The sequence below is a fragment of the Balaenoptera physalus genome (genome assembly GCF_965194825.1).
Source record: "Balaenoptera physalus genome assembly, chromosome: 3".
NCBI classification, from domain to species: domain Eukaryota; kingdom Metazoa; phylum Chordata; class Mammalia; order Artiodactyla; family Balaenopteridae; genus Balaenoptera; species Balaenoptera physalus.
The window spans coordinates 107,223,896-107,368,074 of NC_138890.1; the positions used below are offsets into that span (position 1 = coordinate 107,223,896).

The window sequence follows — 144,179 nt, forward strand, 5'->3', positions numbered from 1 at the left end:
TTTATCCTAGAGGATTGAAGACATAAATTCACACAAAAACCTGTATATGAATATTTATAGTAGCTTTATTTGTAATAGCCAAAAACTAGAAAAAAAACAACAGATGTCCTTTAGCAGGTCTATGACAAGACAAACTGGTACACCCATACCATGGAACACTGCTCAGGAATAAAAAGGAGCAAACTATTGAATCACTCAATAACCTGGAATAATATCACCAGAGAATTATGCTGAGTGAAAAAAAGCCAATGACAAAAGTTTGCATATATATGATTTCATTTACATGACATTCTTGAAATGATGAAATTATAAAAATAGAGAACAGATTAGTGATTCCTAGGAATTGAGGAAGGGCTGGGGATAGGTGGGAAGTGGGTGTGGTTATAAATGGGCAAAAGAGGGCTCCTTGTGTTGATGGAAATGTTTTGTATCTTGACTGTATCTATGTCAATATTCTGGTTGTGATATTGTGCTATATACTATACCACATTGTACTAGTATCATGTTACTATTGGGGGAAACTGGGTGGGTAAGGGGTTACTGGATGTCTGTATTATTACTTACAACTGCATGTGTATCTACAATTACATCATAGCAAAAGCTTTAATTTTAAAATAAAATGTTTTATAAATAGGATATTTGAACATTTACCAAGAAACCACAAGAGTGGCAAAATGGAAAGATTTTTAAATGGAGGTGGGGAGGGAGCATAGAAGCTGGAGAGGGAAGAGAGCCTTCCAAAAATAAAGAAATGCTCATAGGCAATATTCATGCTTACACTAATGTACACATAAAGTACAGTCAAGTACTTGCTCAGGTAAAATGAACTGACTCAGATCCTTCGGTTGTGACCTACTAAAAGATTTTGTCCTGAGAGAAGGAAGGATAGAAAGTGAATCTCAGATTGATAAGCACTCTTTCTCCAGGGCATGGTTTACTTACCTCAGTATGAGACCTTTGGAAAAAGACCCCATCTGAACCTTCTAGGATTTAACTTGACTGAAATGCCATCTGATTTGCTTAGAGGTTATTTATTTTGCAGTTCTAAGCATATTAACTGAAAATTGCTGTGAGTTGGGAATCCTGTGTTTTTCACCTCGTCTTTAGCTGGTGCTAAACAACTGTAAAAAAGCAGAATTTTCTGCAATTATTCATATAGCTTAACAGAGAAATTGATGGCTTTTTCTTCTCTGGCCTCTGCTACCACTTTTCTACATTTCATGTTATATAATATCCACTTCACCATTAAATTGCTACAGCCCTAATGTGATAGTTCTAATATGATGATAATGGCTAATCTTTACTGAGAACTTACTACATGTCAGACATATGCCAGGCACTATTTAAATACTTTACATTTATTAAACTCATTTAATCTTCCTAACAATCCTATGGGTTAGATTTTGTTATTGTCACCATTTTACAGGTGAGGTAGAGAGAGGTGAATTAATTTATCCTAAGTAACACTGGTGCTACAAATAGTGAAGCCAGGAAAGAAAGCCAAGTGATTTTAACTCTAGAGTTCATACATTTAACCACTGTGCTTTATTGCCTTCTGTGAAACTATACTACATAGTGAAGTATGACAGTCCTCTAATAACTGTATGATACAAACATAAGATGTGACAGCTCCTGACTAGTTGTATCTTGCATTTTGGTGTAGCTGGGTGACTGAATTTTGTTAATGGTATGTGGGCAGAAGTGATACACATCATTTCCAGGACTGACCGTAAAACCTTCTGACCATGATTTTTCCATGTGCTTTCCTCATCTTTTGGCTGAAGGGTAAGGAGTTCAAGGACCTAGAGGAGGGCAAAGCCACAAGCTGAAAAGAACCTGAATCCTTACATTGCTGCTGCTGAAATAACTGCTACACAGAAATATCCATGCTGAACTCTTGCTTGAGTGAGAAATAATTTATTGTTTTAACCATTTAAATTTGGCATTGTTTCTTGTTAGCCAATCTTGAAGAAATATAAGATGTTATTGGTAGTATTACTGAGTTCTCTTCTGTCTTTAGCTCTTTTTTTTTTCTTTTGTATCAAACCAAACCCTTAATTCCCCAAGATTTTGTTCTCAGCCCTCTTGTCTTTGGTCTCTTTACTCACTCACCTGCTCAGTAATTTCATGCTTCAGTGGTTAATTCATATGAATCCCAAGTTTCTCTCTTCTCCCATTCCTCTCACATAGAGGGTATCTTTTGGTTACCTCTCTCTAGATGTCCTCCTCCTAGCCCTTCAGATTTGTGATGCCTAAAACCTACCTTGTCTTCTTCACTAATTTGGATACTACTGTAACCGAGCAGGATGCTATAGGGCCATCCCAGAACAGATCCTCCCACCATGTCTTCTGCCTGCCTCTTGTCTGTAGAACAACTTTAGCCTGCTAGGCCTTCCCCAAGTTCCAAAGAATAAATTTAATCAGAGAAGTGAGAAAATGCAGAAAGAAAGGAAAACAGTCAAGCAAGACAAAATAATAATAGTTTAGCCATTAAACAAAGTCAAGGACCTTTAGTTCCTCCTCAAGGGCTTTAGATAATATTCTGAGCCATATCTTGCAGCTACTGAAACCCCCAGCAGGTGGAAGGAGTTAACTATATGCTGCCCACAAGCACTAGACCCCAGACGGATTGAAACCAGAAGGTCGATGATGTTGACTCCCAGTTACCTCACCACCACCAAGTCAGAGGAATGTCCACAAGCTGATCACACATCCCACAACCCCCCTCTCTCACCCCGTCTTTAAAAATCTTTCCCTGAAATCCTTCAGGGAGTTTGGACCTTTTAAGCACTGGTACCTGGATTCCTTGCTTGTTGCCCTGCAATAAACGCTGCATTCCTCCACCACAACGTGCTGTCACTAGATTGGCTTTACTGCATGCAGGCAAGAAATATAAGATGTTTGCACCTATCCAGCACAACATAGTACCCTGAGTCTAAAAGGAACAAAAGATCCAAGTTTGGTTTGGTAACACTGCCAACCTGACTTCTCTGCGCCCAGACTGGAAACAAAATTTAAAAGTTATCTTTGGCTATCTCTGTTCTCTGTCTCTCTCCTCACGATTCAATCAATTGTCCTAATATTCTCCCTCTAGAGCTCCTCTCTTTCCTGGACTTTCTATTCCATGTCTACTGTCACTATTCTTTTCTGGATTGCATAGCCTTCTCCTGAACTGTGTAATATCCTTCTAACTGGAATTTGGATTCATATCTGCTTCACTCCAGCCTCTTTATTTCCCACATAATCAAAACTTTTAATCAAATCATAGCGAAGTCACCAACGGATATTAACTGCTGTAATAATTTTAAATGTCACAATTTAATATTCAAAGTCATTGACACAATAATAAAAATAATTTTTAGCTTTATATCATTCTCCTATATCCCAGTATATACCTTATGCTTTAGCTAAGCAGTATAACATGAATCTAATCAGCCTAGGGTTTTTCCAACTACATGTCAGGATCTTGCTATTTCTACCCACACTTCTTGGTTTATGGAATAGTGCCCTTTTGTCAAAGTCTATCCTCAAATACCACTTCATTCATGAAGCCTTTTTAAGAAGCACTTTTTATTATGAAAAAAATAAATGGACGAAAAATGGACAAAAATAATGTAATGAAGCCCCATGTACCCATTAGAATAGCTCAGTAATTATCAATTCATGCCCAGTCTTTTTTCATCTCTACCCCTACCCAACCTCTTATCAGATCCCAAGCGGAACATAATCACTCCATCCTCTTTGTTTCTCTCTTGTAGCACTAATGTTGCACGTGAGCATTTAATAACTATTGGCATACATTTTATACTCTCTCCTAGATTTAAAGTCTGTTGAAGGTAAGGTCTGCATGTTGCTGCCCTTCAGCACCTATCCAGCACAACATAGTACCCTGAGTCTAAAAGGAACAACAACAAAAATTTTAATTTGACTTGAAATATCTAATGCTATTTTAAAAGAAATTATTTTCCCCAGAGTTAATAATTGTATCTTTTGACAAAATTATCTCTATACAAAGCCAACATGAGCACCAATCCTATTTTTAAATTTTCTGAGAAGGAGATCCATGTGCTTCTTTAGTAATCCAATGCCCTGTTTGGATTATCTCAATAATCACTCAATTCTATGCTGAGCCTCAGCTCAGGGTGACATTGGATAAATCATGTGGAATTAGCATAGTGAATATATTCTCTTTGCCTGTTTCTTTATTAGCAGATTGCATCTTCCCATTCTAGCTCACAAGAGAATTATGAGATTAAATAGGGTAGTCACCTATTGATTATACAAGTTATGAACCATTCAGAATTTTTTTGCCCTTTTTAGATCTGTCGTCCAATTTTGTGTTTTTATTATTCACTAGCTCTCCCCTCAAAGGATGATGCAAAGGGAGAAATGGCATATTAAGCTTAAATTATTTAGCAGTGGGGTCAGTTAAAAATTTGGTAGGGTGGAAAATTACAGCCATTAACTAAAATGAAGATCATCTGCCCTTCATTAACATGAATGATAAAGAATCATCTGTGAAGCATTTTGAATTCCTTAGAGAAAGTCTTTTTTTTTTTTTTAGAAAGTCTTTATTTATTTATTTATTTTTTGCATCTGAGTGTATGTGTATTTTTATCATGGACATCCTTAAGTTTTCAATTTTGATATTTCACTAATACAAAAATTTCATCATACCTTAAAAGTACATATAGAATTGGAACATGAACTTCACAAAATCATTCACTGTTTCCATAATTTCTAATGCTGAGAATGAAATTGTGGGTTGTATTTAGTTTCTATTATGCTTATGCACACTTTGAAATGAAATACTAAATCCAACATTAATTCAAAATTGGGATTATATAAAAAATTATGCAAAAAACTCTTCCTGAACAGTTATATTATGCTAAGTTGATGTGAGGGAACAAGTTACGTAGGTAACAATGAGCCTAGGGAATTATCCAGCATTGTCATTTCAGGATGTTTCTGTAGTTTTCTGCTTATTTTATGTGCAGTAACTCTGATAAAATTATGCTATACTGGGTGAGAGGGAGTGTATGATCAGGCCACCCAAGATGGCTGTTCTCTTGCCCTCCGTACATCCCCTGTTAGACCAGTGCCTGCTTCACCTACACCCTCCTCACAAGACTGACCTTCCTACATACTTGCCCCAGGCCCCAGCTGGTGATTGTTCTAATCTTTAGATCAGAGCATCCCCACCTTGAGAGCTTATCAAAGGGGCGGTGAGGGGAGTGCCCTTCTGCTAGTTTCCCTGGTAACAGATGAGCCAAACTAACGTCATTTCCCCCTTTTACTGGTAACCTCCCCCTCCTGCAAAGACTGTGGCCCTTGTGCCACACACACTGGGGTGTCGCTCAGGACCTTGCTTCAGACATGTAAGATACACCCCGCCATCCATTAAACCACTGATGTCTCTGTCGCTGATTCCAGGCTCTTCCTTCAGTCTTGAAGCTGGGCAAGTACAGGGCTTGCAGGCCTGCTTGGAGTGCAGCCCAACAGGGAGTTAGTGGGAATAATTACATATTTCGGTGGTATTGGTTAATCTGGAGATTTGCAACAATCTAAGGACACACCTTTATAAAGGCCAGGGTGCTTTATCATTGATGAGGGAATATGGAGGACATGGAGAAGTCATCTAATCCTCTTTACTTGTGTTGGGTAATGCCCTAAAATTGTTCAGGGAAGCTTGGGGGCCATACTGAGACATGTTGGGTGCCCCATCCCCATGTCAACCAAAGCAGTTCTGCTTTCATTGGTCTTAGTGAAACGTTGTACATGGTTGCTTCTTTTTTATTTTTAAATTTAAATGCTCACTACTAAAAATATTTGAAAACTACTTATCACCACCACCCCCACTCGCCTCTAAGATTTCACTTGAACTTAAAAGACTCTCTGACCTATCAGTTAGGATCCCATTTTGAAGTCCAATTATAGATTGTATGATTATTAGTACAGATTATTAGTACATGCCTGAGTTAGATACTGTCTTTCAAAATCTTCATTCTGAGTTCTTTTAGTTACCAGTTCTTTACACTAGGTAAATTATTGAGTTCCTTTCCTAAGAATTTAGTTTTTAATTATAACCCTCCCCCTATTTGCCTCTTAATCTTCAGTTGTTCTTCACTGCTTGACAAATTATGGGCAATCTCTGTATTCTGACATTTAAAGTCCTCAGTCACATGGCACCTGAGCTATCTACCAATGCACACCACCACACACCTTGGAGTGCAGCAGAGTTAAAGGTCCAGGGCAAGGTCTTACGCATGCAGGGTTGAATGAAATCTCATAGCAGTAATATCAAGCAACCATATCTCTGCTATTGCCTCTGTTAATGCTTCCCATTATTAGCCCCAAGTAACTAATCTTTTTAAAAACTCTAATTGAGGGAGAAGAAAAATGTTTTATTTTTCTTCTCCCCCCACCCCCCAAAAAAATGCTTCTTAAGTTTATGACTAACCTATTTCTTAGTTCTGTATTTCTTCTGTCTTTGAAGAAATAGCCTATTTCTTCCCCATTTAAAAAAAATTTTCAGGATATACAAGCAATATATTTAACATTAAGTCTGATGCATCGTTATAAGGTTAATAAATGCTTAATAAAATCACCAGTTTGTTTACTTTCTGAAATCACATAAGAAAATAAAAATATAATTCCTTTCTTATGTGTATAAATGTAGTACTTCTGAAAGATGCCAAATGAAGGATTGAAATCCTTCATTTATGACCCAGATAAATAAAATAAAGAAATAAAACACAGAACTCTATCATAGTTATTTAAGCTATTAACTATTTATGCTGTTATGTTTTATTTTAGGAATAATTTAAAGGAGGCATTTTTCACATTTACAACCAGGAAATTTTAAATCAAAAGTTTAAAAACCATGTGGTACATTTTAACTTAATATTAACTACAATTATGCAAACAATTAGACTGACCTGTTTTCTGTTTACTTCTATTCCTAGAATACTTCTAATACAGTCTTAGTGACCAATTTTCTAGACATAGCTTGCAGTTTATCAGCTTGCTTCTATTTAGTAATCATTAGAGCATTCAGATGCATTAAATAGAAATATGAGGTATACCAGATTTTGATAATATATACAATTTACCTTCAGTATGTGTGGTGATTGCCTAGTGACTATATTTATGAATAATATATCTATATTTATATATGTCATATATAAATACATATATATTTTAGAAACTATATTATAGAATGAGTGAATGTTATGTGTCTTCTATTACAGTATATATTTTTCTTTTTCCTTGAATGGCTCTTTTCAGTTTATTGTATGAATCAGCTACTAATCACAGCTAAAAACTAGCATTGCTTTCACATTGCTTGTGTGTATGGGGGAAGTGGCAGAAGGGAGGGAGGTTGCAGGTTCTGGAAGCATAGAGAATGGTGAGGAATCTCAGTGTATGGGTCCAATAGTTTCTTTAGAAACCATAAGCCAATCCAGTTCTCCTAGGCTTTGAATTTGCAATTATTGGAGGATAGTAAATATTGTCTTTTGTTTAACATAGTAACTTGTTTTTCCCATGTTCATGTCCTCCTATGAATGTATTATCATAAAAAAGAAATATATAAAAAGAAATAATTTGCTATTGCTGCTTTCTCCGGAGTACCATACCTAGAGTTGCCCATGTGGGAAGCAGCCAATTGCAAATCATCTACTGCTTGGAATCCCTGTCTCTTAGAAACCATTGCTTATTTACTCCCTTCCATTTGCATCCCGTTGCCTGTGGCTTGTCTCTCCCATTGAGTAGTCACATGGGCCCCTTATTGTGCTTCAGTTTCAGCTGCCCTCAGGGATTATCACATTTTCGAATCTTTAGTTTCACTCAAATCATCCCAAACATAATCTCAAATCTGGCGAAAATCAGTTCTTTTTTTTTTTTTTAATAAATTTATTTATTTATTTTTGGCTGCATTGGGCCTTCGTTGCTGCACACATGCTTTCTCTAGTTGCGGGGGCTACTCTTCGTTGTGGTGCGCGGGCTTCTCATGTTGTGGAGCACGGGCTCTAGGTGCACGGGCTTCAGTAGTTGTGGCATGCGGGCTCAGTAGTTGTGGAACGTGGGTTCAGTAGTTGTGGCACGCAGGCTCAGTAGTAGTGGCGCATGGGCTTAGTTGCTCTGCACCATGTGGGATCTTCCCGGACCAGGGCTCGAACCCATGTCCCCTGCATTGACAGGCAAATTCTTGACCACTGTCCCACCAGGGAAGTCGTGAAAATCAGTTCTTAAATGCTGTGCTATTTGTCACAAAATGGAAATGTTTTATTTATGTTACATCATTTTATTCACTTTACTTATTCCTCAGTACAACCCTATGAAGAAGGTATTCTTATTATTTCCATTTTACATATGAAGAAACTGAAGCTTAGAGAGGTTAATAATTTGCTGAAGGCCACATGAATAAGAGAAGCTAGGAATCACACCTGCTCTATCAACCTTCAGAGGTCAGGCTTTTAAGCAATGCATAATATTTATCCAGCCCTGGAGGTACTGAAAAATCTAATTAAGAGAGAAAGAAACAAAAAATGAGAGAATTTGGAACAAGTTAGTAAACAATTATACCCCATAGCATAAAACTGTTACGTGGTAATAACTAGCTTTACTAGTTCATAATCTGGGCTATTATTTAAAAAAAGTATATACACTGGGGAAGTAGAGCACATCTAACTATATTTTAAGAGAAGAAAAGTAACTGTAACCTCTAAATGTGGGTTTCCTCTGTAACTGAATAGCTGAAAGTTACCTTGATGTCAGTTAATTAACAATTTATTTTATTTTATTTTAAATTTGTATTTTATTTATTTATTTGGCTGCATCGGGTCTTAGTTGCAGCACACGGGATCTTTGTTGTGGCATGCGGGGTCTTTCGTTGTGGTGCGCGGGCTCTCCTTTGCAGTGCGTGGGCTTCTCTCTAGTTGTGGCGTGCGGGCTCCAGAACGCACAGGCTCAGTAGTTGTGGCATGTGGGCTTACTTGCCGTGTGGCATATGGGATTTTAGTTCCCCGACCAGGGATTGTACCTGCATCCCCTGCATTGGAAGGTGGATTCTTAACCACTGGACCACCAGGGAAGTCCCAATAATTAATTTTAAATGCTACCATGAGTTTGCTCTCCTATATCCACTGAACCTTATTCTCTATCTCCCCAGGGAATTGCCTTTCTCCTCCTAGTCTCACTGCTTTAGGTACCACCCATCATTCAGACTTTAGCACTCAATCTCCTTCAGTTCATTAGAGATCCCATCCATTCAACTTTAATTACTAAGCAGATGATCCTCTGTTAGATTCAATGTGACAGTCTTCAAGACAGAACAAGAGTTGAAGTTACTACTCCTTCCTTAGTTTTTTTCTTCTTTCTCATTCTTTTTATCTTAAGCTGACCCCTGGTAAAATCTATCTCATAGACCTTTGCTATTCTACACTCCAGAGAAGGCTTATCTGGAGAGAAAATCTAGGCTCAGTACAAGAGTCCATACTCTTATGCTTTTGGATATCATCTGGCAACTGCATAGTCCACTTTCCTTATTTCCATTCATCCAGTTCCTGAACTTGACTTGGAATGCCTTTTCCTTGACCATCTGCAGGTACTCACCTCAGACTGCTCTTAGGCCATTATATTCTCTGTGATCTGTTTTTCCCCTGAGTCTCTCAGTTTAGTTTTCCTGTGCACTCCTGTACTGTTTGCCTGGTTACATTTTAAATCAACTGAAAAAGAACCATGTTCCACTTTACTTCTGTTCATAACCCTGCATTGGTTTTCAGATTGTTGAACCTGTATTCTAGCTAATGAGATGCTCCTGGGGGAATCACGCCTTTAAAGGAAAGTGCTTCTTAATTTTGGTATCAGTTTTATAGTTTTGTATAGGGTTAACCACTGGAGGAAAAAGAGATATTTTGAACCAGTAATCCCATTTTTACAAGAGAATTTATTTTATAATTTCCTAGGTAGGCAAAGTTACTTAAATAAAGTTAAGAATTGAAGACTAGACACCAAGTGTTCTGCTTCTCTTTTACTTTAAGGCAAATATCCCAGTTGCTGGATTCATTTTGGCATCACATCTGTGGAATAAGTATTGCATACACTGAACATGAAGTAGGGCATATGCTTAAAACAGGCTTTTTATACTTCAAACTGTAAAATTTGCAGCAAAAATAATGATAAAGAAAACAATGACAGGCATTAGTATCAAGCTTTGCTATTTTAAATATGTATCTACTTAAAATTACTATTCTAAGAAAGACCAATTAAAGTAAAATACAATCAAAAGTGAAAAGATAGTAGCACCTCTCTTTGAAGTGAAAAAAATTCCCTTGGTCCAACTAGGAGGTGCTGACTTGGAAAAATTGGTAGTTTGACACTGTGAAAGAAATAAAATTGTCATGAACAAAGGTGAAAAGGGATTGTATTTGTCAAGAAGAGGCTCCTACTGGATGAACTGTCTGAGGGCTGTGGCATGTCACATCTTGTCTTGGAGAGTTAATGACTGGTAATGTTGAAGGAATAGGTCTTTTGTCAGATCATTACAGCAGTCCTAGTTACAACTGCCTCAAGTGTAGTGACTGGTTCAAATAAGGGGCCAAAATACTTCATGTGAAACATGACTTAATCCAATCACCTTCTCCTGATTAGGAGAGGGAATCCAAGGCAGTTTTACCTAGAAAGCACTGAGGGTAAGTCCTAGGGCATGAACATAGGAGCTGCTTTTGGTCCTCAGGAAATGAGGGCTGAAGTTTGCTTGGTCTCTAATTCTGCACATGTAGTACATTGCTACATGTACTACATGTACAACGTGCAATACATTGCTCAGCCTTGCTCTATTATGACTATACTCTTCTTACTTAAGCATTCTGAAAGAATGAGAAGAAAAAATTAAACTGGTAAATTGAATGAGGCTGGATGAAAGGTGTTATTGCTCCTGAATTAAATGAAACATTTTTATTGCTCCTTAGAAGAAAAGACAAGATCCCACACAGTTCAGGTAACTCAAGAATATCAGGAAGACACAAGGAAATTGTCCCTTTCCAAGATTACCAGAGGTTAAATTTAATGCCTGGGGTTATTGAAGGAGCATTGGTTTTTCTCACCCATACTGCATATCAGATATTGATGTGTATCTAGAACTCGTTGACTAATGTTAACCTGTGCAGGACACAGAAAGGCTCCTATTGAAAAACAAACAAACAAACAACCAAGAGACATCATTATGATGAAAAATAAATATACTTTTAAACCACACTTTAACAGTTAACTAAAAAAATATTTTCCTCTGGTTTAAAAAATATCTAAAAAGTTTTAAATGAGACAGTGCCTAGTACGCTACCCAGCTCATGGTAGGTGCTCAGCAGATGTTAGTGCTCTTTCATTCCCTTTAGTAAAAAAGAACTAATATCTTCATTTCAATTATAAAGCAGTTCAATTACAGAGATTTGGAAAATTCTAAAAAAAACGTGAAGGAGAAAACAAATCATCTTATAATTCCACTATCGAAAGGTGAACACTTAAAATATTGCTTATTCATTTTCTTACCAACATTCTAAATACTTCACAAACACAAAAATCACCTAGCAATCTTTTCTTTATGACTCCACCAACAGTAGATTTCAGAGCTAGCAGTGATCCATTCATATGCCTCTACTAGTTAATTATTTTAGAAAGCCATAGCTACAAATTGGTGGATGTCACTTAAACACCTAGATTCATCAGACACTGTATAAGTGAGGGGCATTGTAACAGAGTTGTTATAAGCTTTAAAAATTAGCCTCCATTTCTGGCAAAAGGAGAGTAGCTACTATTGAGCAAACTGTTCCACAGGTAACAGTGATAAAATATGGACAGTATATCAAAAACAACTATCTAAAGGCATGGGAATATGACCAAAAGTTATAAAAAACAGGAGGGAATCAGAAAAATTAATTGATAAAGTGAATGACACTAAGTGAACTTCCTGTTTTTATGGGTTTTTTGGCCATCTGTTGCCATGCTGGGTGACTAAAAACCAGATAAAAACTTGCAATCTTACAGGCCTAAAGCACTAATGTTCAATTAGCCTAAAAATTGTGGATAAATAGACAAAGAGGAGCAAAAAGCTAATGGGACAAACAGAAAGCAAACCGTAAGTGGTAAGAATAGAGACAGAATAATAGTTACATTAAATATAAATTGGTTAAAAACTCCAGCTAAAAGGTAGAAAATTTCACAATGGATACTAAAAAAGCAAGACCCAACTACATGTTCTGTAAAAAAAATAATTTACTTTAAATACATGGCTAGGTTGAAAGTAAAAAGATGGAACATTATATAAACCATGCAAACAATCAAAGAAGGCTGAAGGGGCTATGTTAATATCAGATGAAACAGACTTCAAGGCAAAGGAAATTAACAAAGATAGGGATAATTCATAATAACAAAAGGATCAATTCATTAAGAAGACATAATAAAAGATCTTTAAAGCACATGAAGTAAAAATTGACAATTAAGTGAAGAAATAGACAAATCTAATCATGGAATATTTAACACCCCTCTCCCAGCAATTCACAGAACAGCCAGAAAAAAACCAGTAAAGATGTAGGTCTGAATACTACCAATTTCCTTGACCTAACTGACATTTATAGAATACTATACACAACGACTGATAGAATATCCATTCTTTCCTTGTACACATGGTATGCTCACTGAAATAGATCATATGCTGAGCATATGATAAAACAAGTCTTAATAAATTTTAAAAGACTGAAGTCTTGAAAAGTATCTTCTGTAATCACAATGAAATTAAATTAAAAATCAATAATAATAAAATATATTTCCAAAAATGCAAATATTTGAAATTCACATTACATGTTTAATTAGTCCAGTGGGTTAAAAATGGAAATCACAATGGAAATTAGAAAATATTTCAAACTGAATGATAATGAAAATATAACATATCAAAATTTATGAGATGCAGCTAAAACAGTGCTGGGAGAAAAAGTTACAGTTCTAAATGCATATGTTAGAAAAGAAATTATAAAAGTGGTAACTTCAGTTTCCAAGTTAAAAAGTTAGACAAAGAAAAGGAAAGTAAACTCGAAATAAATGGGAAAAGAGAAATAATAAAAATAAGAACAGGAAGTAATGAAACAGGAAACAACAGAAAAAATTAACAAAGCCAAAAAAACAGCTCTTTGAAAAGATTAATAAAAGTGATAAATTCCTAGCTAGACTGATGAAGACAAAAAAAAAAGAGAACACAAGTTATCAGTGTGAAGAATAAAAGAGGGTGTATCAGTACAGATCTTAAAGAATTAAATGGATAATAAGGAAATATTATTAATATCTTTATGCCAATGAATTCAACAATTTATATGACATAGACAAATTCTCTGAAAAATATAACTTTACTGACAAAAAATGAAACAGAAAATCTGAATAGCGCTTTACCTGAAGAAATTGAATTTTTCACTGAAAAACGTTCTGGCAGAGAAAGCTCTAGGCCCAGATGATTTTATTGGTGAATGCTATCAAATACTTAAAGAAATAACCCTTGTCAGATACAAACTCTTTTAGGAAATGTACCAGGAGGGAACACTTCCTAAATAAATAAAATAAATGGTAGCCATTTTTAAAGTAGAGCAATGTAATTCTAAACTGAGAAAGTATTAAACATTTGAGCCTAAAACAAAGAAAGAAAATATCCATCTTAGTCCGTTTGAGCTGCTACAACAAAATATCACAGACTGGGAAGCTTATAAACAACACAAATTTATTTCTCACGGTTCTGGGGGCTGGGAAATCCAAGATCAAAGTGCCGGGATGGTCACGTTCTGATGAAGGCCTTTTTTGGCTCATAGCTGGTGACTTCTCTTTGTGTCCTCACAGAAGGGGGTAAGCAGCTGTGTGGGGTCTCTTTTACAAAAACACTAATCCCATTCATAAGGATTCCACCCTCATGGCCTAAGCAACCCCTCCAAAACCCCATCTCCTAATACCATCATCTCTCAGCGTTAGGATTTCAACATACAGATTTTGGGAGGACCCGAACATTCAAACCATAGCAGTATCTTTTTCAGTTTACAGGTAAACAGCAGGAAAAGGTATAAGGAGAGTTAGCTGCATGGCTTAATGCTTTATGCTCTTGGTCCATCCATATTGTTGTAAATGACAAGATTTCAGTTTTTATATGGTTGAATAATATTCCATTGTACAAATATACTACATCTTCTTTATCCATTCATCTATTCATGGGCACTTAGGTTGCTACAATATCTTGGCTATTGTAAATAATGCTTCAAAGAACATTGGAGTGCATGAATCTTTTCTAATTAGTATTTTTGTTTTCTTCAGAAAAATACCCAGAAGTGGAATCGCTAGATCGTATGGTAGTTCCATTTTTAATTTTTTGAGGAATTGCCATAGTGTTTTCCATAGTGGTCATACCAATATACATTCCCACCAATAGTGCACGAGGGTTCCCTTTTCTCCACATCCTTGCCAACATTTGTTATTTGTTGTCTTTTTGATAATAGCCATTCTCACATGTGTGATGTGATAATTCATTGTGGTTTTGATTTGCATTTCCCTTATGGTTAGTGGTGTTGAGCATCTTTTCATGTGTCTGTTGTCCATCTGCATGTCTTCTTTGGAAAAATGTCTACTCAGGTCCTCTGCCCATTTTTGAATTGGGTTGCTTGTTTTTTTGATTTTGAGTTGCATGAATTCTTTGTACATTTTGGATATTAAACCCTTATCAGATGTATTATTTGCAAATATCTTTTCCCATTCAGTAGGCTGTCTTTTTGTTTTGTTGATAGTTTCCTTCTCTGTGCAAATGCTTTTTAGTTTGATGTAGTCCAATTTGTTTTTTGCTTTTATTTCTCTTGCCTGAGAAGACAGATTAAAAAAAATATATTGCTAAGCCTGATGTCAAAGAGCACTCTGCCAATGTTTTCTTCTAGAAGTTCTATGGTTTCAGGTCTTAAATTTAAGTCTTTAATCTATTTGAGTTTATTTTTTATATGGTATGAGAAAGTAGTCCTGTTTGATTCTATTGCATGTAGCTGTCCTGTGTTCCCGACACCATTTATTGAAGAGGCTGTCTTTTCCCATTGTGTATTTGTGTCTCCTTTGTCAAAGATTAACTGATAATAAAAGTGTGGGGGCTTCCCTGGTGGCACAGTGATTAAGAATCTGCCTGCCAATGCAAGGGACACGGGTTCGAGCCCTGGTCCGGGAAGATCCCACATGCCGCGGAGCAACTAAGCCCGTGTGCCACAACTACTGAGCCTGCGCTCTAGAGCCCGTGAGTCACAACTGCTGAAGCCCGTGTGCCTAGAGCCCATGCTCTGCAACAAGAGAAGCCACCGCAATGAGAAGCCCACGCCCCGCAACGAAGCGTAGCCCCCACCCGCTGCAACTAGAGAAAGCCCGCATGCAGCAACGAAGACCCAATGCAGCCAAAAATAAATAAATAAATTAAAAAAAAAAAAAGGTGTGGGTTTATTTCTAGGCTGTCTATTCTGTTCCATTGATTGATGGGTCTGTTTTTATGCTAGTACCATACTGCTTTGGTTACTGTAGCTTTGTAGTATAGCTTGAAATCAGGAAGCATGATATCTCCAGCTTTCTTCTTTCTCAAGATTGTTTTGGCTACTCAGGTCTTTTGTGTTTCCATACAAATTTTAGAATTTTTTGTTCTACTTCTGTGAAAAATGCCATTGGTATTTTGATAGGGATTGTATTGAATCTGTAGATTGCTGGGGAGTATGGTCATTTTAACAATATTAATTCTTCCAGTCTATGAGTATGATACATCTTTCCATTTGTTTGTATCATCTTCAGTTTCTTTCATCAATGTCTTTTTTTTTTTTTTTTAATTTATTATTTATTTATTTATGGCTGCATTGGGTCTCCGTTGCTACACACGGGCTTTTTCTAGTTGCAGCCAGCGGGGGCTATTCTTTGTTGTGGAGCACCGGCTTCTCACTGCGGTGGCTTCTCTTGTTGTGGAGCACGGGCTCTAGGCACGGGCTCCAGTAGTTGTGGCTCACAGGCTCTAGAGCGCAGGCTCAGTAGTTGTGGCACACAGGCGTAGTTGCTCCGCGGCATGTGGGATCTTCCCAGACCAGGGCTCGAACCCGTGTCCCCTGCATTGGCAGGTGGATTCTTAACCACTGCGCCACCAGGGAAGCCCTCATCAATGTCTTATAGTTTCCAAGTACAAGTCTTTTACGTCCTTGCTTAGATTTAGCCTAGGTATTTTATTCTTTTTGATGCAGTTGTAAATTGGATTGTTTTCTTAATCTCTCTTTCTGATAATTCATTATTAGTGTATAGAAATGCAACAGATTTCTGTATATTAATTTTGTATCCTGCAACTTTACTGAATTCATTTATTAGTTCTAATAGTTTTTTGGTGGTGTCTTTAGGATTTTCCATATATAGCATCACATCATGTCATCTGCAAACAATGACAGTTTTACTTCCTCTTTTCCAATTTGGATTCCTTTTATTTCTTTTTCTTGTCTGATTGCTGTGACTATGACTTCCAATACTATATTGAATAATATGATGAGAGTGGGCATCCTTGTCTTGTTCCTTCTCTTAGAGAAAATACTTTCAGCTTTTCACTGTTGAGTATGATGTTAGTTGTGGGCTTATCATATATGACCTTTATTATGTTGAAGTATGCTCCCTCTATACCCACTTTGTTGAGAGTTTTTATCCTTAATCGATGTTGGACTTTGTCAAAAGTTTTTTCTGCATCTATTGAGATGATCATATGATTTTTATGCCTATCCTTTTAAAATCCTTAAAATATAAAATAGTTGAAAATATTAAAGTATTTTATTTGCTAAAATAATCATTTGATCACTTCTTGTTTCTTCTCTCAATTCCCCTCTGTTATACTTTTTAAGACAGATGGTATTGCATAGCTATGGATATTTGGGGGGATTTGGACAGGGGGAGGTTGAGTTGAAAAAATCATTTAATTTGGATTTAGGGGAATATATTTAGGTGGTTCACTGTCAATTTGTGAACCGTTAACTTTTCTTCCATAGTGCCCCCAATGTAGGAAAGATCTTAGGAATCCTGCTTCCAACTGTGCTGACTCACCTGGCAAAGCTACAGAGCCTAGGGATGTATCATGATGTAAGTGTGTCCCATGGTACCCAGCACTGGAAGTTATGTAGACAGTGAGGGGGACAGAGGGACCAAGCATGAAATATACACAGCTAGAATACAATTTGCTTCTATTAGCTTCCAATAATCAGAAATGCAAAATTATAAGAGAAAATGTAGGGAAAAAAGTACTATAGAAGTGTCCCAGGCAGTTAATAAAAATATTATGTTATTTTCTGGATTCTGTTATGTTTGTGGAACTATCATTTTTTAAAGATTTGTAAATTTGTAAAATTTAAAAAATTATATTTTGTTCTGATTTCTTTTCTCATTCTAAATAAACATTCACTTTCTTACCCAATTTTTAAATTTAGAATTTCAAATTATTTTAAAGAGTATACCCCAAATTGTATAAGCTTTGGGCTGTACAAAAATTGGATCTGCCCCTATTTGAGTTGTAGGAGAAAGTGGGGGAGAAGGGCAGGATCAGGGCAGGATACAGATGCTGCTTAATTCTACACTTTAAGAGCAAATATATATAAAATGGAGGTTAAAATTTAAATATATAGGAGCAGAATACAAAATAAGACGTATACTTTCTAAACTACTAAAATAAGAAAAAAAGCAAGCTTGATTAGTTCCACAAAAGGCAGAAAAGAAAAAAAAAGTAGTAAATAATATAAATAAAATGGCAGGAATAAATACAGTCACAATAAATATAAGTAACTTGAATCCCCCTAATAAAATAAAGCCTTAATCTAATTGGGCTTTAAAAAAAATCCAGTCATATGCTTTTTAAAAGAGTAAAGGAAAATAGACTTTTAAATTATGTTGGAACAAACTCGTATCAGAACCACCTAGAAACTTAATATCAGAATCACCTAGAGAAGTCATTACATTAGGATCAGGGGGTGGACTTTGGGATAAAGGGCTTTCTTGATTCAGGACCCTAGAAAGTTAAGCAGAGTTGTTGGCATATCTGGGCACTGACACTTGTCATTGCTTCTGGAGAAAGAAATAGAGTACAGACGAACAGAATAGAAGGTACATTTATTTCTGCTCTTCACAATTTGCATTTTTGTACCTTTTTGAATTTAGTTTCTTCATTAATTTGTTTTGATTTTCTTACCAGTTGAATGTATTGTTCACTCAAATAATACATTTAATAGAATAGTTAGGGGAAATCATCACACATGAAGAATTATGTGATTTATGACAAAGGTGCAAGTCAGTGGAGGAAAGGATAATCTTTTGAATAAACTGTTCTGGATCAATTGAATATTTATATGGAAAAATTTTAACTTGACCCCTTCCTCACGTTATACATAATATTAACTCAAAATGGATCAAAGATCTAATGTGAAGGGTAAAACAGTGAAACTTCTAGAAGAAAACATAGGGAAATACCTTCATGACCTTAAGATAGGCAATGTTTTCTTAAATACAAAAGCACAAACCATGAAAAAAGAGACTGATAAAATAGACTCCATTAAATTAAGAACTTTCATTTATCAAAAGACATTTTTAAGAGAATGAGAAAATGATACACAGAGTAGGAAAAGAAAAATATAAAATGACTATTGACAAAAAACTTACATCCAAGATATATAAGGCACCATTATAAATCAATAAGAGAAAGACAAAGAACTCAATTTTTTGAAAAACAGGCAAAAGGTTTGAATATGTATTTCATAAATCTAGATATCTAAATGATCAACAAGCATATGAAAAAAGATTCAGTATCATTATTTATGAGGGAAATGTAAATTAAAACCATAATCAGATACCACTACACACTAAAATTTTCAGAATCAGATACTACTAGTCTTGTACATTGCTGGTGGAGTGTAAATTGGGACAACTCCTTTGCTCCTACTGTTTCCATCTTCCCTATACCCACCAGCAAATTCTCATCCTGCCAGAAACTTCTTTGCTCATCACAAGGTGATAGATTTTTCTCACACATAGTTTTTCCTTTCCAGCTCAACTGGCAAATATTAAGCACATAATAATAGTTAATTGTATAAATCTGTACCAGCCTCCTTCCTTATCTATTCATCTTACCTTTACTCTTTGTATGTTCCTCGGTTCCTTGTTGCAAGACATAGGGACCTGTGTTTCCTCACTTTTTAGTGGATGGGGTCTCAATCTATCACATTCAGTTTAATAGGTAAACAGTTTATGCATTGATGAGTGAATTACTGGAGAAAGGACATATGGAGAGCTTCTCAGAAACAGAAAACTTAAAAATTTTGTCTTACCCTCAAGATGCTCAATATATACTAATCACTCTACAAGTAGGGAATGAATTTAGCATGATTATGGTCATAAAAAAGCTAATCAGGATATTTAAGAAAGTTGAGTTGCTCTCACATTCTAGGCATGACTCTCCTATTTTGTCTGTGTCATTTTCATTGTATCTCGTCATATAGTAATATATTTTCTTTCTTCTATTGTAGATGCCCAGAGCAACAAATCAAAAAAGAAACCCACTTCTTTTTTCTCTTTCTCCTCACAGTCATCACACATTATAACCACTGTTTTCTACGGCCACAGATTTCCCTCCAGCCTCTCTTCAAACATAACCTGTACTCTTCCAACCTTTTTTCTCCATAGCAGTCCTACAGTCAAGTCAGAGTTTTCAGGAGTTAGTGTTACCTCTTGGTCTCAGTGCTTTCAAAATTCACTTTCAGGAAAAAGAATTGATAGAGAATTCAGTTTTTTCCACAGGTAACTGCTTTAAGGAATTACTGTTTAAAATGCAAACAAATGAATTTCTAATGGTGGAATTTTAAGTTCTGACAAGGTGGTAGAGGACTGGGGGTTGGTTTTTTAGGCTAGTAACCCCTCTAACCTTTCCTCTGTTCCTTATAACTATAACACATAATCTCTTTTCCAGTAAAGCTAGCTCTGTTTTCAACAGACTACAAAGTATAGCTATCTGATCTGCCCTTAGCCCCATGTATCTTTGATCTATTTTCTTTCAGAGGTATCGCCTTCTCAAAAAGCGAGGAGGAACTGGCAAGGAGTTGAAAAGAATTCTTTTCTTTTTCCCTCCCAAACTAAAATGACCTCAGTTGCAAGGACTGGGTGATCTCAGTTTCTCTGGAAAGTACAGTGTTGTTTTTCATGGTTGGTAGTAAACAGAGAACAGAACACATCATTTGCAATACTTACCTAAAACAACCCTTCAGTTTATGACCTATTGCCCAAATTAATGGCAGCTTACAAGAGACCTATCTGTAGGTGGGGACCCTGAATATAATAAAGTGCAAGCATTCACAACTTCTATAAGAAGCATTAGCAGCTAAACAAGATCCAACCATTGCTGCCTTTGCACTGAGCATGAACATTTCCACTGTCAAGTAGGGAGACATCATTTCAACAGTTTATAACATATGGTGTTCAAAAGTTACAAACCTGCAGCTTTAACATTTTAAAGTCAGTGCCTCAAAGTATAGAAGGTCTATAATACAAAGAGATCAATAGTATTACATATTATGATAATATCTTGCCATTATTTGAACTACAAGTAGGTAACCAATGCAAAAAACTCAGAGAGATGGTGGGCTCAATTCTTTTTGGTGCGTGAACTGTGCCCTAGTAAAAGACAGCTATAGAACTCTTTGAAGTTCTCATTTAATTCAAACACTGCTTTGTCTTTTTGTATAAATAGTAAATTACCAAAGAAACACCAGTGATAAGAGGGTTAATATTAGTATCCTTATACCTAAGTCAAAACTGGACAGCTCAAAAAGATTTATAAGCTCTGCCCTCAATTTGTGTCTTTGACATAGCTTCTTGTTTTTACATAGACACTTGGAATTTGTTATCTGTAAGAAAAGAATGAACTTATCCAAGGAACTGGTAGCCATGGCCTAAGGAACTAGCATGACAAAATGACTAAGCATGTTAATAACAATAATAATAATAATTGCACTTGCCATACATAGCACTTAATGTGTTGGGAATGGCTTTAAGCCCTTAATGTATATTAACTCATTTATTCCTCGCAATACCCTATAAGGTAATTATTATTCCTAATTTACAGAGGACGAATCTAAAGAACAGTGAGGTAAAATCATTTTTAACATTACGTAGTTAGGAACTGCCAGAATTTGAACCTAGGCACTCTGGCTCTGAAGCAACATTTATATCCACCTGAGTTCATTCAATTAGTTAATCAGTTATTAAGTCTTTAATCAAATATTTATCAAATATGCAGTATGTTCTTGGGTTCCAGGGTATACATAAATGAGTTAAACTATATATGGTACCTGCTCTTATAGAATGTATAGCAGTAAACACAAACATTAATCAAATAATTACACAAACAAATGTAAAATTGCAATGTGACAGGTACACAAAGGAGGGAATGTATGATGCTGAGAGTCAATCAGGGAGACTGGGGGAAGTTTTGCTGAAGAACTGACATATGCACTAGATATGAAGGATAGGCAGACTTGAACTGGACAAAGAGGAAAAGGAAGAGATTTCAAGGTAGAGGAAACACCACATACAAATTCTCTGTTGTGAGTAGGAACAGGAAAAGTACTAGTAATTGAAGGAAGGCCAGTGACGGGCAATCAAAGAGAACAAGAGTGAGAAGAGTTCAAGACAACGCTCAAAGGGTTGGCAGGACCAGATCGGGCAGGAGTTTGGTAGGCTATGTTAGGCTATGTCTTTGCCTTATGATCTTCTCTGAGTCCTAAAAGGTTTTAAATAAGGGCAGGGGTGGTGGTGGAATTACTTGAGTAGATTTGTGTTTTAAAAGGATCACTCTAACTTTAATATTGACAGTGGCATGGAAGAGGATCAATGGGTATAACTAGATGAGTGAGAAGATTGTTATAGCAGTCCAGGGTGAGAGATGAAGGTAGTCTGGACTGGACTGATGGTGGTGATAAAGAGAAATGGATAGAGCCAAGCTGTAGTAGGCAGAAAAATCAATAGGCCTGTCTTGCAAAATTAGCTAAGTCAATTTGGTCACGCACAACTATTTTGTTCTTTTTGACAGATATAAGTAACCACCAATTTTTGATATAAGTGAAGGGGGTGGTTACTTTGACATAGCTTTGTTACTAAGTCGCAGTGCAAGCAAGTATTAGACCAAATTCTGTCACATAAACAGACATTTTAAAAAATAAAGTTATTAACAAGGAGTCTTACACGCAACAGTTCATACAATCTCTTCTATAAGTTCAATTAAGTTCCAGCTCTCTGTCCTTTTATGTACTATGATGTATTAGTTATCTATTGCTACATAACAAATTACCTCAAAACCTAGTGACTTAAAGTAACAATAAATATTTATTATCTCATAGTTTCTGTTGATTAGGGATAAATCAAGTTGGCTGGGTAGTTTTGGTTCGGGGTCTCTCATGAGTCAAGATGTTGGCTGGGGCTGTTGTTACCCAAAGGCTTGACTAGGCCTGGAGAATCTACTTCCAAGACGAGTCGCTCACACAGCTGGCAAGTTAGTGTTGACTACCAGCAGGAAACCTGAGTTCCTCCCCACATGGATCTCTCCGTAACAGCTTCACAGCATGGTGGCTGACTTCCTCCAGAATAGATAATCCAAGAGAGAAAAATGCAGGGTCTGCAATATCTTTTAAGACTTATCCTTGGAAGGCAGTGTCTTCATTTCCAGAATATCTTATTCACACAGGTCATCTCTATTCAGTGTGGGGGAACTACAGAAAGGGATAAATACTAAGAATCATTGGTATTAAGGGCACTAAGGATCAGTTTGAAGACTGGCTACCACATATGACTACAACATGCATGAAAGGTTCACTTAAGGTAGATGCAGTAATATTTAAAGACAGGATTCAGGCAACCAGAGTCCAATGAAACAATAGCTGGATACAGGACACTTTAGGGATCAAATGTTGGTATCTTTCCTAAAGATACAGATTATGGTGCTTGCTAGATTTTTATACCCTATTCAGCAAAAGTGGAATGTCTAAAATATATTAGCCAATCCATATAACTTGAACAACACTAATTTCACCAATGAAAACTGATTGCTAATATTTATTATGCTAATTAGCAAAATTCTGGTGTTGGTCAAGTAAGTATGACTAAAGCACTTGTCATAGCTTCCTCTGGAGTGTGGCGTTATGGCTAAATATCAGCTGACCATACCTGGGAGTGTAAGTTCCTAATTAGGGCAAGCAACAGCACTTACGATGTAGCCTAAATTAACACGCATATATATTCACACATAATATCACATTATCCATGCTCAATTATTTTAAAAGTAAATTACAGACATCATAATGCCATCCATGATTTAGAAGATGCAGCCCATGAAAAGAGTAACTATCTTGGCCAATGACAGTTACTGAATGGGACTGCTCATATTAGATAGAGTAACTTACAGTTGAAATTACTGAATGGTCATTAGCAAAGCATTTCTGGGATTGGGGTATGTTGCAGAAAACACCTATATTGATTTTCATTTTTGAAGGCAAAGCATTTAAGATTATATTATAGGGTTATTTTGGGAATTACATGAGTTAATAATTTCAAAGCACTTAAGATGTGCCTGGCGCATAGTAAAATTGTCAGTAAATATGATAGTGATGATGGTGGTGGTGATCGTCTAACAGATAGATAAATGCCTCTTCATGATTATCAGGTGTACTGGACACTGGGATAGATTCCACTGACACCATATTCCTCTTCAGGACTGAAGGACTTGTTTGTCCAGCTGCTGGGAATGCTGTGGCTCACAGCTGTCAAGATGTCAGCTCCATCCAGAAATTGCCTTACCCAAGGTCACACCTACTTCCTGGGAGCAGTCTTTATCCAATGACTGATCATTGATGGGTATACAAGGGCCCAGTACCCTTGTCTCAACTTGGAACACTTCTGAAGGGCCACCCTAGCTTCAGAGCCACCCTCAGGGTAGGGTTGGTTTAGGCTTTGTTATAACTATTTCACAGCCCAGCTTCTCCTCTGTCCAATCCTGCATTTCACCACAAGTATTAATTCCAAGAGAACCCCCTAATAAATTTTCCTGCATGCAAATCTCTATCTCAGGGTCTGCTTCCCAGGGAACATGACTAGAAACATCAGGGGTTATTTAATGAATTAAAATACTGTATAAACAAATGCATCCTTTTTTATTGGTTGGTAATGATTAGCACAGGGTGTAAGTTTGAGATATAGGTATATATAATTTAAAATATTGTTCATTTAGATTCAAAATTTGAGATCTTAAGTTGGTGGTAGAGACTAATAGAATAGGTTACTAATTAAAATGCTAATTATATTAAATATTATTGGAAAAGCTGTAACATATAACTATCATCTGACTATGGAAAACACAAAAGGCCATGAAAACCTTTAACATAGGCAAAGTTAGTATACAGATTCTATTTGTCAGGTTAGGCTAGGGAATGCTGCAGTAATAAACTATGCCAAAATTTCAGAGGCTTATCACATAGAAGTTTCTTACTCAGGCAAATCTGCTAAGAGTCCAGGAGTTTCTCCAGGGCAGCCCTTCATGTAGTGGCTCAATAGTCCAGATTGCTTCCTTCTTCTGGTAACTCCATCTGAATGATACCTCAGGGTTCTTTGTGCCAGGAAAGACAGCACGGTGAATCACGCACAGACTTGTAAATGCTTTGGTCTGGAAGTAACATATCACCTCGGGTCACTGTTCATTAGTAGAACTAGTCACACAGTGCTGCTTAACTTGTAGAACTAAGAAATGTAAGCTTTTGCATATCCAGAGAAAAAAAGAGAATTGAAAATATTGAGCATTGGTAATGTTAGCCACAAGAACAGCCTTATACCGTCTGAGAGACACTAATATTTTAGTATTTGTAAGGATCATCTTATAAGAGAAATTCACTTTTGGGACAAACTCTGTGTAGATCTTATCCTAGGATAGGAATTAATTTTAAGCTTCTATGTTTATTATGCAATTTGATTGGAGGTAAATTTAGTTCAGTATAAATAGAGAGAATCAGCAGCTAAAGTAGAACCTGGCAAGGTGTGGACAATCTCTTAAGTCATATGATAAATAGTTAAAATATAGATCACATTTGAGTGAGCTGTGAAAATTTATATAAAAATATTTTCCCAGAGGCTTCCTTAAAAATGGGATAGTAAAATTTAAAAATAAGAATACAATATCAATAAAAGTGAGCTTTACCTGAATTTACTTTCACATTTGACCATTTATTCCTTTAAAGAAAAAGAATAAAATTACTGTTAAGTAAATACACCTCACACCCTATTTCTACAGCACTCTTCAATAAAAAAGTTTCATATGAAAAACATTCTATATTATTGATTACAAGACAGTCCAAAGCTAAACATAAAAAGTCAATGTAAACAAAAAAGTGAATAATGATACAAATTTTATTGCTTTCCAGAACCTTGAAGATAAATGTAATTTTTTTTGGTGTATAGTTGTATAAAATTGTATTGCATGTAATAAATTAGTGATCACCACAATTAGGATATGAAATTATTAATTATTCCACTACCCTAAAGTAACTTCCTCATGTTACCCCTTTATAGTCATACCCTCCCCCCAACCCTAACTCCTTGCACCACTTATTTTTTCTCTATCACTATAATTTTGCCATTTTGAGAATGTTATGTAAATGGAATCATAGCATATGTAACTTTTTGAGATTGGTTTCTCATCAACACAGTGGCCTTGAGATCCATGCAAATTGTTACATGTATCAAATTCATTCCTTTTTATTGCTGAGTAGTATTCCATGTTATGGGTGTACTACAGTTTATTCATTCACCCATTGGAGGGTATTGGGTTGTTTCCAGTTTTTGGCTATCACAGATAAAGCTGATTTGAACATGTATGTACAGATTTTTGAGTGAATATAAGTTTTCATTTCTCTAGAGTAAATATCCAGTAGATGGATATCTGGGTTTTACAATAAGTATATATTTAACTTTATAAGAAACTACCAACTGTTTTCTAGAGTGGCTGTCCCATTTTACATTCTCCTCAGCAAAGTATGAGAGATACAGTTGCTCCGTATCTTGTCAGCACTTGGTATTATCAGTATTTTTTATTTTAGCCATTCTAATAGGTGTGTAGTGGTATTTCATTGTGGTGTTAATTTGCATTTTCCTAATGGCCAATGACGTTGAACTATAACAAAGTCTTACATAGAGTTTTGCATTTTTACAAATACTTTTTTAAACATCTAAGTTAATTCTCACAACTATAGTGTGATGTATTTCAAGTGATAAGAGGCTGATATCAAGTAAATCTGGAAAAATCAGCCAAACGTAATTACACCAATGCAGAATCAAAACAATTTAATACTCAAAAGGAACATGGAGGTAATTTAGTCAAACTCCCCCATTTTACAGAGAACTGTGTCCCAGAAAGGTTAAATGACTTCTCACACAGCTGGAATCATACCAAAAGTCATACTTCTGATGCTTGAATCTCTTCTATAATGTCCAGTCAAGTAGGTGACAATTTATGCTTGAATTCTTCAAGTGACTGGAAATGCACTCATTCTTTGCCCCATTCCGTTAGAAAGTGTTTCCTGACATTGAGCTGAAATGGCCTATAAACAAATAAACAAGTCTGTAAATGTTTTGACATTGAACTGAAATGGCTTACTATAGCTCTTGCCAGTGGGTCTAGTTTCATCCTCTGAGGCTTTCCTGAGGAAGTGTGGACCCTTTTCCATACGGCAGTACTTCAGATACTTGAAGACAGCCATCATGCTCTCACACATATACTCCAGGCCAAACATTCACATTTTCCTCCAATCATTCTTAGGTGAGCTTGTTTACCATCCTTCTTGCTTGTATGTAAACTGGTCCTAGGTTTCTTATGGTGAAAAATACCGAACAAAATATTTTTTGTAACACAACCAGAATTATATATAATTTCCAGGTATATGAATTCACTACAGGAAAAAATAAAATTTTATTTTCCCTCAGTGTATTTCCTTACATCATTAAACAATATTCGTAAGTGTATTTTTAAAATTTTATGCTGAATACTTTTATTTTCAAATTGCGTTTCTTTTTTGGATGTATTGCATGCAAATGGCACAAAACTCAAAACATTTAAGAAGGTTTACAGTGAAAAGTTGTGATCCCTAGACTTCTAGTTTAATAATAATATAATATAATATATATAATGCAATATAATATTGCAGATACCCTCTTTTTAAGCACATAATTCTGATTATACATTCTATCATATGGTTGAACATTTAAAAAATTATTCATCTTAATTTTTTATTAGTATTATTAAAAATGCTGTTGTGGACTGCCTTATGTATATTTTATGTATATATTTTAGATTATTTCTTAAAGTAGACTCCTAGAAGAAAATAGCTGCATTGCACAGTATGACTTGTCTTACTATAACTTTCCACAGTTACCATTTTATACACATAAAATGTTTATTAATATACACCGGCAGTTTATGCATCCATTTCACCACACCTCTGCAAGCATGGAATACTATTATTTATTGATTTTTTTTTTCAAATTTGTTCTCCTGATTTGCTTATAATTAAGAATGAATTTTTAAATATGTTTTTATATCTCTATTGGCTATTTGTATTTCCTCCTTAGGGTGTTTAAGTCCTTGTTAATTTTTAGAAGATCGATTTGTATGAGCTAGAATATCAGCCCACTCTCATATTCTTAACAAACATTATTTTGTTCAGCTTATTAAACTCTTAAAGGCATTTTACATATGCTAATGCCAGTCCATCCGAAACAATTAAACGTAGTTAATTAAAAATTTTTTTTGCTAAATATAAGGGCTTACAATGAACATACTGTAATATATCTTATCTCTTTACACATCTGTTTCACCTACCATATTTTAAGCTAGTGCAAGTCAAGGACAATACCTTAATCATCTTTCTAAAGCTTAACATAGACATTTACAGAGAATAGATGTTCCCTAAATTTATGATATCTAAATGAGTGAATAAACTTAAAAATCCCTATTAGGTTTGTTGGATTCTGCTTGTATGGTTACAGATTCCCCCAATTTTTTGAATTCTAATTATGGCTATCTAGAACTTAGCCCAGAGTCAACATTAAGCTGTTCTAAGGTTTGTTAAACCCCCTACCCTTTCCAACTTTGAATCAGGTAAAAATTTGGAAAATACGGGTTTTCTCAAGTCAGTGAAATACAGTGTTGACCGATATAGGGACCGTTGTTCTACCCTAAAAACCTCTGGAGAGCCTGACTGCCCTCCAGGAGTCAGTACCCATTGGGTATTAAGTCATTGCCTGAAGGTACTATCATCTAGCCTTTTTGCCTCCCCAATTTACTTGTAAGTAAATGATGAAAAATGTCAATAATGCCTTTTGGGCACAGATAAATATTGTCTACTGCATTTTATTGGCGTACTGGTCTAGTATCCCCATCAGGAAGAAAATAAAATTAGACAAATTCTGGTTGGTAAACCCATACTGTATTTGACTGATTACTGCTTTCTCTTATAGATGCTCCCAGAGCATCCTTTTAATAATTCCTTTTACATTCTTGCCTAAGATCAAAGTAGTCCTGGTGGAGGGTTAGAGGTGTTAGGGACTCTCAAGTGAATGACTAAAGTCCCAATCAAGTAAGGATTGAAGGGAGGGTTTCCAAATGATATGGATTTCCATTCTATGTCACTGGAACCCCTTTAGTTGTCCATGATCTTTTCTCTTTTTCTGAGTGTTTGAGACTGCCAGGGACTAATGAAAAAGTACCTTTTCCTATGGGTAGTTTGGATAGGATTGCAAAAAGTATTGGCATACAGACAGCTGTTACTCCTGCTACAGATCAAGGGAGTGGGGAGTGAAAAGCATTTGTCAATCAAACAGAAACTCTTTTTGATGATATAAAATACTCTTTGGGGGAACTCTGAATATTAGATTGCCTGCCACATGGCTTTCTGGTTCTGGCAATGCATGGTAACCCTGTCAGGTCTCTTCTAAACTCTAACAATCTCTGTCAAAGCAAAGACTGTGGGGTCTGTAATTTGCTAACTCCACCCTTGTTCATATATTTCCTCCAAGGAGTCCCTCAGACCTTCTTTACCCTCCACCATCCATTTCACAATCCCCCATTCCCTCCAACCCAGGGAAGTCTAATCTTGAGATTCTCTTTAAAATCTGTGTATTAACTTCATAGGGCTGCTGTAACAAATTACCACAAACAGGTGGCTTAAAACAACAGAAATGTATTCTCTTACAGTTCTGAGGCCAGAAGTCTGAAATTAAGGCATCAGCAGTGCCGCAGTTTTGGAGGACCTAGGGGAGAATCTGATTTTTGTTTCCCCCAGCATCTGGTAGAGCTGGTCAGTATTCCTTCACTTGTGGCTGTATTACTCCAGTCTTAGCCTCGTTGTCACACTGCCTCCTCTTCTCTGTCTTCTCTTAAGTCTGTCACATAAAGATACTTTTCATTGGATTTATGGCCGAGCAGACAATCCAGGGTGATTGATCTCTTCATCTCCAGATCCTTAACTTAATTACATCTGCAAAGACCCTTTTTCCAAATAAGGTAACATTCACACATTCCAGGGATTGAGACATAGACATATCTACATCTTGCTTAAGGATACCATTTTTTTTTTTTTTTCCTTCTTCTTTTAAGCTTTACCTCTTGAAGCTTTGAGGAAATTCAAGAAACCTCTTATTTCTTCATCACCTTAGCCTTCAAGACTGCATCTTCACATTGAGCACTTTGGAAAATTCAATCTACTCCTTTGTTTCAGTTGCTTTTTTTTTCTGGAATTTCCCCTTCCCTGGGCAAATGAATATTACACCAGTGGGAGGAAACATCCCAAATAATTCCAGGTTTTATATTTCCACTTTTCACCTTGAAGGCAGACATTTGCCCATGTTTAGTGTTCTAGCACCTATTCTGTTTACCATAATTCCTCAAAGATGGGAACAGTTGTTCTCAGGTCTCATTTGTACTCCCTGCCCCTCCACCCCCAAAAGCCTGCGATATAAGCCATTCATATCAGATGATGGATTCTAAATTGGAACTGTTAGGTACTTCTTAGAATTCCTTCTTCTATTTGGGAAGAGTATTGCTTCTTGTCACTATTTATACTACTCTTTTGAGTAATATTAATAAGTTCCTATTTACTGAGTCACTACTATAAGCCTGGCTCAGTGTTTTGAATGTGTTACTTCCATTACTCAGAACAATCCTATGAGAAAGATATACTTATCTCCATTTTACAGATGGGGAAAAGGAGACCCCGGGTAATATAACTATTAAGTGTTGAAACAGAGAATTAAATCCAAGTTTGCCTGACCCCACAAATACACATAGTTCTTTCTACTATGTCAAGCTGCTTCTCAAGTTTCCTTTGTAGAGAATGAAGAAAATAATATTTAGGGACTCTGTTTTCTCTCTCAGATCTAACCTTATACCAGCAGCTGTAAGTGGGCTTTTCCCTTCCTTGATCATCTTCTGCCTTTGAAGATAATTTTAAAAAGCCCGTTCTTTGTCCTCTCTTAGCATTTTTTACAAGTCTCACCTCATTTGGGAGCTTCAGATTTCTTGACTATGCTTTAAGGCCCATGTTACCTTCTTATAATTATCCTTGGTATGTGGTTGTTTTCTCCCAAGGTTTCTGTCTCTTCCAATTAGCCAAGCAATTTCTCCTTGTTGGTCAGAATTAGGTTCCCCAGTTGCTCTGCTGGGACATCAAATCATGAGAAAGGCAAATCAAAAACTTGTCAGATGTTTTGCTTTTAGCCCAATGAAACTTTTAGGAGGTGTCCAGCTATTTGAGTTTTCTTTTTTGATTGTTGCATTGCTACATGTATTGACAAATAGTATACTGTAGGGTATTATGGTATCAATAATGAATTCTTTTATGAATAATTGCATGTGACAGTACATGTTTGGAACCAGTTTTAAACCTCTTAAATAAAACACTCTAAGGCAGTTCCAAGCTTCCCATTGTCTATGTGTACACCTAGTCATTCTAACACATTCCTGTTTCTCATTCCCCACTCAAGTTTATCACATGGAGAAATATTTTTTATTTCTAGTAAACTAGTTTGTGTATCTCATTTTGAGCATAATCCCAAACCAGAAAGTGGAAGATAGGCTGGGGAATATGACCTCTCTGAAGTAAAGCATATGTTAGGAAGTCTATGAATTAAGGTCACAAAACAGAGGGCTGTGAAAAAAATATTATATGAAAAAATGAAAAAAATGAAAAAAATATTATAACCTAATTTTTGCTAACCTCTAAGTGAAATTTAGCATTTCTTTCAATTGTGAACATAGGCAACAAACCAGTGTTACTAGAAGTACCGCTGACTTTTTCACCAATAAAAATCACAAATATTTTCCCATCACATTACTATAGTTGTAGAAATCTCAAGATATAATTAGTGTTCACTACTTTAAAATTATAGATATTATTCGACCCTCTACTAGATTTTGTTTTTCAACGCATTAATAAAGAAGCACATGTACAGAACACTTTTGTTGAATAACTTGATTACTGTTTTTAGTATAATTGGTTTCATTCATGATCCTATGCATATTTTATGCATTTAAAAACATGATTCTAAAAAGGGCTTTATAGGCTTCACCAGACTGCCAAAGGGATCCGTAGCACAAAAAATGATTAAGAATATCTATTATGGATTCTGGCATTGCGTTAAGAGCATGTAGTCTGGTGTCACATTGCTTAGGTTCAAATTCTGCTCTGTCATGGTATGACTTTGGCTAAGTTACACATAGATTTTGTGCCTCAGATTCTTCACGTGTAAAATGGAGATAATATTATAATACCTACCCAAAAATCTTGCTATGAAGATGAAGTAATATCTGTAAATGGCTTAACACAATGCCAGGCATATAGTATGTTATTTATCTCCACATATACCCAGATGACAAGGGTTTCATTCAAATCCTATTTACATTTATTCTATGTACAGATTTTCTTTTTTTTACCATGTTGTCACTGTCTAAAATTTAAAATTACATTATAAAATATTGGCTGTTTTCAAGTGGATATTTGTAAAATACATGTGTGATATAAGGAAGAATTATACAGTGAAGATCCATAGGCCTCCCATCCAGTTAAAGGGAAAAAAGATACTTTAAAAAGGGTGAATATATAATTTACTATCCAAACTAGGACACTTTTGAGAGTGAAAGAGAGTGCTATTAGTTATTACACCAGGAATATAGGCAAACCAGGACTGTTCTGACTAAATTAACATGTATAATCACACTACTTTTATGTTCCTTGTGTTCCCCTGCCTTAGTCCATTCCCTTCTTTCTGCAGCTAGAGAAGATCACTATCTTGATTTTGTGGTTATCATTCTGTTGCTTTATAGATTTACTTCTTATGTTTGGTCTCTTAAACAAAATATTGTTTACTTTTACTGGTTCTTTAATTTATAGAAGTGAAATCCTACTGTACTATGCTTTTGTGAATTGCTTTTCTGCTCAGTGTTGTTAGAGATTCATCCATGTCCATGGATTTGTGATTCATTTTTCCCACTGTTGTATTCTACTGTATGAGTATACGTAATATATTTAACCACTCTACTGTTGATAGGCAGTTGGGTTGTTTCCGATTTTTACTGTTATAAATAATACTGTTAGGAATTTTCTTGCTCATATATCCTGATACACATTTCTCCTGGGCCATAAGAGACATGCAACTTCAAGTTTACTAGATAATGCCAAGTTGTTTTCCAAATGGATATATCAGTTTATTCTCCAACAAGTAACGTAGAAGTGTTCTGGTGATATAGTCAGACTTTAAAATTTTTGCGTATGTGGTGTGTGTGAAATGATATTCAGCATGTGGTTGAGCATCTCTTTGGGTTTCCTCCTTTATGAATTACCTATTTATAGTGTGGTAGTTAAGAGCATTATCTATTTTTAAAAATATTTAAATTGTAGTAATTCTTTACACAATTATTATTACAAGTATTAATCCCTTTGCCAATAATATGGGTTGTAAAGATCTCCCAGTTTGTATCTTGTCTTCTACTCTCCTTATGATGTCTCTTTTTTTTTTTTTACTTTTTATTATGGAAAATTTTAAACATACATTAATGTATAAAAATATGCAGAATAAAATAATGAGCTCCGATTTACCTATCACCCAGCTTCAGCAATTATCAACTCATAACCAATTCAGCTTCATTTATACTACCACTCACTTTCTCCATCTCTTAGTATTTTAAAGTATATCCCAGACATTATATCATTACATGTCTAAATATTTCAATATGCATCTCTAAAAAATAGGGATCTTTAAAAACTACTATTATAAACACACAAAAAAATTTACAATACTTCCCCAATATCATCAAATATTCAATAAGCATCCAAATTTCCAATTATCTTAAGTGTGTGTGTGTGTTTTAAAGTTTGTTTGAAGCATGATCCAGATAAAGTCTTGTGGTAGCAAGCCTCTAAAATGGTACCCAATGATTCCTACTCCCTGGTATTTACACCCTTGTGTAATCTCCTATGTATGATCAACCTGTGGGTCACATATCTGTGTAATGGTATGTCACCTTTTTTTTTAATGGTTTTGATTTTCACATCGTTGATAACAAATCATATCAAGCATTTTTTTAAACTTTTTACTTTATATTGGAGTATAGCTGATTAAAAATGTTGTGATAGTTCCAGGTGCACAGCAAAGTGACTCAACCATAAGTATACATGCACCCATTCTCCCCCAGAATCCCCTCCCATCCAGGCTGCCACATAACATTGAGCAGAGTTCCCTGTGCTATACAGTAGACCCTTGTTGGTTATACTTTTTATCATTTTTCTTTATTTTTTTTTGAATTTTTGAATTTTATTTTTTTATACAGCAGGTTCTTATTAGTTATCCATTTTATACATATTACTGTGTACATGTCAATCCCAATCTCCCAATTCATCCCAACCCCCCACCCCCGCCACTTTCCCCCCTTGGTGTCCATACATTTGTTCTCTACATCTGTGTCTCTATTTCTGCCCTGCAAACCGGTTCATCTGTACCATTTTTCTAGGTTCCACATATATGTGTTAATATACGATATTTGTTTTTCTCTTTCTGACGTACTTCACTCTGTATGACAGTCTCTAGATCCATCCATGTCTCTACAAATGACCCAATTTCATTCCTTTTTATGGCTGAGTAATATTCCATTGTATATATGTACCACATCTTCTTTATCCATTCATCTGTTGATGGGCATTTAGGTTGCTTCCATAGTCCTGGCTATTGTAAATAGTGCTGCAATGAACATTGGGGTGCATGTGTTTTTTTGAATTATGGTTTTCTCTGGGTATATGCCCAGTAGTGGGATTGCTGGGTCATATGGTAATTCTATTTTTAGCTTTTTGAGGAACCTCCATACTGTTCTCCATGGTGGCTGTATCAATTTACATTCCCACCAACAGTGTAAGAGGTTTCCCTTTTCTCCACACCCTCTCCAGCATTTGTTGTTTGTAGACTTTCTGATGATATCCATTCTAACTGGTGTGAGGTGATATCTCATTGCAGTTCTGATTTGCATTTCTCTACTAATTAGTGATGTTGAGCAGCTTTTCATGTGCTTCTTGCCCATCTGTATATCTTCTTTGGAGAAATGTCTATTAGGTCTTCTGCCCATTTTTGGATTGGATTGTTTGTTTTTTTAGTATTGAGCTTCATGAGCTGTTTACATATTTTGGAGATTAATCTTTTGTCCATTGATTCTTTTGCAAATATTTTCTCCCATTCTGAGGGTTGTATTTTTGTCTTGTTTGTAGTTTCCTTTGCTGTGCAAAAGCTTTTAAGTTTCATTAGGTCCCATTTGTTTATTTTTGTTTTTATTTCCATTACTCTAGGAGGTGGATCAAAAAATATCTTGCTGTGATTTATGTCAAAGAGTCTTCTTCCTGTGTTTTCCTCTAAGAGTTTTATAGCGTCCGGTCTTACATTTAGGTCTTGAATCCATTTTGAGTTTATTTTTGTGTATGGTGTTAGGGAGTGTTCTAATTTCATTCTTTTACATGTAGCTGTCCAGTTTTCCCAGCACCACTTATTGAAGAGACTGTCTTTTCTCCATTGTATATCCTTGCCTCCTTTGTCATAGATTAGTTGACCATAGGTGTGTGGGTTTATCTCTGGGCTTTCTATCCTGTTCCATTGATCTATATTTCTGTTTTTGTGCCAGTACAATATTGTCTTGATTACTGTAGCTTTGTAGTATAGTCTGAAGTCTGGGAGCCTGATTCCTCCAGCTCCGTTTTTTTCCCTCAAGACTGCTTTGGCTATTCGGGGTCTTTTGTGTCTCCATACAAATTTTAAGATTTTTTGTTCTAGTTCTGTAAAAAATGCCATTGGTAATTTGATAGGGATTGCATTGAATCTGTAGATTGCTTCGGGTAGTATAGTCATATTCACAATATTGATTCTTCCAATCCAAGAACATAGTATATCTCTCCATCTGTTTGTATCATCTTTAATTTCTTTCATCAGTGTTTTAGAGTTTTCTGCATACAGGTGTTTTGTATCCCTAGGTAGGTTTATTCCTAGGTATTTTATTCTTTTTGTTGCAGTGGTAAATGGGAGTGTTTCCTTAATTTCTCTTTCAGATTTTTTCATCATTAGTGTATAGGAATGCAAGACATTTCTGTGCATTAATTTTGTATCCTGCAACTTTACCCCATTCATTGATTAGCTCTAGTAGTTTTCTGGTGGCATCTTTAGGATTCTCTATGTATAGTATCATGTCATCTGCAAACAGTGACAGTTTTACTTCTTCTTTTCCAATTTGTATTCCTTTTATTTCTTTTTCTTCTCGGATTGCCATGGCTAGGACTTCCAAAACTATGTTGAATGATAGTGGTGAGAGTGGGCAACCTTGTCTTGTTCCTGATCTTAGAGGAAATGCTTTCAGTTTTTCACCGTTGAGAATGATGTTTGCTGTGGGTTTGTCATATATGGCCTTTATTATGTTTAGGTAGGTTCCCTCTATGCCCACTCTCTGGAGAGTTTTTATCATAAATAGGTGTTGAATTTTGTCAAAAGCTTTTTCTGCCTCTATTGAGATGATCAAATGGTTTTTCTTCTTCAATTTGTTAATATGGTGTATCACATTGATTGATGTGCATATATTGAAGAATCCTTGCATGCCTGGGATAAATCCCACTTGATCATGGTATATGATCCTTTTAATGTGTTGTTGGATTCTGTTTGCTAGTATTTTGTTGAGGATTTTTGCAACTATATTCATGAGTGATATTGGTCTGTAATTTTCATTTTTTGTGATAATTTTGTCTGCTTTTGGTATCAGGATGATGGTGGCCTCATAGAATGAGTTTGGGAGTGTTCCTTCCTCTGCAATTTTTTGGAAGAGTTTGAGAAAGATGGGTGTTAGCTCTTCTCTAAATGTTTGACAGAATTCATCTGTGAAGCCTTCTGGTCCTGGACTTTTGTTTGTTAGAAGATTTAAAATCACAGTTTCAATTTCATTACTTGTGATTGGTCTGTTCATATTTTCTATTTCTTCCTTGTTCAGTCTTGGTAAGAATTTGTCCATTTCTTCCACATTGTCCATTTTATTGGCATAGAGTTGCTTGTAGTAGTCTCTTAGGATGCTTTGTATTTCTGTGGTGTCTGTTGTAACTACTCCTTTTTCACTTCTAATCTTATTGAGTCCTCTCCCTCTTTTTCTTGATGAGTCTGGCTAATGGTTTATCAATATTGTTTATCTTCTCAAAGAACCAGCTTTTAGTTTTATTGATCTTTGCAATTATTTTGTTTATATTTCATTTACTTCTGCTCTGATCTTTATGATTTCTTTCCTTCTACTAACTTTGGGTTTTGTTTGTTCTTCTTTCTCTGGTAACTTTAGTTGTAAGGTTAGATTGTTTATTTGAGATTTTTCTTGTTTCTTGAGGTAGGATTGTATTGCTATAAACTTCCCTCTTAGAACTGCTTTTGCTGCATCCCATAGTTTTGGATCGTTGTGTTTTCATTGTCATTTGTCTCTAGGCATTTTTTGATTTCCTCTTTGATTTCCTCAGTGATCTCTTGGTTATTTAGTAACGTATTGTTTAGCCTCCATGTGTGTGTTTTTTACGTTTTTTCCCCTGTAACTGATTTCTAATCTCATAGCGTTGTGGTCAGAAAAGATGCTTGATATGATTTCAATTTTCTTAAGTTTACTGAGGCTTGATTTGTGACCCAAGATGTGATCTATCCTGGAGAATGTTCCCTGCGCACTTGAGAAGAAAGTGTAATTTCCTGTTTTTGCATGGAATGTCCTATAAATATCAATTAAATCTATCTGGTCTATTGTGTCATTTAAAGCTTGTGTTTCCTTATTAATTTTCTGTTTGGATGATCTGTCCATTGGTGTAAGTGATGTGTTAAAGTCCCCCACTATTATTGTGTTACTGTCGACTTCCTCTTTTAGAGCTGTTAGCAGTTGCCTTATGTATTGAGGTGCTCCTATGTTGGGTGCATATATATTTATAATTGTTATATCTTCTTCTTGGATTGATCCCTTGATCATTATGTAGTGTCCTTCCTTGTCTCTTGTAACAGTTTTTATTTCAAAGTCTATTTTATCTGATATGAGTATTGCTACTCCAGCTTTCTTTTGATTTCCATTTTCATGGTATATCTTTTTCCATCCCCTCACTTTCCGTTGGTATGTGTCCCTAGGTCTGAAGTGGGTCTCTTGTAGACAGCATATATATGGGTCTTGTTTCTGTATCCATTCAGCGAGCCTGTGTCTTTTGGTTGGAGCATTTAATCCATTCACATTTAAGGTAATTATCGATATGTATGTTCTTATTACCATTTTCTTAATTGTTTTGGGTTTGTTTTTGTAGGTCCTTTTCTTCTCTTGTGTTTCCCACTTAGAGAAGTTCCTTTAGCATTTGTTGTAGAGCTGGTTTGGTGGTGCTGAATTCTTTTAACTTTTGCTTGTCTGTTAAGCTTTTGATTTCTCCATCAAATCTGAATGAGATCCTTGCTGGGTAGCATAATCTTGGTTGTAGATTCTTCCCTTTCATCACTTTATATATGTTATGCCACTCCTTTCTGGCTTGTAGCGTTTCTGCTGGGAAATCAGCTGTTAACCTTATGGGAGTTCCCTTGTATGTTATTTGTCATTTTTCCCTTGCTGCTTTCAATAATTTTTTCTTTATCTTTAATTTTTCCTAATTTGATTACTATATGTCTTGGCGTGTTTCTCCTTGGGTTTATCCTGTATGGGACTCTTTGTGCTTCCTGGACTTGGGTGGCTATTTCCTTTCCCATGTTAGGGAAGTTTTCGACTATAATCTCTTCAAATATTTTCTCTAGTCCTTTCTCTCTCTCTTCTCCTTCTGGGACCCCTATAATGCGAATGTTGTTGCATTTAATGTTGTCCCAGAGGCCTCTTAGGCTGTCTTCATTTCTTTTCATTCTTTTTCTTTATTCTGTTCCGCAGCAGTGAATTCCACCATTCTGCCTTCCAGGTCACTTATCCTTTCTTCTGCCTCAGTTATTCTGCTATTGATTCCCTCTAGTGTATTTTTCATTTCAGTTATTTTATTGTTCATCCCTGTTTGATTTTTCTTTAATTCTTCTAGGTCTTTGTTAAATATTTCTTGCATCTTCTCCATCTTTGCCTCCATTCTTTTTCCGACGTCCTGGATCATCTTCACTATCATTATTCTGAATCCTTTTTCTGGAAGGTTGCCTATCTCCACTTCATTTAGTTGTTTTTTCTGGGGTTTTATCTTGTTCCTTCATCTGGTACATAGCCCTCTGCCTTTCATCTTGTATATCTTTCTGTGAATGTGGTTTTTGTTCCACAGGCTGCAGGACTGTAGTTCTTCTTGCTTCTGCTGTCTGCCCTCTGGTGGATGAGGCTATCTCTGGTTATACTTTTTAAATATTAGCAGTGTGTACATGTCAATCCCAAACTTCCTAACTGTCCCTTCCCTCTACCCTTCACCCCCAGGTAACCAAAAGTTCATTCTCTAAGTCTGTGAGTGTGTTTCTGTTTTGTAAATAAGTTCATTTGTATTTCTTTTCAGATTCTGCACAGAAGTGATATCATACGATATTTCTCTTTATCTGTCTGACTTAATTCACTCAGTATGACAATCTCTAGGTCCATCCATGTTGCTGAAAATGGCATTATTTCATTCTTTTTTATGGCTGAGTAATATTTCATTGTATATATGTACCACATCTTCTTTATCCATTCCTCTGTCGATGGACATTTAGGTGGCTTCCATGTCTTGGCTATTGTAAACAGTGCTGCAATGAACACTGGGGTGTATGTGTCCTCTCGGACCACGCTTTTCTCCAGATATACCTGTGATCAACCTGTGGGTCACATATCTGTGTAATGGTATGTCATTTTTTTTTTTAATTTTTAAATTATTTATTTATTTTATTATTTTTGGCTGCATTGGGTCTTCTTTGCTGCTTGCAGTCTTTCTCTAGTTGCAGACAGCGGGGGTTACTCTTCGTTGTGGCACGCAGGCTTCTCATTGCAGTGGCTTCTCTTGTTGCGGAGCATGGGCTCTAGTTGCGTGGGCTCTAGTAGTTGTGGCCCATGGGCTTAGTTGCTCCGTGGCATGTGGAATATTCTTGGACCAGGGATCGAACCTGTGTCCCCTGCATTGGCAGGGGGATTCTTAACCACTGCACCACCAGGGAAGCCTGGTATGTCATTTTTGAGGGTAGATCAAAAAAAGACATAAAAGGCATGGTAGCTTCTGTCTCTTTCTCTTGGATTACTTGCTTAAGGGGGAGGCAGGCAGCTCTCTGGAGAGGCATATGGTGAGAAACTGAGGTATTGTGCCAGATAGCTAATGAAGAACTGAGGCATCCTGCCAATGTGAGTAAGCCATCTTGGAAGTGGATCCTCTAGCACTAGTTAAGCCATTAAATTATTGTTGCCCCAGCTGACAGCTTTGACTGTTACTTCACAAGAGACTGTGAGCCAGAACTACTCAGCTAAGCTACTCCTGGATTTCTGACCCTCAGACACTGCATGAGTTAGAAATGTTTGTTGTTTTAAAAATTATGTTTTGGGGGTAGTTATAAAGCAATATAAAACTAATAAAGATTTTGGCACCTGGAAGTGGGGTGCTGACACAACAGAAAGCTAAAATGTAAGAGTGGCTGCGACTTCCCTGGTGGTCCAGCGGTTAAGACTCTGTGCTTCCACTGTAAGGGGTGTGGTTTCAATCCCTGGTTGGGGGAGCGAAGATCCTGCATGCTGCACGGTGCCGCCAAAAAAAAAAAAAAAGTGCAGTGGGCAGAAGCTGGAATGACTTGGAGGAGAGTGTTTGTAGATGCATGATAACTTTGAGGAGGCTGCAGATGAGGTCTGACAGATTTAAAGTCTTATTGGAAATTAGAGGAACGTGGCAGATAGATTAGCAAATTTGTCACCTGCAGTTATGTGCAAAGTAGAAAATATGCCTAATGAACTGGGTGATCTAGTTAAGGCAATGTCCAGCCAGAATAATGTTAAAGATGTCACCTGGTTTCTCATTGTTGCTTATAGTAAAATGTGAGAGGGAAGAGATAAGTTAAAGGAAGAATTGTTAAACAAAAAGAAGGCAGAACTTTTGGGATTTGAAGATTCCCAGTCTCGCTAGGTGACAGATGTTGTTAAAATTAGTAAATGGCTCAGAACAAGAACAAATACAGGGACTTCACTGGTGGTGCAGTCCTTAAGAATCCGCCTGCCAATGCAGGGGACAGAGGTTCGAGCCCTGGTCTGGGAAGATCCCACATGCCGCGGAGCAACTAAGCCTGTGCGCCATAACTACTGAGCCTGTGCTCTAGAGTCCACGACCCACAACTACTGAAGCCCGCACACCTAGAGCCCGTGCTCCGCAACAAGAGAAGCCACTGCAATGAGAAGCCCGTGCACCACAACAAAGAGTAGCCCCCACTCGCTGCAACTAGAGAAAGCCCATGCACAGCAACAGACACAGTGCAGCCAAAAATAAATAAATAAATTTATTTTTAAAAAAAGAAAGAACAAATGCAAAGCACTAACAGGAAAATATGAAGTTGAGGATGTAGTTTTTTTGTTTTGTTTTTTTTTTAAAGATTTCTTGATTGATTGATTGCTATGTTGGGTCTTCGTTTCTGCGCTAGGGCTTTCTCTAGTTGCGGCAAGTGGGGGCCACTCTTCATCGCGGTGCACGGGCCTCTCACTATCATGGCCTCCTTTGTTGCGGAGCACAGGCTCCAGACGCACAGGCTCAGTAGTTGTGGCTCACGGGCCCAGTTGCTCCGCGGCATGTGGGATCTTCCCAGACCAGGGCTCAAACCTGCGTCTCCTGCATTAGCAGGCAGACTCTCAACCACTGTGCCACCAGGGAAGCCCCGAGGATGTAGTTTTAAAGCCCTTTAAGACCTCAGAAACATCTAGCATGGTGCTTCAGAGTATATTTATTCAGACATAAAGGATGTGCCTGATGAAACTTCTCAAGTTACAGGTTCTAAGAATTTGAAGGGTGTGGTGCATCAAAAGCCCAAGGCAGAGAAGGGTTTATATGGAAGATATTTATGGGTGTTGCTTTGTCTAATGGCGTGAACTCAAATAAAATTCAGAGGAGATCCACAAAGTTTATAAAAGAATTATATGAACAGAATATAATGTTTTAAAAGAGGATTATATTAGTACATTGTTTGCCCGCCTGAACTGAAAGGGACAGAGCACCAAATCAAGAGGCTTTTGGATATCCAAGCTTCTACAGGCAGAGACAAGTACCTAGCTGTAAATGTGGAAAACGAAGGATGACTCAGTGGGTGGATCCAAGTGACCAAAGTAGAGTTAGGAGACCTGGAGATTTACTCTCAGGCCTTGAATCTTAATGAAGAAACTGCCAACCTGTTCCCAGGTGGATTTCAGAATTTCTGTGAACCTGTGTACCTCATTTCCCTCCTTTTAAACACACATCCATAGTGGATGCCCTATTTTATATTAAGTGTGTAGAGGCAGATACCGTGTGTCTTTAGTATACAGCTCTTCAGATCAAGAGGAACTCTATTTAAAGAACTGTGCTTAAGGAAGTACACACACAAGTCCTCATCTACACCTAGAATTGATTTACATTTCTAGACTTTGAGTTAATGCTGTAATGGGATGAAAGTTTGGGGGAGCTCAGGTGGAGGATGAGTATATTTGGCATACTGGAAGAGTGTGACTCTTTGGAGGTCAAATTGTGGTAGCCAGCTTCCTGATATTCATGCTTTTGCATAATTTCCTCCCACACTCTGATCAGGGATGATCTGTGGGATTAAGAGAATACAGGACAAGTAATGCATCACTTTGAGTGATTTTAGCTTGTCTCTTTTTCTTGGATCACTTGCTCTGGGGAAGGCCAGGTGCCATGTTGTGAGGACACACAGGTAGCCCTGTGAATGAACCATCTTGGAGGTGAATCCTCTCTGACCAGGTCAAGTGTTCAGAAGACTGCAGTCCAGCCAATAGCTTGACTGCAAACTCATGAGACACTGGGCCATGAGACCTAGCTAAACCACTCCTGGATTCTGACCCTCAGGAACTGTAAGAGATAAGTATTTTTAGTTTTAAGCTGTTAAGTCTTGGGGCAATTTGTTATACAGCAATAAATAACTAATACAAGTTCACACATTGCTTCATATGTCTTTTAGGTGAGTCTCTTTTTAATCTACATTTGTTTCCATCTTCTCTCCCTCCTGCAATATATTTGTTGAAGTTAATTTGTCCCATGATTTCCATAGATGAAAATTTTCTGACTGCACAGCCACTGTGTTTAACACATTCTCTGTATTTCCTAATATCAGGTTCAATTTTTTTGGCAAAAGTTTTTAATAGGTGATGGTGTGTTTTTCCATTAAGAGGCATATAAAGTTTCCTTATTTGTCACGTTAGCAGCTGTTGATATACAATGAATAAACCTATTTATTCATTAGGAATCTTAAAATTTTCTAATTTTATCATTCATTCTTCATTTATTAATACATTTATATAAAAAACTTCGCCTCATTTACTTACCTGTGGTACAGTTCATATAGGAAAGGCAGGACAAATAATTACCTTTTTAAAAACTGGTTTTCAAAATAATGATTCCAGAACATCCTTCAATGTTGATCAATTAGATGCTTTTTGTTAGTTTTATTATCATTAAGAACTCATGAATATAAGGACATTTGATAATTTCAGATGTTCCAATCCATTGCATTTGGTATGCCCCAGTTTGTGCTCAACGGGATTTCAGAATTTCTGTGAACCTGTGTGTCCTTACTGATACTCAAAGTGTTCCATCTTTGGCCAGAGGGATGCTTTTCAGTTGGCTCCTGACTCCATTTGACATGATCCTAGTAGCCTATGACAGCTTCCTTGCTAAACTGCACAACAAAATGTTCCAGGCTCATTGTGTACATTTCCTGTACCTAAATGAAATCAACTATTACTCCAAGGGCTTATGATGTCTTTTGAACAGAGATTTAAAAAATGTATTTGAATGTAATTCTTTTATAGGTTTTGCATTTACCTACTATAAGAGCATACAGATATCTCACTATCTTGTCTTCTGAAGTTTTAAAAAGTGAAAGGTTTTCCTTTCACATTTAAATCTTTAATTCACCTGGAACTGACTTTTCTGAATGGTGTTAACTAGGGAGGTCCAATTTAATTTTCTTCCATATGGATATCCAGTACCATTTATTGAAATGCTCTTGCTTTTCCCATTGGCCTAAAATGTCATCTGTCTTAAATCAATATCCCTTATAGGAGTGCATCTATTTCTAAATCTGTATTGCAGTACAGACATACCTCATTTTATTGTGCTTCACTTTATTGTGCTTCACAGATATTGTGTTTTTTACAAATTGAAAGTCTGTGGCAATGCTGCATTGAGCAAGTCTATCGGCACCATTTTTCCAAAAGCATTTGCTCACTTCATGTCTCTGTGTCACATTTGGTAATTCTCAAAATATTTCAAACCCTCCACCAGATAAAAGATTACAACTCACTGAAGGCTCAGATGAAGGTTAGCATTTTTTAGCAATAGAGTATTTTTAAATTAAGGAGTGTACATTTTTTTTAGACAATGCTATTTCACACTTAATAGAATACAGTACAGTGTAAACATAACTTTTAAATCACTAGGAAACAAAAAAAATTATGTGACGCATTGTGATATTTGCTTTCTTGCAGTGGTGTGGAACTGAACCCACAATATCTCCAAGGTATGCCTGTACTCCTTCTTCTGAGAATTAGAAAAGCTAGACAAAATATAAAACAAACATCTGAAGGCATCAGAGAGAGCTAATGAGGCAGTAGAAAATCCAGAAGAAGAAAAACCCAGAGTTGTTGAACCCAGTATTTACTATACCTTTTTTCTGGGGTCATCTGCTTATTCCTGAGAAGAAGATAGCTGAGAAGCTGAACAGAGCATCTGACTAACTCAGTGAGTTAAAAAGACAAAAACTGGGGTTCAGAGCCTGCCTTTGTTAACTCTACAGGCTTCAAGTTGAGATCTCAAAGGTCTATACCCTAGGAAAAAGTTTGAACTAGAAGTAGACCTTCCAATCATCTCAGCCACTAACCAGATTAAAGTGATTTTGGATTACTAGTGCCCAGAGCCCCTGCCAGGAGACATAAATTCTTTCTATCATCATTTTAGACCTCAAAGTATAATTTCATATACCAGTTCTGGCATTCAATAAAAAATAACATAACATAAATTAACAAAAGTTTTATAAATAAAACAATATAAACAAAAATTCATAAAAGTAAATAAGATAATACGATAAACAACAAACACAACAAAGAAACAAGGAAGCTTCAGACAACAGCAGACCCCACAGCTACTACACACGAGTTTTAAAGTAGTTATGCTTAATATGTTTGAGAAGATAAAAGATCAGAATGAGATAGATAACTGGATAGCTAACTGGAAACTATAAAACAGAACCAAACAGAAATGCTTGAACTGATAACAACCAAAACCATAACTGAAATAAATGCTTCAACAGATAAGTTTCACAGGAGATTAGAGACTATTAAAGAGAAAAGAGTGAACTGAAAGGTAAGAATTATCCAGAATGAACCATACAGAGACAAATAAATGGAACATAAGGGATAAATTGAAATGACTGAATATTCATTTAAGTGGCGTACCAGGAGAGGAGAGGGCAGAGAGTGGGGCAGAAACAATAACTGATAAGAGCTGAGAACTTTCCAAAACAGAATAAGACATGAGATCCCAGATGCAAGAAGCATTACAAACCTCAAAAAGAAAACAAATTAAAAAAAAAAACAACAACAACATTTAGTTACATCATAATAAAACTGCTTCAATTTTACTATGGACATCTTATAAACAGCCAAAAGAAAAAACAGATTACTTTAAGGGGGCAAAAATAAAACCAACATTTTTTCTCAAAAAAAAATTGGAAGCCAAAAGCAATGGAATGTATCTTCAGAATGATAAAATACAATAGCTGCTAATTTAGCAAAAATGTTCTTTGAAAATGAAGGTAAAATAAGTAGTTTCAGGATACAAAAACTGAATTTGTCACCAGCAGCCATCTACAAAGGAAATACTAGAGCATGTTCTTCAGGAAGAACATATAAGATCCCAGATAGCAGCTTAGAAACTCAAGGAATCATAAAGTACAACAAAGTAAATGTTTGAGTAAATATAAACACACATTAATTGTATAAAAATAATAATGTCTTAAGAAATTAGGAAATATGTATTAAGTAAACACAATGTATATAACATGCAGTGGGGCAGTAAATTAAGTTGATGTGTTCTCAGGTCCTTACATTGTCCAGGAAGAGTATAATATAAATTACTAAATAATACATAACTGTCAAGCTTATGGGGTAGAAGAAATGGATTAAAAATAATCAATCTAAAAGAAGGCAAAAAAGGAGAAACTGAACATAGGAGAGATGAGACAAACAGCAAATACAGTAAGTCCCCTACATATGAATGAGTTCCGTTCCGAGAGCACGTTCCTAAGTCCAATTTATTCGTTAAGTCCAACAAAGTTAGCCTAGGTGCCCAACGAACACAATCGTCTATACAGTACTGTACTGTAATAGATTTATAATACTTTTCACACAAATAATACATAAAAAACAAACACAAAAAATAAAGAAAACATTTTTAATCTTACAGTATAGTACCTTGAAAAGTACAGTAGTACAGTATAACAGCTGGCATACAGGGGCTGGCATCGAGTGAACAGGCAAGAAGAGTTACTGACTGGAGGAGGGAGAGGAGGTGGGAAATGGTAGAGCTAAAGGATCATTGGCAATAGGAGACAGAGGGCAAGCTGCAATTTCACTCATGCCTGACGTTGATGGCACAGTTCTGGTTCCTTGCTAGATTCAATTCTATCGTTTTTTTCTCTTGAAAAAACAATCCAGTTATGTCTGGGTAGCTATATAGTACTGTACAGTAAAGTACACAAAAGCACAACCACTTGTAGAGGATGCACGCACATGACAATGTAAGCCAGACACGTGAACTAACTTATGTGATTGGACATGTGAATGCATGTTCGCATCTTTGAAAGTTCACAACTTGAAGGTTTGTATGTAGGGGACTTACTGTAATATGATAGATTTACGTCCATGTATATTAGTAATTGTGTTACATGTGAGTCAACTAAACATTTCAATTACAAAAATATCATTAAAGTAGATTTTAAAAATATATTCTTGCATATAACTCCTCAGGTTAAAATGCTTTTTCCACCACACTTAGAATAAAATCTAAGCCCTTTCCTGGCTTTCAATGCAACCATAATTTAGCTCTTTCCTACCCCTAAACTTACTCTTCTTGTAGTCACTATGCTCCAACAAGGCAGGCCTTTTTTTCGTTCCCAAAATATTCCAAGATAGTTCATGCCTCAGGGTTTTGCATTTTTGTCCCCTCTGCATGCAATGGTTTCCCCAATTTCTGCAAAGCTGGATTCTCCTGTCAAAAGGCAGTTTAAATAAAATCACTGTTTTAGAAGTTTTCCTTAGTGACCTAATCTAAAATATTCATCTACGTTAATTCCCTGCCTAGCACTATTACTATCTTATATTTTTCTTGTTTATTTATTTATGGTCTATTATCACTAAAATGTAGTAGGGACCATGTCTGCTCTATTTACCACAGTTTCCCCAAGTATAGAACAGTGACTAGGACAGAGTAGATACTCAATAAATACTTAAAGAATGAATAAAGCTTATTTAGGTTTTAAACTTTTCTAACGGTTTTATTGCTCTCGGTGGTGGCTGTTTAAAGACCTTCCTGATACCAAAAGGTATCAAATGATATCAAGATCCCTTTTATGTACGTTAGTAATCCTTGAAAATGTGCACTGTATAATTTGTGTAAAATTTGCAGGAGTTTTTCCACCAGTCAGATATGTAGTACAGTCCTAGATATAACTATAATAACAAGTAAATAGAGAAAAGGTTCAGAGGGAGGCTACTGAACTACCAAAAAGTTGCAGTACACTTCTGAAGAACATGTGTGTTTGTATGTTTTTCCCAAATTAGAAAGGTGAGAGCAATATAGGTGGATGTTACAAAGCATAATTTTTTTGGGGGGGAAAAAAAGCTCCTTTTGTCTACTCCTAAGTAAAAAAATTAAAAAAAAAAAATTACTCCCTTACAGAAAGGTTGTTTTAGAGTGGTAATTCCAGTAATGATGATTGATATATTTTTGTTACTTCCTTTTTTACTCTTTGTTCTATACTTAGTTTTTTCACGTCAAAGCAATCATACTGGTCACATTTTCCATTAGAAAGACCAGTTTAATGGCTTTTAAAAAATAGCTAGATAATATTCCACTAAGTATACATGATAGAATTTGACCAATCTCTAATTGTTAAAGATTTTTCCTAATTTTTTATGATGATAAGCATTCCTACGGCTAAAATTTTTGTCCATAAATCATTTTAAGGGCAGTTTAACTGAAGTGATTTTTGTCCACAACATTCCTTTAAATGGTATTTCTCAAGGGGAAGAGGGTGGGCAACACAAGAAGGTCCCAGGCATTTATGTCTAATTAGGAAAACAATATACATTGTGCGGAGGTGGGGGGATTACAAAGGCACTGCACAAGAAAGCGTAAGTTATTATATTACTAAAGTAAGAAAAAGCAGTGGAAATTTCTTAGAGTAGCTAATCTGGAAAACATTTTGCAAAGAATATGGAGCTAGACTTCAAAAAAGTGATAGGTCTTAATGGTTGAAAACATTCCAGATAGGTGGAGGTCCTGAAGGACGAGGTAACAATTTGTTGGTGTTCTTAAGTACTGGAGAACAGTTCTCACTCAGGATAACTCATCACAAAGCCCGAATAGTGAGCAACCAAGATTTTTTAAAATCAAAGATTGGACTCCTAACTCCCTTGACAAAAACAACCAAACTTCTTCTTAATCTCCATCATCCACATCTTTTCCCCCCTTTCATTATTTTCCCCTTTTTCTGTACCTTTGTCAAAGACTCTCATCTATTTTAAGTAATGGAAATAGGTAAATTCCTCTACTTCAAGGCATGTAACCTTACACAACATACTCTGTGGGATTAAAAAAAAGACTGGGAGGTTGCAGCTTTAAAACATGCATGCATTTTAATCTTAAAAAACCCATTACTTATAACAGATTTTTTCACACTGTAACAGAAACATTAAAGGATATTAACCAAGAGTTATTTATCAACTTGCCATATACCAAATAAGGAACATAGAATCCCATGATCTATTTAAAATGATCAGCAGATAACGAATACTGTGATTTCCTTTCATTTACTCCGGCAGGAATGGATTCCAAACTAATCATTTCAGTCTTACTGCCACATAGGAGATGCTTTGTGAACCTCAATGAGGCTGCCAGGTCTAGGGCAGATGTAAGACCCACAGTGTCAGAAAGGAGAGTAAGACTTAGCAGGATGTGTTGTCACTGACAGACTTATAGCCACTTTCCTTCTCCACATTTTCTTCCTCAAGGATCGCAGCTGCTTTCCACAGACACACCTGCCAACAGACTCCAATTCCTCTCTCCCAGTTACCATCTGCAATGCCCTGGGCCTTGTCAATTTACAACCTTGTTCCATACAGCAGAAGTGGAACGAACCCTCGCGAAGTTCTGGATTCAACCTCAACAGGATCTGTTTCACAAAATATTTCCCAGCCCCACTCCACCTGCAGCTGTTTCCAATGTTAGTACTTATGAGTCTTACATCTTTTTTAACTGTCACACTATTCATCTCCCAATAAAATTTAAAGTGAAAACTAATATAGAGTAACTGCCCTGTGCATGCTCCTTTTAGATGGCTGGGAACTCTGATTCTCAGGATCTTTCGACCATTTATAGCCTGGTTATCTATGCTCTTCAGGTACTTTGGTAAGGAAGGTGAAACTTAACATCTCTAACCACCCCTGCCAACCCAATTTTCTTAAGTTCTTCTGAAGCTTCCTAGTTTCCCGTCTCAATTCCAGCTTTACGACAAAACTAGACCCTATGGCAAAAAGAGATCCCACGGATGAAATTGCAGATACAGTTAGGACTTAAGCAAGTATCCCTAAGTTGTGAGATGAATTTCTGGGTTAAAGGTCCTCTGTATATTCACTTCAAGCCTGCCATTAGTACTATGTATAACCAAATAAAAAGACAGAGAGAGTTGATAGGTACAGAAAACAACACAACATTTTGAGAGTATATGGGAGTTGTCTTTTGGGAAAAAAAAACCCAGCACAACATTAGAAGTTATACGGGAGTTTGACTTTTTTCCATCTGATGACATATACTTTTTAATCTAAATGGAAACCGTCCATACTGGAATGTATTAAATAGGCAGAATTCTCTTGCCGGTTTCTCTGCTCTTGGTAGATGTCCTTCTGGCTTCAGCTGGTACCTGTAACGAAGAAATTTCTCACGAACAAATTCCACTGCCCTGAAGAAGGATAGAGCTGAAAGAGCCACTAAAGCAGGGAGCAGAGAAGACAGAGGGACAGGTCTGTAAGGAAAGTCTCCAAGAAAGGGCAGCTAGAAAAACGAGAAGGTAAAAAGAGAAAGGGCGTGGCTGAGCTGAGGCAATTTCAGTGTTGTCTCAGCAAGAGCGGGGCTTAACTGTGGTTTTCTCCCGCAAGAAATCCGCTGGATCTGGAGTCGGCTCCCACCTCATTCACCAACCTTTATCTCCATCACCTTGTAGAGAGAGGCTGCGCTCCTGCCAACACCACCCAACCTACCTCTGGATCCTCGCAGGCGCGACAGTGGCGCGCCGCCCGCCCACCTACCTACCTGTGCTGCGCCTGCGCCTCCCGCGTGCGCTCTCAAGGTCAGCGCCTCCCCCAGTCTCTACCCTAGCGCCCACGGAAGTGGCAATGAAGGACGTCCTGCGTAGCCTCACCTCTGCGTGGCGTGGGGTCGCCGGCGTTCAGCAGAGGGGAGGGACTTCCTGTCCCGCTCAGGCTGAACTTCCGGCAGAGCCGGAAGATCTTCTCCCTCGCGGTGTCGAGTGGATCCCGGCTGTAGAGTGGTGAGGGGAGGTCCCGGACGGCCCCGGCGACTCCTGGGCGTCTGGTCCACGACCTGTCCTTGGCGCCATGGTGAGTCCTCCTGTGAGGGCTGGAATAACAACAGTCGGGAGGAAGGGGCCGGGAGGTCAGTCCTGTGAAGGGAGCTGGTCGGGTGCCCAGCTGAGGGAGGATGGAGCGGGCGGGAGCAGTGGGGTGAGCGGTAGGACAGGACCTACCACCTGTCCCGGGGCGCCGGGGCCCCAGAGGAAGCAGCATCTGTCCTGCTCAACCGCGAGATCTGTTCAGGGGTACGGAATAGGTAGTCAGAATGTTCATGGCCCATTTACTGTGTATGGCCGTGGGCCAGGTGGTCCCAGAGTTGACCTTGCCGGTTGATGATCTCCTCCCTTTACTCTCAGCTGTAGGGCAGTGACCAAGAAGTTCAGATGTTAGAAATGCCTATAGCCTTTCCAGGTGGACACAGTACATTCCCTTCTTGTAAAGGATCAACACCTGTCACTTAAAGAAAGGGCAAAGTAAAGAAACGGCAAAGTCAGTTTATCTTTCAAACTCGGCCCTTGTGGAGTTGGAAAAGGTGTCAAATAAAAAATCTGGACTTAATAAGCAGGGTCTATATTCGAAAGGAATAGCAAGGGCGTGGGCGAGGGAACTATGGGAGTAGGGAGAGTGCCCTGACCATAAGATCTGCAAGAGTTAGGCAAAAGAGCTTTTCTTTTATGGGCAGGAGGAAACAAGGCTAGAAAGAACTGGGTGTGGGGAAGTGAGATGAAAGGGATTGGACTGTAAATCAGAGAAAGTTTTACCCCCACGCAAACCTGTTCTGAGGAAAAACTGTTGGGGGGTTGTATCCTGTTTCAGACTGAGGGTGGGCCAAAGTTCAGGAACCTAGGGGAAGAGATCTTGGAATTTGGGTAATGTTTTGTTCAGTTGCTCTATGGGGACAAGCAGTTCAACTAGTCATTTTTGAAGCAAAGAATGGGAATTTGCAGGCGCTATGTCTGCCCTTGTTATAGGTAAACGAGGTGGGTGGGTAATTCCTGAGTCTTGCTTACCTAAGTCCTATGGGGACTGTTGGTTCTTTGCAGTAAGCCATTTCCAGATCACAGAAGGGTGGCAGGGGGAGGATTTCTTAACCTTTGCTGTTTCCCAATATCACAGGGGTTTGGTAATGTTCAAAATTGTCAGTTACTTGACTATATAAAAGATTTCAAATCCTCATCTGGAAGACATTCTGTCTTGGAATTTGGAGTTTGCCATATTTTTTCAGGATCAAATGTTGACATTGTTCAGCTGCTGTGTATGATGATTGACTTTTGAATGATTTATAGAAACTTAACTGACTGTGAAACAAAAGAACTTCAAAATAATGTGGTTCCTGGTGCTGTCTACCAGCTAACCTCTGACTCTTTTGGGCACTGGTGTGTGTGTGTGTGTGTGTGTGTGTGTTTCTTTAAACCTCAGTGAATAGTAACAATTTGTAATCATTAACAGTTTTTTTTTCCTCCTTTTGTATCAGTGAAATTAGACAAAGATAAGGAACAGTAGAACTGGAAGGAACCAAAGATAATAACTAGCGTAACCACCTTCCTCCCTCCCCCCAACCCCAATTTTATAGAGGGAAGGATCTGACGTCTAGAAATAGGCAGTGATTTACCTAAAGTAGCGATAGTTTGGCACAGTATGGACTATAACCCGAATCTCCAGTTCTTAAATTTCAGCTCAGTTTTTGATATCTTGGTCTGAAAAGTTGAAGATAGGGTGTAATTAAAAACTTTAAATTTATAATTGTCACAAAGAAGCTGAATGTGAACTTGTTCTCAGTATTCTGTAGTTATAGAAGTAGAACCCCTCTCCCCCTGCCAGCTCAAAAAAAGGTAGTTTTGTTTTAAGCTAAGGTGAACTCATGATGTTTATCAAAATACCACTTAAGAGAATGTCACCTGGAGAATGTCACCAGGAGCCAGATAGTTTACTCTCCATTTTGTTATTGCTTATAGTTTGAGTTAATTACTAAGCTTGCAGCTTTACCTTCCCCAACTATGAAATTGATAATGTCTGTATATGCAAGGAAAGGGTTTAGCTATTATATGAAGTGAACAAGGGTTGAATTTGTTTAGGATTCCGCTTAGTTGAATTGAGGTCTTGTGCACTGCTTGGTCCTAATGATATAATGAAAAGGGCACAGAAGTCAGAAAACCCAGATTCTGCCCATTATTATATGAATTTGGCAAAATCACTCAACATAGATAAGAATGCCAATTTCCTTCTAGATAAGTGGAACTTGATAGGAATTAAAACACCTTTTAATTCTAATATTTATGATTCTGTGACTTCACCCAGGACTTTTTTCAGAATTTTCAGAAAGTTTCTGATTAAATAAAATTTAGTCTGATTTCCACTGTCCTGTCCCCCCATCCCTCCTTTGGTTTCTCAAGTTGGATTTTTTTTTTTTTAATCATTCACCTTTTCATTTTTTAATATATCAGGTTGGTAATACTTGGAATCTTTGTCAATATGTTTGGTCAAGTATTTTACTACTGTTTTAAATACAACCATAGAATGGAAAGCAAAGCCTTTTTTATTTTACACCTTGATTTTATTTTTGTTTTAGTCGATATAAACTCATGATCGAGACCAAAAATACTGAGTATTCACTCTTAATTTTTTTGCTTTCATGATGTGAGAATGGATAGTCCATAGAAAATTTACTAAAGGAATAAAGCTATTTTGTTATACTTTTTGAAAATTATAGACCAACTTTAATCAAATAGATCTTTACACCATTTAGGCTGCTTTGTGGGAGAAAAGTAGATTAGAGCTAACTCCTGGAATTGCAGGAATCGCATGGCTTATTTTATCTATGTAACATCCTCTAGTAACTTTTACTGTGGGATTGTGCTGTGGTGTGTTGGTTGTGAAAAAAAGGTTGTGAACCTCTGCCTTAATCAGAATTAATGAGAAAGTTTTCTTTTTGGGGAATGGCGAGGGCTGTTGGGAAGAGATAATGTGGTATAAGTTATAAGAGAAATACATGTAATGTGTTCAAAGAATAGTACAGAGGAAAGAAATTAATTCTAATGGGGGGGGTGGGAGTCATGTAATAGGTGACTTCAGCTGAGTTTTGAAAAGTGGATTAGGACACCAATTCTCAACTTAAGTTCCCATAGGATTCACCTGTGATGCTTGATAAAAATGCTTATCTGGTCTCCATTATTGGGGGGTGGAGTCTGAGAATTTAATTTTTAATGAGTTTTACAGTTAAGTCTGAAAGTCGTGGTCCTTAAAGCACTTTGAAGGAACTATAATGCAGACATTAGAAACTTTGATGGAGATATTGAGGTTTTTGTGCTGAGTGATAATCAGATGTGTGGTTTGTTGATGTGGTGGATTACTTTAATTGATTTTTGAGTGTTGAACTAGCCTCAAATACCTGGAATAAATTCTGCTTTGTTGTGGTGTATAATTCTTCTTATACACTGTTGAATTTGATTTGCTGGTATTTTGTTTAGGCTTTTTGCATCTATGTTCATGACAGATACTGGTCTGTAGTTTTTGTTTGTTTTTCTTGTGATACCTTTGCCTGGTTTTGGTAGTAGGGTAATGCTGTCCTCATAGAATGAGTTAGGAAGTATTCCCTCTGCTTCTGTCCTCTGAAAGAGATTGTAGAGACTTGGTATAATTTCTTCCTTAAATGTTTGGTAGAATTCACCAGTGCACCCTACTGGGCCTGGTGCTTTTTGTTTTGGAAGGTTATTAATTATTGGCTCAATTTCTTTAGTAGGTATAGGCCTATTCAGATTGTCTATTTCTTGTGTCAGTTTTGGCAAATTGTATTTTTCAGAAATTGGTTAATTTCATCCAGGTTATAAAATTTGTGGGCATAAACTTGTTCATAGTGCTTCTTTATTATCCTTTTAATGTCCATGGATCTGTAGTGATATCCCCTCTGTCATTTCTGATATTAGTAATTTGTGTCCTCTCTTTTTTTCTTACTTGGCTTGTCTAGAGGCTTATTGATTTTATTGATCTTTTCAAAGAACCAGCTTTTGGTTTTATTGATTTTTCTCTGTTGGTTTCCTCTTTTCAATTTCATTGAAAATAATTCACATTATTTCTTTGCTTTTGCTTACTTTGGATTTAATTTGCTCTTTTTCTTGTTTTGTTAGGTGGAACCTTAGGTGATTGATTTGAGATCTCTTCTAATATATGCATTCAATGCTGTAAATTTCCCTCTAATCACTGCTTTTGCTGTATCCCATAAAATTTGATTAGTTGTGTTTTCATTTTCATTTAGTTTATAGAAATTAATGTTTTTAATTTCTCTTGAGATTTCCTCTCTGACCCCTGTGTTATTTAGAAACATGCTGTTTAGTCTCCATGTATTTTGGGATATTCCGGTTATTTTCTGTTACTGATTTCTAGTTTAATCCCATTGTGATCTGAGGGCAGACAATGTATGTTTTCTATCCTTTTAATTTGTTAAATGTTTTATGGCCCAGAATGTGCAGTTTGAAGGATGGATTCTGGTCAGGTTTCATCACTTTGCCACATAGTGGCAGAGATTTGGGCCTCTTCTCAGTTCTCTGACTTTTCCTCCACTTCTTTACTAATTCTTTCCAAAAGAGGCTTAGTTCAAATAATCGTAGAGACTGTTCTCTTGGTTAGCATTTGGTTGATTCAAGGTTGATTCTTATGACTGGTTTATACTTTGGGCTCTGTCCACTTTTTAGATAATTAGTTTGCTTGTTTGCTCTGGGATAGAAGCTTAAAGCAAATATAGTTGATTTTAGAAAATCAGAACATATTCTAAAGTGTTCATTTTTTAAGAGAGAATTTATTATTTTCTTACTATTGTGCCATGGTTTTCCCATGTTACTAAGTCAAGAATGAACACCAACTTGCCCCAAAGGAACTTTGAAGAAATAAACCTGTTTTGTACACTGCCCTCCTACTCTTTCTGTACCACCTACCCTTGAGTTACAGAAAAAAAAAAAAATCTTTAAAGTCCTGGTGAGATGAACATTCTCTTGTTTTTAACTGAAATGATTGTGTCTTTTGTTTCACCAAACACTTAAAAATCATGCTTTTACTTCAAAAGTATTTGTTCAGTCATTCATTCATTGTCTGTTAAGCAGTCTCTGTATGTCATGTACTGTTCTTGGCAACAGAGATATAACTGTTTATAAAACAGAGACATTCCTGTCTTTATGGACCTTATGTTTTATTGAGAGAGTCTGACAATAATCAAATGAGACATAATATTTTTTAGGCGTGGTAAATACAATAAGGAAAGATAGAACAGAGTTAAGGAAATGATTGAGGTGGTTATTTTAGATAGGGCATTCAGGGAAAGCCACAATGAGAGGGTGACATTGAAATAGATTTGAGTTCATATATATATTCAGCCTATATACCTGGTATCTTTGAATATGTGTTTATGAACTGCACCCTAGAAAAGTGTTATAGTGTCAGGCACAAAGCTCATAGTTTCTTTAACTATAGTGGGAATCTTTCAATAAAGCCATGTATTATCATCTTTCCATACAGTGAACAGAAAAATAATAGAAATGTGTTTTTTTAAATCGTATATTAGTAGGTGATATTATATTTTACTGAATAGATTACATTTTTTATGCCACATATTTTTAGTCTTTTAAGTTGTTACAGATCTTGGGAGAATATAACTTATTCACTCAAAATATTCTGATTTTACATTGTATCTTTGCTTACATTAAACAGACTTAGTAATTCTTTTGTTAAAGTAAATTAAATATCTTTTATGTTTTGACCATAAACAAAGATTTAGAAAAACCTGAAATAATTTCACCTTTTGATACTTTGATGTTGAAGCTCAGGATTTTAATATCTGATTATAGTATTTTATTTATTTTTTAAAAATTGTAAGATGTTACAAAAACCAACTGCTCAAACATGCGTATCTTTAAAAATGACTTTGGGAAGAATACAATAAATATATGGCATTGAAAGTCTGCTTGAACCAGAACTAGATGACCTCCATAGTTTGTTTCAAGGTTCTGTGATTCTGAATGTGTGATTTTGTGAATGTTATTGATGTACTTTTAGTTGAATGTACATTGAGGGAACAAAGGAGGGAATATTCAATTTGTATGGAGTTTAAGAAGGATTTCACAAAGGATTGATTGGACTAGGTCTTTAAGGGTAAGTAGTGGAAATATGTCAGGTAGATAAGAAATTGAGTGTTACTTTTCCTCAATAGCAATAATAGCTACATTTATTTAAAGTTAATATTTATCTACTCTACTTATATTAACTTAACTAAATACTTATAAAGTTATTCAGTCTTGGGGTTTTTTTTTTTTTTTAACTTCCTACTGTTTTTTTTTTTTAATCTGTGTATTTTACCTCCTTTTTTTTTTTAACCTCTGTTTTACAGATGTAGAAATGGAGGCACAGCAACATTAGAGTAATTCATCCAAAATCACATCTAGTGGTGGTGGAATTTGACTTCTAAATCAGGCTGTTTGGCCACTGTAGTGTTGTGCCAATCTTATTGTTTATCTTTGATAAGTTTTAACTTATGAAAGGATTGAATTTCAAAAACATTTTCCTATAGAAGTAATATTATAATTAGTGATTATATTTCTAGAAAATCCTTCCCAACCTAGTTACTACCTAGTATCACATCTCATGGTATTAGAGAAATTAATTATTACTGTCATGTGTAGTGCTAATGATTGGCATTTCTAACTCAGATGCTAAATACATCTGACACTGCTGCAGTAAGTCACAATAAGGATTCTGTCATATTCCTTTTACCTTAACTGGCACTCCTTCACGCCAAAGCATTAATTTCCCTTAGGCCTGGGGTTGAACTAGTAACACTGATGAAGTGTGGAGCAATTAGAGAACTGGGGATGAGGACCTGTGGTGAATTGGAATTTCTTATCAGCGTAAGCATGTAGTGTGTCACATTTGTTCCAAGCCTGTCTCACAGCCCATTTCTTTTCCTGAGGGCTCTCAGGATTGGCTTGCTCCTTTTCTTTTCACTTGGATTGCCTATTGCTTGCAACTAGAACTTTGTTCCCTCCCTGAGTTGCAAAGAATGTGGTCTTGTAGAGTATCTTGCTTTCCCTCCCAGACATTCAGCACACTCTAGTAAAGGTTTTTACTGCTAGAAGAATTTGTAAAAGTTACCTCCCCATGAAACTTCTGAGAGACCATAAACTAATTATCTAGCTAGCTAGCTAGGTATTTATTATAAAGATCCTTTAGGGAAAAAAATTGAAGTGCTAGATGATAATGATGAATCTTTGCAATAAATTCTTGGAAGTAGAGAGGTTTGGATTGTGAAGAAGAGATGAGATGGAAATACTAAGGGGCATTGGTTAGAGAAAGGGAGACTTTTCTCCAACAGTAGAAATTACTTAGAAAGTAGGAACTTCAACAAGCTCCATATTATAAATATATGATAGTAGACTGCCATCAGTTAATGTCACAGATAAGGCACTGCTAAGGCTATGGCCATTTTTCTTTTTTTAAATAAACTGAATACTTTTATCTTTGTGATAAGTAATAAAAGCCTTTTGAAACAGTAATCTTGAATTGCTTGTTTTTTATATATAGTTTTAATGTCTGCCCTTTACACAGTGCTTAGCTGATTTTTGTTATCTTCTACCTGTTGATTTCCACTGTTTGCCTACGTGCAATGATCCACTTAGAAAAAGCAGTGCCATAGTTGCCTGTTTTCTTTTCCTGAAAGAAAAAGTCATACTGGAGGGTTCTGCTCAACTAAAACTTTATTAACTTGAGTGTTTATTAAGTATTTTTATCATTTCTGAAGATTTTGGCTATTTTTATGGTGAGTATAAATAATTGATTAGAAAATAGTTCCAGTTCTTTATGGTTTATGGGCATATGCATTTAAGTGTTCCATGAATAGAATCATTTATTTCTGGATACAGTCTTGCTCAAAAGAGAAGCCATGCCTTTTTTTCCTCGAAAGTTTTGCTTTTATTAGTAGCTAATTCATCAGTAGAATTTTACTTCTGTTTAAGTTTATGCTTACTGACTTCCCGCTCTGTTCCCTATTGTCTTAATTAACGTTAAGACAATGAAGCCTTACTGTATCATTTATTCCTAGACAGTTTAGTTGTTTGGATAGGTCAGATGTTTCATGTTGATTATACTAATCTTTTCCTAGTCCAATTTTTAAGCCATAAAGGAATTTGAAAAGAATCTGGATAGCTGCAATTAGAATTGCCAATGAAATACATATTCCAGTCAGGAGGGACAGATAAGAAAGCTTTGGTAAAATTCATTGTAGTGTAAGTAGTAACTTGCTTAAAACTATTTTTAAATTTGATTTCAACTAACATTTATTGAGTACTTATTCTTGACTTTAATAGAGAGTTTCTCAATCATTACTGTCAGAAGTAGTTGTGGTCATCATAGTTCTTTCTCTTGATAGTCACTAAAAATTTTTTCAAATCATAAAGAAAATCATTTAATAAGAGACAATTGGCCAAGTAGCTAAGTTTAAAAAAAGAAAAAAATAAATAAAAGGACTCTAGAACCTCTGGCATTCACAAATCTCCTAAGAGAAATTCCTGCAAACCACTATTTGAGGTAAGATGCTGGGCAGTGGGCTAGGTGTACTCCTTTACATTAACTTGGAGCTCTGATTTCTATGCAGGTCTCCTATAAATATTAGCTCATTTAATTCTTATGAGGAAGTGATAATTATTCATTCCCATTAGCAATAACCACGTATCACAGGCTTTGATGGTGGCTTAGAAATGGTAAATATGTGAATGCCAGCAATCTATTGTTTATTTAATTAAAGTATTACAGTCATCATCAGTAAGCTTTTTTAAGATTTTGGAGATCATTTGCCAACTCCTGTCATTTTGTAGATAAGGAATGAGTCCTAGAGAGGGCTTGTCTAGTTGCTGTACTAATGCTAGTTAGTGACAGAACTACCTCGATTCTAGTGTTTAATTACTCAACATATTAAAATATTAACAATGAATGCATTTTTCTAACAGTTAATATTAGGGGTGCACATTAAGTTTTCTTGGCTTTTGTATTTGGCTTAAAATTTAGAGATAAGCTGAAATTTTTATTTTGAATTGCTTAGTAAAGCTTTATTAGCACACTTAACCAAAGTTTGAAAGTATTTGCAATACTTACTACATTAAATTGAGAGGATTATCTTGTAAAAATAGCTACAACTCTTTGCGTTTTTTATTTTTAACATCTTTATTGGAGTATAATTGCTTTACAATGGTGTGTTAGTTTCTGCTTTATAACAAAGTGAATCAGCTATACATATACATGTATCCCCTTATCTCTTTCCTCTTGTGTCTCCCTCCCTCCTACCCTCCCTGTCCCACCCCCAAAATAGCTACAACTCTTAACTCTGTGGTATGCAGAGTGCATGATGTATTGTCTTTCAGTCTTAAAGTGAATAATTTTCTTCTTTATTGTAAATAAAGTTCAGTGTTTGGCATGTATAGGAAACTGAATATAGTGAAGAACAGTGGGCAAATTTTTGCTTTATCCTTTTATTTCATCTAAAAAGTAAATATTCGACTTGTAATGAAAGCCTGCCTTGCAAGGCGCTTTTCTGGGAATGGAGTTGGGGCTGAAGAAATGAGTTAAGTACAGTTCTAGTGGGGGAGAGACCCTTAAATTACAGCTCAGCATAATAAAGTCTGTTTTGGAGTTATGCATATGTTTTTTAGTAGCCAGGAAGGTTTTATAGAGGAAATGAATGTTGAGGAATGAGGAGGAATTGGTTAGAATAAGCAAGATGATTTGTAAATGTCAAATATAAATTTATTAGTTTTGACTAATAGCTTTTTTGAATATAGATCTGTAGGGAAATTTTTTATATTGTCAGAAAATAACTCTTACAGTTAAGGAAGAGTGGCAGAATTTAGGGATGTCTTACATTAAACCTTTTGTTTGTTATTTATCAGTATTATAATAAAACATTTATGCCTGTTTTGCTTAGAGATAAAGTAGTTTGTTAACATCTTTAAAAATATTTAAGTTTTCATCAACATTTTAATGACTGTATGGTATTCCTTTACATGAGATATTGCATAATTTATTCAACCTACTATAACTGGAAAATTATCTTTTAAACAACTAGGGACTTCCCTGGTGGCGCAGTGGCTAAGAATCTGCCTGCCAATGCAGGGGACACAGGTTTGCGCCCTGGTCCGGGAAGATCCCACATGCCGCGGAGCAACTAAGCCCGCGAGCCACAACTACTGAGCCTACGCTCTAGAGCGCGCGAGCCACAACTACTGAGCGCACGTGCCACAAGTACTGAAGCCCGCGCGCCTAGAGCCTGTGCTCCGCAACAAGAGAAGCCACCGCAATAAAAAGCCCGCATGCCGCAACGAAGAGTAGCCCCCGCTCGCCGCAACTAGAGAAAGCCATTTGCAGCAATGAAGACCCAACGCAGCCCAAAATAAATAAATAAAATAAATAAATTTATAAAAAAATAAAATAAACAACTATTAATTTCAACACATATGGTGTTGAAATTAATAAAATGGTTTATAAATTATATTTAATTAGAGTGTCCTGTATCCTTGGGAAAAAGCATCTTTTTTTTTTTTTTTAAATATTTTATTTATTTATTTATTTATTTATGGCTGTGTTGGGTCTTCGCTTCTGTGCGAGGGCTCTCTCCAGTTGCGGCAAGTGGGGGCCACTCTTCATCGCGGTGCGCAGGCCTCTCACTATCGCGGCCTCTCTCGTTGCGGAGCACAGGCTCCAGACGCGCAGGCTCAGCAACTGTGGCTCACGGGCCCAGTCGCTCCGCGGCACGTGGGATCCTCCCAGACCAGGGCTCAAACCCGTGTCCTCTGCATTGGCAGGCAGACTCTCAACCACTGCACCACCAGGGAAGCCCGGGAAAAAGCATCTTGATCCTTGCACTCTATTTGTTGTTGGTCTTCCACTTTGCCTTATCAATTTATATCATAAGAAAATTATCTTAAGTTTTTTTCTAAGTTTAATCAAATTCTGAAAAACGGCTTTCTATCATCATCTTCAGCAGAAAATCTGGAGCTGCTATTACTGAATATAGTTATGTCAAATTCATGCATTCTACTATGTTGTAGGTCTAATTAAGATACTTAGGGTGAACCGAGGCATTTTATTGAAGGTTTGTGGTTTTGGACCTTAGTTTTAAAGTACATTAAATTTCTTATTCTGAATTCGGAAACAATAAAAATTTCTGCTTGTACTTTTTACTCTAAAGAAATTAAATTTTGTGGTGCAGAACATCAATGTTGGCAAACCGGACTAATTCTGTAAACATTTAAATTTGAAAACCCATGTCATTTGAGTTCAAATCATAGTTTTTGATAATTGTGTTTTCCAATTCCCTTTCTGTCATTTTACCTTCTATATATTATGTGTATATAATTCTATTTGTAGTAACAATTTAACTAATATGAAATTGCTGTTTTGTAGGTCAAAACAAATATCTGATTTCATATGATTCAATCAATAAGTCTGTTAAATATCAATAGGTGACTTTATTCATATTCTTTAACAGCTTTCCTACCAAAACCTTTTATTTTCATTTCATTTGTTTAGCAAAGACCTCCTTATTTTCAGGTCTGTTTACTGTGTCTGTAAGGGCTGGAGCTATGATATAAAACCAGATAAAGGCCATGATAGCCTGTATAGTCAACCCTGGGATTCTAGGGATGGTCTGCGGGGAGGAATTCTCCCTGCCTATTCATGATTGTTTTATGCTTTTATCCGCTTTGGCATTATATGGAAGAATTTCTCTTCTGGGTGAAATTTAGATAGCCTTCAATTCTATTAAAGGACTTATTGGAAGTAATTGTTTATAAAAATGCAGCTTGGGTTTGTCAGTCATCTACATGTATAAGTTCATCAGACCTTTCTTAAGTTTCTGGACATCCTCTCAGTCACATTGCCAAGATCTTGACCTTGATGCGGTTATTTTTCAAGATCTCTCAAACTTTGTCCACTTCGGTCATTTCTTTGGCTCTTTTGACCAGCTACTTAATTATCCTGCAGATTTAACCTTTAACTCCACGTCTTTCATTTCTCTGATGTTGTACCTGAGCTACTGAGTCATGCAGACTTGTAGTTGCTTGGCAATTATTCATTCAGTTCTTCCGTTAACTTTTATGTCAAAATTCTCATGACTTGCTGCCCCTCCCCTCTTTTGTTTTACAGATCAACTCCCTACCCTATCATGGTTTTTAGGGAATGATCTGAAGACTTTGAAGTGATATGTAATGAGTTTTCCAAAATGACTATACCCAGTGGAAAGCAGGACATCAAAAATCTTGACCTAGTTTTTCCTTATCCCACCCCAGCCAAGTTATGTAACGTTTGAAGACCTCAGTTTTTCAATTTAATACGTCTCTATACCTTTTGTGCTTCTGTTCAGTAGAACAAGGTCTCATAAAGTTTTACTTTCAACTTAGGCCTTTGGTTTCATCTATTTCTGATTCATAAGCAATACCCACAGTTAACTCCTTTTTAGAATATTTAGCAGCCCCCTTATATTGGTTCCTTCCCTTTTGCCTTAAGTATGTATATTTTCCCCCTTACAAATGTATATTTTTATATGTGAACCTTTCTAGTAACTGTCAGATTTTCCTCTTACTGCTTAATTTTTCCAAGGAATAATTATGGCCATTATTCTCATTTTATCTTTACATAATCACTTAAGTTTAATCTTTACCTACTGATACTTTTCTTGCAGAGATAATTATTGACCTCATGCCTAATTCCTTTTTTTTCCTCTAAAAAAATGTTCTTAATTTTGCTCTTGTTTTTGAAGCTGTTTTAGTTTAGGCTTTTATGGTGTTGGTTGGACTATTTCAGCAGATATCTAATCTAGCTCTTTGCTTCCAATTACTTTTACCCACCTCCACTTTATTTTTCCACTGTAGTGGCAGAGTTATCCTTCCAAAATATATTTGGTTTAGTTACTTCCAGGCTTAGGATCCTGGACTTATTTCTAAGTGCCTGCAGAAGAGTCCATTTTGGGCAGCCCATACCAAAATCTAGCTGTGTGGAACTGCTTATTATTTTAGCTCATGCCATTTACATTCTTGGTACAAATAGGTGTATCTGTCTAAACTTGTATTCCTTTTCTGTCTGACAATGGGATACTACTTTAACCTTGTGACATTGGTTTAGATGTCACCTCTGTGAACAACTCTTTCCCAGTTCTCTAATGGAGATTTAATCACTGCCTTTCCTGGAATGCTCCCATAACACTGTGCACTGACCTCTACCATACCACTTATCACATATTATTTGTAGGTGGCATGAGGGGTGGTTAACATTTTAATAGTTTGATAAAATCAACACGTGATGGAAGAAATAAGTTGTCCTCTTACCTTGAACTTAGATGTGGATTGTTTGCAAGACCTAAGGTAGACTAGATTGTAGCCAAATCAAATGGTATTTACGTGTCAAAAGATAGAGAAAATTTTAGATAGGTTTTCGTCTAAAGAAATAGGATTGGAAAGTAGTTTTGTCGTTTGAAAGTCGAGAAAAACAGTTTAAATAGCCAGAATTGGACATACTTATCCAGAACTATTTAGTGTTGGAGTATTTTATACTCTAGAGGGCTGTTTTGTGTATTTCTTCAGACTTCATCTCTACGTGAATGAAATATCCCTCAATGATGCCTTTTGCTTTGAATCACTACGTACCAAGCAGCCTGTTTATAGTTTGACTTCCAGTGTATCATTAAGACAGTAATGGAGTGGAGCACTTAGTGAACTCGAGCATCTGATTCACTTGATAGCTTATGTTTCACTGTATATTAATTGATAGAACTCTTACAAATCTGATTATTGCCAGTCTGTCTGATGTAGAATTGGTTGTACCAGAGAAACATGTTCTATGTGTGTTCTGAATGGCTGAGGATGCAGCCAAGGTGGGAGGCCTGTGGTAGGGTTGTTAGTCCACTTTCTTGAGTTTCCTTCAGCCTACACCTTTTTTGTCAGTGGCTCTAGGATTCTGCCAGTCACTGAAACTAAAGCATCCTGAAATAACCTTTGAGACAATCCTGTTTTATTCTATAGTTGTTTTCCTTCATGGTCAGTCACACTCAAAGTCTGATTGGTTTTCTACTGACCAAGTTTTAGTTTTGTTCTTTCCTTCCTAGTTTCAACTGTTTCTATCTTAGTCTTAGGTTTTCTCTTTAATTGCTCAATATATTGCTATGTCTAATTTTCCTTATATGTTACTTGCATTATTTTATTCTCCTACCCCTGACTGTTTAAAAAGCCTTCCAAGGTGATCTTTATAGACATCTCAGCTCGATCCCTCCTCTTGGTTTTAAAGACTCTTTAACAATCTGAAATTCTGTCTTCATCTGATTTCTCACAATTCTTTGTCATATATTAAAGTCTGCTTTGGTTGAGTTAAGCTTTTTGCTGTCCCATGGTTACTCTGTTCACATTTGTCATTTAGCCTGGAAGTCCCTTCCTTGATTTCAGTTTACTCATCCACTCTATGAAACTTTTGTATTCAATTTTTTGAATTTCTGTAACTGTTGTTCATAGTACTATGCAGTTTTGTGCTCCAACATTGTCTTAATATATTTGTTGTTACCTAATATGATAATCTTGGATTTTAAGTTCTGTTAAGACAGATGGTTTTGTAGTAGTGTCATTCGTTCTTTCAACTCTACTATGTGCCTTGAATTATTCTAAATGTCATTGCTCTGAGTATTTGGGTTATAATAGTGAAACACAGAAGTCCTTTGCCAAGTTTCTAATAATGGCCAGTAAGATATTGGATGTATGTTAGGCAGACAGCCTATATTTGTTAATTAAATTTTTGTTTGCTTTTCTCATTTATGGATATAAATAATTTCTGTAGTGACATAATTTGAATTTATAGATTTTTAACATTGTTTGGCCAAGACCCTAACTCATTTGTCACTATAATATATAATGATTCTATATAGTTCTTATCACCAGCGTAAGAGAGGCTGCACCTCTCCTTCCTGCAGTACTGTTACTACCTTTAGTGCAGTTCCTCCTTTCATACCTGGGCAGTTGTCTTAGTGCTGCCGGGTTAGCCCTCATCCAGTCTTTACATAGGATCCAGAGCAACTTTTCTTAAATACTGATCTGGTCATATTACTTTTCATGGGTTTCCTTATTGTTTTCAGGCTAAATTATAAACCTGTAAGTGTTGCCCTTTAGTATCTGGTTTTGGACTACTGTCATCCTATGTGAAGCAGATATCACTGATGGTTCATCAAGCTGATTCCACCAAGTCTTGACTCATGCTTTACTTTCCATCATCCCCTTTCACAGCTTTTTGCCCTTAGTATTCTCTCTCTCTTCTCTCTTGCTGTGTTCTCATAGAATCCTGTGCCTGTCCTCTCATAACTTTGTATTGTGAGGGTCCATTTACTCTGTTAGTGGACTGGTTGCTCATTGACGGCAGGGACTGTGCTGTTTCTCCCTATTGTGTGCAGGTGGTTCAGTGCCTGTAGTTTGTTACTTGATAAATGTTCATTGAATGCACTGAAACGACTTAGTGCATTCGCTTGGAAATTAGGGGTCTGGGTTCTGGATAAGTCTGTGACTGAGTAGTTCTGTGGTCTTTGCTGTTTGGACCCTGATTTCTTCATTTGTAAATTGTTCAGAGATGGTTTGCTTAAATGCTCAGTGTGTGAATTCTAAGTTTTATGTGAATCTAGATTGAAATAACAAAGTTCACCCCTTCTTTTGTAGTATAAATCATTTGAGCATCTCTAAGAAGTCTGTTTCAACATGTCTAGCTATCACTAAAATATGTAAAAAGTTAAGAAACCGAAAATAGCAACGTCATTGGGTAACAGCCTCTTTCTTTTATTTCCCTTCTTACTTATTCAAGGGGGGTGATAATTAAAACCCTTTGGGTGGTGTGAGTCCCAAGTATATATGCTGACTTGCCTTCTGATGCTAAACAATGTATACTTTGTTTCAGTCTGTTGTCAGCAGCAGAGCTAGTTTAATGAAACAAAACAAAATGTCAACTCCGCTGAGGTTGACATAATATTGTTCCAAGTTTGAATTTTAAAATTGCTGGGACTTCTGTGTTTGATCCCTGGTGGGGGAGCTAAGATCCCACATGCCTTGCGGCCAAAAATCCAAAACATAAAACAGAAGCAATATTGTAACAAATTCAATAAAGACTTTAAAAATGGTCCACATCAAAAAAAATCTTAAAAAAAAAAATTGCAACATGTTTGTTTTTAAGTTTGGGGAGTTTTATTGTCAGTATTGTCAAGCAAGGTAAAATACTGCTGTTTGATATATTTTATTTCTTGGAGAATTGTTTAATTTTCCTTGGTAAGAATTTTTTTAACCTACCCAGAAACGATTACTAACAAAAATTGAAATGATCATTCTTCTGTAGACTAAAGGCAAATAACTTTTTCTTGCTCTTCATGGCCTCAGGTTAATAGATGTGGAAAGGCTGAAACCTAAGTTGCCCCAGTGTTTCACCCTTCTTGGGTGCTTATGAGCTATTTCATAATTGACTTTCCCCAGTTCCAGTTATCAAGAGAATTGGGGCCTAGGGGCAATGAATCCAGACAGAAACCATCTCTTTGGTCAAGTTATTGTTTTGAGGCCCTAATAAAACCATTAAGGCCACTTGGGTCAATGACCCATATGGTTGTGTGTTTGAGAGTTCAGCCATGATGGACTTTATTGTTTCAGCGCATATCTACCCAGTTTAATAGTTTTTTCTTGTGAAATTTATGTTTGTTTATGCTTAAATTTACTTAAGCATTATCTTTTAATTAAAAATAATGAAAAATATTCAGGAAATTTGGTTTTTAAACATTTCAAAAATTCTGTTTCGTATAAACTTAGACATACATAGACATTTAAGTTGGTCAGTGAAGGCAGGTTATTTAAATGGCTTGTTTTTAAATTTCAAATGATTGTGTCTCTTAGTTAATGAATTGAAAACTTTATATTTCAATATGTTAATCCCTGGCATGAACACTGTAATTGTCAATTGTATAGTAATGTCTCAAAAGTTGATCTAAGTTTAGTATTAATAATATATTAAATTGATAACATATAATTCTATAAAATGGTTGCCATTTTGAAAATATATTCCAAGGACTCTTTTCTAAATATGTATGAAAAGGAATAACTTTGGGGACATATATTCCATATAATTTAAAAATTACTTCTCAAAAAATTAGGTAGATTCTTGTACTGGGAAAAAAGCAACATATTTTCTTTCAGTACCACATATATAGTCACCTAACAGCTGATTCATTCTCAGAAAGATTTATTGACTTCTATTAGAAAGTTGGAAGAAAACTTCTATTATATATTTAACCCAGTATATAGATGAGGTTTTGAGAGAGTATTTTCAACTGCATTTAAAAAGATGGAAATGGCATAGTAAGGTAAATGAATGGAGTGAAGTTACACTTTTCCATTGAATGTTTTTTAGTCAAACATTAACTACAACATTGAGAATGATGTTTGCCTTTCTTGGGGTTGATCTCTTTAGTTCCTCCTTTGCCTCAATATACCATCAGTCTCTGAATTCTTCAACAATATCCTTAGAATGCATTTTTCTTCTGAGTACCAGAGATAACCACAGTAATTTAAAGCATCATCATTTCTGGTCTGGATCATTGCAGAAGCCTAGTTGCTATTCTTAATTCTAGTCAGTCCAATTTGCTGATTTTTGTTTGTTTTTGCCTTCACATGGTTTACATTCTTCAGTAGTGGGTTTATCAGCAGTTTATGCTTAGTGATTTGGAGTAAGAGGAGAGAGTTTGGCAAGATGCCTCTTTTCCCCAGTTCATCACAGTCCATCATATATGTATCTTCCAGATCAGTCTTTCTGAAATGCCATTTAATACCTGTAACATTTATTAGGTGTGACTAAGATATGATTTCTGCTATTAAGGAGCTTACACTTTAATAAATTGTTATATATGTTTATGAGAGATTGTCCTAAATGACCTTGAAGATACTGTGATACTATCACATTTCTTTCAAGGCTAGATTGAGGTTCACTTTGTCCACAAAACTTTCCCTGACTAAAAAAATTATCTTTTGCTTTTAAGTCTATAATCTCAAATAGACTAACCTTCTGACCTACTTGCTAATATATTTCTTGGCCTTGTTCTGCCTGAAAGAGTTCTTTGTAGCAGCATTCATTGTATGGAGATTGCAGAACTTCTATCACAATCTACATAGAAAATAGGATAGTAAATTCAAGTGATAGGAAATGTGAAAGAAAAAAGGTAAAAATGTAACCTTTGATGTTAGGTGAATATAAAAGTGGTCTGAATCTTAACCCAATTGGTAGAATTTAAGGCATTAAAATATCCACAGTGAAACCAGAGTTGAGGCAGGTTTCAAAGGCATTTTAAAAACAGTCCTGTTTAAGAGCCATTTTACTTTTTTTTAAAGAACAGTAAGTACATTTTTGTTCCTCTTTTTAAATTAGGTATTTGTTCTTTTACTAATTGATTTATAAGAACTCTATATAATATCTAACAAGCGAATTATCCCTTTGTGATATGAGTTACATATACTTTTTCCCAGTTAGTCTTTTGACATTGTTTATATTGTTTCTCTGTGAATAAATTGGATTTGATTTTTCTTAAAATCTCATATTGTTGGAGCAGTTTTAGGTTCATAGCAGAACTGATCAGAAGGTATAGAGGGTTCCGTATCCACTTCCTGGCATGTGCGCAACCTCCTCCACTATCGACATCCCACATCATGATAGTGCATTTGTTACAGTGGTGTACAGTCGATTGAACAGTTTGTTACAGTCAATGAAACCTGACTTTTTCAAAATTTTTTTGTGTTCTTTTATCACTTAGGAGACATGTCATTTGTTATGGTATGATTCCATTTATTTTGTTTTTTAAATTTATCTTTTATAGAAGTAACATTGGTTATTTTTTTGCAAAGTCTCCTCTATTCTTGAAATTAAAAACAAAGTTATCCCATAATAGTGATAATAATGACAATAACAACAAATAGTACTACTTCATATTGACTGCTTACTCTGTAACAGGCACAATTACTAGCCACAGCTTGATTAGTAGGTAGGTTGAATTATTAGCTTTATTTTATAGAAGAGGAAATAGAGGTACAGAATGTTTGAATAACCTGTCCAGAAGGCATGCAGCTAGTAGATGGCAGATTCTATCCCAGGCAGTTTGGGTCCAGAGTCCATGCTCTTAAACCAGATAAACTATACTACTTTTTAAAAACATTTTAACATTTTTTTAATGCACTTGTTTGGCATATTAGGTTTGAGGTAGGAATTCAACTTTATTTTTGGACTGCTTAGATAGAGGAAGAGCCAACAAAGAGGAGTATAAAGAAATGGTCATCTAGGTGGAAGTAAAGCAAGGGATTTGGTAGATCTTGTTGGGATTCTGCTGAGATTTAAGATAAGGAAGGGTAATTTGGCAAGATGAAGTGATTGTGATTGTAGGTGTTTTATAATGGAATGGGCCGAAGCAGAAGTCAGATGGGAACTGTGTGGGCATATGAGAACATAGAAACAGTGAAAACAAGTCTTTTGCAAAGTGGCTACGTATTTGAAGAAGGGGAGGGCTGTAGAATAAGGGAAAATTATTGGTATTTTTAGAAAGGTGAAAGGTGTTAAAATGCTGATAGGAAGGATTTAAATAGAGAAGAGATTAAGGAAGATACGGGAGGGAAGCTATTCATTGGTTAAGGTTCCTGAAAATCAATGAGAGGATTTGCTCTGAAGCATAGATAGAGGGATTTGCTTTATACTGAAGATGCTCTATTATTTCTAGAGGGTGTGGAAGAAGAAGGGTGCAGATACAAGTGATTGTGAGCTTGTCGGTGGCAAGTGAGAGTTCTCATTTGATGCTGTTGTTTTTCTCTCTGTGAACTGGAAGATGTTCTTTACTGAGTAGAGAGTTAGAAGTTTGGTGAGGGGGATAAATTAGGAGTTAGGGATTAGCAGATACAAATTACTATATATAAAATAGGTAAATAACAAGGTCCTATTGTATAGCACAGGGAACTATATTCAATATCTTGAAATAACCTATAATGGAAAAGAATATGAAAAAATATATATGTGTGTATATATGTATTTATGTATAACTGAATCACTTTGCTGTGATTGTAAACCAACTATACTTAAATAAAAAGAATTTTAAAAAGAAGTTTGAGGGAAGTTGGAGGTGTGAGGAGATGGGAGAAGGTTTGAATTAGGTATTACGGAGAACAAGAGAGGGATTGATGAGAGCAAACTACGGGCATTTTTGGACCTTGTTGAAGGCCCACCCACTGGAAGTTGGTGATGACAGCATGAATTAAAATTTTTTTTCTAGTGACTTTCAGGCCAGTTCTGCTATCACACTTACTATAGTTAATGCTCTTTAGTCATTCACTACCACCCTAGAATTTAAAAAAACGCATACTGCTTTTAGACCTAGCCAAGGTAGTGTTTTAAGTGTGTTGAATAGAGTAACTTTGGAGAAGGATGAAAAAAACAAAATCACCATTTTTCACTTCATTTTGGTACACTTAAGTAATGGAGAACATTTCTTGGGAATAGATTTTGAATGTGTATGCTACTTTAACTTGTAGAGGATTATGAGAGGAGATCACGTATTTTAAGTTTAAACATATGTGGTCTTGAATACCTAAATGGCAGAATAATATGTATTTTAGTAGTAAATCCATCTTTCTTAAAGTATAATTTTCAAAATGTATAGAAAGCTTTTCAGCAATGTCCTCAAATCTAAATTCGTTCATTGTTAAACTTGTTTGTTTGTTTCTTTACACAGGGTGTGATAGGTATACAGCTGGTTGTTACCATGGTGATGGCCAGTGTCATGCAGAAGATTATACCTCACTATTCTCTTGCTCGATGGCTACTCTGTAATGGCAGGTAAGGCAAGGATAGGCTGATTCTGACTGGCACTTTCAAATCTTTGTTTAGTTTACCAGGCTGATTAACCTCCTAGAAGTGAAGTGCTAATTCCAATTTTCTAAAAACATGAAAAAGGAAAATAATGAGGAAAATCTAGCTTCCTTATTTCTCTTACTTGAGATATTAGTAGTTTATCTGTTTAGTACAAAGGTAATAGGGTCATGGTCAAGAATTTAGTCCCTTCCTTCTCTATCCCTTTCTGTCCATGGCCACTGGAACTATCACATGACTTTTCTAGTTACCTTTAATAAAAGTTGGTCAACAAGAGGAAGAGACTGTAAATGGAAGTGCTTAAATATTTTTACCATTGTTGGAAAAAGTGACTCAAAGCACATATCCTATTATTGGTGACTTACTTGAGAGTTTATTATGAGAATTAGGGGCTCTTTGTTTTACTGCAAATAATTTTAAACTTTAATTTAGTGAGGAGGAGATGAAGTTGTTTTGTAGGATTTTAATTTTGTTTACTGCAGTTTAAGCTTACTACTGTCGCCTCCTTCTGCAGAGGAGGTAAGTTACCTTGCTGAAATTTGTACAATAAAAGTATAAAATCAAAAGTAAAGAAGGTAAATATAGGAGGTGTAGTGAGGCAAAAGCAGTAAAACTCTGCATACAGAAATACATGCCACAATCTTGTATAATTATGAAAGGTAAATTATAGATTTGGTACCATGACTATAGTTTTGCTCCAATTATTTGTCTCTAATGAATAACCAAATTCTATTATTGATTTGTATATCAATTTTCTTCTGTTTAGACCGTTGGAAATTAGAAAGCAGTGGATAGCTATTATCCTCGTAATGATTTCATATACTGCAAGACCAATAATAAGCAATTCTATCCATAAAGCTTAAATTTATTTTCTAGTTTTAAGTATATTCTTCTTCTCTAATGCTTTATACTTTTTCCTTATCAGTGTTTAAATATAGGAAAATATTATTTAGACTGCTTAAAAAGTTTTTTTGAACACTGATAGGCACACACATGTGTGTGGAATGTGTGAGAGAACAGCAGTTTAAAAATGTATATTTTATTAGCAAAGTAAACAATGACTGAAGTTTTAGTGAAGTTAAATAAAAGCTTCATCAAAGCTATTTATTTTATTTTATTTTTTTTTTTAAGAAATTCACGTTCTTTTATTTATTTATTTATGACTGTGTTGAGTCTTCGTTTCTGTGCGAGGGCCCCCCCTAGTTGCGGCAAATGGGGACCACTCTTCATCGCGGTGCGCGGGCCTCTCACCATCGCGGCCTCTCTTGTTGCGGAGCACAGGCTCCAGACGTGCAGGCTCAGTAATTGTGGCTCACGGGCCCAGTTGCTCCGTGGCATGTGGGATCCTCCCAGACCAGGGCTCGAACCCGTGTCCCCCGCATTGGCAGGCAGACTCTCAACCACTGCGCCACCAGGGAAGCCCCATCGAAGCTATTTATAAGTGAAAAAAGTAAATCATCTGTGACTAGTTTTTAACTATGTACGTTTATGCCCTGTGCAACCTTGCTTCCTTTTTTTGCTTAGGAAAAACCCTTTTTTGTAGATCATGAAAGGGTGAACATCTGCTGGGCAAATACCATTAATTCTAAATAAAAGGAATCTGAATTAATAAACTAGGTAAAATACATATTAAGGTAGCTTGTTTTCTACTAAGAATTGCACATTTCTAGATTTTTGTTTATGATGAGTCTCCAGGGAGACTTCCAGGTCTCTTTTGGCTTTAAAGATCTTTGCAGTCATGTCCCTTTTTAGTCTATAGGCAACTTCTACTTTCTTACGTAATCTGCAACGCATTTGTTTCTATAAAACTAAAATTTCAGAGCTTGAAAACTGATTCTCTTTGTTAATATTGGAACAATATATTTAAAATCTTTACTCATTTGACAAGTATGTGTCATAAGTATATATATTGCTAATTTGAAGAGGAGCTCAACCTTCAAAAATAATCGTGAAGTTGATGTTTTTTGTGATCTTGATTTGCTTTTATAAATAGATTAACTTTAGTGGTAATTAATGCTGTCTCTAATTCCAAATCAGGTTCCAAGGATACCAATCAGGATTTTCTAGTAATAGTTACTCTTCTGCTGTAGTTAGTTTCATTTCCTTTCTGTTTTTGTTTGTTTTGCTCTGTGTTCTTAAGATCATCTATTTTTCTTTAATATTAATTCTGAAATTTTTAGGTCATGAAGCTATATTGCTCAATGTTGCCTAACTCTGTTGAATAAGAATATTGATTTTATCATTTTGGGATCATTATTGTTTTGCCAACCTTTTGTGATATGAAATGATACTGTTTTAATATTAAGAAAATCTAAAATCTCTTCTAAATTGCTCATGTAAAAATATTATTGATCAGAAATGACAGTTTGCATTTTAAACCATATGATGTTGCTGAGTTGAAGGAGAAAGATCTGAGGGCCTTCTTAGATTATCAGCTCTAAAATACTTGAAGAAATTTAAAGGGAGAGGCTTATGAGGACTTTTAAATTTATGAATAGTGTAGGATGGTTTGGGAGTGACTATATTGAATAGCTATTTAATAGAACTATTCAAGTGAATAGATGTGTAGATACCACGATAGGTTAATCATGGGTATGACAGAAGAAACTTCTTTTTAGTTTCGGTATCTGTCGACTTAATATTTATTCCACTAGTATCATATCTTCAAATTGTAAGTATTCATATTTTTCTTAAAAGTTATGGCTTCTCTTTATCATGTAAATTAGTTTCTGTCCATATCTCTCATCAACCTCTGTCTCTTTTAGAATGGAAGGTGTGAAGTGACACCTGTTTGTATTATGTTGACTTAATGAGTAAGCCTGCCTATTTCCTGAAGAAGTCAGTACCTTGAAGGAATTAGCAGTTTTTGCTTATAAATTAACCTGCTGATTTTTTATATTAAAAATTGACTGGTTTTCTAGCTCTTGTTAAATAACATTTATATATTGTAATTAGTATTGTAGATAATCTAGTTTTCAAAAAAATAATGCATAGTCTTTAGCCTGGTTTAATTCCGTTAATATTACCTTTACAATGTTATAGAACTTTGTACTGATAAAATTTTTATTTCTGTTATCTCATTTGGATCTCTACACTCTGAACTGGAAGAAGAGATGTATTGGGATATGTTATGACCTCATAAATCTTGGTGTCTGAACTTAATAAAAGTTTCTCACTCAGTTCCTCAGACAGGAATCAGGGTCAAATGGGGGTACCTGAGAGGGGTCAGGCAGCTCTCTGTGTAGATCCTTCACAAAATGATGATTCAAGGATTCAGCTATCCTTCAGGTGGTTACTTAGGGATTCTAGGCTTCTTCTGTCTTGTGGCTCCTCTGTTCCTTCTGCTGCTTTGGAGTCCTATTAGATGCTATGCCGGTTGGCAAGTAGAGAGAGAGTGGGCTGTGGATTTTTCAGGAGATTCTAGGGGCCAAGCTTAGAAGTAGATATATCATTTTTGCCCACATTACATAGTCTGGAGCCATATGACTGGTTCAGGCCAAAGTGCACAACAGGCTGGGAAATACACTTTTCATTGTACCTAGGAAGTAAAAGCAGGATGGGTAAGTGCCTAGTCCTTCTTTGCTGTAGGTGATATTGTCTCCATTTTTACAGATGAGAAAATTTTAGCTTTACTCCTGTTCACATACTGAAAAATGAAACAGATCCAGGCCTTTTATGCTGGAAGTCTGATTCATAGTCTAGTAATTATTTGATTTATGACTGCTCATCAAATTCCAGACCCTTGTCCTGGAGCGGACATACTTGAACCAAGGTTTGAATTTGGTGGAGGTGAACTTTTCCACAACCACTGTGACTTCTGCTGGCAGTTTATAGAGTAATTTATTGAAGGTTTTCTTTTTTCTACCTTTTTTCCCTAGCTGTGCTTAGCCTTCTAGTAGATATCCTCAGATTATAAGCAGTATATGGTTTCTCTTTACTTACTTACTTTTTACTTATTTTTCTGGCTTCTCTAGGATTACAGTCACCCTTTATTCTAAGTTAAAAGGCACATCAGCATTTTTCTGATTACCAAAAGCATGCTAAGTGTGAAGAAGAGTTTAAGAAATATCATCTGTTAAAACTATACCTCTCCTCACCATTTGAGATTAAATTTATTCCACATTACTAAATTATAATTATTTTGTATTGCATTCTTCCAGTTTTTTAATAGATAAATGTTTTTCTTCTAGAAAATGTTATTCTCCTTTTTTTACATGCCTTTTTATATAACTGTCAGACTGTTGAGGCATTCCTGCTTTAACAAGAATTTAAGCAGCAAAATTTTTCTTGCCATAACCTGTGAGCAAGTATTACTGACCTTGAAAAACTCAGGTGTGAAGAGTCTAGTGCTCTTAGGTTGCTCTACTCTTCCCTTCCTCCCCAAAGGAAAGAAAAATTGTGGAAAGTTGGTTTCTCTTTACCTTTACTGTGAATTGCTTTCCCTAACGCAAGGAACATTCGTTCTAACCATTGCTCAGGTTGCCTAAAGACATTAGTTCTTTATCATGTCCAGCATACCACTGATTTGTAGCCAAAGTATTCTCTACTTTCTAATGTAATTAAAGTTCCTTTTTGTTTTGAAGTTTGCTTGGCCCCTCTTTTCATGGAGAGGTAAGTGATAGGTTACATTCTTTGTACATTTGAATAGTGGGTTTTGCATGAGGAGTAGGATTTTGCTTTTTCTCCTTTATAGCTTCCTTGCTGAACCTGCTTTCCATTTTCCTGATTGTTCAGCTCAAACCTTATGCATTTTTCTCTACCCCTTTATTCTCCTAGGCTCTCACTTTGGTCAGCTACTTCCCTTCATATGTCCCTGACTCAAAATATATTACGGTTGGATTTATTCTGATTTTGTCTCATCCTATATTGGGTAAAGAAGGTGTGAAAACACCCTATTCAATTGCTCTTAACTCTTTTTGCCTGTTGCGGGATCCAAGAATTGGCAAATTCCCTTTGGTGAGAGAAACCTACTATTCAAATGCACAGTAGGTGGGACCTATGACCTAAGGGAAAGGTTTAAACCTTAAGCTACTACCCTTATGGAATGCCTGAGTCCTTGCTCTCCTGCCTTAGCTGTCTTAACTTCCAGTTCCAGAATGTCATGATATTCTAGTAAATTTTCCAATAAATAACAAGAGAATGTATATGTATAATAAATGATATTTTAGTTACTTGTACTGAAAGGTTTTCTAGGTTTTAGGTGGTGTTTGTTTTCCCTTAAGTTTTTTTTTTTTCACTTCTAAATTATTATTTAGAGATTTAGAATGGAGACTAAATCTATGTTGTGGCCTATGTTGTGAAAGAGTTTTGTATGATTATTTATGTATTAAAGCTTTTTTTTAGCTTTCTCTCAATACTAAGCTTTTCCATATTTGTTCATGTTCAGATTTTCATTTTAAATTTCTGAAATTTTTACTTCTGAAAAATTTTTAAGTAGTTTGCTTTAAATGGCATTGCTGCTTAAATTTTTTTTTGAAGAATCTGGGTCAGTACATTCTGTATTTTCTGGTATATGTTTTTTCAGTGCTCTTGAACTGCCTTAGTAAGAAAGGTTGTAGCCTGATATTACTTTATGTAAGAGGTTTATGCAAGAAAATTATTGAAAAATTATTTCAGTGATTTAGTGGAGTATAACACCAAGTTGGCTTTGTTATCTGAGACACTGCTGACAGTCTGAATATAAGTGAAAATAGCCAAAGTAAATGTCATAAAATACAATTTAACTTAAATGCAAGAGGTTCAGTTTTGTAGTGAGATTCTACTAATACTTACTCTTTTTTAATTTTTTTCTATTACTAACACAATACATGCCTATGATTTAGAAAAAAGATGGTAAATTGATAAAAAGGAAAAATAAGAGGTAGCAAACTATATTCCTCTCAGCTAAAGACAATCTCTGTGTAAATTTTGTTGTATTTCTTTCTAATTTTTTCTATTCATATTTTCTCCTCATGGATGTGATTATTTCATGTGTAATTTTTACATCATGCTTCTTTTGCTTAACATAAAGCATTTTTCTCTAATTGTGTTTTTGTAACCATTATTTAACATCGAATCTAAGGCTGATAAACTTTTATATCTGTCTTCTAAGCCCATATTTGAAAGGCCTAGTGCATCAGAGGCAAGCAAATTGCAAGTCATTTTGCAAAGGAAAAGATCAAAAATTGAGACCAGAACTTAAAGTTTAGTAGATGGGAATCATATGATATGAAATCAAACTGTGTATGAAGCACTGACTGTTGAAGAAAATTGTGCAACTGTACCTTTAGGTTTTACTTTGAATTCATGTCCTTAGATGGCTACTCCATGCTACCTGGCAGTCTTTGTGTGTTCTACTTCTCAGACAGCTTTTTCAACCCAAATCCTCTCTTCATTTATACATGCCTGCCTCAGCCTCACTCTAGGCTCTTGAAACCAGAGCCTGTCACTCTCATCTTCATGCCATCAAACCCACAACCCTAGTTACACGTGCAGCCTCTCTTTGTTTTTTTTTTAATGTTTATATATTTTAATTTTGGCCTATGGAGGAGGTATCCTGCTATCAAGACCTAACTCCAGCATTTATGATCTATATCCCATTCCCTCTAACCTTCACCCTGACTTTTTTTCTTTGGCCATTTCCTCTCTTCTTTGCCGTTAATTGTTTCCTTTCTGTTGGATTATTCCTGTTAGCACACTTTTTTTAAGGTCTCCCATTAAAAATAATAGCAACAAAAAATAAACAAGAGTCACAACTCTGCCTCCCTTCCTTCTTAAAAAACAAAGCCCCTCCCATATCTATTCCTTAGTTTTGGGCCTATTTCCCTGTTTTCCATCAATGCTGAATTTGTTACATACTTGTCCTCATAAACTTGATTTTCCCACTTCCTTATTAACTATTTAGCCTTCTACCATGTTTTATTTTCCCCTTAGGTGATGTTATTCATGCCTATAGATTTAAATACCACAATTATATAATAGCCCCAGGTTATCTGTGAGCTCTAGATTCTAATATACAGTAGCCCTCTTGATATTTTCACTTCATGTCTCATAGGTACTTAAAAACTCAGCATGTTTAAATTCTTGATTTCTTCCTGCTCTACTCTATGTCAGAAAATGTACTACCATCTTCCTCAAATCAGAAATGTAAATATCATCCTTCATTCCATCCTTTCTTTCCATTCCTTACCTTACAAGAACTGTTGATAATGAAATATATTTCCGTGCTATTCTTGCCTTGTTCTAATTCACAGAGCAGTAAAAGAAATCTTAAAATGTAAATCAAGTTATTTCTCTTGCTTTGAAACCATTATTTTAGCATAAAATCTACACTCCATGTGGACCCAAGAGGCTTTGCGTGACCTGTTCCCTGTTATCTCTTCAGCCTCCCTCATGTGTTTCTCCTTGTACATGGTGCTACTGCCTCCTTGCCCTTTTGGTTACTGCATTGTTCTGAGTTGTTTCATGCTTTTGTGCTTTTGGACATACTCTTCTCTGCCTGGAATGCTCTCGCACTCCATTCTTATTCTTTAGTTTGCTGGGCAAATGTCATCTCAGGTTTTGTAACCTAATACCTTAAGGCTTGTCTCTTTCTCACTACATATTTGATTCTTTTGTGTAGTATCCAATATATGATGTTTGTCTTTTCAAAAATTGGTTAAATTCTGCCCCAACTGAAATATAAACATCAAGAAATCAGGGACTTTGGCTTTGTTGTGGGTGATTATATCTCCATTGCCTGGCAGAGTACTTGACCGTAGTGGGCTCCATAAATGTCTGATAAATCAACGGGTGGATAGATGAATGGGTAGATGGATAGATAGATGAGTAACAGACTGGAAGTGTCCCTGAGAGCACTCAGTACTTTTAGATTCTAGCTTTGAACAGTAATTGTTACTAATGAAGATGACCTGAACGTAATAAATGCAATTCATTTTAGAAAAATGGATTCACAAAATAAGATTAAACAAGGCTTGAGAATATTTTAAAAGAAAGTGGGTCCTAGAAAATGTAAGGATCTTATAATATTTTATTATTACAGGACTCTAAATGTAACTTAAGTTTTCCTATAGTACTAAGAGTCTTTCATTGATAATTATTTCTCAAAGAAATAAACAACTAATTTTAGTCTTTATAAATGATTTATTGCTTATGTGTTCTCCTAAATGTTATACAGTCAATTCTCATTATTTGTAGATTCTCTACTTGTGATTTGCCTACTTGCTAAAATTTATTTGTAACCCCAAAACCCATACTTGTGGTGCTTTCAAGGTCATTTATAGACATACGCAGAATGGTAAAAAATTTGAGTGGCCTGTTCCCAGCTGAGGCCCAGGTTCCTAGCTGAGGCCTTCTTGCTGTACCTCTCATATTGTAAACAAGTATCCTTTTTGTGGTCTATTTAGTGCCATGTTTTTCATATTTTTGCTTTTTGTTGGTGACTTCGCTATTTAAAATGGCCCCCACATGTAGTGCTGAAGTGCTTGATATCTAGTGTTCCTAAGCGCAAGAAGGCTATGATATGCCTTATAGAGAAAATTCACTAGAAATATTCACAGAAATCAGGAAAATACTGTACTTATGATTACAGTTATTAGAAAAGCTTTGCTCACGCATGAGTTTTATTACTGTTGGCCATGAATTTAATATTAGTGAATCAACAGTATATATTAAACAAGGTACTACTTTAAACAGAAAGACACATAAAACAAGGGTATGTATTGATTGATTGATGAAGATGTTGTGACCAGAGGCTCGTGGGAACCTAACCCTGTATTTCCCCTAGGAACAATGGTTCAGTGTTCGCGGCGACTTTATAGAACATAACTACCGCGAATAACAAGAATCGACTGTAAGTTAAAATTCTGGACTTCAATCGAAATTTCAGGAAGTGCCTCCTTACCCGTGTTAAGTATAGTTTAGGGAATTTTGGGTTGGGATAGATATATTTTATTGTAAAACCCTTAAACTAAGAGGAGAACTGAATTCATTCATTGATCCTTTTTGAGCACTTACTATATGCCAGTCACTGTACTAGTTTTGAAGTATACAAAAACAAGTAAGTCATAAAATCTTCACTCCAAGCATCTGTCAGCTAGCGGAATATTCCATTTTAACCTAACCGGTCTGATACCAACTGCAAATCAATTTTGACACTGACTACCTGGAGTTAGCACAGATCCCACAGGTTAAAGGCAAAGTCCTCCATTAGAATGCCTAGGCTTCAGATGCCAGCTGCAAGTTCTTTGGATCCCTGGGCCATACTTCTGACAACCAGCTACTGGCTACCAATTTGGGCGTTCCCATGACCCCCTCAGGTTCAATAATTCTGTATAACAACTAGAACTCAGGAAAGTGCAGTGATTACAGTTTTATTATAAAGATTACACATCGGATGGCGTTTGGGAAGGAGCAGTTTCCATGTCCTGTCCCTGTGGAATCAGGGCATGTCACCCTTCAGGCACTTTAGTGTGTTTAACAGCTAGGAAGCTCCTCTGAGCTTCGGTGTCCAGAGATTTTATGGCGTTTCATTACATAGGCATGATTTTTAATCAATGGCCACGTGATTGAACTTAATCTTCAACCCACTTCCTCTTCTTGGAGGTGACCTGGCTGAAAGTTCCAACTCTAATCATGTGGTTGGTATTTCTGGTGACCTGCCTCCCTTCCCAAAGCTATCTAGAGGTCCCCCCTGAGTCCCCACATTAGCATAATAAAGACTCCCTTATCACTCAGAAAATTTCAAGGGCTTTTGAAACTCTGTGCCAAGAAATGGGGACAATGACCAGGTATATTCTTTATTATACCACAGAGAGACTGCCTTATAAACCATCAAAGGTAAATTAGGAGTTTGCCAGTAGTAGCATAGGTGTTTACAAGCAGAGAGAAGAATATATGCAGAAATGCCAAGGGATGAAAGAATTTGTGGAATAAAGGTCATTTAGTCTAGGTAGAATGTCATGTACAAAAGGAGAATTCTTGAAAGTGAGTCTGGTGAAGCAGACAGTAGTCAGATTGTGAAAGGCTGTGAAAATAGGAGGTCACAAACTCTATATTTGGCCTTGTAATGTGTGTTTTAGTTTTAATGCAAACGTTTAAACGTATACAATGAATATAGACAGAATAATATCGTGAATATATAACAAATATAATAGCTCCTGTATATTCATCACAATAGCTGGTAGCCAGTTTGTTTCATCTATGCTCCCCTTCATCTCTCCTTCCCCCCAACATTATTTTGTAGCAAATATTATTATTATTTCATTCGTAGATATTTCAGTGTATATCTCTAAAATATATGAGCTTTTAAAAAATTTGTATAATCCCATTATTACAGTGAAAAATTTTTAACAATAATTTCTTTACATCATTAAATATCCAGTTATTACTCAAATTGCCAGTATTTTTAAAACAGCAAATCAGCAGTATTTTTAAAACAGCAGTATTTTTACAACCGCAAATCAGCGGTAGCATTTTTTAAAAATTGGGGTATTTCACTTTAAAAATCTAGATTTTTGTGGTTGAAAACTTGAAAGATCTATCAATACTAGGTGTCTTGTTTCTTTTTTATAACAGCAGGACCTTGGTCAGAGTCCTTGCCTAACTGCCTTACTCACTGCTTTACTCTGTGAGGAGTCTTGGAAAGGATTTACGCAGGCATATATAGCTTGATACGATTTGCATTACGGAAAAATAAATAAAGGTGGGATCAGAATGCATTTTAGTCCAGGGGAAAGGAAGGGGAGGTTTGCCATAGTCAGAGCTAGAGAGGAAGATACGCTGAACTAAGGTCCTTTCAGGGAAGTAGGCAAGTTTAGAATTTTAAGAGTTAAAGAACCAAATTAATGATAATATGTGGAAAGGGCATGTTGAAGGTAAAACCCAAATATCAAATTTAGGTGGCCGGCAGATAGAAAGTTCAGGTGAGACAGGAAATTGAGAATGAGCAGGTGGGGGCTTGGGAAGGAATAACAATGACTTGTTTGGCTGTTTTGACTGGCTGGTGGGGGTAATAAATACAGTCAGTTGTTTTTGGAGCCCTAACTGAAGAGGGTTAGCTATAGCCAAGAGTATAAGGGTTTTGTAAATACAGCAATTCACTTGAATCCTTATAAGGGTTTTGTAAATACAGCAATTCACTTGAATCCTTATACACATAAAGTTCGCAAATTCTCCAACTAAATTAAAGGGAGGAAAGAAAGAAAAGGAAAGCAAAGACTACTTGTAGTTTTGAGGGCATTCAAAGGACTCTCTTTTTAAGACAAGTAACAATTCCTTCCGTGTAATGGGTGGAGAATTCTAATGTGCTTCTGTCAGCTTGCCTGCAGAGTTTGTTAAAGTAAGCCAATATGATCTTAATATAGATATTAATACACTGTCAGTTGTGAGAAAATTACCTACAAACAACATTGCAGGGTCTGGCATCTAGTAAGTGCTGGTAAGTGGTTGCTGGATTTGAAACTAAACCTTTTAAGACTTAAGCAGTAGTATCTGTTTCATATTAAAGTTTTTCACCTGATATTTCCCTGCAGTGTCTTCACAATTAGGAAACTCAAATATTTGTTGAATAAGTGAATAATTCTGGTGATCTTAATTCTTTATTTAAAAGAATTACTTTTCTCTTAGTTTGCGTTGGTATCAACATCCTACAGAAGAAGAATTAAGAATTCTTGCAGGAAAGCAGCAAAAAGGGAAAAGCAGAAAAGATAGGTAAGTTATATTGCCAAGCTTGTAAGGTGTCAAATATTTAATAGAATTTATGTAAATATATTTTGGTACTTTGGTTAAAGGAACATTTACCGATTATGCTATAAACAGTTGGTAGATCTGAGGTCAAAATCCATGATCTAAAATAATATTGAATTACCCTTTAAGAGCACCCAATGTGTAGTAATCTAATATATAAGCACAAAAGTGATTACTTTACTTAAGAATTGTTAGTGGGGGATTGAATAGGGGAGACCTGTAACCCATGTCTTTACAACTCATTTAAAGATACCAGTTGGTCTGGGTTCTTTTCCAGATTTTGCTACCACTCAGATACTGGGCAAATTCATTTGCTTTTTACCTCTGTTTTCTCATTTTTTAAATAAAAGGGGTGGACAGTATTAACTTCTTAGGTCCCGTCAAGCTCTTGAATATTATACTTAAAGTTTCTGAAGAAAACTGCCTGCTAATAAACCTCACTGAATAGACCACAGCAGCCTCATCTGTGAAGTAGAAGGACCAAACATAGTAATTGTGAAAGATTCTTCCAGCTTTAAAATTTTGTACCCCTATTTATATTGAATTTTCAAGGAAAGTGCATGTTAGTTAGCCTCTCTAAATGGGCCTTAGTTTCCTTAGCTGGGGAGGACTTCTTAGGCTCTGATTCTGTGATTCTAATATATTATAAAATGTCAGTGACAACATATTGTCACCAAATTCCTCATGTATATCATAAAAATTCTGTTAACGTGGGCTAATGGATATATGGGTGCTAAAAAAATATCCTTTGAAGATTATTGATTATTGATTATTTGACATGAAATTGGAAGTTTGAAAAGACTGTCTTTTCTGATCTTGCTACCATTTTCTTTTTCACTTATCATTACAAATATACCTTGAAGCTCATTGGAATATTAAGTACAAATCCTCCTTCTCTGTATTCCAGTGGTTATGTTCTTTAATAAAATATTTCTGCCTAATATTATAATTTTCAAAACACTTTTACACAGTCTTATTTAATCCACACAGTAACCCTAAATAGTCACTGTAATTTAATTTATGTTTTACTAATGAGGAAGCTGTTGATCAAAGAAGTTAAATGAGTTGTTTAAGTTCACATAACTATTAGGAGTCAGGATTTTAATCCAGGTCAGTTTTTAGTTTCTGTGTTTCTTTTTAACTATTCCACATTTGCCTTTTCACAGCTACCATAGTCAACATTTGTAAAACTTAGTTATGTAGTACAGTATTTATTTTATAAACATTTGAATTCTTATTATATGCCTTGTCAATAATTTTGTTATTTTTACAATAATTTTTATATGTTGAAAATGCTTTACGTTTACAGAAAGATGCACTAACAACACTATTCTGTTTTAGTAGCAATAATTATTATTTGATTTATTGACGTGAATTAAAATTTTTACTGAGGTTTTCCCAGTTTATACTTACTCAAGAACAAATGCGAAATTGTTTCTTGTTATTATAATTATTGTTACTGAAAGTTTATTGCTTTTGATTTATGTTTGTGTTTAAAAATTAAATTTGGAAATAATACACATGTACCTGAAGAATTCTGTTGCTGTCCTCCATCCATGATTCTTAGTAAAAGCAACTCTGAGCTAGCCTTTCACATTTCAGAATTTCTCATGCACATAAATCTTAATGTATTTTTTCAGCTCTGACTTGCTTATAGCTACAGGTCTGTTTATATGTATGTGTGTGTGTACGTGTATAATTTCAAAGTGAAATGCATTTTGTCTTCATTTCCTTTTGCTCTTGTGCCTAAGGAAAGAGATGTTAGGGCTGTCTTTAAATCTATAGGAGAGAGCAGAAAAAATGGGGTGCAGTGCTAAGCTAGCAATCAAGGTTTTGTTTCTGTCACTAGTTTAGGTAACTCTTTCCTTGGTAATCTGTATATTCTCATAATAATTTACATCCATATTTTGTAGTTCCCCTTTTAAAAACTACTTTTGAGTGCCTTATGTCCTTTTTGATGAAATATTAGAAGTTCTTCTTTTTCACTGTGAAATTTATAACCTCATTTGTAGTTAGTTTGATACAAACACTTGAATAACAGTGAGGGTAACTTGTTTTCTGTGTCACTTGTCTGATTTTTATAGGAAATATAATGGTCACATTGAAAGTAAGCCACTAACCATTCCAAAGGATATTGATCTCCATCTAGAAACAAAGTCAGTTACAGAAGTGGATACTTTAGGTAAGGGAAATCTGGGTAAAGTGTTCTGTAAATCTCAGTTTTATATTATGCTAGTGAAAGTACTTTATCTATTGTTGTTAGATTTTTTTGTTTGTTTTCCTAATCATTAAGTCCATTATATAGACTGAAATCTTTCTCAGAGCTTAGAAGCTCAAAATGACTTCATCTGAATTGAATTTGTCTTTCTATCCACCTAACTTGTAGTAAGCCTTATTTTCCCCATTTTTTAGAAGAGGCTGTCTTACACAGGTTTGTTACACAGTTTTCGTTTATGTTGAGATTACAGTCAGTTATCATTATCTCAAATTCTATTCTAAATTGTCATCTATACCAGTTAACTCGTTTTATAGTGTTGCTTGCAGAAATGCATTTGTATGTTTGTATTAAACTACCTGTATTTACAACAGTTCAACTTTATGCTGCATTTAGTGGAAAGGAAAGTGGTTTTAGTATGATGAATTAGATTAGGAATAGAAAACTTTATTCAAGATTTATTTTTACCCATTGGATATCTCTGAATAAGTCATTCAATTTTTTCCCTGTATATCGGTGTTTATAATTGTATAATAACTATGATGACTTTAAATTTAAAATGAAATTTATATGAAATTATCCAGATCCTAAAAGAGAAAGGCATCTAAGGTGATATTGTTTAGAACACTAGTTTTCAAACTTGGCTGAATGCCAGAATCACTTAAGCAGTTCTTTAAAAATAAAGATACCCCCATACCTAGCCTTGGAGATTCAGTAAATCTAGACTGGGTGCTGGGAATTTGTACTTTTTAAAATGTTCCACGTGGTTCTGATTTTTTTTGACCAGGTTTGAGAACTAATGGTTTACATGATAAGTGAGGAATTAAAATAACACATTTAAAAAAGTAGTTTTGGTAATGCTGTGTAATGTATCATTATGTAATTTGGTCCTTCTTGGGTTAACTCATACCACCTCAGAAAAACCTTAATAGATTCATTTAAGCATCTCATAAAGAATTATTTTGTGATACAAGGTGGCTTCAATACATTTGAAAGTCGATTCTACATTTACAAAGATTGTATGTATATATATGGAAAGGGTGTCCTAGAAAATGTCAGTGAGGAACAATATAAATCAGTTGTCTGGTGTCACTCAGACTGTTGAGACTGGTTATGTCATCCTCTTTTTTCTTTTTAACTATTTTTCATGCAAAATTTAAAACATGTAAAAGCACTTGAACTTTCTGATTAGTTGTCCCATTTGTTTTATTAATCCTGTATGTGTGCTTACTTGTACAAGAATACTTATACACGTTTCCTGATTTCTAAGAGAATTTTTTATTTTTACTAATAACTAATGTTTATTGAATAGTTATCAGCTAATTAACCTTAATAATAGTTTAAATTGAGTACTTAGCAGACATTGTTATTAAGTACTTTATTTGTATTAACTTGCCCTCACAGTTCTGTGAGGTATGTAACTGTTATTGACTTTTTTTTTTTTTAGCTCGTTAGATAGAGGAGTTAAATAACTTGACCAGGGTTACACACTGAATGTGGTAGAGCCATTTAGTGAGAATTAGGCTATTTAAATAAACTTTAAAAATTGAAGTTAGGGATAATGTGGCTTCAGCTTATTCAATATTTTGTTTTACTTTTACAATTTGGAGAACTAATTGCAAATGGTACTAGTTAAACAACTGGTCACATAACATTAAGATCATTGTAGTTAATCAGAATAACAGAGAGATATTTTATTTATATTTATATTTATGTAATCATCCATGATTGCATGCTCTGTGTCTGTGTTTAGGTAAAAGTAGAAGGTTTTCTGCCTGAACTTTAGGTACTCTCAGGAGGTTAATGCAAACCACTGGGATTGATGAACTCTCAGTTTTCTTTTTATTCCAATATTCTATTGAGAGGCATGTATATAATTACATTATTGAATACAGAAAGAAGAATATAATACTTGAGTTAAATGTATAGCCAAGAATATTTATAATTTGTTCTTTTGTTGAATGTATATATTATTGATATCCCAATAACTATCTTAAAGTCTCTCAATCTGTATTAGCTCTCTATTACAAGAACCTCTTAAAGAATGTAAGAACATTTGAATGTCACTTGGCTGTTTGCTGTGAATGAGTTCCCTGAGGGAAGCCTGTGTGAGTGTGGGCAGGCATGGAGAATTAGAACATTTACTTTAACTTTTGTTAATAAAAACTGAAAACTTTTAGATAAACAGATATTTGTCTGTCTGTTCCATCCATTTCTCTGCTATCCTTCCAGAAAGTTATTTAAAAAGCTCCACTGAGTGACTTTAGAGGGGAGGAGGGAGGTCTACAGAGTAGGAATTCTGCAACCACTTTAGGGTAAATCTTTCAGAGTGATGTTCAGAAGCTATTAGGTCTAATACAGCAAAAAAGCTAAAGCAGTTAAAATAACTTGAAGGCAAATTTAGTGTGTTAAATTAAGTTGAAGCAAATAAATAATTTACCCAATTATAAAAGGATTTGGAATTTTTGCTGTCACCTCATAGAAATGTAAGTTTGGTTAGTTTGTTTTGATATTTTAAATAAGTCTTATTTTGAGTGGTATTTTATTTTTAAAACAATTTTTCTGTAAACTCTGATTTCACAATATCCTCAGGTGTTACATTTTACAACTAAAATTTTCCCAAAGCAATGTAGATCATTTTATTATGTGCCAGTGAGAATGTAGGAAATGCTGTTTTAGTACGTGATATATTTCCACATTTTTAGGAGGCCTTCTACAAAATGATGTTGATATTTTAGACTGCTCCCTGGCAGAAGTAAACCAGCATATCTGAGAAGAAAAGGGGATAGAATCATACTTAGTTTCAGACAATGCTAATTTTAATGTCAGTGAATAGTTTGTTGAAGTAGTATGGCAATATGGAAAATTGACAGGCATTTCATCAGCTTTTCTTGCAGGAGTAGAAGAGAGAATAAAAAGTACATTTATTTAATTTATTATTTTAATCTGCAGTAACTCACAAAATTACTAATCCTCCGTTTGTATGGTTAATAAATGTGACATAATGCTCAACACTCTTGCTTCACAGAAATGAATATAAATAAAGCTGTAGTACTCTACATCAAGTTGTATTCTAAAGCTAAAATATTATAGCTCAGATTCTTTTAAAAAAATCGTGATTTATAATTTCTGTAGAAGCTGATTAGCTAAAAAATACCAACTCATTTTTCAGTCATATATTTTTAACAACAATTTAAATAATTTTTGGTAATCATTTCAGGTTTATTTTAATTATTTAATTTATGAGGTATTAAAATTTAGTTTTGGATGCCAACATTCTTGATCTATTTCCTGCATTTTTAGATTCTCGTATTTGCAAACCTTACATTGCAAATCATCAAACAATAAAATCTAGCATGTTTGAAGTTAATTATAGATAAGTCCTCCTAAGCTGTTTATGAAAGGTTAAGTAAAGCTTTCTTTCTTACACCTTTATTTTTCAGCATTGCATTACTTTCCAGAATATCAGTGGCTGGTGGATTTCACAGTGGCTGCTACAGTTGTGTATCTAGTAACTGAAGTCTACTACAATTTTACGAAGCCCACACAGGAGATGAATATCAGCTTAGTCTGGTGCCTGCTTGTTTTGTCTTTTGCAATGTATCCTTCAAAACATCATTAATATTAATTTATGAATTCGTTTTCCTTTTACAGCTAACACCATTAGATCTCGTCTCTGATTTAAAAAGGATTTTAGATCGTTAGAGAATTTTTCTTTGTTGAAATCCTCTTTATTTAGTTGAAAAAAATTTTCAAAATAGAGGTAAATAGTTTACAAAGTGAAATACAAAGAAAGATACCAGTTCCCTGCCTTCCCTTTCCTGTCTGACTCATGTCACAGAGGAGCCACTTTTACCTCTTTTAGGTATTTCTTTTGAGATTTTCTTCCATATGTTTAAATCTTATGTGATAGTGGTATTTCTTTAATTTTAGATATTATTGCATCTTTCTCCCCCTTCCTTTTCCTTCCCTTCTTTTCTTTCCAAATACTAAGGAGACAGCTTTTTACTTAAGTCAGTAGTTGGTTTTAGTTACACCTATGAAAATATTATTGATAGTTAAGCATTGTAGTATCGTTACCCTCCTTGAACAGTTTTCTGTTCTCGTTGTATCGAAGCTAAACTCTCCTACAGAATTATAAACCTCAGTAGTTCAGATACATCATTTCTTTCTTTTTTTTTAAATTGAGGTATAGTAGATCTACAATATTCTATTAGTTTCAGATGTACAGCATTTTTTACAGGTTATACTCCATTCCTGTGCTATACAATATATCCTTATTGCTTATCTATTTTATACATAGTAGTTTGTATTTCTTAATCCCATGCCTCTAATTTGCTCCTCCTCCCTTCCTTCTCCCCTTTGGTAACCACTAGTTTTCTATATGTGTGAGTCTGTTTCTGTTTTACATAATACATTCATTGGTTTTGTTTTTGTTTTTGTTTTTTTTGGTCACGCCGCTTGACAGGCAGGATCTTAGTTCCCTGACCAGGGATTGAACCCACACCCCCTGCAGTGGAAACTCGGAGTCCTAACCACTGGACCGCCAGGGAATTCCCTTTTTGTATTATTTTTTAGATTCCACATATAAGTGATGTCATACAATATTTGTCTTTCTCTGTCTAACTTATTTCACTAAGCATAATATTCTTTAGGTCCATCCACAGTGCTGCAAATGTCAGAGTTTCATTCTTTTTTTGGCCAAGTAATACTCCATTTTGTGTGTGTGTATGTATATGTATGTATATATACATACTACATCTTTATCCATTTGTCTGTTGATAGGCATTTGGATTGCTTCCATATCTCGGCTACTGTAGATAGTGCCGCTATGAACAGTGGGATGTACTTATCTTTTTGAATTAGTGTTTTTGTTTTTTTCTGGATGTATATCCAAGAGTGGAATCTAGTTTTAGTTTTTTGAGGAACCTCCATACTGTTTTCCATAGTGGCTGCCAGATAACATCATTTCTATTCTGTTTTTCCATGGAAATATCCTCCTAGAGCCCTCAGTTCTCTCAACTTCCTGTTTATCTATTATCCTGGGATTTCCTTCACTATCTTCCCAAGAATTCCCTGTGCCCCTCTTTGGATAACATCATCTCCTCTTCTTTGGTTTACTCTCTTGTTTTGGCAGAATGCATTCTCCTATAGTGTCTTTAGAAAGTGTGGTACATTTTTTTTTTTTTTTTTTGAAATCTTGCATGCCTGAGTTATCTTTATTTTTTTTTCCCATATTCAGTTTATATTTTGGCTCAGTACAAATTCTAAGAAAGAAATAGTTTTTCCTCAGAGTTTTGAAGGCTCTTGAGCAATTGTATGCCCTCTTGCTCCTGGCATATGCCTCCCCTCCCCCCACTTACATTCACCCTCCAGAAGCTTTTTCTCTTTCACCAGAATCCTTACGGTATCCTGAAACTTCATCATTAACTGTGTTAAGTTCTAGGTTTAGCTTTTAAACTGGAAACTCATTTCCTTTAATACTGGGCAATATTTTTGTTATATTTTTAAAAATTTTTTATTGAAATTAAACATTCTCTCTTGAATTTCCACCTGTCTGGAGGCAACTTTTTCTAGCTCCTTTCTGTTTGATGTTTATATCCATATTTCCATATGCATACAAGGCCACTGCCTGATTTTAATTTTAGGCTTTAACTATTGTCATTTCACTCTGGAAATGAGGACTTAGCACATCTGCCTGGGTTGTCACCTGCCATTGATCATTTCCCATTCACCTTATCTTCTGACTATAGTAATGTCATATTTTAAGGAAATATTCATTATTTATGTTATCATGTAAATGCTATTCACAGATAAATACTTGCCTTTTCATTTGCATTGTTTTCTTTGTACATATTGTTAATTCAGCTGCAAACTCAGTATGTTCAGAAGCATCAGGTGGTATGTCAGTTTCGTCTTCCTGGAGAGAGTTCTTCGGGAGGCCTCAGATAGGCCCTGTTCTGGATTGGTTAAGCTTCCCAACTGATGCACAGCTATTCCCCTGGAAGCACCAGTTATTATCTTCTTGGGGATTCTCTTTACATCTCTCAGACTGGGACTCTTTTTCTTATATTCCATGTCTGCCTCTTACTTGGTTTACTTTCTCATTTTGGTGGAGCGTATCCTTCAGTATTATCTTCAGGAAGGTCGTGTGGGAAATGCATTTTTTGTGACTTCACGCACCTGAAAATATTTTTACCCTGCATGAAAATTAATTGATCCTTTGATTGAGAATGGAATTCCAGGTTTTACATCATTCTCTTTATAGTTTTGAAGGCATTATTTTTCTGTCTTTGAAGTTCCATTCTTGCTCTTCAAGGATTCCATTTGCCTTTCTGATTTCTGATTTTTCATATGTCCAGTATTTTCCCCCTCTATGGAATCTTTACTGTTTTTTCTTTGGCTACCTGGTATGTTGAAATTTTATGAAGATATGCCTTCTGTTGAGGATCTGTTTTCATCCATTGTGCTGGGACTTCACCAATCTGGAAACTCATATTCTTGACTTCTAGAAATTTTTCTTGGATTATTTTATTTGTGATTTCCTTTTCTTCATTTTCTCTGTTTCTGAATGCTTATTTTTCAGATATTAGATTTCCTAGACCGGTTCTCTAAGGTGCTTATCTTCTGTCTCTCAAAAAATGTTTATATTTTTATATTTTAATTTTCTAGGAGTTTTTTCCAACCTTTCCAACCCTTTAATTGAATTTTTGTTTTTAATTTCTGCTATAATTTTTAATTTTCAAGTCTTCTTTTTCTTCTGTTTCTATCCCCCACCCCTCACAGGATCATACTTGTTTTTGTTTTTTTTTTAAATAAATTTATTTATTTATTTATTTTTGGTTGTGCTGGGTCTTCATTGCTGCGTGCGGGCTTTCTCTAGTTGCGGCAAGCAGGGTCTACTCTTCGTTGTGGTGCGCAGACTTCTCACTGCAGTGGCTTCTCTTGTTGCGGAGCACAGGCTCTAGGCGCGCAGGCTTCAGTAGTTGTGGCATGTGGGCTCAGTAGTTGTGGCTCGCGGGCTCTAGAGTGCAGGCTCAGTAGTTGTGGCACTCGGGCTTCGTTGCTCCACGGCATGTGGGATCTTCCTGGACCAGGGCTCGAACCCGTGTCCCCTGCATTGGCAGGCGGATTGTTAACCACTGCACCATCAGGGAAGTCCCATACTTGTTTTAAGATTACATTGTCTTCTCATGTATATTTGAGATATTGATAGATTTTGTAAAAGTTTTCTTTCCACCAAGTATCTTTTTACTCTGAGTTGATTTAGTGTTTGGTTTGGTCGCTGTCTTTCATGTTAAAGACTTACAGAGATCTGGTGATCGATATTTGCCTGTTTATATTTAAGTCTGAGGCACTAAAAGGCTGAATGGAAGCTCTGAGCATATGGTGAGGCAAGTTGTTGAATCATCTTGATAGGCCAGAGATCATCTTTTTTAACCTCTCTAAAGCATAAATCTTCAGACTTCTTTTAGGAAGGGACAGTTTGAACTGGTTACTTTTTTAAAGTACTTCCTTTTAGTAAATACTTAGTTTTACTATCTTCTGTTCCAACACACATATTCGCACTTTCACCCCAATGTAGATAATTATGTGGCATCTGACCAGTTCCTTATCCTTTCTGAGAGTTCTGCAGGTTGCATCTTGACTTTCTGATTGAGCTTCCTAATTCTCTTTACCACTTATCTGCCTGCTTTTTGCTTCAAATTTTTACTGCTTTTTCTCTTCCTATTCACTGTATTTCTGTACTTAAAAACAAATTCCTTTATTGTCATTTTGGTGGGAATTAGGGAGAGGCAAAAAGTAAGTGGATATGCTCAATATGCTATTTCTATCCAGAAGTATTATATTATCTCTTTGGTAAGATTCTCTGTTTTTTATCTTCGTTTTTAGGAACTCTGGTTAGTGAGATGTTGGATATCTTTGAATGATTCTTTAATTTTTATCTCCCCCTTTCCATTTATTTTGCACTATTTTCTTGATTTTTCTCAGTTTTCTCTTTTAAGCCTTCTGTTGAATTTTTATGTCATTTTTTAAAAGACTTTTCTTTTAAAGTTCCATTTTCATAGCACTCTTGTGTCATGGATGTGTAATATCTTTTTATTTTTAAGAATATTAATGGCTTTTAAGTTTAAATTTGCACCTTGCATTGTTTATTTTCTGAGTCTCCCTCCTCCCCCTTTTTTGTTTCAATCTCTACTGTGTTTAAGATTGTTCTTGAATGTCTTGTGGTCTTTGAGTATCTGTTTATATTCAAGAAGGAGGGGTTAAAAACTGGAAGTTTTGTGCATGTGGCTGGAGCTTGTTGATTGGTAGACTTTTTAGTGGATGATTGAATAGAGGCCTGGAAGTATTCTTCGGGAACCTCTGAATATCAGTGTCTGCTGGTTGTTGGGCCTGTCGTTTTCTCCAGAGAAGAATTGTCCATTCTCCCATCTGTGGGATCTAAGTCTGACAACCAGTGTTAAGAGAGCTGATTGGAGAAGAAGGCTCAGAGACTCAACGTTCAGTGTGCAGGCGTTGACTGCATGTCTGAGTCCTCCCCTACCCTTTGTTTTCAGCTCTTCATTGTCACCCTAAGTTTTACATAATACCCGCAAGCCCAATCTTCTCTGGTATAATATCTTTAAAAATTAATTCTTCTGGGTTTTGCCAGAATTGGGGAAAAGCTATCATCAAATCTCTATAATTAGGCAAGACAGAAGATCTGGGAAGTCTAATCACACTAATACAGACATTCAGCCAATCATCTTGTTTTCATACATTTTGCAACCCTACCTTCAGAGGTCCCTGCTGTCTCCAATTCCTGACTTTTATATCATGTGTTATGAATTAATTGGCTTTCTTCTCACTGGCTTCCTCACCTTGTAGATCCAACATAGCAGAGAAAACTGAAACCTAAATCAGTTACTGCTTGTCCATCTATTTCATGTCTTCCAAAATTTGTTGAAAATTTTTTTCTACTGTCATCTCTTTTCCTATTCTTTGTTTTGAGGAGTTTTACTTTCCTTCCTGTGTAGTTTATTTAGTCAGATTTTGGGAGTAAGCAGAATTAATACTTATATCTTTTATTTTCAACCAGAGACTGCTGAACCATCTTTTAAAGCTGTTCGTGGATACCATTTAAAATACGTGATATGATTTGACATTCGACACCACTGTGCTATCTCTCTGTTGACTTTTTTGGATTGATTTAGGTATAATTTAGAGTAGAAGAGCCAGAACAAAGCCTTAAGAGTTGATGTCTTCACAAGGTTTATATTGTACTGGGTAGAAATACTGATCATGCATGTCAGTTGAGAAATATCCCCAGATATTCAGTGTTGTACTTATTCAAGAGCAGATGAAAGAGCAGATTAAATTCAAGGATTTAAAATATTACTATTTAGTTCTATAGTATTAAATATATGAAAATATCATTTAGTCAGAATAAAGACCATCCCTAGACATCGTCATATGAAACACACTAAAAATATTTTAACTTGATAATTAGCACTAGCTGAATGTATGTCTTGCAACTTTTTTCATACTTTGAGTTTTTATGTTCTCTGAAATATTGTTTATTATGGAATATTCTTGTTTTTGCTTCATTCTCTTCATGGTTTGTAGCTATGATGTATTTGTGTAGAAACACGTATCTTGATACCCAGTTTTATTTAATGTGATACAGCCCTTAATACCTACTTACCAGAGAAATTAGAAAAACGTACTTCTTAGTAACTACTCAAATTATTGTTTATGTGAATAAATTTTTATCTTTCATTTCACTCAGTAATGCCTAATAATATGAGAGCAAAGGTCCCAAACAGTCTTCAGCACTGAACTGGCTCTGCTTAGTTTTAAGTAGCACACTCGTGAAAGGCACCAAACAATAGCATCGCTGCGGGAATCTAGTAGCTGGCTGTCTCTCTAACCCAGAGAAGACAGAAACTGGTGAAGGGCTTTATAATCCAAGCTATTTTCTGCCAACTTTGACCCTCCACAAAGGGGGTAGAGGAGAAGAAGGAAAGTAGAATTGTGTATGATTTTCCTTCGAACTTGTAGCATGTGAGAAAATGACCTGCTGCCTTCAATGGCATGCAGGAAACCAGAATTAAATGCCAGATATCCAGATTAACACCAAGGAAGAGTCTGTTAATAGCCTATCTTTTATCTTAGTTATAACATATCTGGTATGCCTTTCACACCCTATGAACAGTCTAGCTGCAGTGACCTCTGTCTGGCTTCTCTTTATTTTCTTATTGTATGTGCCTACTTATTAGTCAAACACATGTCTCCATTGATTACATAGGACAATGGCTCCACTTAATTCCAGAGTCACACATACATCAGTTGATTCAGAAATTCTCTGCAGTTGTTACTGATGAAATGTCCTTTGTTAAAGTGGTCCCCAGATTAGACACATATAACGTAAATAATTGGTTCACTTCAAAGTGAGGAAGAAAATGGTTTTATTTTTGTGGTCATTTCCCCCCCATCAGTTTTATTTAACATTCTTGTGTCGGACAACAGTTATAATTTTTACATAATCTTGAAAGTTTTAAAAGCACAAGAATAATTTTTTAAAACATGTGACACTAAAATCTTGAACCCTGGAACCTAAAACTGACCCATCCCTTGTCATCAGCTCTGCTTTCTGCTTCAACTGAGTTGTACATGCATCTAAGCTATGACACCTGCTTCCAGTCTTACTCCTAAACCCATACAAATTCTCAGCTCTACTCTCTTGCCCATTTGTAATTCTAACCACCTATTTGTCCAAGTCTGTGTGTTCCGGTTCCACTTATACCAAGTTACATGGTATGTAGAAGGTAAGGGGTAAAGAAAGCCTTATAATGAGGATGGAGCAGTTGTAGTAATTGTCTTTCCTGTATTATGGCCCATAACGTCTTAGAGTCACTGGAGAAATGTCTACTGATTTCATAATATGAAGCATGTAATTTTCATTTATGAATAAAGAAAAGTAAAAAGGTAAAAACAGTGCTTGCAAAAAATCCAGAGATCCTTTGGTGGAAGTAAAACTTTTAAAAATTAAAATATTCTACAATTGATGGATTTCTTTTAAAAAAGAACCTTTTCTTATGAATAAGCTGTATCACAGAGTAATATTGAGTCAATTACGTGAATTTGAGTGAGAAGAAAGCTATTCTACAAAGAATGATAAAGCTTCTCAGTAGTCCTATTATATTTGGTTAAAGGACTGGATCATTAGTCACATTTCCACAGTGCTTGTATTTTACAATGTGGATGGTTTAAGGTACAAAACCCTATTATGTATGTTTTTAAGGCTATGTTTTAAAATTTTAATTTGTCTTGGTTGCCAGACATGCAAATTTTATACAAAGCAAAAAGTTGTGAATGGTTTAAATTGAAATAAATTCTAAGGTTTTCTGTGTTAAATATTCAGTTCTATATGTAGATTTGTAAATTAAAGGTCTACAGATTAAATGCTGTATTTGTTTGCTGTAAGAAATAGACAACTACAGCAAAGTAGTGCAACTTAGTCACCTCTTCTGAATTCCTTAAACGATTCTAAATTACTGTATTCTTTACAAAAATGTTCTGCTTTAGATTAATAAGAAAAACGAAACACTAAACCCTGAAGTGAACTGCATAAGATATCATGTTTCCTAGTGAGAAAGAAACAGAGTCAAAGCTATTGAATTTGAGCCAAGGTACTTTTTTTGTCTTGAAAATTTGTACATAGCGTGTTGTGTCAAAACTTGATTCTTTAACAAACTTTTGGAGATCTTCTGTGATATTAGTGTTGTCAGATTATTCACCTTTCAGGTCAGAAACCTAGCGTTACATAGAGAACTTACATGGGAGATAGGACTTTTTCTGTTTATTAATATATAGTTAGGTATGACTTTTTTTTTTCTTTTAGCTAGGATATGATAATTTTCCTTCTGAATCTAAAAATGTAAGTGTAACTTTGATTGTTTTGCTCTATTTTAATCAGAAGATTAATTAATAGTTTTTTGTTTGTTTGCTTTTATTTTTTAATAAAGCCTTTGTTTTTATGCTTTCAAAAATCTTTGGCCATCATTTCTTTCCATTATCTGGTTAGGTTGAGGCTGGCTGTAAGCTGTTTTGTGGCACGGGTTTTAAAATTGCATAGTAGTTTTTGGCTTGTATCTAAGAGAATTTTAACTAAAAATAATCGAACCTTCACCTCCAAGAAAACATGAAAAAATGTTTTAGTTAAAAATTACCCAAATTTTGTTTTGTTTTTTTAACATTTGAAGACAGGATCAGATTATTTTGACAAGGATTTTATTTGGTACCTCATAAGAATTACTTTATTGTTAGTTTTTAATGTCCATTCTATAGCAGATTCTTGGTATAGTTTCTAGGTTTCTCTTCAGCAAGAATGCAAAGTATAATGTTTTGAGTATTTCATTTGCCTTTTCTTATGGAAAACTAGATGTGTTAGGTTTAATCATTTGAATAGGAAAAAAGTTAGGGTTTTTTTTTTTTGTTAGTGGTCACAAAAACAATATAATTTTTCACGTATTAGAAAGCTTGCAGTTTACATGGAAATTGCTTAGTTGAGTGGAAACGTGATCTATTTTAAAAAGGTAATTATACATTTTGTGAAAAATTTTTGAGAAATGTCTGTGAAACCTCTGTGTTTATTCCTTAGGTTACTATACACTAGATTTATATATTGGCAAAAAAATTGGCAGCATTTCTTATCAGAATATGATTTCTTTGTATTTCTTTCCTTCTCAAAAGAGCATTTATAAAATATATTTGAATAATTTCAAGATGTTACAGTGTAGTAGACATTTTCTTAATACGAGAATTGGGGCTTTAAAGCAATGTAAGTATAAATTATGTTAAAACATCATAGTGCTTTGACATGTATATGTTATTGAAGTTGTTATCCTAGATGAGGGAAATTTGCCATTTTTAGAACTAAAAATTAAGCCTGTTCACTATTTCAAAGCTCTTATCTCCAGCTCAAAGATAAATATATTTAAAATACTTCCTACTGTGTAAATCTTCCTACCTGTCCTTGATTTTTCTTTTCTGTTGTAATTTTTGTATCTATAAATTATGACCTAATTCCAGTTGTGAAATACATTGACATTAAATTAGAACTTTAAAAATGTCAGCCACATGGCAGAAAATATTCCATCCCTAACATTCTCTTTATTTCAGGGGTTGAGATTTTATAATATAAAACAAAATAAGCTAGCACCCAAAGTAGGTGGCCCGTTTAGCTAGGACTGAGGGGTTAATTAACAAGGGGGAAAATTATTAAAAAGAAAATGACTATTTGCATCAATGGTTTTGCATTTATAGTTTTGAATATTTACTAATATAATATTCTTTATGAAAGTCTAATGTACAGGATGATCTATGAAAGTAATAATAGCAAGATAAAGGTAGGGAGAAGCATTTACTCAAGTGAAGGTACTTGGCTATTATTTCCATTAAGTCATAAATAAATAAATGTTATATTTTTACCTAGTAAGTGTTTTTTGTTATACATGTACTGATAGAAGCCTAATTTTGGTATTATCATAATGTTATTTACATTATTGAGTTGTATTTGTGTACCAAAGGGTTAAAAATAACTATATCTAATTTACTTGGAAATTGTGGACAATTAGTAAAGAAAGATCAGATCAAAGGAAATAGCTCTTAGAGAAATTTTATTTTGAAAGCCATTTCTATAGTATTTCATGTGTAGTTTATTATTTATTTTTCTATATGAATAACTTATTGTTAATAAGCATATTCATGGGATTAGAGAATAAAAGGATGTTTCTTCCTTATTTAGAAACAATCCGTTATATAAGTATTAGAGAAATTTGGTAAGTATCTCAACCAGAAACTTTGTTAATCTCTTAGCTAGTACAGAAAGTCTCTATAAGTGATCTCAAAAGAAAGTTACCACAGTTGTTAGTGAGGAACTAAATGTGGTACCATAATGTAGTTATTTCTCCTGTCTCTTTAAAAAAAAAGCCAGATTTATATTCTGATATGTCTAATGCTAACAAAAGTCTTCTTTTTAGGAGATTTTTGTTTAGTCTATACTGTTTGGGTCTGTTATATATTAATTGAATAAAATACACATTGCTCTAAAAATTTGGTAGGATAAGCAGTTGAGTTTTGAGTTGAAACATAATGAAGCATCTACAAAATAAAATCCGAGAATAGACTTCAGTTGGTTCAGCAAATCTTTATGTAACTCTTGGCCAGTTTCTTCTTGACCAGGAATGTACTGTTAAGGGTTGTTGCTGGAAAATACTCAGATTTTTTTCTTATTTTATAGGGAATGTATAGCTGTTAGAAAAGCTGCCTATTTACTTCTCTATAAAATAGGTGAAATACTTGTTCTGTTCTGTCCTGGGTGTATGTATGTCACATCTTTGCCAGTGAAAGACTTAGACTGTATTGAAATCTTAAGGTTTTTATGATCATAGTGTTTAACAAGCATGGGAAGCTTTTCTAACAGTTGGTTAATGTTAATCATCATTAACATTTTACTATTTTAATTCATAGGACATGGAAATAATCTCAGTGCATATGTGTTTTACACTGTGAATTTGTGTGTAGTTTAGGTTCTGTTAAACTCTAGGACATAATGTACTTTTTTCCAGAGTGGGGGTACATTGTAGATCAAGATTTTATTAAAATCTAGATTGAATTTTCCAAAATGTTAACTTTTATTAAATACTATATATACATTGTTTATATAGACAAAAAGTACTAAAAGTGTTGTATTAAAAACCAAGAGTCCCTTACCTTCTTGCCACTTCTTCTGGTCCTGTTTTAGCTGTTTATTCTGGCTTTAAAATTTTTTTCATATTTCTAAGTATAATGCTTATACTACTGACACTTAATTCATCACTTGTAATAGTTGAGGACTTTTCTTAAACTGTCATCCTCTGTTTTCTCTTTTTTATGTTCTTAATATAGTTACTTTACAATTTTTGTTGAAATCAATTCAGTGATTTTTAAAAATTTATTTATTTTATTTATTTTGGCTGCATTGGGTGTGCGTTGCTGCGCGCGAGCTTTCTCTAGTTGCGGCAAACGGGGCTACTCTTCATTGTGGTGCGCGGGCTTCTCATTGCGGTGGCTTCTCTTATTGTGGAGCATGGGCTCTAGGCGCTCGGGCTTCAGTAGTTGTGGCTTGCGGGCTCTAGAGCACAGGCTCAGTAGTTGTGGCGCACGGGTTTAGTTGCTCCGTGCCATGTGGGATCTTCCTGGGCCAGGGCTCGAACCCGTGTCCCCTGCATTGCCAGGCGGATTCTTAACCACTGCACCACCAGGGAAGCCTTCTGATTATTACACCTATATAAATATTGTTTATATGTGAGCATTATATGATATTATATCTTCTTTTGCAGTTTTTTCATTAATTAATAATTTTTTTAAATGTACTTATTTTTCTTTGTGTTTATTATTAATTCCACTAGCTTTTCAAAATAGTTATTTCACAGCGTCACTTACAATTTGTATTAGTTCCTCTTCCATCCCACCCCCACCCCCATAGAGATACCCTTCCCAGAGACCTCTGTTCTCTGGCTTTTATCTGGACTGGTTGACCTTTTGGCTTGCTACACAACTATCATCCTGGGACTTATTTTTGTTGCCATCCTAGGAATTCCCTTTGCCTTTCTCCCAAGTTTAATTTCCCATTTCCAGGAATCAGTGTTTTTCTCTTTCTTGGTTTGTTCAAATGTTTTGGTGGAGCATTTTACACATGTGAGGTAACGAGTTTTAGACTTTGCAGTTTTGAAAGTGTCTTAATTCTCTGCTCTCATTTATTTAATTGATATTTTGGTTGAATAGTGAATTCTGGGTTGTCAGTATTTTTCTTCATAATTTTGCAGACATTGCTCCATTGTCCTCAGTGTCAAAAGTTGCTGTTAAGAAGTACAGTGTCATGATGTTTAATCTTTTGCATATGACTTGTTTTGCTTTATTTTTCTTTTCAGAAGGTTTTCACAGTCTTCTCTTTATTTGTGGTTTTTGAAGGTTTATGATCATGTGCCTTGTTGAGAATCTTTTTTCATTCTTTGTGCTGGGCTTTTGGTAGGCTCTTTTAATTTGGAAACTTCAAGTTTGGAAATTATCTTGTACTATGTCTCTGATAGTTTTTTCCCTTCTGTAATCCTCCCATCCCCTGTTCTCTTTCTCCCTCTCACTTTTGTTAGTCGGATATTGTGCCTCCTGGATTGATCATCTCATTTTATCACCCTTTCTGCTTTCTTATATCTGTGCAACACTACAGCTCAAGGTAGCTTGTATACTTGGCAAATGAGTTATAGTAGTAAGTGCTATGAGTTCAAAAGAGGAAGGGAATGGTCTGGGCGGAAGAGGTAAATTGTAAGCTTCATGAAGGATGTGGAGCTTGAGCTGAGCCTTTGATTAGGTAGAGGGAAGGGAAGAGGGTAGTTCAGGTAATAAGTTATGATCCAAGACAGTATAACTGTTACATTTAGGCAACGGTAAATACACTGTTCTGATTTAAGTGGAGGTTTGGGGACTATTGAATGAAAGCTTGAACATATGGGCGTAGCTAGATCATAGTGTACATATCAGAATATTGTTTGTGTGTTTACACTGGGTTATGGGAAGGTTTTGTTCCAACATGGAGCTCAATAAGTAGTTGGTTTTAAGCTTTATCTACTCTTCAGTATGAATTCAAGATGTAGGCATTATAACCTGGATTTGGTTGCATCTAATTTTGTTTTTTTTTTTTCCCTTTAGTGTTGACATATTTCGTAATTTATTTAATAAATCTGTGGTAACAAAATTTGGCAGTAGGTATAATCTTTGAGAAATTTCATTTTGGTCATTTGATATCACTTTTGGCTAAAGATGTTATTTTGCTTTGTAGTGTAAGTGAAGGAGTTGGAAATTGTACCTTTATAGACTCTAGTATCCATTTTCAGTAAAAATGAAGCAATGTTTTTCCAACCTGGGCTTGGGGCCCTCAGGCAATGAGAGAGATCATAGCTAAACCTCAAAAGCATTTCATTTGTGGTTTTGGAGTTTTTATGTTTTGTTTTTAAATCTTTTTCCTTTTTCCTTGTTATCTCCTAATATGTAAGCTCTTCATTAGAATGCTAAGAAAGAGATGGACCTGTAGTGTTTGATAGTAGTAAAGTGAACCACTAGCTTTGTTTCTTTTATTTTTAAGTTTCAGAGAAGAGATAGATGAGTAAGGAGCATGGGATTCAGAATATCCTGGAGAGAAAAGTTTGAGCATCTGTATTCTAGAATCTCATCACCGCTCTTAAACAGTGTTTTGTGTTTCATAAAACTGCATCTTAAATGTTGAAAGTTAGATGAAGTTTCTTTTAAGACTTGTAAAATTGTTCTTAACTTGCTGTCTTAGAAAACTTGGTACTCTACTTCATTGTAAGAAAAGCTACTATTTGCATGGGGAAAAGCTCCAGTAGTCCTCTTTAATTAAAAATCAGATTTTTTCTTTGTTACTTGCTTTTGTATTGTTTACACTTAATCTGGCTTAACTCTTATTGAAGTGATTAATATCACTTATTAATCATAAATATGATTAGGTTATGCTTTTAAAATTACATAATTTTAAAACTAATTGTATTATAGACTCTTATAGTGCTGTTCTCTCCTATAAGGAGAAGTTCAGAAGATTAACCAGGGAAGTCTTAACTTTGTAGTTTTTCTTTATTAATTGAACTACTAAAATAATCATTCGTAATGTAAATTTAAACTACAATGTGTTTATTACTTTGGTTAATTAGAAAACTCTTCCAAGAGCTTAGTTTATGCAAGATGGTTTAGAGTTATGCGTTGTAACTTTTTTTTTTTTTTTTTTCTGCCTGCACACACAGCTGACTCCTCTCAGAGGCATCTTTCATTACAAACAATATATCTTCACCTAGGTTAATGGGATGGGTGTGCCCTGATGGTGGGGCAGGTCCTGCCTTTATCTCCCCTAGCTGGAGACTGGTGATTACTGTCAGAGTTCTGACCTGGATACATAGTCTTCCTAATTTTTTTTCCCTGTAAAGTCTTTTTACTTTAAGCAACTGTAGACTACCAGTGTCTTTGATGTGAGAGTATAAATGCAAAAAGTCTGAAATGAATGATATTCTTACAGAAAAGGAGGAGAAAATAGTGGTAGGATATATGCAATGATTAAGTTATAGAAAAGTTTAAAAAATTCACATCACATCTTAAAATGACATGGAAACTAAATGTGCTTTGTTAAACCCCCATCAATCATTTTAATTGAAATTGACATCCTATCAATTTGACAGCCCTACTTAAGCTTAATATAACAAAATCATGCCAACTTCTGCAGTGATGTAGTATAGTCTTATTGCTTATAAATGATTTAGTAGTTGTTAGCCAAAATAGGAAGAAGATTGACAACTATGTTTAGGGGAAACTTGAACAATAATGTTAGGTGATTTTAGAAAGAATTTCGAAGGAATAAGACATGGAAATACCACAAAATTCTTCATTACAAAGTAAGAACTAGAGTGTAAATATCACTCTTTAAATTCTTACTATAATTTGCAAAGATTGTTGGTTTTACAGATATATAAGACTTGAGGATTTATTTCCCTTGTTGTAAAATAATTTAGCTTCCCTTTTCCCCTGATGTTCAATATCATAGAAAACCTGACATCTATTATTATGTGGATTAGCTCTTTTACTTCAGTAGAGTTTCAGATATCTGTGTATTGCAGTACTCTATAACCAGAGTACTGCAGAGTTAAATTGAGCAAGATAACCTTGTGTCAGGGTGCTGAATATTTGATGGAGGAAATAATGTAAACCAGTGGCATTTCCATGTTTATTAGTTTTAATGTTTACATTAGAGCAGTAATTTGTTAATAAGAACCTACTGTATAGCACAGGGAACTCTATTCAGTACTCTGTAATGATCTATATGGGAATAGAATCTAAAAAAGAGTGGATATGTGTATATGTATAACTGACTCACTTTGCTGTACAGCAGAAAGTCACACAACATTGTAAATCAACTATACTCCAATAAAAAAATTTAAAAAAGAAGTAATTTGTTCAAATACTTGACCATTTTATATATATATATATATATATATATATATAAAATATGTATACATATATATATATATGTAACCTGAGTTATGGTGAATATAAGAAGACATTTTAATTTTTTTAACTATATGGATTAAAAAAAATTTTTTTTTATTTTTGTCTGTGTTGGGTCTTCGTTGCTGTGCGCGGGCTTTCTCTGGTTGCAGCAAGCGGGGGCTACTCTTTGTTGTGGTGCGCAGGCTTCTCATTGCTGTGGCTTCTCTTGTTGCGGAGCACGGGCTCTAGGCTCGTGGGCTCAGTAGTTTTGGCTTGTGGGCTCTAGAGCACAGGCTCAGTAGTTGTGGCGCACGGGCTTAGTTGCTCCGTGGCATGTGGGATCTTCCCGGGCCAGGGCTCGAACCCGTGTCCCCTGCATTGGCAGGCGGATTCTTAACCACTGCGTCACCAGGGAAGCCCCACCTATATGGATTTTTAATTTCCAAATCTCTTTAAAAAGATAGTTCTCTCTAAACATAATAACAAAGGTATTAATTTTTAAAAAATTTTCATTGGAGTATAGTTGATTTAAGAAGACATTTAGAATGAAAGTAGCATACCTGGTAAATGTCTTCAGAAGGTGTATGCCTAAATTCTATAGTATTTCTGGTTATATGGATCCTAAAGCATGTATTTGTTATAGCAAATATGAAAACATGCAGAGGTCTTTGTAGTCAAAAAGTTAATAGGGTATTATCTAGCTTTTCATGATCTGGTTTTGTTTGTCTTAAAAGGAAATCAGGTACTTAATTTATAGAATGTAGAATTATAAGTAATATTATAATGGTCTGTAAAGAAATATATTAAAAAGTTGAAATAAATTCCTAGTACAGCAATTTTTAGATTGTACCTCTACCTTGCATGTAGATTGTATTCTGAAATGCTTGGAAATAAAATAATCTTCTTTTTAGAGAAATAATGCTATAAATGGCATTTCCTTTCAGATTAGCCCATGAAAGTTCATTTGATCTATAATTAGCACACGACCACATTTTTTTTCCAAAGAAAATAATTCTATTGCTAGTAAGTAATTAGGAAAATAAATTTTAGCAAGTATTTATCTTGAATCATGGAATTTGAGAAAGAGCAGAGAGGTTTGTGTGAAAGAGAGATTAGCTAGAGTGGGATTAACTGAGGTGAGAACAGTGAAAGTCAGGAAGGGGGATGATACGGAAAAATGAGGTGCTTGACTAAAGGAGGTTAATAAAGACACTTCCCATCACACACTTCTGAGGGCCTCGTTGCCCCAGGAATAGGTGGATAAAAGTGAGCTATTCTTATACTTCATTTTTTTTTGTTTTGTTTTTACATTTAAAAGAGGGAACTATCTTCTAAATAAGCCTTAAGAAAACAAAGCCTAAGCCTTTATAAAACTTAGAACATCCTTCAAATTTATAACCCTGAGTGGTAAATAATTTGTATTTTTGTTATTACCACTGATAAAAGCAGATCTTAGATTAAAACTTCTTCTATATTATTTTTTTACTTTGAGTATATTATCCCAGAGAAAGAATTGTTTTTATCTCATTCTTCAAAAGGTCTGTTTACCGTTAAAGCATAGAATTAATAGTTTCAGCTTACCTAAACTACCATGTAAAACATTATTTCTATGGCAAAATTTGTTCACTGATTGTTTGAGTACCTACTATGTGCCAGGCATTGCTTTTGGTGCTCTAACTAAGCAGTGCGCAAGAGACAAGAATCCTTGATGTGGAGTTTACATTCTAGTAGAGATTTATTTCAAGTTGCATTTGAAAGATGCAAGAAAGTCATCTGTCTTTATTACCTTCTTGTTGGCTTACTTAGGGTAGGTGCCCGTAAGCTTTAGAGCAGCTGGGACTCTACATTTATATCCAGTATCCTAGGTAGGATCTTAATAGAGACTGGGTAATAACTATATTAGCATATTTTAAATAGGCAACAAAGGACATCTTCCTTTTAAAGAGCAAGGACGAGCGTCCTTATCCTTGCCCATCCATTCCTTAATAAGAATACTTCTGATTGTGAGGATGTTTGAATGAACTATTTACTTCTGTCAAGGCAGCTCTATTTTTAAAATGATTTCATGTGTTGCTGCTAACTACCACATAGCTTAGGTGCTGTATACAGTTATCTTAGAGGCAGTATACTAAGTTGTTAGCTGAACATACTCTGGATCCAGACTGCCTAGATTTAAATCCCAACTGCCTCTGATCTAGCTGTGTGATCTTGGGCAAGCTACTTAACCTATCTGTGCCATAGTTTTTTTAAAATCTGGAAAAGTAATGATAATAGTTGGCTAATGTAAGGATGAAATGAGTTAATTGGTAATGCTTAGCACTTGTCAAGTACTAAATGACAGCTGCTATTATTTCCTATGCTTGACATATAATTTATGTAAAAGTTGCTTCTCTAGATTTTTTTGGCCGAGCACCTTATTTTGTTTGGTGGGTTTATGCTTTCAAGGAGAACAATTTGGTATACTGGAGATCTGGATTCTAGCAATGGATCCTCCACTGATTTCCTCTTGATTTGATTAATTACTAAGGGGGGGGAGGGCTCAGATAAAATAGTCTCTTTAGTATTTTCATATAAAATTTAAATATTTAAAAATAGGTGAGCATGTTGAGCCTTTGGTTGTTTTTGAGTACTCAACAGGAACTTGTTTAAAGTATTTTGTTTTGTCATACTGTGAAATGGTGATCCCAGATGCTTATTTAGTTTTTGTGCCACAGCTTACACATTGGCTATTAGTAATTCTCAAATTTTGAATTAGTGGATGATTTACAGATGATTCCTATGATGTGTGTTTAATTCTAAATATAAACTACTTGACAAACATGCCCAATAAAAGGTAGTTCTCTAAGATAACTGGTACCTTGGCTTTTCTGAGAACTATTTCATAATAGTTTCACTGAGAACCTATTTCATAAAATTATTGTAATAACCTCCTAATAAATTTGAGTTAGATAAAGTAGAAATACATTCTTTCCCTAATTACAGCTTAGTATGTGTATGTACACTTTTTGTTAATTTAAAAATGTTATAAACTTCACTTAGATTTGCTTTGTTTTTATGTCCTATTTTCTGGAAGACTATTCAGATTTTCATAAGTTTTTCACTTACTTCCAAATGGCACTTTGTAGATAAGCATGTTGTAGCATCAAAATGAATGTTGTAGTCAAATTTTATTGGGAGTTCAGGCCCTGTAAAGATGGTTGTGTTTAACTTCCACAAAGTTATTTGTGGTTTTTCCTGAACTTTTCCTTCTGCAGCAAAGTTCTATTTTCATTAACTACACACTATTTTAAAGTAGAAGATGGTGGTGAAAGATCAGTCTGTGTTACCTTTGGATTTTTTTTCTTTGTGAAAGCAATGGCAGTCTTGATTGTAACAGAAAACTATCTGGAATTTGGACTCGAAACAGGTAATAATTTCATATCTGTTAAGTTTTTAAAATTAGGTTTGAGGCATATGTTCTGTAATGTTCTAAATAATTAACCTTTATTATTCTTAAGATCTTTTTTTTGGTTTTTTTTTTTTTAGCTAAGTTTTTGCTACCTTTTTCCAAAAATGCTGTTCCCTCCCCATTTTTTCCTTAAAGTTAAATAAGTTTCACCAATGCTAAAGTTGACTCACATAGATAAAGATGCAAATTTTAATGCAAATTTTATGCATACTCATGGAATGTACAAATATCAAAGGGATGTTTTCAAAGACTATTTCTCCTAATAACTAAATTTTATTGCATTATGACATACTAATTAGCACATGAAAGAGCTATGCTCATCACTTAAAAATTTAAGATGTTCTGTTTTCTAGCATTTTATTTCCAAAGATTCTGTATTTTACCCCTATGATAAGAGTAAATTTTTCCCCCTACAGGGTTTACAAATTTTTCAGACAGTGCGATGCAGTTTCTCGAAAAGCAAGGTTTAGAATCTCAGTAAGTTTTTTTAAATTAATTATTATTCGGATTTAATTTTTTCCATATTTGGTAAAATAGCATTTACTATAAGTGATTCTTTGTTTTTAATCAGTGAAAGTTCTTTTTTAAGTAGGACTGTCTCTTTTTTAGCAATATTCTTACTCATGTTTTTTACATTTGTATAAAGTATCTTTTATAGAATTCTCATTTGAATTTGCTCTTATTTAACTTAATTCCCGTTCTACTAGAGACTAAACGAAATTTATGAATCACGTGTTATTTTCTATGTTGAACATGTAGGTTAGATTGTTAAAACTGTGGCTTAAGAGATGTCTGATTTACTTTATACTTCACCAAAATCCTTTATGGGTGATTGGATAAGAGCAGTCTTTTTGTAGGAGTTTACTTTGTTTGTATTACTGTTATTATTGTGGTTTGTAAAGTAATTGATTAGAAGAATGGAAATTTCTAGAAAGTTAACTTCAAAAGTTTATCAGCTTTTTAAAAAATTTTATTTTTAGGGGTCCTGTTTCAAAACTTACTTTCAAATTTTTCCTGGCTATTTTCTGTTCACTCATTGGGGCTTTTTTGACATTTCCTGGATTACGGCTGGCTCAAATGCATCTGGATGCCCTGAATTTGGCAACAGAAAAAATTACACAGTAAGCGGAAAATGTACATAAGCACATGCAGATAAATATATGTTTTCCATCTTAATGAAGGTATATTATTGTAATGAAATCATAAATTATTGTATTTAAAATTAATAATCATTTGATGTCACACTTCTTCCTCTTTCTACTATAAGCAAGCTTCTTTCATTCACTTCTAAATTTTAAGTCCTATGTAAAAAAAAACCCCACTAAATTATTAAATTTCTCTTTTATCTGTTAAAATGGAAATATCAATATTTATGTTAGTTATTTTGAACTCAGAGATGAATGTTTATGATATTGTAATCTCTGCCACTGATCTAAGGATCTATGGAAATTTCTTTAAATCAGAATTTTTAAGTTAAAAATACTTATTTAAATTTCATATAAATAATTTTATATTTAAATAATTTAATATTTTTTATTTAAAGTATTTTATTTAAAAATGTTTTGAAAGTAAATCTGTATACATAAGAAATGTTTGTTTTCCTTATATTATTGATCTGTTTGCAAGATTATTTTAGTTTGGGATTGCTAATACTGTACAGTGTTAAATATCATAGATTACTATTTTAGTTTTCAAATGGAGAAATCGTATTTGAATCTCTGCGTATTGTTCAGAGCCCATTTACTATATTATTTGTGGTTGTCACAGATTTTTTGTTGTTGTTGGTGTGGACACCTTGGCAGAGTGACAGATTTTTATCTTCATTTCATATCCAGATCCAAATTTCCAAGTCCTCTTTTTGTTTTGCAGTAGAAGCCTAAGTTGAGAATATTCCATTTTGATATATGTATTTATAGTCATTAAGTTTCTCTGAGTAATCATAATTCCTAACATTTCTGCTCTTTAAAAGCCTATATTTAATGATGCTGATTCTCTAGTCTTTTTACATTCTTATCTCTTACCTATGTCATTTTCCTTTATTTTAATTTTGAAAGTTTTTTTGTGTTTTTCCTTACCTCCATTTTTCTGTATATGCTTTGTGTGTTATTTACTTATTCTCACCTCCCAGTACACACTCCTTCATCCCTCTTTTTTCCACTCCTTTTACTCAGCATGCTGTTGGCTACATCCTGCCTTTCTCCCACCATCCGTCTCTCTAATGGCTTCTTTTAAAACAAAACCTGATTCTCCCCCTCCTCTCTACACACACACTTCAGTCCACTAACCCCAGTGTTATGATTTAAATAAGCTGAAAGAGTGGGTGGAGGGGAGCCCTTCACCAGCTACTGAAACCGCTGTGGGCTGCTCCTTGATACTAGAGTGTTCCCTAGCAACACTGCATACCTAATACTGCTGCTTTCTTCCCCTGCACCCGATGGTTTACCCAGGCTGTGGGATGAAAGAATCACTTTATAAAAACATTGAAAGCATTTAGTGGTGGTTTGGGGTTGGGGATGGGGGTACATTTTAGTTTTCTTCTCAGTAAAATGTGGCTTCTTAAGATTTTTCCCTTTGGGAATTTGGAGTTTTATTTTCAGTGTATTGCAAACGCCCCAACCCCACGCCCCCCCCCCGCACCTCCCCCCGCCCCCCCGCCCCCCACACACACATTGTGTTGTAGCACTCTGCCCGGATACAGGGTGTGGGAAGCTAGTTTTGTTGTGAGAGCAGCATGACTGGCACAAAGCAGCATTCTCCTTACCCCCATGGCCAGGCAGTAGGACTTGTTTTAGTGCCAGAGCTTAGATCCAGAGTTCCACCTCTCCTTGTCAGGTGTTCATGGTTTCCTGATCTGGCCATTTGCTCACATAAGTCACTATCACTTGCACTGTAGTGGTATTTTAAAGTGTGTGTGTGTGTGTGTGTGTGTGTGTGTATTTTAAAACCTCCAGTTTAGCTCCCCCAGCATGGTTGGTAATAAAAGCAGTACATGGTAATAAAATAGTCTGAAGAATTTTGTCTTTCTGAAATAAGGACAGTCTTTACCAGTCATCTATCTCTGTAGGATACAAACTTGGGACAACAATTAACAATGACATTACATCTCACACCTGAAACCTTTTGCTGTATTGGGTATTTCGCCTATTAGGAGTAATGTAAATTTCCTTGGTTTTTATAGGATAGGGAAATTAATTTCAGGTATGTTCTTAATGCTTCAAGAAGAAATAAAAATGTGAGTCATTTATGATTTTAACAATGTAATTAAAACATTGTAGATGTACGTTACATATTGAAAGTTTCCTCATTTATAAGTAAGTTGCTGCAGTAGCTTCCGTCTGCCATATGCCTACTAGTATTATGGACCTTGCTAATCACTGTCTCTTACTTGGAAATAATGAGAAGGCACTTTGTTTTAGCTGGGCTGAAAAGTATCAAAAGATGACTCCTATACTGAAAATCCATTGGATTCATTGATTGTGCAACGTTAGAGAATCATTTAAGTACCAGTGTATTAAATCAGGGATACAGTAGGAGATTGTTAAAGAACACTAGAATAGGAGTGAACAGATTTAGATTTTAGTGCTAGATCTCCTTCTAACCTGTAATATTGCCACGAGCAAGTCATTTAACTTTCCTCAATCTAAATGTTCTCATCTGAACAATTAAAATAATGAGGTATTTTTGCAAGGGCTCAAATCAGTGTTAAGTAGTAATGATAAATATAAAATAATGGTGACAATAGTACCTTAGTATAGAATACTGAAAATAAGTTCCTACCTTCATTTTTGAAGTCCCAAAGTTCTGTAGTTTATTAGTATATTTTGCTCCTGGATTTTTATGTTTATTTCTTACATACTTTCAGAACATTACTTCATATCAACTTCTTGGCACCTTTATTTATGGTTCTGCTCTGGGTAAAACCAATCACCAAAGACTACATTATGAACCCACCATTGGGTAAAGAAAGTGTCCCTTTGTAAGTATGGGTATTTGGGGGCTAATTTTTATTTCATTATATAATCAAAACTTTTCTAAAATGTTATTTACTGTGTTCACGTTTTTTAATGATAACATTAGGACATTGTATTTTTAAAACATTAATAGAAATGTTTAAAAATGTATTATAAAATAGAAACTATAGGTCATCATTTTACCTTCTTGTGATCTTCATTAATGGTTTTGGATGATTATTACTCTGCACTAATATTATCTTGTACAGTTGTAAGTTTTTCTGCTTTTTTAAAGACACTACATTTCTCTTATTTTTTTCTTAATTGTGAAAATTATGGAGGAAAAAATGAGTAGTATAAATGGAAATTCATATATTTAACCCCTTAAGTGTTGTTAACATTTTCCATATTTGCTTCACTGTTTTTTGTTTTGTTTTTTGATGAAGTAGTTTTTCAAGTAAATTAGAGGCATAACATTTTTACCCCTAAGAAATTTAGTATGCATCTCTAAAAAATAAGGATATTTTTCAACATGACAATATTATCATCATAGCTATCAAAATTAAAAATAAAGCCTTAACGTTGTTATCTAATATTAGGTCGTATTTCCCCAATTAGACAACTGTATTTTAACAGAAGAAGGTAACATAGAAACAATTTATTAATAGGCATTAATAACTGTACTTGATATGTTAACTCAGCCTTATGGAACTATGTTAGAGTAATAAAAAGATTCAGGCAGAGCTGGTTCAAACCCCAGTTCTGATTCTCACTAAAACTGTCACTTGAGGGAGATTATTTAACTTCACTGAACCTCTGTTTCCCCATCTGGAAAACGAAGATAATAGTATCCACCTCACAAGGTTATCATTGGAATTAAAAGAACACATGTAATGCAACCGGCTGGAAGTAAGTGCTTAATAAATGTTCCTTTCACTGCTTTGCCTAATCAAAATTAAAATAGAAAATCTTGACTAGTCATTGATTCCACAGTATGCATTTTTTATTATATATTTCTTTTAGATCCTGGTACAAATTTGTCTTGAAGTGTAGAATCGGTGATGACCATGATTTTTTTTTTTAACACCTTATCTTATTGAACTAAGAAAGTATACATTGAAGTCATAACATTTTTTCCCCCACACAAGTAAGCTTTAATGGTAATTTTAACTTGACAGGTTCACTGAGTATTTAAAAGTAATCCTAAGGATCGTAGGGTTCCAGACCAAATCTCAGATAAACTTTTAACCCACAGCTTTGATGCTGAAAGCATTCCTAGTCCTTCCTTGAAGTTTGATCATGGAAGTTGGATTTTATACTTCTGTAATTATGTTTTCTGATTTTATATTTGCCTTAGTTTAACTAAGAAAACAAGGAAACTAGCATTTGTGACATACACCAGTTATTATGCTGGGTATTGATATTTTACATATTTTATCTCATTCATTCTTATAGTAATTCTCTATTTATAATTGCTGTTCTCATTCCATTTTATAGATGAAATAACAGATTCAGAGGTTAAATAATTTGGCTAAGGTTATTCAGCCAGATCTGGTGTATGTAAAGCATTTAGTAGTTATACCAACATTCATTTCCCCACTTGTAGCCTACAAAACTATGTACAGATTAGTAGTGAATACTATTCTTAAAGGAAGTAGGAAGAAGGAATTTTCTCCTTGGTATATTAAATTATAGGAAAAATTTTGTTGCACATGAAGGCCAAGAGTCCTCTTCCTATAGCTTTATTTCCTTTGTCCCATTCCCTTTCCTGACCTTCATAAACAAAACAGAATTACAGTCATATCTCTGCTCCATTTTATTCTTTTTTTGTCAGATCATTACATTAAGTGATTAGACAGGTGATTTTTAATTTTTGTTTAAACTCCAAAGTCCATGTTGTAGATTGAGAAAAAATGGCTGCCCATCAACCCAGGTTCTTCGTCTGTCATGTAGATTAAATGGTTTGTCAAAGGCCTTTATTTGTAGTCAGAAGCAAAAATGGATAGAATGCAGTTTCAACCTGGAAATGTATTTAAACTCATCCACCCATGTGTTCTGCTTGGGCATCAAAAAAATAAAATGTGAGCAAGCAGAGTCCATATGTGTGTAACCTTGTGAGAAGAAAACCAGAAGAGAACATATGCAGTGAACCCTAGAATGGCTTCAGGAATTTGGAGAAGTTTCTTCTGCCTGTTCTTTACCTATATATTTTGTCCCAGCTCAGACTCCTTGAGATACCCCATCATATCAACTTACCAAATCCTTATGAAGTTGGTTAAATAATCTGAGTTAGCAGTACTATTTAATTAGGGACTGTTATCTAAATCCTGAACTCCTCATAAACAGAGCAGATATTTTTTGATTCACTGCCTTATACCATTCGCTTCATTTCTATTACCTGTCTCCCTCAAAGCATGCGTAATAGCTGTCTTCAGAATACTACCAGTCAAGCCTCCTGGTTGTACCACACCAGGGAGCACAGTATCGTCTGTAAGCCCCTGGAAAGGTTCAAGGCTGCGGATGGTCTTGATTTTTGTGCACTGTCAGGCTCACATGACTGATACCTTAATCTCATTGTTCGTTACAGTGTGAATGTATTGATAAAAAGTTATGCCTTTATGCTTCCTAACCAACAGTAGGTTTCTATTGGAGTTTTATGTCCATGTTCACTCACGGCCTTGTAAAAAGGAAACCAAAAGAGAATATACATAATAAAGCCTTTGTTCCATCCCTGTTTTCCCTCCACTTCATAAATAGTTCAGACCAAACAGTACACTTTCACATCTTCTCTGCCTTTCCTGTTTCCTGTACTCTTCTTCAACTTTATTTCCACAGGCAACTTCTATATTGTAGTTTTAGTCCCTTTCCTAGGTGCTTACACTGGACAGAAGGAAGGGGTGATAATGGAGCCTGTTTTGGAGCAAAGTGTTGTAAGGTTTTTTATCTTTCCCCACTTGGTCTTCTTTATAGCCATCCATTCTACCCTCATGGTCTTAAGAATTTGGGGGAGACCCCTATAAGTTCCAGATCCTGTCTGGCAGATCACTCCACACATTTCAACAGTCACATATTAAGCACCTGATGTGTGCTAGAGCTTTGAATAGAGTCAGGCATGGTGTAGGCATTATTTTCAAATTACAGTGTTATCTTTTATCAAAGCAGAAACCGTGGACCCCAAAAGGACATCAGAATTTACCTCTTCTTTCTAAAGTCCTTTAGGGAACATCTGATTTTGTCAATATATCAGAATTCTTGATCCCAATCAGGAATTCAGCAGAGTGAAAGATCCTACTCAGGTATTTATATAATCAAACAAAACTGTAGCCAGAAATAGATGGGTTGATAACTTGATAGTTCCACAGGCAAGCTCCTCTGGTTTCCTTCCTTCTTTCTCATAGTCTCCAGTTTAAGAGCACCCAACTTCCCTTTTCGTTTTATAACCGTTTTTCCCCCCATGGAGGAGGATAGATAGAGAAAAGAATCCCAAGTGTTGCTCTACTTTTTTCTTCTAGATTTATTTCATACTGTTTTATTTCATGATACATTTATCTGTTAAGCAAGTGAAAGTATCATGTAGGTAAGTCTGTGGTGGAGTGGGATACTTTTTATATCTCCATCTGTAACTAAGTCTAGATTTCCCTATATCTTAAATGATGAACATTAACACGTATAACTAGCATGCTAGCATATTTTGGTCTTTGAGAGCACCATATCAACTTTTTGATCTGTAGAATGACAGAAGCTACATTCGATACTCTGCGACTCTGGTTAATAATCCTGCTGTGTGCTTTGCGGTTGGCCATGATGCGTAGTCACCTGCAAGCTTACTTAAACTTAGCCCAGAAATGTGTGGATCAGATGAAGAAAGAAGCAGGGCGAATAAGCATGGTTGAGCTTCAGAAAATGGTAAGTTTTATACTGCAGTCAAAATGGAAAATAGCAAATACTGAGTTGTAAATGACTATAAATAGATGGGATAATCTTAAACTGACATGTCAGAGACTTTGATTTGATTTTGGTGCTAGGTGAAGAAAGGGTCTCAATTCCCCTTCTTGCCTTAAGTACATTAAGTATCATACAGTTTGGGTTGCAAAGCTGTGGTATATCTACTTTTGCTAAATGGGACTCCCCTAATTGAGTTGAAAGACATCACAATATATTATATAGCCTTTATGACTTAAAGAGTAGGAAATATTAGTTTTAGTGACTCAATGTATTCCTTTTAACATTATTCCAAGTACTTGAACATGAAACATAAAATTTAACTTAATGGGGATTCCGGAGAAGGAAGGTGCTAGGAATCCATCCGCCATTATGATGGACTGGACCTAGAACCTGATCGAGTCTTTTTGAAGAAATGTGGTTTTGGGTCCTCTGTTTTTTACTCTCGAAATTTCATTGTAAGAAGTGTCTATCAAGATTCAAACAACTTTTTTTATGTTTTACCTTTCATGTATTTTCATACTTTGTAATTTTACCTCAGTCGAATATAAATGGGGATTGATGTTTTTATTTATGCTCATATATGACTGTTATTGTTATTTAGTTTGATATTTTAGGTGTCTGTCTTTAGAGATTTTAGCATTTTGTTTTATATGTGAAATAGTAAGTGAATATAGGCCATTTGAATTTTAGTGGTTTTGTTTCTCCAATTTGTATTAATCACTTAAGAACTATTTTCAAGGAATTTATTTTAATATTTTCACATTTTAAAGAACCTTCGAACTGAGCCTTTCTGAAGTCAGTCTGGTGGCATTTATAATGAAGTACAAATTTGTTACCATTTAGCTGTCTTCCCATGAAAGGATTATTCATCTCTTAAGCAATTCAGTTTGACAATTATATGAAAGTTTAATTCATTCATAACATGTCAACCGTGTTAGAAACTTAAGAATGTTGTTGGTTGCAGGTCGCTCGAGTCTTTTATTACCTTTGTGTCATTGCACTGCAGTATGTGGCTCCTCTGGTCATGCTGCTTCACACAACCCTGCTTTTGAAAACTCTAGGTAGGCATACCCTGACAACTGGGAAACATGTTGCTTTACTTTCTACCTATAGTTAATAATGCTTTTTGTTACCTACAAAGAATAATCCTCTTAAAATTGTTTTTCTCTTTAAAAGTTTTAAGAGGAAACATACGAAACTTTAAGCTGTGGAAGTTGATTCATTGATTTATCATCTTGATTTTGAAAATTCAGGCCCATATCGTTTTATAATGTTAAAAGAATTGTTTGCTAAAGGTTAATTCTGAGTAACTGGAGTGAACACTTTTCGTCTTAATATTTTGTGTTGTAAGAGAGTGATTTAAGATTTTGTTAGTGCATAACATTTAAATTATTACAAGGTACTTGTAAACTTAAGAATTACAGAACCCTTTGGTGAGTTCTGCTTCAGATAACTTACGTTGATAGAGTAAAGATTTCTCAGTGGCAGAACAAAGTTCTCCTGTAAGTCTGTTCACTAAGCAATCCAGCCCATCTGTGGTGTTACTCAAGAATCTTTTGTTGTATTGATCATTTCTTTGCTTAGGTCAGGCAGTCTGCCAGTGTTGGGGTTTTAGAAGCCAAAGGAACTAAAAGCATTATTGGGTGGGCTTATAGATGCTTTAGAGCTGTGATAGATGTAAATGTCCTTCAGGAATCTATGGAACATAAAAGAGTAGCTCAGTTGTAAATTATGTGACTCATATTCTATCCAAAATAGGAAAGTATATGATAAAAATATTTCTGGAAGCTATTAATAATCTCTCACATTGACATCAGAGAGAGTTTCTGAGAAAGAATTTATTCTGATATTCTAGAGGTAGAAAAGATTCTAAGAAGTTATAGAGTCTGTCCCTGTCCCTCCATTAGAGGTAGTTGATTCATGGATTATACAAGAAAAAAAAATGTTTTTGTTATTTTACCAGATTTTAGTGTAGTTAATTAAAAGTAAATTAGATTTTAGCTTTTATATGCACCTCTACTGATAAGGTTAGATTATAGTCTGGTCAAGTTAAGTGAATTTTCCCCAGGTGTGTAGAAAGATTATTATTTTACTTTATTTTCAACGTTGAATAATTTGTTGTACCACTAAACTTTTTGTTCTTAATTTCAAATATAAGTTAAAGAATTTATTTTTTCTAAATAAGGAGCTTTGGAATTACTCTTCATGTTTTATTTGTGTCTTGAATTTTCTAGGTAATCATTCCTGGGGGATTTATCCAGAATCTATCTCTACCTTGCCAGTGGATAATAGTCCACCCTCCAATTCTGTTTACTCTGAATTACCATCTGCTGATGGGAAGATGAAGGTAACTGTTACACAAATAACAGTGGCACTGAGCAGCTTAAAAAACATTTTCACTCCTCTGCTTTTTCGAGGACTTCTGTCTTTTCTGACCTGGTGGATTGCTGCTTGTCTCTTTTCTACAAGCCTTTTTGGGCTTTTCTATCACCAGTATCTCACTGTGGCGTGAATCTCAGTTAACAAAAAAGGATATCGAAGTCACACTCTGAATTCAGATACTCGTACCCTTGAAGGTCTGACAAAAACCAGAAGAAAGCAAATACAAAGGAAGGAAAACCATATCAGAATATCTTGTTTTAAATACTTCCTCTGTATTCTCAGGGTGGATTAATGGTATTAATATTTAAAATTATAGAATAGATTGTTAACTGCTATACTGTGGCATTGGAATTTTAACTCCTTGTATTAATGGATGTGAGAGAGCTATCTACAAGTGTAATACTTCTGATGACCTTGGTTTACAGAAACCTCCATCAGTCTTTGAAACTTCTCAGATGACTCCAGTTATTGATTGGTTGCTTTTAATGGTATTAAGGTACTGTTAATATTCATAATGGCTGCCTATAGAACAATCTTCAAACTGAGCCATGCTTTAGGGGAGGGAAAGGAGCTAAAGTCACTTCTGTTGGTAATATGCGAGTCACTCTTCAAACAGCAACAACAGCAAAACCCAACAGAAAGGAATAGCTACTGTATATTACAGTAAAGAAAGCTGCGTAGTAATTTTAAATTTAATGGAGTTGTACATGCTTAATATCTACAAGTACTGCTGCTTGAGAGTAGCAAGAATATTGTTTTAAAATGCATTCTAGCCAACTTGAGGGATCTTTTACAATAATTGGCTACATGAACATTTGCAGTCTTTATATCAGGTTTGGACTGCCCATATTTTATTTTATTCTATGGTCCTAAATATAGTTCTTTTTAATAGTCTAAAGATATTTATCAATATTGATCAAACTTTTAAAAAATTACTTTGTAATCCTGCTGACTACCTGTATGTATTGTACATATATATTATATATTAAATATATAATATATTGAGATTATAAAAGATGAAAATATTGGGTTCTTATAATATTTTAAGTTGCTGAATGTATTTTAAAATGTGATTGAATGAGATGTATTTGTATCTAGAAATTTTCTTTCTTTCTGGAACGAGATTAAAATACATTTTGAAAATTCATCTGAGCAAGTGATTTATTTGTATTGCCTATGTGTGAGAGTACTTCTGATTTTATAAATACTTAGGTGGTTGCTGCCAAATTAAAATTCTTTTTCTGTCATTTAAAAATAATTAGAACCTTTTGACAGATTTACCAGTATTATTTAAACCTATGTTAAATAGGACTTGTTTTAAATTTGTAGTGTTTGTATTTTATTTTTTATTATTTTATTTGTAGTGTTTTTACTTTATAGGGCAGAAATTGAAGTAATTCGAATGAAAAATTCAAATGAAATGGGGAAAAAAAGTAAATTTTTTGGGATGCTTTTTTCCATAGGGAATGAATATAAGAGATAAACAGTTTTGTTGGTTTTTTCCCCAAATGAATAGAATTTAATGGTAAATATTCTTTCATATAACTGTCTTGAGAGGCTATGTATTATGTTTCAGTGCTGTTGTCACTATTGAAAGCAATTTTGAAACTCTTCTTTTGGAAGTACTTTGAAGGCTTGTGGTTCATATTCATTTGAATAATCTCAGGACAGCAAGTTCCTGTCTTTTGGTGTAGGTTAAATATTTTGAAAATAGATGATATTTTAAATAAGACTGAGTGATAAAGTAAATGCTTAAGTTGGATAAAACTGTTTGGTTGAAATGAATTGTGAATATAGTCTAATGTTAGTTCATGTGTATTTCCAAAAGCAGCATTCCAAATATATCTTGAGATATCAGCATCACTAAAATAAGTATCTTATAACAAGATTACAGTGAAGTATGACATTTATTTTGTTTATGAAAGTTCTTACATGTTGGACTTGAAAAAAATCTCACCTGGTGTTTATAACCATTCTTATTAAAAAGCTATACTGTGAAAGTTATAATTAAAGTTATTATTTTGATTTTCAAGGATTGTATAGTGGAGTAATATGGAGGGAAAGGAATAGAATTCATTATTGGATGGAATAACGTATTTTTTAAATACTATTGATTGACTCTTTTTAAACTTGATTCTCCCTAAGTATATTATAAACTTACACAAACTGCTTGTTAACTGAAGTGATGAGTTGGTTTAGGTTTTTTTAGCCTTTTAAAGCAAATTTTGAGAGAATGATAGTTGCAACTACTAACTGGTTTATTTAAGCATGTTGTCTTTGTACCAAGGATTACGTTAAGTGCAAAAGGGTTTGTACTTTATGTAAACCAAGTAATATTTTTTAAATTGAGATATAATTGATATATAATGTTGTATTAGTTTTAGGTGTACAACATAATGATTTTTGATACATGTATGTGTTGTAAAATGATTGCAAATAATATTTTTGAATACCCCAAATTAGGCCAGTAGAATTCTTTTATTTTTTATATTGGACTTTAGTCAGTATAAATGCTTCAGAAGTCAGTTATTTTTATTTTATATTTTTGCCAAGTCAACTAGGAACCCGTAAAATCTTGCTTTTACTATGATCTGTAGAATGTTGCTTGACAACTTGTTGGTTCCAGTCCGCCCTCCCCCCCCCCCCGCCCATTGCACTATAAAAATTAGAGCTTATTCTCTTTCCTACTCCCATTGATTTGTCTGAAATGAAAAGCATACAATTTTATCTTAATATCGTATGCATTTTGATTATCTTTGGTATTTTCCCCAGAATTTCAGTTGTTATGCATAAATGACCAGTGCATTCATGCAGTGTGGGCTCATTGTCTTACTGTTTCTAATATAAATATCATTGGTAAAATAGTGACATTTCTTCTTGAGTTTTGATTCAGAAGAGATATTCATCTATTAATGGAATTGATAGGTCCAGGAAGCAATAAGTAGAATTCATTATGAAATCTGTAATTGGAACTTCACTGGATAGATTTATTCTTTCAAATGAAAGATTAACTTCTCAGTATTGTAAAGCATGGGGTCTCAACATTCTCTGAATTCATACACACTTTCTGAGCCATCACATAATTGAAAATGGTCTGTCGTGGTATATGGCTCTATTCAGCAAAATAAAACTAAGTGATTTTTGAATGTGGATCATCCTTTGTCTTCACAGAGCTTTAGGTGGCTTAAAGAATCAGATTATGATCCTAGAGCTTGAACTCAGTGTCTCAAATAGTCATACAATCTCATCTTTTAATTCCCATTTGTCCCGTTATGTCTATACCCTGAGTTTATAGCTGAGCTGGTTATACGCCCTGAAAACTCTGACATGGGCATTAAGGATGATCAAAGAGCTAATGTCAACATTTCCCTTCTTTTTTAAAATTTTCATTGGAGTATAGTTGATTTACAATGTTGTGTTAGTAACCTTTCCCTTCTTTAAAATGGTAAACACTTTACTAATTTCATACCTAAGAAAAAAGAAAACCAGATATAGCCTGTTCATATGATCTTCTTTTGTTACCATTGAACTCCTTTTTAGCTACAGAAGATTACATTGGAAGGGCCTATCTTTAATGATTCAGAGAGTTTGTATTTTTCTATCCTATTGTTGTTTTTTTGTTTGTTTGTTTGTTTCTTTTTTCTTTTTCCTTATAACTCCCCGTACGTAGCTACTCCCCTCCTTTCTCCCATTTGGCAAAAGGCTACCCATTTTATAAGTGAAGTAGCAGCACAATTTTCTGGCAAGAATGTTGATCTAAGAATCAGGAAGCATTTCTTCTCATCCCATTTCTTCCTGCAATTAGCTGTTTTTTGCACTTATTAGGCGTTAACCGATACTAATTAAAACTGAATTACCATCACTGTTGACCTCAGGTTTATCATATGTAAAATAAAATAAATAGTTTACATTAAATGTACGGCTATACATTTCCAAACCTGATATTTATTTCTGTTTATGTTAGCATCAGAAAAATGAATAGCTATTTTTGGCTTCAGGAATGATTACAGATCATGTTAGTTAGAGGACATTTATTTATTGTTAGTTGAGAATGACTTTACAAAGAACATTTTCTCCGGGAGTATTTTGGTTTGTACTCAATTATTTGTTTAATAAATATGTATTGAGTGCCTATAATATTCCAGAAACTGCCCTACATACAGCAGTAAACAACATATCAAAATCCCTGCCCTCCAGGAGCTTAGAGTCTAGTGGGCGAGTGCAGGCACTAAACAACGATGAATATGAATCGCACAGGGGGTAGGTTAGATAGTGATAAGATCTAATAAGCAGGGGATGGGGGGGCATCAGGGAAGGGGGAAAATGAAGTTGGAGGGTAGGGATAAAATTTTAAATGGAGCATTGAGGGAAAGCCTCACTGAGAAGATGATTTCTGAATAATGCTTTGAAGGAAATGAGTACCATCATAGGGTTTCTTCTTATTATCACTGTGGTTCATTGGTCAGCAAAACACCCTGATTACTTGGACTTTGCTAAGTGTGAGGTCACTAAAGAAATGTTTTAAGAAATGGACAATATTGTACATTCCCCTTTTCAGTTGGTGCATTGTATAGGAAGGATTATAGCCATTGAATTAAATGCTGCTTGTTTACTAATGAACTAAAATATGCAATAAGTATAATCTCTTGAGTCTACTTTTTATAGTTTTTCTGTCAAGTGCTTTTTAACTTAATTTGGACATTTTTACATTTTATTTCAGTAGAACTTTTAAAGACTCAAAGGGTTGCAAAAAAGTTGAAGATATGTCCATTTGGCAGACAATATGATGTGTATATGGCAGACAGATTTTACCCATAGTTCTTTATCTGTCAGATAATCTGTTACACAAATGTAATTACGCAAAAGGTAACATAGCTGAGGACGAATTTGGATTAATAACATCTTATCAAAAATTTAAATATATATATAGCACAGTTTGAATATATTAAGTACCCATTGCTGAAGTATTAAATATGAGGGAGATATATATTTCTAAAATAGTGCTCTATACAAAAATTAGCTTTAAAATCTATTTAGTTTGTTTGGAATGTATTTTCTTTCTGTAATTCTACAGTGAAACAATTTGTACTTATGAATAGGAAATTCCAAAAGACTAAACAAATGAAACTATGTTAGTAGGGCTACTTTGAATAAGTAGCAATGATAAGATATAGGAATTATTGTAATTGTGTTTTGTTTACCCTATATGTGTAAGCTCATTCTGTGTTTTCTATTTTTAACAATTCCTTAGAGCGTGAAATGTAATTTTTTTCTACGTATTTTTCCATCATTATAGTAGATGGTTTGTGCACCTGTTTTGGATAAGTGGCTGATGTCTAAAGTTGATAGTCTGTCAACTTAATAGTCTGTTGAAACTGAATATCTACATCAGAGAAAGAATTGAATTATAGAAAAAAAACAATTTTATTAAAAAATTTTTAATAACAATTTTTTAAATTTAATAGTAAAATCTTAAAAGAACAACATTGCAACAATGGGGAAAACAGTCATTTCAACTATTGGCACTAGAGTAATTGGGTATCCACATTTTAAAAAATGAACCTCAATCCCTATCTCATACTACACACAAAAATTAATTCAAGAGGGACCATATTTTTCATTGTAAAAGCTAAAACCATTAAGTTTTTAGAGGAAGTCATAAGAGAATAGTTTGATAATTTTAGGGGTAGGCAGAAGTTTCTTAGGACACAAACAATTTTAAGCAGACAGTTTATTTTAATGCTATTGCAGCTGGCCAAAAAGTTTGTTCGGCTTTTCTGTAAGATGTTAATGGAAAAACCGAAACAAACTTTTTCGCCAGCCCAAATAAAATTTCAAAGAAATTAAAAGTTTTTGCTCATCATAAAACCTGTTAAGAAAATAGACATGTCATAGTTTGATAAAATATTTGCAAAATGTGAGACAGTGGACTAATGTTCAAGATAAATGAAGAATGACTAAAAAAAAAACAAAGAATGGGCAAGAAATATAGATACTTCACAGTTAACGAAAAAGCACATGGAAAAGTGCTTAATCTCTAGCAATTCTAATATGATAGTCCTTATTACAGTTTCTTATATTTATTGCATTGAGTTCATTGAGGTTCTTAGATCACTAGGTTTTTTTTTTTTTTTTAAGATGCCATTGGTTGTAAGAAGCACCATTATTTAAAATTTTTTTTTTTTTTAATTTATTTATGACTGTGTTGGGTCTTCGTTTCTGTGCGAGGGCTTTCTCTAGTTGCGGCAAGTGGGGGCCACTCTTCATCGCGGTGCACGGGCCTCTCACTGTGTCGCGGCCTCTCTTGTTGCGGAGCACAGGCTCCAGATGCGCAGGCTCAGTAATTGTGGCTCACGGGCCCAGTTGCTCCGCGGCATGTGAGATCTTCCCAGACCAGGGCTCGAACCCGTGTCCCCTGCATTGGCAGGCAGATTCTCAACCACTGCACCACCAGGGAAGCCCGATCACTAGGTTTTTATCTCAGGTCAAGTTAAAGACTGACTAATTTTTCCATCCTGAGGAAAGAAGTAGAAACACAGTTGCAATGCATTGTTGGATTTTACAATAATTTTTTTGATAGCGCTTTCTGCAGAAGAAGGTGTTGAAAGAAAAGAGTGTTAGATCTTTAAAAGTTAGGATGGTTACATAAAATATTAATAGTACTACCTGGGTCAGCCACGAAAGGCTTTTCAATTATATGATCAGACATTTGCAGTAAATTTGATAATAGTTTTCTTTGCCTTTTTAAAAAAGTATTGATTCTGCTTGAGAATATTAAAGTTCTTGGCAGAAGTAATAGATTTCAGTTTTAGCATTTTAATGGAAGACCACTCTCTGGTCTTGTCACTTTACTTGAGAATTTGGAAGTATGGTGTTTGTACTTATTTAACTGGCTTGCAGAACAATAAAAATTTTTTTGTCTGTTATTAAAAAAAAGTTGAATTTGTCCCACAACTCATTTATACCCTGTTCATTTTTTTCTAGTTTTTTTCCCCCCTCTGTTTCATTTTGGATAGTTTTTATTGCTACGTCTTGAAGTTCACTACTTTTTTTTTTTTTTTTTTTTTCCCCCAGGGTCTAATCTGGTATTTAACTCATCCAGTGTATTTTTTATCTCTAGAGGTTCAATTTGGGTCATTTTTATTTTCTCCATGTCTCTCCTTAACGTGTTTATACTGTACTTTCTTGAACATATAGAATATATTTATAACAGTTAATTCAGTGTCTGTGTCTACTAATGTTATCTTCTGTGTCACTTTGGAACTTGTGCCTATTGATTGATTTTTCTTCTTATTGTGGTTCATATTTTCTTGCTTGTTTGCATTCCTGAAAATCTTGGACTAGAAGCCAGACACTGAAATTTGCCTTGTTGGGTACTGGATATTTTTGTATTTCTTTAAATATTTCTGAGCTTTGTTCTGGAATGTGGCTAAGTTACTTGGAAACCTAGGAGACAGTTTTGACTCTTTGAGGCTTGCTTTTAAAATGAGAGCAGCTTTTAATTTAGTGCTAATTTTTACCCATTACTGAGGAAATGCTCTTCTGAGTATTCTACCAATGCCCCATGTGTTACAAAGTTTTCTCACTTTGGCTGGTGGGAACAGGAGCTATCCCTACCCCTCTTTGAGTCCTAAGGATTTTTGCGCCTGTTCCTTTCTGGTGATTCTTCCCCCAACATTGTGTGATTTCCTCAAATGCATCTATTGATCAGAACTCAGCTGAAGATGTAAAGGAACTCTGCTGATCTCTAGAGCTCACTGTCTTCGCAGCTTTCCTTTCTGATACTCTTCTATGATTTCTACTTGCCTCACTGGGTTCTCACAACTCAGGGAGACAACTGGGCTCAGTTTAGGGTTTTGTTTTTTTCCCCCCAGAGCTGTGGCTTGAACGCTTCAGTCAGTAAGCTGGAGCAGAATTCACCTCGTAATTTTTTTTTCTCTCAGGAATCACTGTCCTGTGCTCCCTGTTCAGTATCTGAAAACTGTTGTTTCATGTATTTTGTTCAGTTTTTTAGTTCTGTAAAATTAAAAAGTACATCTGCTCTCTATTAACTTCACCTTGGCTGGAAGTAAAAGGCCCCAGCTTCTAAGTTTTAGTTTTTTTCCTGGGGACTTTTTCTACCCCACCAAGAGTCTGTTCAGAGACAGCCTTCCATTCATATATTATTTTAAAAGATGTGTCAGTCAACATCACTTGTCATTAGGGAAATGCTAATTAAAACCACGAGATACCAGAGCGTATCCACTGAAATGATTAAAATTTAAAACTCTGACACCACTAAATGGTGACAAGAATATGAAGCAACTGGAACTTTCATATTGATACTTTGTGGTGCAGCCACATTGGAAATGATACAACCACTTTATAAAAAGTTCTGGCAGTGTTTTATAAAACTAAAAACACAGCTACCCAGCAGCCCAGCAATTCTGCACTTAAGTGTTTACCCAAGAGAAATAAAAACACATTCACAAAAAGACTTGATAAGAAAATTCATAGCAGCTTTAATCATAATAGCCCCAACTAGAAACAGCCCAGGTATCCATCAATAGTAGAATAGATAAACACATTGGTATATTTGTACAATGCAATACTACTCAGCAGAGTAATGAGTAGTAGTACATGCATAGTGATTTCCTTACAAAGACTACTGTATGGAAAGGGGAAAAAAGCTAACTTTTCAGTGGAGAAACCAGATAAACATCACCTTAGCCTAGTGATCAAGGTTAGCATCAACAATAAGTTAATAGTATGTATCCTTAATGTGATGAGAATGGCATGTATACCTCTTGGTATTCCTTCCTAAAATCCCTAACGTTAGTCTGATCATGAGAAGAACATCACAAAAATCCCAAATGAGGATTATTCTATAAAATACCTAACCATTATGTCTCAGAACTTTCAAGAATATCAAAACCAAGGAAATTTTGAGAAACTGTTAGAGCCAAGAGAACACTAAAGAGACATAACGAATAAATGAAATGTGGTGTCCTACTTGGTATCCTGGAAAAGAAAAAGGACGTTAGGTAAAAACTAAGAAAATCTGAACAAAGTCTAGACTTTAGGTAATAACAATGTATGGTATTGGTTCATTAATTGTGAGAAATGTACCATACTAATGTAAGATGTTAATAATAGGAGCAACTCGTTATAGGGTATGTAGAGCTCTCTGTACTATCTTTGAAATGTTTCTGTAAATCTAAAATTGCTCTAAAATTTAAATGTTTTAAAATATGTAAATATTAGACTCCAGTAATGCACAGAGCTCATAGTTGGGTTTCTGAATGTAATAGACGATGTAATATGTTTTTCATGAAGCTAAGATGATACAATTTAAAGGACTGTTATTTATTTTAAGATTGTTTCTAGAGTTTGAGGTGTTAAAATATCTTTTGCTTTGAAATGATGCTGATAGTAGATTTGGTCTACTATTATACTACCACAATAAAAAGTTTATTAGTCCCTGAAATAAGAGTCTGAGAGCCATGGACTTTACCAGCCAAAATACTATTGCTTTATGGTGTTTCTCTTACATCTACTCCTACATATTTTTAAGAGTCTACATAGGTTTCTGATACTTTCTGGTGCTCTTGAGCAAAGGAAATAAAAGCAGAAGAACCAAATAAACGCAAAGAGTTCCTGCAACCTCATCTGGCATCCGGCAGTGAAAGGAAATGCCAGGATCGTCCAAAGTTCAGAATCCAAGAAAAGAGCTCTTATCAACTCCTTATCAGTGAGGTAGGAAATGAAGGCCCTAGAGAGTATGGCATCTCGGGACAATGGATTCAGAAGGTGAGTGGTAGAAAACTCTCCATAATGAAACTCCAAAAATGTTAATCATGGGTTTTTAGTCTGGGTTTTAGGGTGGAATGAGCTGGGGTTTTTTTCTTCTTAGATTACAAGAGTTGGAAGTTCCACTGACTAATCTTTTGAGGTTATCTGAAAATAATTTAAACCTCCATCAACTACTACAACTGCTATTGCCTTGTGTGGCAATAGCAAATTAAAAAAGCAAGGCAAGGTTTCAGGTGTTCTCATTAATAGGCATACCTCTATAAACTAAGTGTATGTTTTAGTGATGTGTATCCTTCAGTCAGATGTGCATTAGTTTACCCAACAAACATTTAGTGGTTACTGTTTGCCACTGCAATGTGTGATGTGCAGGTAAATGTGAACAAGATACTCGTTGCCTTGAAGTGGCTCCTAATCTAGTTGAGAGACATGATTGCCATATAGGATGGTAAGTGTTTTGTTAAGGATTAATGTAAGTTTGATTTTTAGGGAAAACACGAAGGACAAAAGCTGCTTTGAAAGTTGGAGTTTGTGTGGCTGAATTGCTAAATGTTAAGAAAATCAAGATGTTAAGAATCATCAGTACTCTTAATGTTAAGAGCAATCAAGGCAGAAACCTCAAACTTAGCAGTTGGCATGATATTGAAAGGAAAAGATATATTCTAGAATCACAGATGGGGATAACAATATGAAATACTATTTAAACCACTATTTTAGAAGTCTGGGAATCTGAATTATCAATTTGCTTTGAGCAGAAATGCTTATAAATGAAAGGGAAAAGAGAGATGGTCCATCTCAGAATCCCTCTCCTAAAACTCCCTTTTTCCCCTAATTTATCAATTTTATTTATTTATTTATTTAAACAATGAGGCTTTTTTTTTTTTTTTTAAATTTATTTTTGGCTGTGTTGGGTCTTCGTTTCTGTGCGAGGGCTTTCTCCAGTTGCTGCGAGCGGGGACCACTTCATTGCAGTGCGTTGGCCTCTCACTGTTGCGGCCTCTCCCGTTGCAGAACACAGGCTCCAGACGCACAGGCTCAGTAGTTGTGGTTCACGGGCCTAGTTGCCCCGCGGCATGTGGGATCTTCCCAGACCAGGGCTTGAACCGGTGTTCCCTGCATTGGCAGGCAGATTCTTAACCACTGTGCCACCAGGGAAGCCCGATCAATTTTATTTATTTTATTTTGTTTTTATTTATTTTTAAATTGAGGTAACATTGGTTTATAATTATGTAAGTTTCATTTGTACAACATTTTATTTCAACTTCTGTATATACTACAGCATGCTCATCACTGAAAGTTTAGTTTCCATCTGTCACCATACAGTGGACCCCCTTTAAACATTTCACTCTCCCCTGACACCCTTTCCCTGCTGGTAATCACTACTCTGTTCTCTGTATCTGTGTTTGTTTTCGTTTTATTTGGTTTGTTTATTTTTTATTATTAGTCCACATATGAGTGAATTAATACAGTGTTTGTCTTACTCTGTCTCACTTGTTTTACTTAGCACAATACCCTCAAGTTTCAGCCATGTTGTCACAAATGGCAAGATTTCATCTTTTCTTATGGCTGAGTAGTACCCCATATTTATATACCACATCTTCTTTATTCACCCATCAATGGGCACTTAGGCTTGTCCATATCTTGGCTGTTGTAAATAACACTGTGATGAACATAGGGGTGTATATATCTTTCAAATTAGTGTTTTCGTATTATTTGGTTAAAAACCCAGAGGTGGAATAGCTGGATCATGCGGTAGTTATATTCTTAATTTCTTGAGGAATCTCCATACTGTTTTCCATAGTAGCTGCACCAGTTTACATTCCCACCAACAGTGTATGTTGGTTTCCTCTTCTCCACATCCTCTCCAACACTTGTTATTTCTTGCCGTTTTGATAATAGTCATTCTAACAGGTGTGAGGTGATATCTCATTGTGGTCTTGATTTTCATTTCTCTGATGATGTTGAACATCTTTTCATGTATGTGTTTGGCCATCTGTATGTCTTCTCTGGAAAAATGTCTCTTCAGATCCTCTGGCCATTTTTTAATCGGGTTGTTTGTTTTTTGTTGTTGTTGAGTTATATCAGTTCTTTATATATTTTGGATATTAAGCTCTTATCAGATACATGATTTGCAAGTATCTTCTCATTCAGTAGGTTGTTTTTCACTTTGTTCATGGTTTCCTTTGCTGTGCCTTTTTAATTTGATGTAGTCCCATATGTTTATTTTTGCTTTTGTTTCCCTTGCCTGAGGAGACATATCCAAATAGATATTGCTGAGACCGATATCAAAGACCGATATCCAAATAGGTATTTCTGAGACCGATATCGAAGAGCATACTGCCTATGTTTTATTCTAGTATTTTTATGGTTTCAGGTCTTAGACCATTTTGAGTTAATTTTAGTGTGTGGTGTAAGGTAGTGGTGTAGGTTCATTCTTTTTTATGTGGCTGTCCAGTTTTTCCATTACCATTTATTGAAGAGACTGTCCTTTCTCCATTGTATATTCTTTGCTCCTTTGTCCTAAATTATTTGACTGTATATGTGTGGGTTTATTTCTGGGCTCTCGATTTTGTTCCATTGATCTGTGCGTCCATCTTTCTGCCAGTACCATGCTGTTTTGAATAATACAACTTTGTAATATAATTTGAAATCAGGGAGTATGATACCTCCAGCTTTGTTCTTTTTTCTTCTCAGAAAAGGGGTCTTTCAGGGACTTCCCTAGTGGTCCAGTGGGTAAGACTCCATGCTTCCACTGCAGGGGGCGCAGGTTCCATCCCAGATCAGGGAAGTAAGATTCCCCCACATGCTGTGCCATGTAGCCAAAAAGAAAAAAAAAAAAAGGAAAGAAAAGGAGTCTTTTGTGGTTCCATATAAATTTTAGGATTTTTTGTTCTATTTCCATGAAAAATGTCAATAAATCTCTCTATCTTTGTAGTTGCTACTGAAAAAGCAGAAAACACTAAATGTATAGGGCATACATTTGTCCAGAGACAAAGATAATGGAGCCTAGAGGTGGGATTCAGATTAGGGACCGTGGGGAAAGGGATGAGTTCTGTCCTGCAGAGGAGAGAGGGGCAATCTAACAGCAGAGTGTCTTTCTACATTCATTGCCAAGGCAAAGGTCATGTGATGGTCTGAGATGAAGACAATTATTTTCTAATAGACAAAATGAAAGTTGTAGCAGCTTGTTTTCCTGGATTTCTTCCAATGTTAACATTCTCTGCCAAATGTGCAGTTGTTTAAGATGGCTGGCTCAAACTCAGACTTCCCCTTGTTACACTGTTCCTGAGGTTGGATGGTGTTGGAGTGTCTGGGACATCCATTTAAGGGGGAGCTGAATTACAGATATGTGTCCTTCAGGTTTAGTGGGGTATGTTTATGTGGCTTTCTGTCACTTCCATGTATAATTATTGCTGGCCATCGAAGTATAGGGCTGACTTCTAGAATATGCCTAACTCCCACTATGCTGACCCATCCAGCATCATGTCATGAGATGGGCCAGAGGTATGTCACCTAATAAAAATATTATGTTATTTTTCTGGATTTTTTGACATTTGTGTTATTTTCAAGGTTGTAATAATTGTGATTTGATGTGATTTTTCATTCCCAGTAACTTCACTTTTTAACCTAATTTTTTATACATAATTATGTATTTTTCTTAAAGAGAGTCCCCCAAATTGTTTATGCTTCAGGATCCACAAAACCTGAATCTACCCATGTTAAATTCATCTATGGGACTTCAGCTCATTCACTCTTCTGCTCTAGTAGTCAATCAATCAAACAACAATAATTTGTCTCTCTGCCCATTAAAGCACAGAAGTACAAGAAGGTAACATTTTAATTTCACATTTAGACATACAGATCTTTAAAAAGTAACTGCCTGGTTGAAGTAGTGCTTTCACCTACTTGAGTTTCAGTTATGTGTAGCCAGTTATTCCAAAATGCTGCCTGACTGCCATGTAGTTCCTTCTTTGTTTAATACTGAGAGAGGATGAAAGGTGCAGGAATGGTTCTAGAGATGAGGGCACTTTGTCACCAAGGAGATTAACAGGTCAGAAGAAGGAGGCTGAGTACTTAGAAAGCCAAGCCAAGCCACATCCCTAGTTATCATCAGTGTGGTAGTTATAAACGGAAGCTGTGGACAAAGGAACCATTCCTCACTGGGCAGCTTTTAAAACTAGCTTCCTGGGACCCTAGAAGTTAGACTGGTTTTTAGGAAGCAGCCTCCAGAGACCACGTAGCATGAGGATAACTATTAAAATAATAATTCTGTAGACCTCTTGAAAGGTTTGGCAGCTTTCCTAGACTTGATTTTTCTCAGATGACTGGCAAAATAGTTAAAAGATTTGGCATGTGGAGGAAGCTCATTGGATGGATGAAGGCTGAATGTAAGACTTTAGGTTTAGTTGGGTGAGTTTTGAGGCCTATTTTGCAGGTAAGAATATGTAGGTGAAAGGACCTAGGGAAGGAAAGACACATTGATTCCAGTCCCAGCTATACCACTTCATATGGCCCAGTTTCCTCTTCTGTATTATGAGGATAACAATACCTTCCATGCAGGGTTGTCACGAAAATAAAGTTGAAATAATCAGTGACTGACACATGATCTGAGGTACATGAATGACCTTGAGAAGGGAGAGTGCTCAGCAAACTCCTTAAAATTTCATGCAAATGTTTCTGTGTGTGAACATTTTCAGGAGAATAACTTTTGTCAAACTCTCAAAGACATCTGTGACTAAAAATAGGTTAAGAATCATTGAAGAAGGAGCTCATTTCTGTTTGAGAATGAGTTGCAAAGGGAAAAGTCTGAAATTCTCTAGAATAGTCATCAAAAAGAAAAGATCTGGGACAGAAGAGAGTGAGGCTTATAGTGGAGAAAATAATCAAATTGACATTGACTAAAGTAATTCTATATTTGTACTGAGTACTCAGCACTCTTCTTAGTTTGTAAATATATTTGGTTCTATGATGAAAAGTATAAAATATTTTCTTCTTTTTCATACCATGATAACATGGCTGATATATTTTCAATGCAAGTAATTTAAAACAGCATTAGAGTGGGAGTTTAAAAATTAAGGATATAGTCCTGGCCCTACAACTGATAAATGATATGAATTTGAGAAAGTCATTTGCCTCAGTTTCCCCAAGTGTAAAATAGTATAGATAAACCACTCCCTAACAATAATGCTTAAAATTTGACTAATAAGTAAAAATATGTTGAATTCCTTTGAGGGCAGGAGGTATTTAAAATCAAGATGTGATAGCATATTTTTCTTTTAAAATTTAATCTACCCTTTACACATTATTGTTACATTATTGTTAAACAATAATCATATCTCAAATTCATTTTAATCATTTATTGAGGAGCTTAAATTATTGGTAGCCACACTTTAAAGTCCTTTGGTATTGATGGTGAACATTGTAAATAATCAGTTTCACTGCACATCTGGTGATTTTTACACAGCTATATCATACCAGTGATACCTGTTGCCACAGTCCAAAATTTCCATGCCCCACGGTACACATTCATCCATCACCCAGCTAATCCTGTACATCATTATATTCTTAGCATGAAGATCACCTTCTTAGGGGGGACCTTCCTTCAGTCTCTACAGTTGAACAGCTTCCTCTCTTGCACTTATAATTACTTGTTCAACTCTTGCTTTCCCTGCCAGACTATAAGCATTAAGTGGCGGGAACTGAGGGTTTTTTTCCTGCTCCTTTATTCCTAAGACTTAGCAAATAGCCTGATTTATAACAAACCCTTTAAAAAAAAAAAGGTTATTATTACTGTTAGTTATTTTGAGACTCTTAAATTTACATCACAGTTTTAAGTACAGAACAAAGGGCATGTTTTGTTTTGTTTTGTTTTAATTTGCTGAACTATTTCGTAGTAAATTGCTCACAAAATGCCCCTTCACTCACTAATACTTTAGTGTGTTTCTTTGCCAAAGACATTCTCCTATATAATAACAATACAACCATCAAAATCAGGAATTTGATATTGATATGTGACTTCCATCTAAACTTTAGACCACAGTTTTGCCCCTTGTCCCAATGATGTCCTGTATGTAACCCAGTGCAGAATCATCCACTGAGTTTAGTTGTCATGCCCTTTAGTCTGAAATAGCTCCTTAATCTTTTCTTAGCTTTCATGGCCTTAACCATTTTGAAGATTATTCGCCAGTTAGGTTATATAAGGACCTTCCGTTTGGATTTGTCTCATGTTTCCTTATGAGTAAATTCAGGTTATTCAACTTTGGCAGGATTATTAGAAAAGTAGAGTCTTGCCTATCAGCTGACACACAGTTCCTGATGATCTTCACTGTAATCCCTTAAGGTGGTGTCTGCCACTGTAAAGATGTTTTTATCCTTTTGTAATTAATAAGTATTTTGTGGAGAGGTACCTTGAAACATTGTAAATATCCTGGTCCTCACCAAACTTATAATTCATTAATTATTTAAATCATATGGACTCATGTTTATTAAGTGGGCCACTCATTATCTGTTACGTATTTTGATACTCATTGTCCCAGATGTTGCCAGTGAAAGTTTCTTCAAGCTGGCTTCTCTGACCTTTGACACGTCCCCATCATTCTTTGAGCTCCCTTACACTCTGGCACAGCAAGATATACCAGATTCATACTTTCCCTACTCCGGTATCAATCATTTCTCTAAGAAATCCTGGTTTCTTTTAGTGGAGAATGGTATTTAGAAACCATGAGATGAGCATTTAGTTGTGTTTATTGCTTTTGGATTGTCGTCGTTCCCAAGCCCTCTCAGTGGACAATGGATAGAGCTGTGGAATATAAGAGTATGAGTGTGCACACACAGACACGAAAACATACATATACACAAATGCAATTATATTTATTTTCATTTATTTTTGATATATACTGACAATGGCAGAGCCCCCTCTTCCTAGCATGGATGTCTATCTTGCTCAGCCCACCTAATGCCTTGCATTCGAGAAGAGGAAGGGATCAAAGATTACTTTTTAAATGTCTGAATAAAAACTAACTTAAGATGTTATTAACTTTTGTCTCAAATTTCTCCAATCTCTTGATGCGTTTTATCTTTTTCGAGACTAATCTGCATTTCTCTGGGTATGTGATAGGGAGAGTTCTGCTTCATTGGAAGAAGAATATAAAAGAGTCCATGCTTGATTTCTTTTATCCTAAGTTTTTGCATTTGTTTAGCTCAGTATTTTTGGCAGGAAATGATTTATTGTAGGACTGTCCACACACTGCAAGATATTTGGTATCCCTGACTCCCCACTCACTATTGCCACTGAAGGTCCCCTGCTAAAAAAAAAACTTGGGATAACTGAAGAGCAAAAACAAAGAACTCCTATACATTTCTAGCTGCCTTCTAGGAAGGCACCCTTCCCGTAGTTGAGAACCCCTGGAGCTCTTTGCAACTTGTATAATAGCTGTTTCCCACTACATTCTTAGGTTCACACTAATTCACATGAAAACTCACTTACATGGAACAGTTTTACTACATCAGTCTGTTCTACTCAAGTGTGTTAGCCTTGCCAAATCAATGTTATTTTTTGATCAAGAAAAATTCCATACTTTTGGGTTGGTAAATGTCCGCTGTTGATTTTTTGGGGGGTTCGGAGGCCCAAATCCAAATGCTGCTTTGAAAAGAGGTTTTCTTCTGTTGTTGAAATGTCTCTTAAATTAATTGAAATATGTCAAGTCACAAATACAAAGCTGTCTGAAGCAACTGGGTTATTAGTTTAAATTAAGGCCCCAATACGGTCTATATAATGTGTGTTACTGGCTTGTTAGCTATATATTTTCTTAGCAGTGGTAGATTACTTGGGTTTGGGCAAATCAACTTCTAGTTAAGAGCCAGAGCTACACTCAGCAGGCTTGTAAATAGAGAAGATTTGAGGGCCCTCTTTCCTTGGTAGCCCAAGCCTGTCATATCTGCTGATATGCTGAAGGCAGTACTCTTTCCCTGATAAGACAAGGAAGGGTCATGTTCTCTCAGGCTCCATAGGCTGTGGAACAAGTTCATCCCCCTTTCTTACCACTGGTGTGAACACCAGCCGACCTGCAGTGGGAAGAAGCCAGACCCTTCAGCTAGAGATCTGTTTCTTTCCCACTGTGTCTTTGTTTGGGCTGCTATAACAGAATGCCATAGACTGGGTGGCCATATATAAACAACAGAAATTTCTTTCTCATGGTTCTGGAGGCTGGTAGTCTGAGATCAGAATGCCCACATTGTGTTGCAAACAGCTATCTTCGAGTTGTGTACTAGCACACACTCGGGGGGAAAGGGACAAGAGAGCTCTCTGGGATCTTTTTTATAAGGGCACTCTCAGGACCGAATCACCACCTCCCGAAAGCCCCACCTCCTGTCACATTGGGGGTTAGGATTTCTACATAAAATTGGGGAAGGACATATTTAGTCCATTGCATACTGGGACTCAAAAGAATAAAAACTTGCTTGTGTTTTGACCTTATGAATTTGAGCTCTTGTTTAGATGAGAAAAAATCTACTCCTAGTTCCACCAACTATATAAATAAAGGAAGGAAAAATAAGGTTCAACAAATGTTATGTTTGAAAAAAAAAAAAAAGATCATCCTAGACTTGAAAGTAAGCTCTGTATGAAAACTTGGTATGATTTAAAAAATTAGTAGGGTACATCTGCTCTGTTTTGGGTAGAACCCATGGCAGAGATACTTACTGCTTCTCAAATATGTAAGTGCTCTCCCATACTTCCCAGCTCTCTTGCAGTTAGGCAGGGCCATGGGACTAGTTCTGCCAACTAGGGTGAGCTAGAGTAGTGAGCAGAAGTGATGTGTGTCACTGCAACCTCAAATGTGTAAGGATATGTTCATTTTAATGCATGCTTTCAAGTGAACTAAATTTGAGTTGTGCTGAAACTGGACATAGAATGTTTCTAAGATAATTTCTAGCTGTCCCAGGAAATGGAAGACATTATTACACTAGTTTGGTGCAACACCTTCACTTAGAAAATAATGTGTGGATTTACTTGGTTTGGTGGTGAACAAGTTTGAACCAGGGCTGATATAATCCATTATCTAGAAGGACGTAATCTGAATGGGATCAATTCAGTAATTTAAAGACAAAAGCAAACTAGAAAATTGCGTCAACATGAGTTTTAGTGTTCTTCAGTTGGTGGTTTAAGCCATAGGAAATTTATTTTAACTCAAAAAGAAACTCATACACTATAAAGTGCGTAATCCATTTCCTTTGTCATCCCACCTCTTACTTTCCCTGACAAATGGAGCATGTTATTTCAAGGGCATTCCCCAAAACTTGCATCAACAGTCTTCTTTGTACCTGTGAATTGCCTCTTTCTGTTCGTTGAGGATCCTGGACAGATAAAATTCTCTCTATCTCTCTCTCTCTTTCTCCCCCCTTAGGGGATCTTACCTAAAATCAAATATTTCTTAATCTGAGAACTTCTTAGAATTTTGATTACTTGGTGCTGTTGAAAAATGGAGATTTTTTACATTGTGTCCTTATGACCATTTTTTTTTTCTTTTGGCACTTGGTGAACAACAAAAACAAGGCGAAAAAACATAGAACAATTTCACACCTAAAATTGAAGGAGTTGATTACTGTCATTTTGATGATGTGCCTTTCATAAGCTTGCAATGGTTAAGAAAGACTTTATGGTTTGGAGCATGAGCACTTTAAAGTGATTCAAAATTATTGAAGAGCTACAAATTTTATAAAGTGCTTCAATTTGTTACTGACTACAGCTGCAGTGGAACAATTTGGCAGAGCTTTTAGTACTATGCACAGCCTCCAAATGCTCTCATAATCTTCCTAGGTGTAGCTCCTTTACACTTGGGGGCTCTGAATGTTCCCCCCAGAGATACTGCATTGCTAACAGCAGCAGAGCCTCTGTTCTGGAGACTTGCATGCCACAAAAGAAGCGCTCACACATGGGTGTCATTTTGGCAATGCTGCAAACTCCAGAGCAACCTTCTGTTGTTTTATGGCTTTGCCAGAATTATAAACTGTTGGTCTGAAAAACTACTGGAATACTAGTGTCTGAATGGGTGTAGGTGTATGTGGAGTGGAAAATAAATGGGATAAGAGTGGGCAAGGTGGCTGAGACACTGAAAAATGAGAAGATGACCTTTTAGTCCCTTTGAGACACATGGAGACTAATGTTTAAATAGTTGGTACTTTTGAGAGAGTCAGTAACTTTGTAATAGCGGGTTTTAATGATACTTTTCTGCTTTGCCATTAGCTTACACTATTTTGCTGGACTTTGATTTACATGTTTAGAGCAACAGTAAGCCCTGCTTATGTAAAATAGGAAAAATAAGGCATAATCTTTGAAATTTAAAATGACCAGGTGGTTTAGATATTGACTTGTAACGTGGGGTTCCGCTAAAGCACATGTATAATTCTGCCTTTTAAAATGGATTTACACAGCTGAGATGTCCTGAAAAGTACATGACTTCTCCATGTGATGGCTGTCAATGGGACAACATTTAATTTCTTTAGAGCTAGAGTTGTATTGATAGAACTCAGCTAGTTCATTAAGGAGAAGGTAATCTTAAATCGGGACAAAACTAAATGCAGAGAAGTCAGTTCCAAGGCATAACCAGTTCAGCAGTGGGACGGGGGGAGGGTGGCCTTTAGTAGCTCTCTAGTATGTGAGTATTTGGTAACATTAAGAGTGCTTGAAAAATCTTGGTCCACGTGGTTACCTCACATAGGTGATTCTTGCCAGAGCTGAGGTCAGAGTCCACATTTTCAAGACTTATCTCACCAGTATGCTTTTTACCACCACGCTGTAGATCATTCATTCTATTTAAGAGCATGATGTACCCCTTTTAGGAGAGGACTTAACATGTTAGAATATAGCTTTTTTGAGATGTGCTTTCTCTTATCAGAAAATCGAAATTGATGGTGACTCCCAACTCTGCTCCAAAGGGGCCCCAGATAATAAATACTGTTGCAAGTGTGTGCACCGACCCACCTGAACGTCACAGTCTGTTGTGGGCAGTGCTTGGTTGAGGAATTTCAGCCAGATTCATTTAGTTCTGCCTGATCCATTCTGTTTTATATGATTAACGTGCAAGCACCTGGATATTTGTAAACAAATATTAAAATATCCAGGCATTCTGTTTTCATTAAGAAATTTTAAGAGCTACGAATTGGAACTGCCGAAACTTACTAAAATAATCAGGAATGAGAGATTTTGTCCTTCTTTCAAAAGCAGACAAAAAACTATAGGGAACATTTGCATATTGAATTAGTAGTATATTTTAATTCAGCCCCAAAGCCAAGCAGATGTGGTATGAAGCTCTTTAACCTTGCCTCAGGAATGTGGTTTTATATACCAAGATGATTATGTCTAAATGTCGATTCAGTAACTTTGATCTAAGAAAGAAAATCTGATCTGCATTCAGTGCTTCTTTATGAAACTATTACTTTTGAATTCTGTAAGTCAGGCTTTTGTTTTTTAAGTTAAATATATTGAATGACTACAAACATTTTATAAGCTAGATATTATTTTGACTTAAACCCTTTATTCCATGTAAAGCTCTTCCCTTCTTATTTCTACCTATCAAAATCCTATCCCTCATTTTCTGCTTGATATTGCAATCATCCTGGCTTAAAGCAATCTTTCCCTCCTTTGAATGCCTATTATTGCACTTGCTCAGGTGACCCCTATAACATATATCACACACTGCAGACTCTTATTCCTAATACATCTTAATACATCTAATTTCCCAAACCTGATTGTCAGTTTTAGAATCTCGTCTGGACACATAGTTCATTCAGCGTTTACTTGATGCATGTTTATCAATTGACCACAATGTGCAAGAGCTATGCTAGGCACTGGAGATGCACAAGTGAAAAATAGATGTGACCACAATCCCTGTGGAGCTGATCTATAAAGTGAATAAGTGAATGAGGGTCAAAGAATGTGTGTCATTTACAGTATCAAGTAAACTGCTGTGACCATTGTCATGGTACTGAAGATACTTTTGAGGAAGGATCCAGTATTGTCTGTTTGTTGATAAGCAAACTTACATCTGTCTAGTAATGGAATGCCAACTGTTGGTGTGTATGCTTTTGCTACAAGTAGGATTTTCTAGTTTCTTTAAGTAGCTTTTGAAAATATGTGTGGTATAAATAAATTTCAATAAATCCAACATTGTCTTTTCTAGGCTCTTAACACTAACATAGGACCCCCTAGAAATAAACATTTCATATCCATTTTATATTATGAAGCATAAATTTGAAAAAGAAAGAGTTATGTTTGGTCATTTAAATGATCAAAGATTGTGTCTTAGAACTAACTTTCTTTCCAATATAAACTGTAAATTAAACTTGGTTTCATGATTAATTAGAAACTGCCAATAAAAAGCAATAAATCAGGTGTAGTATGAAATAAGTATAAACAATATAAAAAAGCTTTTAAATTTTTAAACATAAGCTTCTGACTCAATATGGCAGTCTGACCCTCCTAAAACATTAATAAATTATAGAAAACCATCTTTAAAAGTATAAACTAAAGAACATAAGAGTCTAATAGCAAAAGAGAGATTTTGAAATGTTCTAGAATCTGAAAAACAGATGCAGGAGTGGCAACTGATGTACCAGGAAAGAAGCATCCACTACCTAGAGTATATGCTGAAGTGAATCAGGCAAAGATGGGGCCAGTCTGTCATGTGGAACCCTGGAAGGCTCAGAACTCAGAAATTGCAGGTGTGAGGGAGGATGGGAGTGAGATGTGTGACTAAAAACAGGCATTTAATTGATTATATATACCATCAAAGCGCCCACCCCAGTGTATAGAGTACAGGAAATTATACCTTTCTCAGGCAAATACAATGAAGAGCCTCCACAAGAGAAATTGTCAAAGTGCAGGCAGTGACATCCCAGAACAAGGCCTTTGAATTATGGCAAGAGTATGTTCTTCAATAAAATGGCCAGCTGCCCAATCACATTTCATTTATTGAACTGCTAGTAAAAAGGATTCTACCAGTGTTCAGAGAGCTACCAGTGAGCCACTTTACTATTTCCTAGTAATAAACAGAAACAAGTATCTCTAATCATTTGAGAAAAGCCAGCAATATAAGTGACAAAGGCCAAGAAAACCAGTCATTAAAAAAAAGAGAAACAGGCAGGGAGATGGCAACATTCTGAAGGAAACAGATAAGTCAGGAAGAACAGCCACAAAAAACTCCTTAAAAATTCTAATTCATACCACGGAAAGATTAGAAAACATAATGCATCCATAAAATAAGAACAGGATGCTCTAAAAAAGAACAGGATACTATGAAAAAGAAATTATAGATCAAATTAGTGCTCTTGCTATTTAAAAATGTGATTATCAGGGCTTCCCTGGTGGCACAGTGGTTAAGAATCCGCCTGCCAATGCAGGGGACACGGGTTCGAGCCCTGGTCCGGGAAGATCCCACATGCCGCGGAGCAACTAAGCCTGTGCGCCACAACTACTGAGCCTGTGCTCCAGAGCCCGCGAGCCACAACTCCTGAAGCCCAGTGCCTAGAGCCCGTGCTCTGCAACAAGAGAAACCACTGCAATGAGAAGCCCGTGCACCGCAGCTAGAGAAAGCCCACGCACAGCAACGAAGACCCAACGCAGCCAAAAATAAATAAATAATAATAAAATTTTAAAAAAATTCTAAAAATGTGATTATCAGACTAAAAAAATCAACTGAACAATAAAATTAAGTAAATTTAAAAGAAAGTAAAACAAGTAGAAAAATAAATGGAAAATACAATGGAAATGTGAGGGAGAAAGAATTAATCTCAAAAACCAACTCCCAACAAATAGGAATTTCAGAAACAAAAAAAGACAACTAAAGACAGGACCTAGAGTTGAAGGCCATGAGTAATTAGCAAGAAAGTATCCATTAAATGTTCAGAACAATGAATAAATGCAAACTCACATTTGATACATTATTTAAATTTACAGAGCACTAAGGAGAAAGAGAAGATTCTAAAAGCTTCCAGAGGGGCAAAACGCTTTAGCTTTTACAGAGGAATGAAAATCAGATTGGCTCAGTATTCACATCAGCCACAGCAAAAGACAGTGAATCATGCCTTAAAATTTCTGAGGGAAAATATTTTAAACCGAGAATTCTACACCCAGCCAAATTATCAATAATGTGTGAAAACTGAATGAAGAACATTTTTAGACAAAAAAAGGACTCAGAAAAATTGTCTCCTATGTGCTCAACGTTAGGAGGTTACTTGAGCAAAAAAGGGGGAAGTGGAAGGAGTGATACAAAAAGAATGATGTGAGATCCAATGCAGAAAACTGGCTACAGCCTGGAAAGTAATGAAGGGATGTCTCAGCCTGGCAGTTGTGAGATAACTTGGAGAGAAATTTGTCAATATTGGAGCAGAAAAGGAGAGGCGTACGGAGGGAGATTTTAGACAAAGAATAGATTCCAAAGATTTGATACCATCTTAGAGACCTTGCAAAACTTATGGAGGCAACAAAGACAGATAATTAAAGAAAAAAAGAAAGACAATAGGAAACTCCAAGAAAAACAAAAAGCCATATAAGACGAAATATAATTATGGTTGTACAATAAATAATATTTATATTGTCACAACAATTTTAAAACTTTATTGATTTTGAATTTTATATTCAACTTATAAAAATGTTTATAAACTTAATTTTATGAATTAAAAAAGCAGAATGTAATGTCATCAATTTTGGTAAGGTAAATACAAAATACAAAGAATGCTAATTGGGTGGTGAAAGATGGGAGGAGAGCTAAAGTGTGAAATCAAAGGATATTGTCTGAGGTGGTTGTATCAAGAAATACATGTGAGGGCTTCCCTGGTGGCGCAGTGGTTGAAAATCTGCCTGCCAATGCAGGGGACACGGGTTCGAGCCCTGGTCTGGGAAGATCCCACATGCCGTGGAGCAACTAGGCCTGTGAGCCACAACTACTGAGCCTGCGCGTCTGGAGCCTGTGCTCCGCAACAAGAGAGGCCGCGATAGTGAGAGACCCGCGCCGCGATGAAGAGTGGCCCCCGCTTGCCACAACTGGAGAAAGCCCTCGCACAGAAACGAAGACCCAACACAGCCAAAAATAAATAATTAATAAATAAATTAAAAAAAAAAAAAAAGTTTAAAAAAAAAAGAAAGAAATACATGTGAAAATGTATTATTTAGAATTTAAAAGGCAAACAATGTAGAAACTAAAAAATAGTGATGAAACTATATTGGGAAAAGGTGTGGGAAGTGGTATAGTAACCTATATCTGCATTTCCCATGGTAGATGTATAAACATTTAACAATATGGTGGTAATCACCAGAAAAAGAACCACCAGAAAGAGTTTAAAATATTTAAAGTTATTCTTTACGAGGGGCTATAATGGAAGTAGAGAAAGTTAGTGCAGGAGACTGTGGCTTTTCATTTTAAGTCATTCTATACTATTTTTTAAAACCATGTATATGCTTTACTTTGATTAAAAATTTAAAATATTATGGGAATTCCCTGGTGGTCCAGTGGTGAGGACTCGGCACTTTCACTGCCAAGGGCCCGGGTTCAATCCCTGGTCAGGGAACTATGATCACACAAGCCCTGCCGCGTGGCAAAAAAATAAATAAATAAAAAATAAGTATTATATAATTAAATAAATATAATAAAAAATAAATAAGGGGCAGAGAGAGCTCTTCTTACAGGAAAATTAATGACCAGATTAAGAAGACTGTCTACTTTCCTTTCAACCTCCTTCATGCCCTTGCACAAATCTTCCTCATATTTCAGGCCTCTTCCAGATGAGATATTCTTAACACTTCCAAGATAGTGCTTTTAGTAGGGGGCAGGGAGATTGTTTGCAAATTTATCTCTGACATACAAAGAACATAACTGGTTGCATATTAAGTGTAACAGAACATATTAAGTGTAACATTCTATGAAAATATCAGAATGGAAAAAAACATGGGATATTGTAGAAGTAGCTAGGGGAGCCTAACCTAACTGAATATTGTCATTTCAATTTTCAAAATAGAGCTGCAATTAGGATACAATTCAGTCTTTTATG

At 35.3% G+C, this 144,179-nt stretch overlaps 1 protein-coding gene and 1 long non-coding RNA gene across 10 annotated transcripts; one reads left to right on the forward strand and one right to left on the reverse strand.

Annotated features, from left to right (window-relative positions):
* Positions 1–16,189: 16,189 nt before the first annotated feature.
* On the reverse strand, positions 16,190–50,497 carry LOC309659017. Its single transcript, XR_014262497.1, has 2 exons — positions 46,936–50,497; positions 16,190–26,684 (listed from the first exon to the last, which is right to left on the reverse strand). It is a non-coding gene; the product is annotated as an uncharacterized lncRNA (long non-coding RNA).
* Positions 50,498–50,556: 59 nt separating this feature from the next.
* TMEM161B (transmembrane protein 161B) lies at positions 50,557–120,237 on the forward strand. 9 transcript variants are annotated; one of them, XM_082458137.1, is made up of 13 exons: positions 71,502–71,575; positions 76,385–76,593; positions 80,373–80,438; positions 83,213–83,296; positions 85,417–85,514; positions 88,991–89,147; positions 107,876–108,027; positions 108,486–108,546; positions 109,050–109,190; positions 111,932–112,045; positions 115,751–115,925; positions 116,929–117,025; positions 118,199–120,237. In XM_082458137.1, exons 6-13 carry the CDS (start codon positions 89,101–89,103, stop codon positions 118,474–118,476), a joined length of 1,065 nt encoding a protein of 354 aa, XP_082314263.1. In that variant the 5' UTR covers positions 71,502–71,575; positions 76,385–76,593; positions 80,373–80,438; positions 83,213–83,296; positions 85,417–85,514; positions 88,991–89,100; the 3' UTR covers positions 118,477–120,237. The 9 variants fall into 9 exon arrangements, with proteins under 9 accessions (XP_082314259.1, XP_082314260.1, XP_082314261.1 ...); XM_082458133.1 differs by lacking the exons at positions 76,385–76,593; positions 80,373–80,438 and adding an exon at positions 50,557–50,707 and having other exon boundaries at positions 71,472–71,575; XM_082458136.1 differs by lacking the exon at positions 76,385–76,593 and having other exon boundaries at positions 71,472–71,575.
* Positions 120,238–144,179: the final 23,942 nt, after the last annotated feature.

What these genes read in the sequence shown, in the direction of transcription:
- TMEM161B (XM_082458133.1), top strand. An exon ending in TGGCTACTCTGTAATGGCAG is followed by an intron (nt 71,576 to 83,212) that starts GTAAGGCAAGGA and finishes CTTTTCTCTTAG; the next exon opens with TTTGCGTTGGTATCAACATC. An exon ending in GGGAAAAGCAGAAAAGATAG is followed by an intron (nt 83,297 to 85,416) that starts GTAAGTTATATT and finishes TGATTTTTATAG; the next exon opens with GAAATATAATGGTCACATTG.